At 43.7% G+C, this 133021-nt stretch overlaps 3 protein-coding genes and 1 long non-coding RNA gene across 24 annotated transcripts in view; 1 reads left to right on the top strand and 3 right to left on the bottom strand.

The window, feature by feature from the left end:
* The window catches only part of Hps3 (HPS3 biogenesis of lysosomal organelles complex 2 subunit 1), a 32139-nt gene extending 29192 nt beyond the window's left edge, over positions 1–2947 (bottom strand). For 10 of the 11 annotated variants that reach the window (XR_012443282.1, XR_012443283.1, XR_012443285.1 and 7 more), the window contains exon 1: positions 2653–2947. Coding sequence is in view for 6 of the 11 variants with exons in the window: in XM_020158336.2 (XP_020013925.1) it covers positions 2653–2869 (217 nt within the window). In the remaining 5 variants the exon portion in view is untranslated. The remainder of the gene's footprint in view (positions 1–2652) is intronic. The other variant, XM_020158337.2, reaches the window with a different exon arrangement.
* Positions 2948–11726: 8779 nt separating this feature from the next.
* On the bottom strand, positions 11727–19844 carry LOC141418495 (uncharacterized). Its single transcript, XR_012443141.1, has 3 exons — positions 19146–19844; positions 14274–14368; positions 11727–11942 (listed from the first exon to the last, which is right to left on the bottom strand). It is a non-coding gene; the product is annotated as an uncharacterized lncRNA (long non-coding RNA).
* Positions 19845–20001: 157 nt separating this feature from the next.
* Hltf (helicase like transcription factor) lies at positions 20002–64774 on the top strand. 7 transcript variants are annotated; one of them, XM_074059249.1, is made up of 26 exons: positions 20002–20135; positions 21157–21364; positions 27027–27193; positions 28255–28388; positions 28943–29040; positions 30625–30699; positions 30846–31037; positions 33584–33679; positions 36097–36181; positions 36748–36841; positions 37920–37999; positions 38089–38133; positions 38888–38977; positions 42819–42916; positions 45685–45828; positions 46738–46876; positions 48373–48508; positions 49891–50070; positions 53513–53637; positions 54073–54263; positions 55555–55680; positions 56071–56183; positions 56620–56800; positions 59701–59781; positions 62630–62798; positions 63643–64774. In XM_074059249.1, the coding sequence occupies exons 1-25, from the start codon at positions 20116–20118 to the stop codon at positions 62780–62782; spliced, it is 3051 nt and encodes a 1016-aa protein (XP_073915350.1). In that variant the 5' UTR covers positions 20002–20115; the 3' UTR covers positions 62783–62798; positions 63643–64774. The 7 variants fall into 7 exon arrangements, with proteins under 7 accessions (XP_073915350.1, XP_073915348.1, XP_073915349.1 ...); XM_074059247.1 differs by having other exon boundaries at positions 63640–64774; XM_074059248.1 differs by having other exon boundaries at positions 63354–64774.
* A 2406-nt stretch (positions 64775–67180) lies between these two features.
* Gyg1 (glycogenin 1) lies at positions 67181–97497 on the bottom strand. Of its 5 annotated transcripts, none has more exons than XM_074059257.1 (8): positions 97355–97497; positions 95704–95834; positions 93742–93916; positions 93345–93507; positions 82151–82277; positions 70358–70577; positions 68354–68404; positions 67181–68088 (listed from the first exon to the last, which is right to left on the bottom strand). In XM_074059257.1, exons 2-8 carry the CDS (start codon positions 95706–95708, stop codon positions 67915–67917), a joined length of 915 nt encoding a protein of 304 aa, XP_073915358.1. In that variant the 5' UTR covers positions 95709–95834; positions 97355–97497; the 3' UTR covers positions 67181–67914. The 5 variants fall into 5 exon arrangements, with proteins under 5 accessions (XP_073915358.1, XP_073915355.1, XP_020013923.1 ...); XM_074059254.1 differs by having other exon boundaries at positions 95704–95839; positions 97355–97487; XM_020158334.2 differs by lacking the exon at positions 68354–68404 and having other exon boundaries at positions 95704–95839; positions 97355–97487.
* Between the last annotated feature and the right edge of the window lie 35524 nt (positions 97498–133021).

The following is a 133021-nucleotide window of genomic DNA, read 5'->3' as shown; positions in this document are numbered from 1 at the left end:
TTTGGTAGTCAAATGTCTAACTCTTAACTTAGCTTATGCCGTTGTTTACTGTATAATTTTACAGTCAGATTTGTATCCTTCCCTTCTTGGCTTCTGAGTCCCCTTCCTTGTTCAACAATCCATCCCTTTCAAGTTACATAAATACACGTCAACACGCCAGGCAAGGCCTCTACTACATGAACCACACCCCTAGCCCTTTCCTTTGTATTTTTTTGTTTTGGAGATAGGGTCTGCTAACTTTTGCCCAGGTTGGGCTCAAATTCCCAATTCTCCAGCCTCCTCTTCCCAACCAGATGGGATTACAGGTGTGAACTACCGTGCCCAGCCTCTACTGTCACCACTTTTAAGCCTATGGTGCAGAGGCCTTAACCACACTCAGTGTTCTGTAAGCATGCCTACCATCTGTCTCAAGAACTACAACAAATTCCCAAAACCTGTCCCCATTGAGTACGTCCTCACTCCCGCCTCCCCCAGACCCTGGCAACTACCACTCCGCCTTCTATCTCTATGAATTTGATGGTTCCAGGTACCTCACAGGTTGAATCGTACGACAGCTGTCCTTTTGTGCCTGGAACATTTCACTTAGAATGGCACTACCAGGGGTCAACACAGGGCTTGACCCTGGCCACCAGGTCTTTCTCTTCCAGGAGCAGGGAGCTCTCATCATCCCTCGTCTTTTCTTCACCCACAGACCCTAAATTAAGTTTACCTCACTGATGGTGCTAACAATTCAAAACTGTTCTTCAAAATTTCCCCCTACTTTTTCTCTAGTGCTTTCAAATTTTATAACAGGAAAACGGCTTTGAGCTGGTTAGAGATTTAAAGAGAAAAGCCTGCAAATGTTTCTGCTTGGGTGGGAGACCTGCCAAGCATATACAGTAAATGTAAACACACGACAAGGGGAGATTTGTCACAGCAGAGGACACCTGGCATCGAGAACAGGAGACCCCAAGTGCCACATACTGCCAATGGGAGGAAGGGGTCAAAAGAGAAACACTGAAAAGTGAAAGGCAAGTTTTCGGGGTGTCAGCGTGGCCTGAAGTTGGCCCATAATCCATGCTTAGTTATGCATGGATTAATACACGTTGCCCCAGGAAGTTTAAGTTGGAGCTGTGGGCGGAAAGTTGCCCTATGTGACCCATGGTCCTAATGCCATCCCACATGACTCCCGAGCTGCTTTAAGGCAGCCAAGTGGACTACAAATCATCTTTGTTCTTCATGGTTTCATCAACAAGGTTACCTTGCTCCTTGGCGCCTCCTGCACCAGGGTGGCTAGGGTCAGTGGTGCAACCCTGGTGAAAGACTTGGCTCACCCCAAGCTGGCCTCACTCCAGAGACACTTGAGCTGTGTCTCAACAGGTGTGGCCAGGCATGGGGGAGGTTCTTAAACTCCTGGAGTGATCATCCAAGGACCCCAGGAGTCAACAGTACTGACAGGCAAGACAACTGGAGGTTTACTGAGTGTCTGCTACTTCAAAGTTTAGAAGAAATGTCCACTTGAAATCACAAAAACATACGGTCATCTGTCTATCTGTCTCTCTCACACACACACACACTGCTGAATTTGCCATTCACTACAAGTCTTGAAGTGAAAATTCCTATTTGTAAAAGACAGGAGGGTGGGAGAAACTACCAACATTGCAGAAAGTGTGACCCAAAACATGGGCTTCCAGAAAAAATACCAAAACCAGGATCTCCCCGAGAGGCAGCTTACACAGCTAGTGACTGCTCTTCAGGCAGGTGTGTGGGGTGGGATGCTGTACAGGCTCTGCTCATGTCAACCGACCACCGAGCAAGTTGTTCAGAAAAGTATCCAATGCTTGACAGTAAAAAGGCTTTTCACTTTCAAAAGACATGTGTCTTGATATATACGTACATACACACACACGACAGTGGCCTCACAGCTTTTAATTAATTCACAACAATCCCAGTGTCTGGAAATCACTAATGATTCAATGTACTTTAAAAAAAAAACATCAGAAACTGGGAGCCAAGGGTTTCTGTCAACTCACACCAAATCAGCTACTGAAGTGGGGAACTTGACCTCTTCTCCAAGGTCACGTTCCCCACTTCAGAAGCACAGCCACCAGCATTCCCACAACTGCACTTCACACCCATCCTGCGAACAGGAATCAAGATTCTAAGTGTGCTGGGCAGTTGAAAGGATCCTATGATGAATTCCCTGTTGCCTGTCTTTAAATGTAGGGATTGTGTATTAAGGACACCCGGCAGTGTCCCCTGGGTATGGCCCTACACTGCTGATGGGTGAGTAGTCCATGGACCTACAGTTGTTTACTTCCACTTGCTTACGGCTCCACACTGCCCTGTGAGCGGTTCAAGGCCGCAGGGATGGGTGGGGCAGAGGTGTAAAGGTCCAGCCACTGTTTGGTGTCTTCAGGACACTGTTCTCCAGGCGCCTGGTTTTGTAGGGTGGAAATTTTCTACACTAAGCCTATTCGAGTGTTTCTCATCAGTGGGACCCGGCCTCGGGCTTTTTTTCTGTGGGGTCTGAGCATCTCTGCTCGGGGATACAGGCGCGCACCCGCCACTGTCACGACAACCGCGCGGCGCCCCTTCCGCGCACAGCGAAGAGACCCGAAGACCTTCGGCAAGTTCCGGGACGTGCGCAGCCGGCCGCCCGCCGCTACTCACCCGCCTCGCTGTAGGCCATGCGCAGAACCCTGCCGAGCGTGGAGAAGGCGCCCCGCGGCCGGCACAGCTCGTGGCCGGATACGGCGAACGCCTCCACCTTGCAGCCCGCCGCCACGAACAGCGCGTCCCGTCCGCCGCCGCAGAACCGCTCGGGCTCCAGCTTGCAGGGCACCACCTGCTGCGACCCGAACGGGTGCAAGTTGTACAGGTGCACCATCCCGGCGCCGGCCTCGGGCCCGCGCGACCCGCCACCTCGCCGGGCACCCTGAGACCCCGCCCCCGCTCCGCCGCAGAGGCTGCACGGCTTCCGCGAGCCGTCACGTGAGCACGCGCCCGCCCTCGCCGGCGGCTCCGCTTCTAAAAAAGCCGGGAGACTCGTCCCGCCCGCCTCGCGTCCCGCCCCGCCTCGCGAGAACAGTCACGCCTCGCGCTCTCCCCGCCCCATGAGAGCCCGCAGCCCCGCCCCGCGAGGGAAGCCACGCCCACGTCCCCGCCCCATGGTGACCACGCCCCTGGCCCCGCCCCGCGAGAGGAGGCATCCTCATGGTCCCGCCCCCCCCGAGGGCGACCACGCCCACAGCCCCCGCCCCGCCAAGGGTAGCCACACCCATAGCCCCGCCCCGTGAGAACCGACGTGCCCCGCCCTGCCCCAATTCTGCTGGAACAGGGCCATTCCTACTACACTTGCCTAAGCTTCAAATATATAAAAAGTGCCAGGATATTAGTTGAGCCCTGGGACCTTCCCGCATATTTCCTTAAAAAGATTGGTGCACACATTTTTTTGTGTAATAGTAAAAAACTGGAAACAATCCAAATGTCCATCAACAGACGAATGAATTGCTTTATCCTTACAGAAATATTGCTTTGAAATAAAGAGGATATTGATACCCACGACAACATCAGAAAATAATTATGCTCAGTGAAAGAAGCCAGAAGAAAGGGACCCATACTAGTATGATCCCATGTATATAAAATTCTAGAAACTACAGACTATAGTGACAGAAAGCATGGAGGAAACTTTTAAGGGGGATAGATACACTCTTTATCTTGATTTTGATGATGGGTTTACAAGTGTATGCATGTCAAAGCTTATCAGTTTATGTACTTTAAGTATGTGAGGGTTTTTTTCCTAGAGACCACAGACATTTACAGTTGGCCCTCCCTTTTTTGTGGATTCCAGGTTCATGGTTTCAGTCAACTTCATATTGAAAATATTGCTTTAGCCAGGCACCAGTGGCTCGTGCCTGTAATCCTAGCTACTCAGGAGGCAGAGATCAGGAGGAATGTGATTGGAAGCCAGCCTTGGCAAATTGTTTGCAAGACCCTATCTGGAAAAAACCCATTACAAAAATAAAGGTCTGTTGAAGTGGCAAAAGGAAGGAAGGAAGAAAGGAAGGAAGGAAAGAAAGAACCCATCGCAAAAAAGGGCTGGCGAGTGGCTCAAGGTATAGGCCCTGAGTTCAAACCCCAGTACCTCAAAGAAAATATTGTTTTATTTGCATCTGCATTGAATATGTACAGACTTTCTTGAAGCAATCCAGTATTAAAAACTACATAGCATTTTGTTGTGTTGGGCATTATAAGTGACAGAGGGATAACTTAAGGTACACAGGTGGACCTGAGTATGCTATATGCAAATACTATGGCATTTTATATGTAGATGTGGCATCTGTAAGTAGTGAGTAGTGCTGGAACCATGGAACCCATCCCTCAAGGGTACCCAAGGACGACCAGAACGCCTGGAGATTTCCTCCACGTCCCTTTGTACTTAGAGGTAACATCCAGCTCATTGTGTGTGTGTACCTCAGCTACACAGGAGGTATGTGACACACATTTGGTCAAGAAAGAGACAGTGTCGTTTTCTTACTCAAAACATTCCGATGGCTTTCCACAATAGTCAGATTAAAGCTAAAATTTCTTAGCTTGGCATTCAAGGCCTTGCGTTACCTGGCTTGAGTGCCTCTCTCCAACCCAATTGCCTGCCACTTGCAGGGAGCAGCCCTGTCTGTCCCCTAAGCATCCTGCTGACTCCTTCCTCAGTTCTCTGTGCTTGCTGGCCCCTGTGCCTGGTGCTTGCCCCCAAATCCCCTGTGACTTACTTCCTCATGTCTTCGTAGGTCCTCATATCCCACCCAGACTCTCCATTACCTCCGGCCTTTCTTTGCTTATTTAGCTTTTATCATTACCTGATATGCTATATTTGCTTATTGTTGTCTTTAATAACATTTCTTATTATTTGCTTATTTTTCGTCTTTCTCATCTATTAGAAAAGAAGCAAACTGAGAGAAGAAACCATGGCCCCATGACCTAGAACCTTGCCTGACACATCCTGGGTGCTGGGACCCAGTGGAATGGGACTCTTAGATATTTAATCTCACACACCTTCAGTTGCCTTAATTCCATCTCCAAAGTCACTTGATGATTCTAGAATATTGCGCACAAGCCAACCTGAGAAGCGGAACGGGGGAGAGGGAAACATGGAGGTCGCTCTTCAGCTGTGCACACAGGGTACACACACAAAGACCCCACCCAAGCCAGAGAAAACCCAAGTAACAGTGCTTCAGAATTCCATCCTGACCGTGACGTTAGGAAAGCCCCTTCCTCACTCAGGCTCAGACTAAGGGGACAGGGACCTGTTCTGTAATATTACTATTTTTACCAGTAGAAACCCAACTACCCTTTCCTTTCCTTTGTTCCTTCCCTCCCCTTCCCTTCCTTTCCTTTCTCTTTCCGATAAACTTACTAGGACTTGGTAAGATAGAAATGCTCTGTGTGAAACTAGAGCAAAGAGCTTGAACCCAAAACATACCAGGTGAGGAATTACCTCACCAAGCCTGTTTTTTCTTCTGCAGTACTGCTGTGCCACACGCATACAACATAATACAGACAGCTTTAATGAAAGGCCTGCCACAGAGGGAGAAAATAAGTGTGATTTTATCCCTGTGTCTCCCAGAGCACACAGTGATGCATGGTGTTAGCTGCTTGAGTAACCTAAGAATGAACAGGAGCCTGCAAAGTAGGCTCCAGAGGTGAGGACAGAGAGCAAAAGGGCCGTGATGGAGGGAGCCCCAAGCAGTGCGAAGTGGAGGGAACTTTCACTATTTGTAGAGTAGAGAACAGAACAGCACAGTGAAGGAGACGGTAGCTCTGGAGAGTCTGCCTGGATTTGAACCCTGGCTCTGCAGTTTCCCAACTATGTTGTGCGATGTGGGAAAAGGTATTCCACCAGTCTGGACCTCAGTTTCCTCATGTGTAAAATGGGAATAGTGGGAATGGGGAATCCTCTTATTCTGAGGATTAAGTGAGCTAAAACCTGTAAGGTCAAGGTTTATTGTAAGAGCCCAGGAAGTGAAGCAGCTATTATCACTGAATTCCCAGTCACTGCATTGAAGCTCTTGTTCCTGAAACTTCCAAATGCTCCGGAGGAGGTCATCGGCTGCTCCGTTTCAGCTGCTCCAAGCACATTCCAAGCCTTGCTTCCCACAGGGATCCCTGCTTTTCTACTTTGAGTTGATTCCTGTAAAATTTAGATTCTTTCTTTAAAAGAGAGGAGGGTTCAAAGCCTTGCGTCTCAATTTTGCTGTACATTAGAATTCCCGGGGAGATTTAAAAAATACCACACTTCTTATTGATGAGATCGAATGCTTGGGGATGGGAACCAGGCATCACATTTTAAAGATTCAAATATGTAATGTAACTAAATTGGGGAACCACTGGCCTAAAGGGCTGTTTATGTGTTTAGGATGCTGAGTAATTTCAAGTCCTTACCGTGAGACCTTGTTTCCTTTCTCTATGCAATATGCTTCACAGCTATGGAAATAACTGTGTCAAGTTTTTATTTTTATTGTTGTGCTGGATGGGGGTACATTGTGGCATTTACAAAAGTTCTTACAATGTATCAAATATAGTTGAATTCACTCCCTCCATCATTCTCCTTTATCCCCCCTCCCTGTCCTCACGTTTCAAACTGGCGAAATCACTTTTCAGACAAATACTGATGGTCAACAGTGACCCCTGGTGGTCTGGTGAGAAATCTAAACTAAAACTAATTTTCTTGGCAGAGGCACTCTAAGCACAGCGAAAAGACATGCCTCTTTCACATACCATATTATCTAGAAGGGGGACAGACCTAAAGATGGAGGGACCAAGTTCAAGGAACCACTGCTTAGCTGCAGAACCTGACTAACCCTTCCTCCCCAGGGTGGCCTGGTCTCCACCCTTTTTCCCAGCAGGAGCAACACCAGTAGCTTCCTGTTTCCTTTGATAGGTCCAAGCCACACTCCTGACTCCTGATGTTGCAGGAATCCCAAGCTGAGCCAGGGGACACTGAGGCAGACGAGCAGGAAGCAACATTTTATTGTGCCGGTGCAGACTCAGCAGACTGAGTCTTGGCTGAGCACCAAGAACAAAGGGGTCTCACCTTATATACCCTTGCAAGCAGGTTACAGAAGCAAAAAGCAAAGCTCAACCCACATATGGCTGCATGTGACTTCACTGGCTATTTTATTCCCCCAGTGCTATGTGACCTTCATGTTTCAATTCTTTAAGTTTTGTATCTCTGCTTTGCCACCCCTTCCTCCTGCCTCATCATCAGAACACAGCTTGCTTCTCTTTTGGTCCTCCTTCCTGCTACACTAAGACTGCCAAACACGCCACATAACTGACCTGAGCCACCTGGACAAGGGCAGTGATGCTTCTTCCCTCGGCGCCCTAGCATTTTGATTTCCTCTGTGGGCAGAAGGCAAAGTTGCCCTGTTAGCTGGGGGATCTGATGGACTCTACCAGGAGGTATAGGTCCATCCCTCAGAGTAAGGATAACTGTTCCCATTTTACCAGGTAGGGGAATGGAACCCAATGAAGGCAATCGCCTAGACCATCCATCCACCTTAACGCATCCTTTATCTCTGTCCTGAATCTGAGAAACTGAGTCCTCAGTACAGAGCTTTCCTCTCCAGGCAGGCCTCTGAAAGTCCCTGGCTGACCTGTCGCCCAGCAGTAATGAGACAGCAACGGAGCGCAGTTCTCAATGTGATGCCAGAATGCAAAGCAAAAGCATGAGGGTTTGTAAGGTCTGCGAGAAGCTAGGGTATCCGAGCAGGAGGGTGCGGCTGAAGACTTGGGGGAGAGGGTACGGATGTGTGGGGGGGGGCGAATCCTTGTGTCTGGATGGGTGGGGTTGAGTCTTTGCAGCAGGAACCGAATGTAATTAGAGCACTTGACGATCAGGAGCAAGAAAAGAGAGCTGGGGCCCGTGTAGGTGGCTTCCCTGGAGACCAAGTGGGAACCAGCTGGGGCTGGCCCTACCCCCCTTCTGACAGCACAGGCTGATGCCCCCACGGGTGGCGCTCAACACGCCGGGGCCTCGGGAGACCTACAGACCCCCAGCCCTCGCGGGGGCCCGCGGGCTCCCTCCACGCAAAGAGCGTCCACCGGCCGCTGTGGGGATCCCCTCCCTTCCCACACCCAAGGGTGACAGTTCTCAGCGAGCCTGGCAGACATGGTCCAGGGAGAAGCCTGCGATCTCCTTGACTCTGTGTAGGAAAGGGAACGATGCTGGGTGGGAGAAAAGCTTCCAGGCCTGACCGGAGCCCTGGAGAGCTTCCAGGAAAGCGAGGTGCTGCCCGGACAGCGCGCATCTCCACCGCGCTCTGCGAAGGGCGGTGCAAGGCTCCGCGCGCGCATGCGCAGCGCTCCAGCTGCCGGGCCTCCCGCCACGTGCGCACGTGGGCGTCGCCAGCGGCTGGCGTTAGTGCGACCTGCGGATTGCGCGGTGTAGCCGGTGCCCACCGGTTATTTCCAGAGTGTGGGATTCAGAACCCGCTGGCAAGCCCACCCAGACACCAGCCTGCATTGTGATTGTGGTCCCGATGGGGAGACCTACCCCTCCCCACCCCCGAGGGCTTGAGGTTCCCCTAGAAAGTCCAGGGGCATCAGGCAGGAAGTTGGCACCGGGCACCCCCAGGTCTGCGGGTCCGGAAGCGGGAACAACACCCAACCAGGATGGAGCTGACCAATATGATGACATCATTTGCAGGGAGAGAAAGGGGACAGGAAAGAGGGGCGGCAGTGTGGAGTAGGACCAGTGAGCAATGTGGCAGAGCGGCATCTTTAGGCAACGCAAAGGGTTCTAGGCAGATGCTTTGTGGGCTCGGGATTGTATTCTAGAAAAGTCCAGCTCCGCTATGGAGGGTCGATTTGGAGGGATTGACATTGGACTCAGGAAATCTTGTGAAGAAATGCTGTGGTTTGGGCTAGAGGCACAGAGGTGATGGTGAGGCCTTGATATTATTTAGGACACCGGCCAGGAAAGAGGCCTTCATTTATATACTGTCTCATTCGAAAAAAAAGCAGGAGACTTCCAACCGGTTGCACTGTGTGTGCATGTGGAAGTGAAAAGCATTTTATTTTAAACCTGCTCTCTACTTGGCTTTGCTTCTCAGTGAGCATCTTTCCACAGGCGCCTTCCTCCATGGACAGATACACTAGAGACCCCTTAGCACCTAAGAGGCCTGCTCAGTGTGCAACAGCCTCTTTGCAATCAACTGTCCCTCCCTGAGCAGCTACCTTTTGGAAACTAACTCCAGAGAGGTCCAGTGACTTGCTTAAGGGCACAAGGAGGGGGAAGAGACCAGGTGTGTGAGGGGAGGGAAGAACAGGGATCTAGTCATGTGGAGGAGAACACAGAGGAGACCTCAAGTGCAACAGAGAAGAAGGGACCCCCATTTCAGAAGAAGCCTCAACTCCCCACCAATGCAACATCCTCTGGGCCAGCTCCCAGGTGTGAGGCAACTGTAGAGAGCCTGTGGCAAGGGACCCTTCAGTATGTTGGCCTGGAACAGACAGTGATGATGGCCTTCCCCTGGGGACAGTATGAGCTTTAAGGTTCTCCTAAGGAAATGTTCCTAATAGGGAAGGCCTGTGTTATGGGGTAACTTCCCGGGGATATCCGGCAGAGATCCAGGTTGCTTCCCTACAAGTCTCAGGTGTGTCAGGGAGGATGCATCTGGCAATGAGTAAAAAGTTGTCACTCTTCCACTCAAGCCCCATCTCTAGCACATCTGCCTCTCCGAAGGTATCCAGTCCGTTCTCCTGTGACAAGCAAACAGGACCTGAATCCATGAAGCATAGATAGCCCTATGTCCTACACAGATAAGCAAGGTTGTCCACTGTTTGTCACCTCTGTATTTCCAATGTCCAGTGAAAAGCTCTGTCACATGGCAGGTGACCAATAAATATTTTCCAACTAACAAACTGAAAAACTGAATATGAAATATTAAGAGCTATCTTAACTAATGCAATAAAGAAAACTGGAGGAAAAGTTAGTTTTTCCTGGAGAGAAAAGCGCTCCCTAACACCGACCAGTCCACAGAGTCCCATTCTAACCGTTTGCTTTGCCTTTGGCTTAATCTTTTTTGGCTAGACAAAATATAGGCCTCATCTCTTACCAGTTCTTCCTTTAATCCCTATTTTCAGGTTTTCCTGCCTCCAGCTTCAAATGATAAAATATGGGCTCGTCCAGTGCCCATTATAAGACCTGTATGTGTATATACTTTGAATTGGGAGGCAAATAAACTTTAGATCTAAATTCTACAGCCACCTCACAACTTCCTTTGTGCAAAAGATAATATGAAACCTTTTGAGTCTAAACACTTAATGCTAGTTAACACAGTGACCTATGCAGAATCTGTTACATAAATGGGTTTATTCCAGGAACACTGTAAGGACTGCAGTGCACCCAGTGGTGGTACTAATGCTTCTTCTGTGTTTCCCCACAGAAACCACAGACTGATAGAGAGCTGAAGGCAGACAGTCTATGCAAAAGGTGAAAAAATTCTAGGGGGCAAATGCCCAAGGAATGGCAAAAAGAGGCTGAGGAAAGAAGAGACAAATTGGGATACTGGCAGTGGGATGAAGGGACACCATTGACCTCAAGTGTGTTTGCAGAAGGAGTCCCTCTGCTCTCCAGGCTTGTGATTTTTATCAAGGTATGGAGAATGCATGAGACCAGACATGCCTGGATGGTGGAGTATTTGTGTATATCTTAGGCTGAAGACATGGCTCAAGTGGTAGACACCTGCCTCAGAATAGTGAAGCCCTGAGTTCAAACCTGTTGGAGCCAACATGGCTATTTTTCTGGGATTTACTATGTGTCTAGAATTTACCTTGAATTCCCTACTCTGGGGGCTACAAGCAGCTTTCTGCAAGCTCCAAAGTATCACAGACCTCCAGCTAGGCTCTGCAAGGTTTCCTGTGAGTGTGACCACATTCTGTAGGGGGTTGAGGGGAAACTCTGTACCAACTTGTTTCTCTGTAACTGACTTGTCTTTCTGACCACCTGTGAGCCATCTACTGCAAACCCCTGGTTACATCACCCACCGGGGGTACATAACCCATCTCCTGACTCTGATGGGGGCTCCGGGCTTTCAGAACTTATCTCCTCTGACTCTGCTAGCATAATAAATTCCTGTTTCCTGCAAAGTGGTCTCGGTGACTTTGTTTCCCTCACCATTTCCTGCAACAAATCCAGTACTGCATCCCCCCCCAAAATTACATAATACTTTGGGACTGAGAGCCGAGTGTACACAAACAAGAGTTTATAGCTTTTACTTTTTAAGCTGTTGCAAGTTGTATGTTCTACGTCTGGATCATCCAAAATTGTAGACACTAGCTACATGTGGTTAATTATTTTATACTTAAAATAAATTAAAAATTCACTTACTCAGTGTACAAACAACATTTCAAGTGATTACTACTATATGGGGCTTGTGGTTATCCCAATGAGACCACAGGTGTAGAATATGTCCAGAATTGTAGAAAGTTCTATTGGGCAAGGCCATTTTTTTTCTGTAACAACTCATACATTATAAACCCTGTCTAGCCTCCAGTAATACCCTTTTGCTTTAAAACAGAAAGCTTTTGAAAAACTCACAAAAGGCCATGTATAGTGTCTTGCACCTGTAGTCCTGGCTACTCAAGAGGCTGCGACAGGAGGATCAAGGAGTCAAGGCCAGCCTGGGCAACACAGTGAGACCCCATCTCTAAAAACAAGTAAGAAAAATTCACAAAAGAAAATCTAAATACAAACTTGTTTGTCATCTTGAGCCACATGACAAAATACGATCGACTGGCAGGTATGAAACAGTAGGAATGTATCTTCTCAGAATTCCAAAGCTGGGAGTTCCAGGTCATGGGTCACCATGGTGAGGTGCTGCTGAAGGATCTCTTCCTGGTTTTCAGACAGCTGTCTTCTCATGTAGACTATGTGCTCATGTGGACTTCTCTGTGTGTTTCTGTGCATATGTGGGATGGGAGAGAAAAAGAGAAAGGACAATCTCCTGGTATCTCTTGAGTCCACGGGCACTAATTCCATCATGAGGGCCCCACCCTTGACCTCATCTAACTCTAAGTATTTATTTCCCCAAGGCTCCATCTCCACATATCATGGGATAAGAGCTTCTGTATGCATTTTGGGAGGGGGTACATAAACAATCAGTCCATACCACCATAATTCTGCCATCTAGAGGCAAACAAGCATTTTGGAATATTTCTCATTTTCGTTGCACATACATACATTACATATAAATGGGTATGTGTCATATAAAGTATATCTCACAATTGAGCTAATCCCCACTCTAATTCTGCATCTCTTCTACAACCTTAATGCAATAATAGCAATTTACCATGAAAAAACCTTCAAAAGCGTCTTTTCTGGTGATGGAACAGCATTTCACCTTGTATGCTGCTGTCATAACTTATGCAATTGAACAGCATTTGTAGCAGATCACCAGCTGTTCCCCAAATCTGCTCTCTACTCCTTTGCTGGAAATAATCTTTTATAATTATTTTGTTTCTTTTTGTGGTACTGGGGTTTGAACTCAGAGCCTTACGCTTGCTAGGCAAGTGCTCTACCACTTGAACCACACCGCCAGCCACATGGTAATAACCTTTTAGCTGGGCATATCATTACCCAGAATGACCACAGTTCCCATCTCATGCTGCAAAATGGCCACATCGACTAAACTCGTGTCAATGTGACAAGTGCATCTTCCAAGCCATGTGCTTAACAGGATGACATCACTTCTGCTGGGACTTACAATACAGAGGTCACAGAGACTTGGTGTCCACTGGCCCTGTGAAAGAAAATGATACTACAGGGAAAGGAAGAGCAACATGGTGGAAGGAAACTGTGGAGACTGGACTTTGCTGGATTGTTGCAGAAAAGAGAAATGGACCTCTCTCTTACTGACAATCTCTTCATTACAGCAGCTTGCCCCCAATGCATAATTTATTCTTTTCCCCAATATGAATAATGGATAATGTAGCAATGTATATAAAACTGTTTTCTCTACTTCAAAGTATTTCATTAGGAAAGATTCCCAAATTAGATTTAATGGGGGTAATAGTGCTATGAAAGGTATGACAATGTAAAACTTCATGTATTGTTTGGTCAAATTGTTTTCTCAGTGAGCTGGATGCCAGGGCTCACAATTGTAACCCCAACTACATGGAAGGTGTAGATAGGATTATGGTTTGAGGCTAGCCCTGGTAAAAAAGCTAGGGAGACCCTATCTCAAAGGACAATGTAGGCATGGTGGTGCATATATATAATCCCAGGTGGGCAAGAGGCAGAGGTAGGAGGACTGAGCTCTGAAGCTGGCCCAGGAAATAGTGTGAGCGCCTTTGTGAAAAATAACTAAAGCAAAAGGGGGGCCAGGGTTATGATTCAAGTGGTTAAGGCCTTGAGTTCAAACCACAGTAAGGAAAAAAAATTGCACTGGCTCCCTGGATGAGGCTCCTCTTCCATGAAGGGGTTTGAGAACCTCACAGTTATCTGGGAGGGAAATGGGCATCATCTTTTGGGCTGGCTTTCTCCACTGGGTCAGGACTGTGAAGGACACTAAGGAGGGAGAAATTGGAGGTGGTATAAAGCAGTGTATCCAGAAGTTGCTGGATATTGTAAAACACTAGAATGTTTCTTTCCCCACCAAATGTTGCAATCATGTGTCAGGAAGTCAGAGCAAGTTATCAGGAGGATGTCTTGAAGAAGGGAATGAGTTACAATGTATAGATGCTGAGGAAAGAAAAATTGACAAAACAAAGATGTCCAGCTGCAGATGCTGGATTCCTGTAGGAATTCAAAAGTGACACCCAGGACAGGAGGCAGCTAGTGTCCCTGCATCCACAAAGCCGGCGTGAAGAAAGCAAAGCGAGTTGGCTTAAAAAATGATCTCGTGTGGCCAGGCACAGTGGTTCACACCTGTAGTCCTCGCTGCTTAGGAGAGCTGGAGGATCACAGTTCAAGGCCAGTCTGATGAAAAAAAAAAAGTTTGTGAGATTTCCCATCTCAATGGGAAAAAAAGCTGGTGTGGTGGCATGCACCTGTCACCCCAGCAATGGCAGGAAGCTTAATTAGGATCTTGATCCAGGCTAGCCTGGGAAAAAAAGACCTTATCTCCAAAATAACCAGAGCAGAAAGGGCTGCTCAAGAGGTACAATGCCTGCCTAGAAGCACAAAGCCCCACATTCAAACACCAGCGCCACCAAAAACAAAAACAAAAGATCTCATGTATGATTCTGCTAAGACAGCTCCCTGGGACATTCACTCTTTCAGACATACTCACAAGAAGACGTTGTGACGCCAAACAGGATTTTGCTTCTCTGCTCTCAACCTGGTACCTTCGCCGTGTTGTTTACAAATTGTTGACTTCTCAAATGCCTACAGATTTATGAAAAAAGTAGATTTTTTTAATCCTTAATCCATTAGTGTGGTGCCAATTAGAGATTTCTTGTATTTTTTTCTTTTTTTTTTTTTTGTGGTACTGGGATGTGAACTCAGGGCCTATATCCTGAGCCATTTTATTGAACCCTCTATTGTGAAGGGTTTTTTCGAGACAGGGTCTCGAAAACTATTTGTCTGGGCTGGCTTGGAACTGTGATCCTCCTGATCTCTGCCCCCTGAGTAGCTAGAATTATAGGTGTGAGCCATTGGGGGCCTGGCTCATCTGTGTTCTTAATAGCACTCTGCTTTTTTTTTTTTTTTAAACTGTGGATTTTGGTGGTATTTTACTGTATCTTTTCAGATGTTAGATTAATTTGCAAGATGGAAGGGAGAACTAGTCTGGGATGAGGAAATGAGGATTTCCTGTCAGCCTTTTGGGATAATTGTTCTTCAAGGTGACAGAGAGAAGGATGTAATTTTACGAAGTTTCTTTCAGGACTTGAAACTGTGTCTAGCTGTCTGAATTGAGAGTATTTTGGAGTTGATAGGAGGGTACTACCAAGGTCATAGCTACACAGTAGCATTTCATGGGAGCCTTGGATTGATACACTGGGCAGTGTGAAAGGAGGTGGGGAAGGCCAACAGATATGCTGAGGTTTTAGGTCAACTGTGAGGGGGTAAAACCTGCTCTGACATCTTTAGTTTTCTTTAGGATTTTGTTTTGTTTGCATTTTGCTTTGTTTCCAAAAGAAAGTTCCATTAAGGGTGGTCTTTTGCTAATGGCAGCAATGATTTCAGGGGGCCCCTGGGGCAGGCAGTGACCACCTAGCCCCTCAGCTAGTTAGCCTCAAGAAAAAGCATGCCAGGCAGGCCTTAGGGTTTAGGGAAACAGCCATTGGCCACTGTGATTCCGTGGTCGCTGATACAGAACTGCGGGGCTTTCTGCTTCTGGTTTCGACGTCTGTTTCTGTGGTCTCTCACAAGACATCCTACTGAAAATGAACAGTCTACCCATTCTATTCAGAATGGGTACTTCTCTGTGACTGGGTAGCAGAAATTTCCTTACAATAACAGGCTAGCTGTGTTTCTCATCTTAAAAATCTATGCTAATTTTATGAGTAAAAATATAGTGTCTTTCTTTTGATTATCTTTTCCACAAATTTCCTTGTTTAGCCAACTATGGATATTTCCTGGCAATCCGAATTTTGTGGATTTGACAGCCAGGTTGCTGTAGTATGTTCACCTGTCTCACCAGTGCTTTAATGTTTATCTTGGTTACATAAAACTTTTTACTCCAACACTTACCTAACAACATCCAAGAAATGGATATTTTATTTGTTACAAAATTAGCATTTTGATTAATTGAATTAATATGTATTTGCTAATTACATTGCAAATAATCACTGATTACCATGTATTACTCAAAGAAGGCAACAGAATATTAATGTAACTCTAAAACTTCATTTGTTTATGAACTCGAGTTTCCTGCTATTTCTAATTCTATTAAAATCAGGAGATTAAGTTCCTCTAAAACGCTAGTGGAATGTTCTCTTTTTTCTTTAAATTTGAGAAACACGTTTTTAAATTTTATTTATTTTTTGCAGTTTTTTGAAGCTTTGTCAGAGTAGTTGAAATGGCAAGCTAAACTTTTAGCATTTGTAGGACTGTAGGATGCATTAGCTTGGGGGAATTGTGATGATTAAAAGCCCTGATTTACTAATACAATAGTTTCCTGAATTAAAAATTCAGTGTTTTTATTATATCAAAAATGCATGCAGAGTTGAAGTTTTAGTCCTTTAATTTTCTACCCATAAAAGAGGTCAAAAAAATCTTCTCCAATCTTTGGCAGTATTCATTAAAATAAAAAGATGACTTTGGTGTGGCCCTGACAGGAAACTGAAATCATCCCATTTAGACCTAAATACACAACTAGATTGGAGAGGTGCTTCTTGAGGCAGGTCCCAGGCAGGCCTGACATAGGAGTTGGGGCTTGGAGTGCTTAGCCTGCAAAGCAGTTAGTAGGCCAAGGCCTAGAGGAGGAGGAAGTGATTAGCTTCTGGGAAAACGCCCTGAGCTGCAGCCCTGTGTTTCTCTGGGTAGGAGTTGACATTGGAACTCTTCTGCCCTCAATTTGAAACAATTCAGTCAGCTTCAAGGACATGCACCTGGGAGAATGACTGGCTTCTGGAAACTTGTTCTGGTGTTTGGGAACAACCTTGCAGATGGAGCCTCAGGAAATAGGTCTCGATCAGCCCAGAGGTGAAGGACCCATTAAACAATAACTTTACAAAAGTAACAGTAAGGAGGGCAAGGGTATTTATTGTTTACCTCAGGGCAGGCATTGACATCCATTCCTTTATTTAATTTTACATCACTTTTCTGCCCTGTCAGCTCTGGCTTACCTACAGTTTTGCCTCAGAATCTGCAGGGGCCGGATGAAATGTAAGAAAATTCTGTTGTAAATAACTAAATCAGCCGAGATTTTTTTTTCTCTCATTTCCTTTGCCTTGTCTTCTTTGGCTATTTTTAAAAAGATTTAGAAGTAGTCCTGTACTGATCTCATTTCCTGGTTTCCAACATTGAATGAACTATGGCTCTGTGTAGTGTTAAAACACGTGGAAGAAATGGACACTTAGGAAAAAGTTTGTGGCAATTTTGTAAGTTTTCTGTAAGTCTAAAATGAGTTTTCAACAGTTGAAATCGTCCATAATTTTTTCTTTGAGTTTTTTTTTTTTTTGGTGGGGGGCAGTACTGGGGTTTGAACTCATGGCCTCACGTTTGCTAGGCAGGCGCTCTACCACTTGAGCCATTTCATCAGCCCCCATAATTTATTATAATTTCTCATATCTTATTTTACTTTATGACAAAAAAAATAAGTGTCAAAATGGAGTACCTTGTATACACAAGTAAACACAAAGAAGAGAATGAAAATGTCCTCATTCAGCTGGCCGGAGGGAGGGATTGCCTGTAAAAAGTTGGTGTAAGTTCACGGAGATGTGGGTACAAGTGAAGTACAGTATGGATGGATTTGTCACTCCAGCTGCAAAGGTGACACTTGGTATTTCTTTACTGAACTTAATTCGTCTTAAGAAGCCTCAGTCTGCCCAATGGGAGATAATTTAGTTGCTCTGGGTAGTTCAGTCATTTTAAGACTTAAAGTAACTTAAACTGGGCATCAGTGACTCATGCTTGTAATCCCAGCTACTTGGGAGGCTGAGATTGGGAGGATCTCCAGGTAAATAGTTCATTAGATCCCTGTCTCCAAAATAACTGAGCAAAATGGACTGGAAGTATGGCTTAATTGGTAGTGTCTGCTTTGCAAGAGTGAAGCCCTGGGGTTTTTTTCCTTGAAGGATTGCTTTCTTAATTTTTCCAAGCCTTTCAGTTATACATGCAAATATCCACAGTTTTTAGAGAACTTAGTGAAGCCATTATACTGAGGGTGCATTGGAAAACAGTGGAATGGGAAGAAGGGGACAAACAATAGAGCAGAACAGAACAGAACAGGTCATTCTTGGCTTCTTGGCGTTCATGCTCACAGAATCAAGGAAGGGTGGGATGTGATGATTTGCACAGAGGGTGGGGCACAGGAGAAAATGTGTAAGACTAGGAGGTGGTGACTTCCCCTTCCTTATCACTCACACCCAAATCTTCCTGTAAACTAATGGTTCTGGTTCCAAGTCACCATAATTTCCTACCTGGGCACAATATTTTCCAACTTATTAGTTGCTTCTATTTTTATTCCATATAATCCAATCTCCACACAGCTGCCAGAATGAATTTTTTAAAAGCCTAAATCAGATCGTCATTTTCCTGCTTCAACCATTCAAAGCCTATCCATCACAGTTCAAAGGAAACCCTAACTTTACCATAGATCATCAATTCCTGTGAAATCTGGTCATTGCCTTCCCCACATCCCTATCCATCCAAGGGCACAAAGCCCCTTTGCAGTTACAAATGTTCCTGTTTTCAGGATACATTGTCTAGTATGATAATGGTGTAACATTTTAATCAAACAAGTATAAATTGCACTTGATTTTTTTAAAGCAGAGAGAACAACGAGTGATTGAAAGACTACTCAAGTTCAGGCTGGTAGTTCTGAGATGCAAACCACTGAGCAAAGTCTTGACTTGAAATAGCACATTTTCTTCCATATGCCGAATTCTTTAGCCACGGGGCAGCCATCACTGAAGATCTTTAGTCTTGAAAGAGTTCTCACGTTTGGAATTTTATCTTTTAGTTGAATGAGTATAGCTAGATTAATTTTACACACGAAGCCCTATCAATCTGGGCAGTCCTGGGCCTATTTTCCAAGAATATTTAGAACCTGCACCCCAAACAATTCCACTGCATTGCCATGTGCCTCCCAAGACTTCGAGAGGAAAGTGCAACAACTGAAATAATTTGGAATGCTGTTTGTGATTGCCTTCATTAACTTCCTTCTGTCTGGTGACAAGAAGTAATAAATTGCCTTACATTCTATCACAGGGGGCCGGGATGCAGCTCAGTGGCAGAGCACCTGCTTCCTGTGCCTGAGGTCCTTGGGTTCCATCCCCAGCACCACTGCACTCGCCCACAAATTCTGCCAATTCTCTCACTCCACTGCTAGCTTAGCAAACATTGTAAGAGGTGCTTCAGCAGCTTTTGCTGAAAAGCACTGATTTCTTACTTGGGCGCACAAATTAACTAAAAACTGGAGAAAAGCTTGGCATCTCTGCCTCCATTTTGTATCTGTTGTCCTTTGCTCTGAGCCACCCTCTCCTGCCACTCTCACCTTGGGATCAAGGAAGGACCGATGACAACATCACAAATGCCTCTTGAAGACGGCTGTGACCACTTCTCTGCTGTGCCATTGGAGGAAAGCAGCTGTCAGTAATTGTCACATGAATAGGACAGAAGGCTGCAGCAGGGCCATGACCCCAAAGCCCACTTCTACGACAGGGGCGCCCCGACCTGGGCCACGTGCCCACGCCGTCCTGCCGCCTGGCTCAGCATTGGCCAACCACGGGGGGCCCTGTCCTGCATCAAGGCTTTCAAAGTTTCCTTGAGATCAACACCAAAATGAGGTGAGAGGGGAAATGCGTAAGTTCCCATAAAGATGTCTGAATGATGTCTCAGAGGCCCAGGCTGAAAATGACAAAAGGAAGCGTGCGTCCCCCGGGGGACCACAGGGGCGGAAGGCAGGTGTGTCATTAACAACGGCTCTCTTGAAGGGCGGAGCTCAGGCCACAGAGGAGGGCCCGAAGGATGGGGGCTTCGGGGGCAATGTCAGAGACGGCGCTTCCATTCCCGTTAAGACAGAAAACCGCACAGATGCCGCCAGCCCCGTGCTCACCGCAGTAGCACTCCGGGGCCGCGTGGCTTTCCCGCGCGCTGCCTTGGGGGCGGGGAAGAACCCGGATGGTAACGCCCTGGCAGCCCGGACCCCCCGCCGTCTTTGAATCGCAGCGCGGGGCGGAGTTGCCCCTCCTTTCTGCGCGTTGATTGGGTGAGGTCCACGGTCTGCTCCTCGTGATTGGAGGACGCGCGTGCCAATCACAGAGCGTCGCTGGTCTTTGGGCTTGTGGCTAGAAGGAGACGGCGTCGACGTCTGGGTAGACGCGCGGCGTCTTACTCTTCAGTCGGGCGCTTTTGCTCCGGCGTTGGGATCCCGTCCGTGGCTTGAGGCCTGGAGGGAGGCTTACCAAGGCGGCGTAGGAGGATCCCGGGCGCCGGGGCCAGCCTGTCGTCATCCCTCTCGCGCCATGTCCTGGATGTTCAAGAGGTGAAGGGGGCGGAGGGGGTGGGGCCTGGGCTCCCGGCCTGGCGGCGTCCCCGAGTGAACCTGACCTTCCGCGCGTTTCCCCCGGGCGCTGTGTGCAGCCGGTGTCCCCTGTGCCGGCGGCCCCTGTGGCCTCGGGAGGATTGGACGCATTGTCTTGGCCGGCGAGCCCGTGCCGGGGCCTGGATTGGTCTCTTGTCACGGACGCTGGGGTCCGCCGAGGGCTCCCCGTGCATATGCCGCAAAACGTCCATTAGCCGCCCCGGGGTCGCCCCGCAGGACAGCCCTGCCCCCGAGGACTGGCCGTTCACGTGCATGCATGGGCGTGCAAGTGCACATTTGCAGACGAGCTCAGCGGTGCGCGATCGCAGGGCAGCGTTGCGACCCGGGGAGAATGGAAACTTCCCGCAGACGTCTGGTTTTCGTCGCCCGCGGTGGCTTTTCATCATGCCCCTTCCTGGAGCCAATCATCCTTAATGGGATCGGGTGACCCGCGGCCACCAGGGTGGGGAGCGGACAGGGGGGGCTTGAGGTCGGCTTCCCATGACGTCATAGCCTGGACACCTAAATCCAAGGTGTTCTTTCTGTTGAGGGAATCCAGGGATGGATGGATGGATGGATGCTGGGTGTGTGGTCTGAAGCGGCAAGAGCAGCTTTGGAGACTGCTGGATCCATCGCCATTCATATCTTGGCATGTGACAGACGTCACACAGGACGCATGAGAAATGGATGAATTTCCCTAGGAAAGAGGCTGTGACCTTTTCAGGGCTTTTCATTTTGCATGGGGCGGAGAAGAGCCAGTATTGAATAGGAAGGGCTCCTGGAAGCCTGCCCCGTTCAGGGCATTGAATTCCTGTTTCAACTACAGCAGCCATCCATCTATTTACCACGATGTCCACAGTGCGAGGGACGATTGGCCTAGAATTACTCCTGGCCTATGGTGTTCGAGACATACTTGCTTAAATACTGTAGTTTTTCTGTGCCTCTTTCTTTCTCTCTTTTTCTTTTTCTTTTTTTAAAATAGGGATCCTGTTTGGAAGTACTTGCAGACTGTCCAGTATGGAGTCCACGGAAATTTTCCACGCCTCTCATATCCAACTTTCTTCCCACGTTTTGAATTCCAAGATGTCATCCCACCAGACGACTTCCTAACTAGTGATGAAGAGCTAGACTCTGTCCTGTTTGGAACTTTGAGAGGGCACGTGGTTGGACTGCGTTATTACACAGGAGTGGTGAGTACAGAAGAGGGAACAGTGAAATGAGGGTGACCTAAAGAACAAGATGTCAGAAGGTAATCTGCAGCTGGACACTTAGGTCACCCGAAGCGACTGAAGTATGCGTAGGCAAGAGCTGAGCACCTGCTTGACTAACCTTTTGTGTTTGCATCATGCTTGTAACACACAGAGCACTTCTGCCTGCACTGCCATTCAATCCCTACAATAATCGTGGAAGAGAGGATGTCTGCTATCATATCCCTTGTGGGGTTAAAGGATTTGCCACAATGCCCATGTATTGCAAGGGGAATTCAGGAGATGACTTTCTCTTCTGCTTCTGAGCTCATTTCTGTAATTGATCTCTCTCTCTCTGACTCCTGGCTCTGTATTTAATGTTTTTAACTTGAACAAGTTAGCTTTTCCTAGATACGGGAATTGTTTACTTTTAGCTCTTTTTACCTTTTTTTAATAAGACTGTGTTCCACCTTTTCTTCCTCTGTCTCTTATTCTGCATCTCTAGTCTCTGAATTGTTTGTGTGTATATGTGACAGAAAGAAAAGGGTTTAACTTTCTCTGGTCAGTAGTTATCTTTGTATTGGTCATCTAGGATGCCTCTGTGCTATTTGGATAATACACTTCTAATTTTATGTAATTTATTATGGAAAATTTCAAACACGCATAAAAGTAGAGTGAATAGTATAATAAACTTCCATTATATGTGTAATCCAGATTCAACAGTTAAGTTTTTTCCACATTTGCTTCACAGATTTAAAAGGAAATTTCAAATGTATTGTTTCACAGTAATGTACTTCAGTATGTATTTCTAAAAACATACTTGCATCTCATTTGCATACTCAGTAATTCCTTGTCACCTGTAATAAGTGACCCGTAGTTTACTTCTTTTGATTATTTACAACTGTCTTTCAGAAGTCTTTTTTTGCACAAGGATCAAAACGAGGTTCATACATTTTTACGGGTACTTCACTCCATGCCATTGATCTGTGGCAAAAACCAGGTCTGTTTTGTCTGAATTCTTGTGGATCTGTTCTCTCCTTTCCTCGTATCTTTCTTATGTTGAAGCTTGTCAAATCATTTTTCTTTTTTTGAAGTTCACTCTGCAGTCCTTGGGGAAAAGTTCCACATTCTGCACTTTTCCAGTCTTCATTCTCTATAATTTCTTTACATTGTAATTTCTCAAATTGCTTGGTAATTGTCTGAAATGTGTTGTCTAGAAGGTTACCTAGGAAAGAACAATTATTTCCTAAGTTTTTGTATGTTCATAGTGTTGGTGCTTTGTAGTTGAAGGAGAGTTTGGCTGAATATAAAATCCTTGACCTGTATTTTCGCTCTGTGTCCTCTAGTGTTGCATAAGATGATGTTGGTGAGAATTCTGATGTCCATATGATTTTTTTTTCCCACTTAAGTGAATCAGAAATTTATTTGCTTGGATGATTAAAAAATAGTTTCCTTATTTTGAAAGCCTAGTAGTTTGATTAGGTATGTCTTGTTCTGTAAATTTGTTTTCTTCTATTTCAGTAATTACAGTTTTAAAGTGCTTGCTTTGTTTCAAAACTCATTTTTCTTTTTAGGAGCTCCATATTTTCTTTGTCCTTCTCCTCCCTTCCTTCCCTTTCCTCCTTTCCCTTCCTCTCTCTACTCTCCCCCTCCCCTCCCCCACCTGCTTTGTCTGTATATGCTTACTACTCTGAAGTCCTTACCATAATTTTGTACTTTTCTGGTTTTCATTATTTTTTTCCCTTACCATGCTCTTCCCGAGGTCCATTCACTCTTGTGTTCTTTTTACTTTAATTTTGAAATAGCTTTTCTTTTTTGCTAGTTCTTTTAGAAATCTTAGCTCTTACTCGAGATCTGCATATTGTCATATACGGTTCTGAGTTTTCGTATTTTAGGTTTGTATTTTAGATTTTTCAAAACTTACATTGTTCTCTAAATTGTCTTATACCTCTGTGAAGTACTATTCTTATAACAATGTCTGTCAGTCTTAGAATAATATCTGTGTCATCTAGTGAGCTAATAAGTGTGTGCTGGTTAAAAGTAATCATCACTGAGTTTTTTTTACTTTTCAGAATATGTATTACTTGTAAACAATATATGTTCATTATTTTAAAATAACTTGAAAGCATTAAATCTTCCTGAAGTCTACTATAACTGGTTTAATATCTTTTATGTTTTTTTCTGTAAACATATGCATGCAAATTGGAATCATATTAACAAGAGTGAGATATCACTGTAAGTCTGTTGGGGTCACCGTTTTTCTCTTAGCAAACCTCCACATACATGTCAGCACAAGTATTCCTTATCATTTCAGCTTTGTTACAAGTATGGCACAAGTCTACGTTACCATTTCAGTTTTGTTATTGACTAACATTTTGGAGTTGATCCCTGTTCTGAAAAACAACATTGTAGGAATCAAGGTCTTTATTTTTGCCTCTTTAACTTTTTCACCTTTATTGAGATGTGACTTCTATATAATACGATGAGCATATTTTAATGTAGGAGTCCTACATGCCTGGTGACCACCACTCCATTCAGGATCCGGGTCATCTCCGTTACCTGATAGTTGTCTTGTATCTTGGTGGCACCATTTCTTCTGCTTCTGCCAGTCTGAACTGGAACTGTAGATTACCCTGGCTCTGCTCATTGGATCTTAGGCAAGAGCCATTTCAATCTCTGGCTTCTTTCAGTCAGTGCAGCCAAGGTTCTACTTGGATCGCTTTCGGTTATTTATGTTTTTAAAGAGACATCCATTTTCTTAGACTTTCAAAATTTTATCCTCAGAGTTGCGCATAGTAATCATTTATACTCAAAAATATTTTAACTATGTTTATGGGTATAATTTTATTTTTATTCTTTGTTATGTGTTTGTATTTTTTCCCAGCAATACTAGAGATTGAACTCAGGACCTCAGGCTTGCTAGGCAAGCACTCTACCACTTGACCAAACCCTCAGCTCTTTTTGCCTTAGGTTATTTTTTGAATAGGCCTCATTTTTATGCCTGGCCGGCCTGTGGTACTCAGGATTCAGTTGAGGACTTCACGTGAGCCAGGCAAACACACCATCCTGTGCTGTGCCCCCAGCTCTTTCCTGTCTGGATTCACCTGGTAGACGTTTCATACAGTGTGACCCTTGCGTCTGACCTCCATTGTGGCCTTTGTGTTTAACTGAATTGTCTGGTGCATTGTTTGAGTTCCCTTGTTTCTTTTTTTAAATATAAGTACATTTTGAGTTATTTTCTTAGTGGTTGCTTTAGGCTTACAATTAGCATCTTTATTTACAAGACTCTAGTTTGGATTACTGATATCTTAATTTCATGAAAAGCGTTGCTCCTAGATACTTATGCCCTCCCCTCCTTTGTGATTTATGATACAAATTACAGGGTTTTTTTAGGCACTGGGGTTTGAACTCAGGAGTCAGACTCAGGGCCTTGTACTTGCTAGATAGGTACTTCACCACTTGAACCATGCCCCCCTGCCCAAGCCTTTTTTGGCTTTAGTTGTTTTTCAGATGGGGTTTCATGTTTTTTGTCTGGGCCAGCCCCTGACCTTGATTTTCCTACTTAAGCCTCCAGGTGCTGGAATTACAGGTACACACCACTATGCCCAGTTTACTTGCAATATACTCTATACCCTGGAACTGTGATCCTCCTGATCTCTGCTTCCTGCGTAGCTTGGGTTACTGGCAAGAGCCACTGCACCTAAAATTATATCTTTATGTATTTGTGTGCCCATCAATACATATTTATGATTATTTTATGTACTTTTAAGTCAGGTAGAAAAAAATTCAAACAAAAATACATATTATTTTTGTACTTATTGCTTGTAATTGCCTTTATCTATGGGGCTCTTTTTCTTTCTTTCTTTTTTTTTTTGGCAATACTGGGGTTTGAACTAAGGGTCTACATCTTGAGCTACTCTACCAGCCCTTTTTGTGTTGGGTTTTTTTGAGGTAGGGTCTCCTGAACTGTTTGCCCTGGCTGACTCCGAACTGTGATCCTCCTAATCTCTGCCTCCTGAGTAGCTAGGATTACAGGCATGAGTCACCTGACCTGTGTCCTAAATAGCTTCATGTGGATTCAAGTTACTGTCTAGTATTTTTAATGTGTCTGAAAAACTTCTGTTAGTATTTCTTCCAGATGAGGTCTGCTAGTTATGGACTCTCAGGTTTTCTCTCTCTCAGAACATATTAATTTCTCTTTCATTTTTAAAGGGTAGTTTTGCTAATTACAGAATTCTTGGTTGGGTTTTTTTTAATTTACTTTGCACACTTGGCCTCCATGATTTCTGATGGGTATTTAGACATGAATCTCAATAAGGATCCTTTGTATGTGATGAATTGCTTCTCTCTTGTGGCTTTCAAGATTCTTTTTGGACGGTGTCCAGGTATGGGTCCCCTTGAGTTTCTTGAGCTGCTTAGACTTGCTGGTTACATTTGGGAAGTTTCTGGCATTACTTCTAGCAGTATTCTTTTCCCCCTCTCCTCTGTTCCTGGCACTCTGGTTATGTTTTGGATGCTTGACGTTGACCCAGAGCTCCCTGTGTTTTCATTCTTTTTTCTTTCTGTTCCTCAAATTACACAATCCTAGTTGATCTTAAACTTCTAGGATTGTTTCTTTTACCTGCTTAAATCTCCTGCAGAGCCCAGCCAGTGGAAATTCATTTAGTTGTCCTTTTTGACTTTAGAATTGTTGAGACATTGTTCTAAAGAAATGGATTGCACATATAGATGTTGAGAATATTTAAAATAGCTGACTTCAATTCTTTTCCTAGTGTATTGAGCATCAGTGGGTGATCCTGTCCTTAGGGATGGAAAGATTTATTTTTCCCATATGCATGGACCATGCTTTCTCTTTCTTTGCATGTGCTGTACTTTTTTTCCCCATGAAAAATGGACCTTCACAAGTCTTAAAATCAGATTGTCTTCTCTTCCCAGGGTTGTGTGTTGTTGCCAACTTGGGTAATATTGTTAGTTTGTGAGTTTTCTGAGTTTATTGTGTGAAGTCTGTTCTTTATTGTATGTGGTCACTGACATCTGTACTTGTTGGCTTAGTGGTCAGGTAATGATTTTACCTGCACCAGCAGATTCTCCAGTCTTTGCCAAGAGGCTGTGTGTGCATTGGAGCACTCCTGTAATACTTTCAAGGCAGTTAGCAGTTCTGCCTTAGCTTTTACTTCCTGTTCATTAAATGCTTCAAGTTCAGACAGAGTTGTGAGCTTTGGACCTTCTCAGATCTTCCCTGAGAGAGAACACAGCTCTATGCTTGCATATGGTCTTTTTGATTTCTAGAAATACATTGGAGCTTAGAGACCTGTTAGTATTTGGTTAGGCTGTTTGTCCAACTGTTAATCCACTGTGACAGGCAGCAATGAAGGTGAAACACTGGTTTTTGATGAACACTTGTGCAAGGGAGCTCTCTCTACATAGGGGAGCTCAGAGGTCAAATACAGCCAGCCTTGCAGTTGGGTCTTAGGGAACCAGTACATGGGTCAAATAGTTCTTTGGGAACGAGTCTATTTCTAGTTTGTGTCCAAGCAAATACATTTTTCTCACATGTAATGTTTAGCTGTAGCAATAAAAAGTGAATAGAAATCTCAGATGAAGTATAAAGTCAAGCTGTTTTCTGCTTGTATTTATAATGTAACTCTGTTTGTTATTCTCCTAGGTTAATAATAATGAAATGGTTGCATTACAACGAGAGCCTAACAACCCCTATGATAAGAATGCGATTAAAGTGAACAATGTGAACGGAAATCAGGTTGGCCATTTAAAGAAAGACCTTGCAGCTGCTTTGGCCTCCATCATGGACAACAAATTGGCACAAGTGGAAGGGTAATGCATGTTGAGAGTTCAGTTGTCTTTGAACTTAACTGGTTAGGATTTCTTCATAGAGCATCTTTCATGACTGCCTTCAGTTATGTGTTCAGTTCTCTTACCTGCCTCTACTGTCCAGGCATCAATCAGCTGTCCTCTCACTTTCCTATTGAATTACTATCGTGGAGAAAAATAGACTTTGGTTCACATATTAGGAGTGTGCTCCATTCTTCAAGCAATTTGATGCATAAATTTGGGAAGTGTTTGCTTAAATCAGAGGTGGTAAAACTGGTAGCCTGTGATCAGATTTGCAGTGTTTTGGATTTTTTTTTTTCATTTCCAGTGTCCAAATGTAGAAATTCTGTATTTTCTACATAATTAATTTTCCCTAAACATAAAACTAACTTGCTACGGAGGTCCAGCAGTGCTGGACCTCTCTTCCATGGGAGCTTGGTTTGCTGGACTGCAGAGAAGCAGCTGCCTTAGCCTACACTCTTCTAGTTCTCCCTTCTCGGTTTTCATGCTCCTCCTCCTACTCACCTTTTCTCTCTTAGGCCTTTGTGTTTTGTGGTCTCAGGTTAAGTATTTGGGATATTCCTGCCCCAGTCCTACTTGGGATAATCATAACCCAGGTTACGTAATCCCAGGTGAGTTGGGAAGATAAAATGCCCAGTGGTGTCTCACTGTTTTCACCTTTCACCTTTCTCAGTCATGTTTTTGGAGGTGCTGAGAATACGTGTTTAGTGGATGCTGGGTTAGAGTTCCCTGTTCCCCCAGCAGAGTGAGCGTGTGAGCCGCTCTCTGCAGTGGTTCTTGGCCAGAGCTCCACTCTTCCCCAGGAAATGCCCTCTTGTTTACTTGACAGCCTCGTAGTGTAGAACTGCTTGATCCCCTCTTAGACTCAGTTTCTGAGGCATTCCCTTCTAAAATACCCGCTCCTTTCTGTGGTTGACAAACTGTTTCCTGTCCTTTTCAGTCTTCCTGCAGCATTTGGATGACACTCTTGCAGCATACAACAGATTCTTAATTTTGATAAAAAGTAACTCCTAATTTCTCTTTTTTTCTCTGAACTACAATAGGGTAGTTCCTTTTGGTGCAAACAATGCTTTTACCATGCCTCTGCATATGACTTTTTGGGGAAAAGAAGAAAATAGAAAAGCAGTTTTAGATCAACTGAAGAAACATGGATTTAAATTGGGTCCTGCACCAAAAAGTAAGTTTAGCGTTTAACGTAATACCATTTTGGTGGTATAAGATACGGTGGTTGCGAGACATTTACTCTCTCTTTGAGCTTGGTTGGCCAAACTTAATTTGTTCTGAAGGCTCCGAGTTGCAACTTTTTTTGGAATCTTCTGAGGAAATCTTTGATTTTTCTTTTTGAATATAGTTATGCATTACCTAAGAATGGGGACAGTTCTGAGAAATGCATCATTTATGATTTTGTCATTATGCAAACATCTCACAGTGTACTCACAAAATAAGAGGGCGATGACGTTACTAGGTTTGATTGTACAGGACCACCCTCATGTATTGGGTCTGTCATTGTTGGAAATGTATAAACACTCAGGCATGACTCTAACTATAGACTCTCATACACACATACACAAGGATGTCCATGGCCCTCCCTTAATTTTGCCCAGTGGTAACACCTGGACATCCCCAATTTAAGTATTACTTAGAAAAAAGAATCTCCCAGTAGGGAATAAAAAAGTTTTCTTTCTTTGTATTTCACTTAATGATGCTATTCTTTTCCTTTGTGAATTACAGCTGTAGGATTCAGTTTGGAGAGTGGTTGGAGCTCTGGGAGAGCTGGCCCCAGCTATAGTGTGCCAGTTCACCCTGCAGTACAGATGACAGCTGAGCAGGTGCACTTCTCTTGTTTTGTACTGTAATCTGAAAGTGAGTTTTAAATGTTGAAGGTTGGTTTTTAAAAGAATAGAATAAATATGTGTGTGATGGTGTTCGTGATCTTCAGATACATTATTAAAATGAAAATGAAACGTGGTCTCATAATAGAATGCACATTTATTTGCAGATGTTTTCTAAAAAGCAGTGGTGAGGAGTGCAGTCGGCCTCTATCCACAGGCAGTGGTCCAAGGTCCTCCGTCCCTTATATAAACTATGACCTGTGCATATCCTCTCATGCTGGAAATCATTTTCACATTACTTTCCATACCTATATAATGTCAGTGCTATGTAAACACTTGCTGTGGTGTATTGCTGAGGGAGTTAGGACAAGAAAAAATGTGTCTGTGTTCAGTACTGACAAAACCGTTGTAGGCTTAGTGATGGATCTGTGATAAGGAAGGCTGACTGTGTGTCCATACACAGAATTACACACAGAAAAACATGCATGACTGTGGCATGAAGCACTTTGCTATTTGAAATAGTCAAAACGTCCAAGTGGTAATTCTTTGAAGTTTGAAACTTCTTGCAGTGAGGTTGCAAATGCAAAGAAAAAATGTAACTCGCATCTTTATTGGTACTCTAATTCTTCCTTTGTCTCATTTGTAATCTGGGATACTGTTATGCTGAGTTAGCTTGAGCAAAAGTAAGTAAAATAAGATCAATTAAAAAATACCAAAAACTTTGTGATGTCTCTCTACCCACCAGAGATTCTTTCGTTTTCCAGTTGTGGTTACCATGTTTTCCCTATGTATTGTGAGAAAGGCTTGAATCTGTGTCTGGTGGGCAAACCAGCCCACCTTTGATAACTTTTTACACCTGGCCTGATGTCTTCTAAGTTGCTACTGTGTATTCATATGTTAACCTGTAAAATTATAACACGTATATGTTGCTGTAGAATTGAGTTAGATCAGTTTACACGTTAGCTGGCTAAATGAGCATAATAATGAACTCATAATATTTTGTAGCAAAGAGCAAATTCCTTATTGCTAATAAATGAAATGTCATTGACTTGAAAAGATTCAGATGTACCTGGTAGACTGCCAGAATAGTTTGAATACTACTAATAGAATTCACAGAATTTTAATGGCAGAGAGAATCTTGGAGGCCATCTAAATTTATTTATTTGATTCTTTTTGTTTTTCAGGAATGAGATATAGGACTTTGCCGAAATGTATATGGGTTTATTTGTGAAAGAGTGACTGAAAATCAGGACCTAAATCTCTCTCTGACTCTGTTTTTCTCAGTAGTGGGGACTGCACGGGGGTCCTTGCACATGTTAGGCAAATGCTCTAACACTGAGCTACATCCCTAGTCCCCTTGTCACCCTCTTTTCTGTGTTCTTCCAATAATACAGTTACCTTTCATAACAATCACCTGTTCGTTCTACCTTCTGTGAGCAATGTAGTATCTCAAAGATTTAATTCATGTGCCTTTTGGCATTTGACATGTTTAGTTAATTACATGATTTGAAATCTCAGAAGTAAGTGTAATTATCCCTTAATTGGCTGTTCAAGGATGCTTCTTATTGCTGTTTATTGTAGCTTAAGACAGAATTTGACAAATTGTTTGAAGATTTAAAAGAAGATGATAAAACTCATGAAATGGAGCCAGCTGAGGTATCTAACCCATTTTTTTTACTTAAAATTTGAGAAAATTATATACACTGATTATTCATTTCTTACATGATCAGTTGTTTTTCAGGTCCTGCAGGTGAAAAGAGAAAGGATTGACTTTGTTTCTCTTTATGACGTTTTATTTATAGGCTATTGAAACACCATTGCTTCCACATCAAAAACAAGCTCTGGCTTGGATGATTTCACGGGAAAACAGTAAAGAACTGCCCCCCTTCTGGGAAGAGAGAAATGACTTATACTATAATACAATAACAAATTTTTCTGAGAAGGACCGGCCAGAAAATGTCCGTGGAGGAATTTTAGCTGATGACATGGGTTTGGTAATTATTTTTTTCTTAGGTTAATAAAATCTTACTTTGTGATTGTTTTTTGTAGGAAGTAATTTTGAAGTTGACAGCTAGGTGCCTGTTTAAAACTAGATTTCAATGTAGAAAACCATTTTCTTACAGTTTTCACTTAAAATAAGGTTAAATTTTTTGTTTAGTTAACGAACAATTAGTTATATAATAATAACGTTGGAAGCATTTATTTTCAATTTTCTTTGTTCTTTGAGTTTCAGCCTGTGAAATTCTTTCATAGGCTTTCTTTAAGCAAGTGAAGACTGGGTGGGGGTGCAGCTCAGTGGAAGAGTGCTTGCTTGTTGCGTAGCATGCACAAGGCCCCGAGTTCAGTCTCCAGCACTGCTAAAAACAACATTAAAAAAAAACAATGTTAAGTAAGATTGTATCTGTCACAAATATTGTGACATTTTAGAGTACTTGATGGGCAAGCGTGACTCATTGCACTAGCAGTTCTTATACTTTTTGATGTTAAAGCTTTCCTTTTTTTGTGAGCTGTATCTGTTCATACTTATAGCATTAAACATTAAAACAAATATTTTCTTTCTTTTTTTTTTTTTTGATGGTAGTGAGGCATGAACTCAGGGCCTGACACTTGCTAGGCTTGCTAGGCAGGTGCTCTACCACTTGAGCCACTCCATCTGAGCTAAAACAAGTATCTTAAAAGCAATAAAAACTGTTGACAAAACTCCTAATTGTTAACATAAGTAGCATATTTTTAAATGAAAAGTAACCATTCCAAGACTAGTAATGTTGGTGTGAACAGTGGCATTGTTACAGTTTTGCATTTTTTATGATGCTTCAACTGAATGGCTGAATTCTCATACCTGCTTCTTCATTTAAATCTGTTGTGAATATGTTGTGCTCAAAGTAGATGAAGAAAATTTATGCTCACACAGATACATAGTAATGAAGGGAAGAGCTATTTTAATGGCTTTTTAGCTAATTGGTAAGTATGTTAGTTAATGCTGCACTAAAATCCAGCAGGTATTTGAGTATTAGTTGATTAAAAGTTAATAGTTATAAATGGAATTTAAGGTCCTGCCAGTGATCTTTTCATACAGATACATTCGTGTATCTTGCACACCAGATAGTTGTTTTACCTATGTGCGGTTTTGTAACCAGGCTCACCTAGAAGATACTGGCTCACTACGTTATGCAGATCTGTCAAATGCATTTCATGACACAGTATGAAAAATTTACATTCTTTGTTATTACCATTGATCTTACCTAAAATACACTTCACCTTTGGAAGCTGTGGTAGTCACAGTGTCATGTACAAGTTCTGCAGCGGTCTAATTTTTTATTGAAGGTTCAGATTTTATTATTGCCACAGACACTCTCCATCGTTTCCCTTAAAGATGACAGCCTCACTTGGTTCACGGTCAGGAAAGTATGTTCCAGACACTTACCTGTGAGCATCCAAGTAAAATAGTGTCTCACAGACAAGCAACTGGAGGGGGTAGCCACTCAGTATATGGGGTTTTACTCAAGCCAACCCATCTGCGTTTATATGCACTAAGTATTTTATGCACCTTTCCCATTTTGTTAAAAATGCATAGTTGAGAGGTGTGATTTGATAGATAAAAACTAACGTGTACTGTTTGATCAAGAACATTCTTAGATAGCTGCTCAGAGGCACGAAGCCAACCCAGACAAATAGTCTGCGCGACCCTGTCTTGAAAGACCCTTCACAAAAATAGGGCTGGCGAAGTGGCTCAAGAGAAGGCCCTGAGTTCAAGCCCCAGCACTGCCAAAAAGAGAAACTGGCATTCTCACTTTGAGCGAGCGCGTGGCATCCAGGATTCGATGGCTGTGGTGTGGTGCCAGATATTTGCGCTTCATGCCAAGCCACCACACTCTTCCCACCTGGCTTTTTGTAGCATCAGTGCGGATGTCACCCAAGGAAGGTCTCAGTCAGTGTTCTACAAAGTGTTGAGCTCCCATTCTCCCAAAAGTCCACACTCTGAAAAGTGCTACTTCATACGGCTTTAAAATTGCCAGAGGTTGATTTCTGTAGTGGTAACTGAATTCCACTGTTGAAAATACTAAGAAATTAGCATATTTCCATTTAAGAAAATGCATAGGAAATACGCCCTTCATGCTCTTGCTAACTTTGACAAGATGCTTATCTCTCCATGTGCATACTGGAGTTAGTGACCTTTTTTTTAAGTTTGCTCTGAGTCTCACGGCAAACATAGTAGTGCATAGATTCATGGTAGAATTGATAGTTCAAAGTTAAATGCAGAGTATTAGAACATCAGTCATTCAATGACATGACATCTCTCAGAGATGCTTATAGTATTTTGTAGTGTAATCATTTAATAATTCCCAATACTAGGGTGAGGAAGAGCGTTTCTTAGCTAAATGAAATAATTTTATTAGCATTTATATTTAATATGATGAGCATGTACTTCTGTAGCTTTGGATGATACTCAGAATTTGGTTATTTTATTTTAGAATTGTAGTGTTTTCTAATCAACTGGGTTTTAGAATTTGACCATTTGTCTTTTATAAATATTTTAAAGGGTAAAACTCTTACAGCCATTGCAGTAATTCTTACCAACTTCCATGATGGCAGTCCTCTTCCTGTTGAAAGAGCTAAAAAGAATCACCTGAAGAAGGTAAGGGATTAGTAAATGCACTTTCTGTGAAGTCTGTTGTACTGTGAAGCCTTTAAAGTTCATTAAAGTATATTGCCAAGAAATTGATAATAGAGAATGTTTTCTGAGATGTGCTTAGTGCTCTTTGCAAGATGTTTGTGGCACTATTTATAAGAGTGAGTGTAGCACTTTTTTTTTTTTAAACTGGGGTTGAACTTTTTTTTGGTACTAGGGTTTGAACTTGGCTTCATGCTTGCTAGGCAGGTGCTCTACCACTTGAGTCACTCCACCAGCAAATCACATTCTTGAAGACATTTGGTAGTCTATGTCAAGAATCTTAAAGGTGTCATAATCTTTGACCTACTCAGTAATTTTTAAGAGACTTGTTATCAGAAACCTATTTCTTCCAAAGGTAGTAGTACAAGTTTTTCCCCCAAGTATTATTTTGAAGGCAGACAGTTTAAAATATCTCTTGATAGGTAGCAGTTAAGTTATGATAGGGCCATAAAATTTCATATTAAAATCTTAGTTTGAAAAATACTCACTTCCATGTTTTTTTTGAGGTGCTGGGATTAAATCCAGGGGCTCTGAGAAAGTTCTTTAGCACTACTCCCTTAGCCCCTTTGGTATCTTTTAGTGAAAATAAAAGTACCAGTTACAAATCTGTGTATGGAGTTTCATCTTCATTTTGTAAATATCTGTGTACAGGTGTGTTACTATGTATCCCACGTGCTGTGGGCATTAAAATGTTCATAATGCTATTTTGTGTCCTTACCTGCTTGTTTTTTTTTTTCTTTTTTCTTGGCAGTACTGGGATTTGAACTCAGGGCCTCACACTTACTAGGCAGGTGCTCTTCCACTTGAGCCATTTCACCAGCCCTGGTTTGTGTTGGTGTTTTCAAGATAAGGTCTTGCAAACTAATTGCCTGGGCTGGCTTTGAATCATGATCCTCCTGATCTCTGCCTCCAGAGTACCTAGGATTATAGACATGAGCCACCTGCACTGGCTGTCACTTGCTTCTTGAGATTTTATTTTATTAATTTCTATACTTGGTTGCATTTCCTTCTTTCTACTTTTATTGAGATTTTAATCTCGGATTCAATTCCTAACTTTGGATAGTGTAATGCTGCTTTATGTCTTGTTCTTTCTATGGTTATTAAAACTGAAGTTCTGGGGTTGCCAGTATTGGTAACAAGCATATACAACTTCTGTCTCAGTTATCTGTTGATAAATGCTCAATTGTCAGGCAGGATTCCCTGTGTTTTTCCAATATCAGCAGTACATTTAAGTTGTGTAATAGGAAGGTTTAAGGATATTTATTTGCAGCATTGATTTAAATGGAAACTAAAGATGTGATTTCTAGCTGAGAATTTATTGCAACAAAAATTTCACTATTTCAAGTAGATCTAGATATTCCAAACTTGGAGTGAAGTGCCATTGATTTAAATTTCTTTAGGTTGGAGCATTGTATGAATTTATACAGGTTGAACTTCATAGAAAGTTTATCTTTGAATTCTATGAAGAATAAGCTTGCTGGACCAAATCATTTAGTTTAATGAGTAATGTAAAGGAATTTCTTTATGTGTGGATAAAATTTAGATTTTATTTTGCATGCTGTTCAATATAAAGTTATACTGGTTATTGAAGATCCAACAATATTTGATAAATATTTAGCATCTGTTTCTTGGCGCTAAGTGCTTTAACTAACTCTTCAAGTTAAATATCTCTGAAAGTGTCACATTTTAGATTTTTAATTTGCTCAGACTGGTACCATTAAAAGCAGATGGTGACAATTAAACACAGTCCTCTACATACTCCACACAAGCTCTACTGGCTGTAACCCAGTTCCATCCGTGTTTTCAGTGAGACTTTATGCAGTGTTTAAAGTTCTAATTTGGGACATTTTTTTGGATGCATGTATACAGTAGTGCATTTTATAACAAGGTGAGAGCACACGGGAAGAGAAAAAGGGCAAGTCAGGGCAAGAGGGATAGCTCCGGGTAAAAGTGGAGGGCTCTGTCAGGCCTGTACTTGGCACCTGTAGGACATGGTGATTCGAGAGGGGGGGATGTGGTTAATGGCATCCAATTGTGCCCTGAATAGGGAGTCTTGGTTTGAAAAATTTCTTCAGTAATGTGGGAATTCTTTATTCTAATGTCAATCCCACTTCATAAGTTTTTCTCATGGTAGCATGTGTAATGGAGGTTTTCTATTTGTATTCTTTCTGGAAAGGGGAAGACCAGCTAGTCTTCATTTTTGAGATACTAGTGCAAAAATTTTGAATTGATTTGCATATTTTTACTCACCTCCCTCGCTGCCATTGCTCCAGAATCAGGTGGTTTTCTTTTAGGAAAGTAGAGCGACATAATACAGGATTCATTTCAGTTCACTTAAAACTGACAGTAGTGCCATTGAGGAAATCTGCCTTTTCACCCAGGAATGTAAGGACTGTAGTGTTCTCAATGAGGCTGCAAGACCTGGAGGAAACAGGGCCAGTGAGAAGGTGGAGGGACTCAGCAAAGGTAAGCTTTAGCTCTGAGTGTGACCTGCTGATACTTGCTTTATATTTTCCCAATCATCTATCTCTCCACCAAACTGGAGAATTCCAGTAGAGTATCTGGGAATAAAAGGAATTAGAATCCAGGCAGACGATCCAATGTGTGGATTATTCTAGAGACTAGCTAGGGGAGCCAAACAGTGATAAGGAAGGAGCTACTAAGGGACATGAAGTCACAGCTTCACGGCTAAGACTTAGAAATGTAAATTTATAACAGCACCTGTTTTGTTTTGTTGTTGTGTTGTTTTCTAGCAGCTCTTATCTGCCGTGGTACAGAAGAAAGTTCAGCCAGTATGGGGTTTGACTGGATGACTGTTGGGGAAAGAGGGTCATAACAAATTCAGGGTGCTACCTAATGGGTAAATCCTAGTTTAGGAACAGTACAAAGAGGAGCTGGCTGTTTGTTTCATTGAGAGAACGGGGGCTTAAAAGGGCAAAGTAGTTAAGAAAATGGAAAATCAGTGGTTGGAAAACAATGATTTTAAGACACTTTGGTAATTATCTGTGTATTTGTCCTTTTCTTTGAAATAGAAGAATCTAGAGGTAGTGAAGAACCCAGTATTTCGGATACCAAGGAGAAGAAAAAGTATCCCATGTCAGAGTTATCTAACTCGCGCCCCAAAAGGTAAACTATTGCGGTTTGATTATTTGAAATTTGTTTATTTAAACTCTATTTTCTTATATAAAAAGAAGAGATGACTATAATATCTCAAACAGTTATTTCATATTGCAAATCATCCTGACTTAGGTAGGGTGTTCTCATTTTACAAGTGAAGAAAAGTAATACTGATCTGTAGAAGTAAATTGTTAATTATTAATAATCACTCTTTTATCACTTTTTTCCTATTTCACCTAGGAACTAAGGTCTAGCTCTTGGGGTTTCTGTTTCTGTTGAGACTTTAGAAGGGTTTTCTTTATGGATTTTAGGGGATGAAAGCTGAAGAATACTTACTGGATGGCTTGACAAAGGCATTCTTTGATATTTCCAGTTCTTTCTCACTTCACCAGTAATGGTAATAAGACGTGATAAAGTTACTTATGGGACAGTATTATACTAACATAGATTAGAATTTAGGGAGAATTTGAATAAAACACATCATTCCCCTCTAATCTTACCTTACATATGTTAATTTAAAAAACTTACTTTATTCTCTGAAGTATGTCTAAATACTGGGCTTTTGTTAAATTGTGCAGTATACCATCAGTATCTACAGATATGATACTGACCATAACACTGGGTAGCAGAGCACTTTAGGTAAGCTAGATCGGAGGAAAGGACATGGGGAAAACTGTGACAAGGACAGTCAGCATTCCTGTTATTGCTAATCTAGACATATTAACTGTTCTAGGGACTTGTGTATGCAGTAACATTTTATGCTTTAAGATGGATTGCATTTTTACTGCCATTTTCCAAGTCAGAAAGCTGAGGCTTAGGAGAGTTAGAAGTATTAGCTCTGATAAGAGTCAATTGTTTTTATAGTTTCATATAAATGTTCTCATTTATATGCTGAACTCATTATTAAAATGAGGTCAGTGGTACTGTAAAATACGTTTAGCAGATTAATATTCATTTGTCAATCTTTCCCTTGAAAAAATTTCAAAAGCAGGGACAAAAGCATGTGTGTTGTGTTTATTAAGCGTGTTGCTATATCCTATTTTTTTTGGTTTGGATTGATAAAAAATTTATGTGCACTTAATTTTAGAAGAAAAATTGCTGTCCAGTACATTGAAAGCAGTGACTCTGAGGACATTGAGACAAACGAGTTGCCACAGAAAATGAAAGGTAACGTGTAGACATTTGGTTTGGTAATGTATCCTTTATTCTTATTTTCTAGTGTGCCATTTTTATGTGTTTTCTGGTTTGGATTTTAGGCAGACTGAAAAATGTGCCATCAGAGACTAAAAGTAGGGTAAAAGGTATGTGTATTATACTTCTCCATAGTCATTATCCATACTTAGAGATTATTAAAGTAAAACCCTGCTGATTTGCATGTCTAATTCTTCACGGAACTTAAGCATATGTATTAGACAAAGCACATTCAATGAATAGTTTAAATTAAAATCTAACGGACAATATACTTTTTAACACTTACAGCTTCAATAAGACAGTATATCCTATGCATAGATAGCAATTAACAAAGTTAGCTTGGTGTGCCTTCTTGCCAGTATTCACCTTATTACACAGTTGTAAAAATAATCATTGTCATCTTTTCCTTTAAAGCATACTTTATTTTCCTTTAATGCAGACCATATTGTATTCCTGTTAGTTGAGAAATTGTATTACATATGGAAAATAACTGATCACTACTATAGAACTAATCTGAAAATTTGGCAGCCTTATCACTAGGAGTCAAACACCTGTTTCCTTGAGAGATTGTTTTTCTGAGAGCCAAATCACTTTGCGAGTGCCTGCTGCCCCTCTCACTTCTTTTCCTCAGAAGAACCAGCAGCCCTAGAGTGGCTGCTTACATTACTGCTCTGAGTTGGAGAGATGTGCTTAGTATCAGAGGTGGCAGTTTTGATTACCAAGTAGTACTTTTATTTAGTAATCTGTTAAAATAGGGACTGTAGAAGTTGTATTGCATTTCCCGTCCTCAGAAAGTGCCTGTCCCTAAGCTCAGGAAAGACAGAATCTGAGAACGTCTTCATGATTGCGATTCTTTTCTTTCAGCAGGGCCTTCTAAGGTGAAAGAAGACGGTGCCTTTGCACGTGCGATAGCTTCGTCTGCCTCCATGGCAAAGAAGAAAGTGGTGAAGAAAGGTCAGGTGGTCTGCTACTGTTACCTTTTATTTTGTTTTTTCTCTTTCAATGAAAAAAAGTGAAATCGCACAAGTTAGAAAAATCATACTCCAAGAAGTTTAGGAAGTAGCAAAAAGGAAAAGAACTATGTCTTGTGCTTTGTTTACTGCGCTTGCTTTACAAAGGCCAAAATATCATGGGGGTTCTTTCTGTTCTTTCTCTTGAGCAGCAAAGGTATTTCTTCTAGTGAAGGCACAAAATAACTTATAGTTACTTAAAGCTTAGCTTAATTTGGATTAAATTGTAGTAAGGATTTAATTTGGAGTATTAGAATTTGCTTTTCATTTGGGAATGTTAGTGATCTTTATTAGAACTTTTTTGTAACATGTAATAGTTGTTGGGGGCGTTGCGCCGTTTTCACATGTACTTCCAATATATCTTAGTTAGTTCACCCTCCACCCCCTTCTCCCTCCCCTCCACCCCCTTCTTAGAATAGTTTCAACAGATTTCATTTTATTTTCATACATAAATACAAAATACATCCACTGTATTCACCCTCTCCATTTACCCTCTCCCTTCCACTGGTTTCCACCCCTAAGCAGGACCTGATTTTACCTTCCTGATTTCATTTTCTTATGTGCAGATTGATTGTTCAAGAGGGTTTCACCGTGGTATCTCACACATGTGTACATTGTATGTTAATCACATTAACCTTCTATCACTTACTTTTATCCTAGTTTTGTGTTTTGTAGTGCGTAGGAAAACAGCAGTATAGGAAAACAGCAGTGTTTAAGAGTGTACACATTTGAGGTTAGAAGAGAGAGAACTAAGGTTAAAGATCCAGGACAAACGATGTCCCTGCACTGGGTCTCTTAAATGATGGACATAGGGCAAAGTCTGTGCTCATGGGTCTTTAACGCACCAGTGGGGACAGACAGCAGATAAGTAAATATGTAATGTTAAATGCTGAGGGGTGAGAAGAAAAGGAAGAATCGAATAAATGCAATAAAGATTGATTGAGGGGGCCTGTTTACGAAGGTATTATTTGAGTTAACCCATGAGAAAAAGAGTTAACTTTTGGCCTAAGAATAAACTAGAAATTTCAGATACTCTTGACTCTAATTTTAGAAATTTAAAGAAATATGGAACTTTTTGGTTGATAGAATTAAGTTCATGCATAGAAGCCCCTTTCTGCTGCAGTCACATAGCAGTGATACAGGAAAGACCATTAAAGTGTCACAGCTGTGTTAGAACCAGAATAAACATCTCTGGAATAGAAGCAGGAGTCAGTGAGTAGAGAGGGATTCATGGGCCTGCTGGGCCTGTGGTAGATAGTGGGTTTTTTTAGCAAGACACAAAAAGTCGTAAGGAAAATATCCATGAGGGCTGGTGGAATGGAGCAAATGCGAGTTCAAACCCAGTACCGCAAAAAAGAAAAAAATTCTTAGAAAATATTTAAATTCTACATCTCAGATTTTCATGCATCAAAAGGCACATAAAGTGAAAAATGGTAGGCTGAAGAAGGTCTGTGTAGTAAGTGTAATACAAAGGATTAGAATCTACACTGCAAGAATTCCTTACGAATTAGTCGGCAGGAGACAACCTAATAGGGTACTGAAGGATATGGATGCACAGTCCTTACAGAGAAACGCAAAAAAAGATCTACAGACGCAGGTATGGGAAAATGCAAATTGAGTTTCAAGCATTTAAAAATCTTAGAGTACCAAGGAAAGCAAGTTGTGCTGCAGAAGAACTCGAGAAGGGGGTGTTGATTACCATGAAGAATAACTAGGCAGAATGTAATGAAGCTGAAGATGGACCATGTACATCTACAGACTCATACAGTTAGATGGGAAAACACTTATTACAGCTCTGTTTCGGCACAATGCTGGGAGCAACGTAAATGTTTTCCAGTAGGGAAATGGAAAACAAATTACAGCCTCCTCCTGTAGCATGCTGGTGTGGATCGATGAGAGTGAGAACACTAGAGCCACAGTTACCAGTAAGAGATGTCATACACGGAGCACTGAGAAAAAGCACGTCGGATGAAGCATAGGTACAGTGTGGTACTGTGTTATGTGCAGCTTACAGTCACACGGGTGTCGTATGGGTAAGCAGACATCGTAAATCTATAAAAACGTGCATCGAAAGGGCACACAGTGCAAGCTACTGAAATGTTTTCTTTCAAGAAGGAAACAACGGGCTGGAGGTGTGGCTCAAACTGTAGAGTCCCTCCCTAATAAGTACAGGCCCTGAGTTCAAACCCCGGTACCATCCAGAAAAGAAAAAACCTAACAAAGGAAATGAACTTGAAGCAAATATGGGTAAATGTTTATGCAGGTTGTTACCACATGGATGTTTATTATAGTGTGCTCAGGGTTTATTTATTTATTTATTTAGTTTTGGTGGTATGGGGCTTGAACTCAGGTTTACATTGCTAGTCAGGAGCTACTACTTGAGCCAGTTTTTTGTTTGTCATACTTCATCATAAATTAAAAGCTTGTGCATTATTAAAAGTATTACATGTATTTTTAAGTCTTAGTGTCGCTCCTCCCTGTCTCTTCTGTCCTGGGCTGATGAAGGAGCCAGCCTCACTGTAAACACTTCAATGATAGAGAAAAGGCAAGAAGTCGGGACAGGGGTGCACATAGATTCAAGTTACACTTAGCTCTCCTTTGAAAGGACCCTCCCCCCCAAGGAGAAATGTTTTTATTTGACAGAATTTCTTGCTCAGCTAACTTAACAAAAAACAAAACAAAACAGAAAAACAAACTCTGAATGTAAGCTTTAGACAGTTAAGTCACATTTACTATCAAGGAGCAGAATCCTCAAGTCATGGAACTTAAAGGCCTTAAGCCATTGTGAGGTTTTTCAGGGTTTGTGTGGATGTGGCGTGGCTGAGTCTGAGGAGATTAGCTGGCTACTGAGTGAGTAAACTGTCACACTGAGAGGAAAATAGGGTATCGTTGTATCCCAGTTTATAATAGTGACACAACAATGTGTCACTCCATTGGCTAAGAGGACCTCCATGTTAAGCAACAATGAAACATTTGAATTAAACATCAGAAATTTGTGTGATACTCTTTAATAAACTGAAAGGTGGTAAGTACCGAGTAAAGAGCTCTCCAAAAGGAACCGTTATGTTAGGTTTAGATGATGGAAACTCTTGAAAATAAGGATTTCCATGCTTTTAGCACCGAAGGACTGCTTTCTAACCCTCTTTCCCTGGATATTTGTTTGGCTTTCGTTTTGCTTCATTTGGGTTCTAATCAGTGGTTTACCTAAGACAGGCAGCAACAGTCTTCCTAACCCTTCCTCCCACAATTTTATACTCATGGCCACTTCCTGATTGCTTCTTCGTACTTACCAATACCTGACATTGTTCTGTGTGTACGGCTATCGTTGTCTCCCCTGTTGGAATGTAAGCCACATAAATAATTTCAGCCATGTTCTCTTGGCCACAGAGACCAATCCTGGTAGGATGTGGAAGGGGCCTGTAGAAGTGTGAACAGCAGGATGATTGGGTCTGTCTTGAAGTTTGCTCCATTAGGTATCGTACAAATTAGAGAGCTGCGTGAAACAGGTGTTCACTGCAGTGACTGTGACCATCAGGATGTGCTACAGATTGCCTTCTTGTGCCCATCCAAGTCGTAATCCTCAGGCTCTTCTAATAAATGGGCACTATCTGAATTTTTAGTTTTTTAAAGTGACAAGTCAAAATTCAGTCCCTTTTAACTTTGTTACTAGAGATGGAAGTCCTTTTACTTTTTAATTCTTGATGTTTCTTTTCATGGAAGCACCTTGTTTACTTTAGGGGAAAAGAACAGCTAAAGTCTGTTTTGTGGACGGTTTGTTCTTGTAGGAGCATCTGCGGCTGAGGGTTCAAAGAAATCTGAGGTTCAAGAGAGACCAAGAACAACGCTGATCGTCTGTCCACTCTCTGTGCTGAGCAACTGGATAGTAAGTCTTTAAAGCCTTCACGCACAACTTGATGGTACTTACATTCATCTCAGAGAGGACACTGCTGGAGATGCACTTGGTCATCATTCCGGATCTGCTAAGTGAATGGGGAATGTATTTGCTGAATGCAAGTAATTGAGAAGATTTGTAGTAGGAAGAGTAAAGAAACGTTAATTGATCATACAGGATTTGGTTTGTATTCCTGGTTCTGCTACATGTGTTCCACCCTCCATGGTAAAGATGTATAATTTAAGACTATTTGTAAACTGACTAGTTTTGTCTTAAAATAAGGAAAACAATCCAGTTAAATAAGCAAGACCTGGGTGCCATCCCACTTCCACCAGCAGTAGTTCTGGGTACTCACTTAGATAGTTACTTAGCCTTTCAAGAAGAAACCCCTCCTTCATTTACGTATGCACATATATAGCCTGATATCTGTTGAGAAATACTGGAACTATAGTTCTTTCTCCACAGAGTTGAGTTTTGTCCAAGTCATCGCCACCCATCCATTCAGGCTTCTCAGACTGAATTTCTTCCCCAGCAGATTTCTTGAAGAAATGCTCTGCATTTTGGCCTTTATTTTTTCATACTTCACCCTCACTTCGTGTTTTTGCCTTTCTGTTTTATGTTTAATTCTCCTCAGCCCACAGTAGGCTGGTTTTTGCTACCACCTCTGTAGAAACACACCTTGGGAGGCCTAGGTGTCACTTGTGCCTCTCCCTGAGTATATTACCTGCTTCCCTTTCCGTTGTCTTGCTGTGCAAGGCATCGCTAAACCTTTGTACATAGAATGAGTACAAATTAGGAATTATAGTCAGGCTTGTTTCCTTCTTGAAACTGATGTTCTTTGGTTCCCAGATCATATCTTCTATGTTTGCTATCCTAACTTTCTAACCACTGTTACTCTGCTTTTGTTCTGGTTCCTGTTTTGGGTTTGGTTTCATTTTTTGTTTGCTTCTGGTTTTTTTGAGGCAGACTTGCTACATAGCTGTAGCACAGGCTGGCCTCAAACTCATGATCTTCCTAGCTTCTGAGTGCTCTGGTTCCTATTAAAATCCATTTTCTTTTTTCCCTTGAAGTATATTATTAAAAAAAAAAGTTAGGTGTGGTGGTGCATGTCTGTAATCCCAAGCAACTTGGAGGGCCTGGGGCAGGAGGATTGTGGGTTCGGAGGCCAACCTGGGCTACATGGCAAGACCTTGTCTCAGGAAAGATAAAGTATTGTGAAAAATTTTAATGAGCTCTTCATTTCCTGAGCAAGATTAAAGAACTGCTTGAAGTCTGCCTCATTTGCTTTCCTTTTCTCTTTGCTGGAATATTTATAATCACACCCCAGACTTTGTGTCATTTCTCCTGCTGCAAGCCTAAGGGCTTCTTAACGGTGAACTCTTGGTGGGCTGTGCCTGACCATCTCCTTTTCTCATTGTACGTGTTCTCTTTGAGAATCCTTACTCCTGGATGTCACGTAAGGTCTACTGATAGCTTTAAAATGCTGTTGTACACCTCACCTACTTGGACGTCCCCATTCGGGCACCATAGTGCTTTAAAATGATAAATGCCATCTCTTCCTCATCTCTAAATTTCCCTGTGTTTTCCTCACTGGCCTTTTCTTCATGGTCATTTGAGTATCAGAACATCTTTGTCGTCTTTAGTCTACAAGTTCCACCAGTCCCTCCTCTGTTAATGTCTTCTTACACATGTTCTCTCACCTCTGTTCTGGTCCCATTTTGGCCACCTGTCACATCATAGCTGGCCAACTGTTTCTTCCTGGTGTCCTCTCTCTCCATTCTAATTGTGCTTGTTTTTCTTGCTTGAACTCTTCCAAGCTTGTTTTCCTGGATTACAAAAACCAGGATGTTAAAATGGATTATGTCCTCAAGAAGAGCAGAACCAAGTTCTTAGTTTTCCTTTTTAGCCACATCACTGTGGAGGTCAATGCTACGTAGCTAGTAGGCCCACATTAAATGTATGAAGGAGTGGGTACAGTGCTCAGATTTCTCCCTATATTCTTGAAAATATTTCTGTTCTTTCATTTTTAAATGTTTCTGTCAGCACATACGAGTTGTGACATTTCCGTGTGCTTACTATGGAAGGCACACCTGCTTTCTAGTAGATTAGATTAGATTCACTCTGCCATCATTCTAGTTACTGTTCTTTTAATGTTTAATCCTTTTTTTCTTTTTCTTTTTTTTTTTTTTTTGGCAGCACTGGGGTTTGAACTCAGGGCCTCATGTTTGCTAGGCAGGTGCTCTTCCACTGGAGCCGCTTCACCAGCCCTTAATGTTTAATTTTGTTATTAGTCTACAAGCTCATTGTAAGCATTAAAGAGCTTTTAATTAAAATATTAAAATTTGAAGTGCTAATTTCTGTTTTAAAGAAGGATGGTGATTTTTTTTTTTCCCCTGAAAGTAAAGTACACTCACTTGTATCCCCAGCACTTGGTTGACTGAGGCAGGAAGGCCAGCCTGGGCTATATAGCAAGACCCTGCTCTACCCCCACCCAAAACAAAACAAAAAACTAGCTACTCATTGGTAGAGCTGGGCAAATTCATGTAACATATAGTGTGGATGGGTCAGTTTTACCGTAAGAACAATTAGTATGGCTATCCTCATTACCCTTGTTATTGTAGTTTAGGCTACCAGAAAATTGACTTCCTGGAATTTTAGTGATTTGATTTGTGACACTACTGTTAGCACAGCACTTTCTGTACACATTGAACCTGATACCTATCTGCTTCTTATTAAAAATATGTCTAATTTTCTTTTAGGACCAGTTTGGACAGCATATAAAATCAGAGGTGCATTTGAATTTTTATGTTTATTATGGTCCTGATCGTATTAGAGACCCAGCCTTGCTTTCAAAACAGGATATTGTTTTGACTACATACAATATTTTAACTCATGACTATGGAGTAAGTATGCTGGTACTTAGTTTCATCTTTTTTTCTAGTAGTGAGGATTGAACCCAGGGTCTCTTGCTTGCTAGGCAACTGCTCTACCACTGAGCCACCCTTCTTAGAGAGTTTTGAAGGTTGAATTTAAGAACCATGGTTCAGGTTTCTGAAATTCATACATTACACTCTTCCCTTTTTCTTCCTAAATGCTTAAGACTGTAGAGAAGGTAAATAGGATCTTTAAAATGCTTTGGAGAAAAGGGGGTTGTACCCTCTTTAGATACTAACTTGGAAATATTTTCCATTTACAACATTTTAACCTAGAATTTTAAATTTGTATTTTAACTAGTATTTATAAGTATATTTATTTTCTTTTTTTTAATCTGAGAAATTGTCTTCTGTTACATGATTTGATTAATAACTCAGTTTGTCAATAAGCTTTTTTTTTTTTTTTTGGTAGCTATAATCAGTGAGTTTCCCTGGTTTTAGGAGTCTAATTGTTTATCTGTGTAATTGCAATTGTTTGGCTAAAACTTTTTGAAAATACCTTGTCACAATTTCAGTATTCTGGTAAGGTACCTTTCATTAAAAGACAGCAATGTTGTTCTTGCTGCAAGTAGTTCTTGCCACTGCAGTTTTGATGTCATTACTGTTGTTAGTCTGTCCTGTGCAGTGACTCAGCAGAGAGCCAGCTCTCTGGGTTCGAGTGCAAGCTTACTGCTTCTTAGCTGCACTGTGGCCAGTACACGTAGCGCCTGGTTCTTCAGTGGTCTCCTTGGTCGTAGAGGTAGTCCTCCTCTGAGCTTGTTCAATGATGTGTGGTACATGTAGGCATTGTTGATGGTGAAGAGTCAACAGCATTTGGCATTAAGTGAACATGCTAAATTACTTTCCTGTGCTCTCAATGCATATGAACGTTCCTTTTAGACTAAAGGTGATAGTCCGCTACATAGCATAAGATGGCTGAGAGTGATCCTGGATGAAGGACATGCCATCCGAAATCCAAATGCTCAGCAGACCAAAGCTGTGCTGGATTTAGAAGCAGAAAGAAGATGGGTGTTGACGGGTAATTGTCGCATTCAATTTTGGGGTCCTTTAAAAATTTCTAATTATTTAAAAAATGGATATATCTATTATATATATTTATGGATACCATGTGGTGTTTCAATACCTGAGTACCTTATATAATGTTCAAATCAGGGTAAACAGATCTGCTGAATCATTTACCTTCTGGTTTTTAAAAAATGCATAGTGCACATGTGTGTAAATGGAAAAATGAGATCTGTTGAAACTATTCCTGGAATGAGGGGGAGGGAGGATAAAGGAGAATGATGGAGGGGGTGAATTCAACTATGATATATTTTTAAGAACTTTTGTAAATGCCATAATATACCCCCCCACCCAGCATAATAATCATAAAAAATAAGCTGCTGACCAAAAAAAAAAAAAATAATAATGTGTAGTACATTCTCATTGCCTAAAGTCACCCTACTATGCCACAGAATACCAGAACTTGCTTCTATCTGCTTTACCATTGGCCATTGGCCAGCCTTCCCTCTTCCCCCTCCCCTCCCAGCTACTCTCCCTCCAATGAGATCAACTTTATAATATTCCATGCTGTTTTCCATAATGCTACACTAATTTACATTCCCACCAATGGTATGCAAGGGTTCCCTGTTCCCCACACCCTGGTATAACAGTTTTTTATTGGAATCTTTGGTGTTTTCTATATGTAAAATCCTGTCATCCATAAACAGCGACAGTCTGACTTTTCTCCCTTTCAATTTGGATGTGCTTTTTTTCCCTCTTGTCTGATTACCCTAGCTAGGATTTCTAGCACTATGTTGCATAAAAATGGTGAAAGTGGCTGTCCTGCATTAAATTAAAAAAAATTCTTTTAAGGATATCATTAATCATATAGAAATAATTTCATAAAATGCTTTAACTTGATTTTCATAATTGCCTATGATACAACAGTCTTTGGTTTATAGTTAATTTGTGGGAAAAAATCACTGTCCTTATTCTTTGTGTGTGTGTGTGTGTGTGTGTGTGTGTGTGTGTGTGTGTGTATGTGTGTATGTGTGTGTGTTCTCTCTCTTTTAGTTTTCTGTACTTACTCTTAAACCTCAGGGAAGAATATGCAGTCTGATGCTCAGTCAGGGTCTGTACTTTCCTGCTGTCCACTTTGGAGCATTTTGCTACTCATGATACCTTTACTGGAAGGAAGAAAAGAGAACACAAACTGACTAGTAGCTTTTGCTTATTTAAAAGCCAAAAGAGCAACTTTACCTAATGAGGAAGTTGAATTTACTGGGTCTGTGTTTTTTCTTAGTATAGCAAGTAAGACTAAACATTAACTGTATTTTGAGATGTGTTTGTGTTGAGCAGAGGATTACAGTCACAGCTGGATAGTGGTGTGCCTGGCACGGAGTATCTATCCATTTCCAGCTGTGGTTTCTGGGACATGGCAAGATGGATGTTGTTAATTATCTACTTACCAGGCCCACAGGGTACAACAGGGGCTGGCAGTGAGGCTCAGTAACAATTTCCTCTTGTTTTTAGGTACTCCCATCCAGAATTCTTTAAAGGACTTGTGGTCTCTGCTTTCCTTTTTAAAACTTAAACCATTTATTGATAGAGAATGGTGGCATCGCACAATACAACGTCCCGTCACGATGGGAGACGAAGGGGGACTTAGGTGGGTAATTTTATGACAGTGGATATATTAACCACAATTAATGGAACCAGTTATCTGACTCCAAAAAATGTGTGTGTTTCAGTGACTTTGACTCTCAGAATCTGGTGGCCTTTGTTTGGGGAAACTTAGCAATAACTACCTCTCTCTCCGATTTCAGCCGGACCGAGAGGGAAGGCAGAACTGTGTGGTGTTCATGTGTTAGCCCTGTTCCCCCAAAGCCACTGTTCATAGATTGAGCAGGGACAGGACAACAGACAATGGATTTTCATCACATGTCTTGCAGAGATTTATGTAGCAGTTCTCGAGTGATGGAGTGTGCAGTGACCTCAGCCAGAGTTGTCTGGGAGGAAGTTTGATGCTTGTTTCTGGTGGACAGAGATAAAAGTTGAGAACATAAATGAAAACTTGGTGATAGGTGTTTTGCCATGTGCTTGGTTGCTGTGGTTCAAGTTTTTGTCTAGAGCAGTGGTTTTGAAACTGAGGATTTGGGACTCACCAGCAGGTTGTAAATTCATTATAAAGGTAGTAGCCAGCATTGAAAAAAGAAATAAGAAAATAACATCGAAAGTACTGTTTTGTGAAGTCCTTATTTCTGCTGTGTGTATGTTTGCTGGTGGAGTAAAATGTGTCTTACTGTGAGTTACAGTAAAAGTGATTTAAAATTTAAGACACTATCCTACTCAGCAAGGCTGTCCACTTGATTCATCTGAACCAACTATGTAAGCTCTGTTGAGGAATTATCTTTATATTTCATTGTTAGGGAAAACATTTTCTAAAGAATTGATATGCCTCTTTTTTTCCTAATACTGAGAAGGAAATGTAAAGATTGTAGAACCAGGAAGGCATTCCTCTTCTGAATCTGCGTATCATGGTTTTTTGGGGGAGGGCACTCATTACCTTATAAAACAACTGTGATGTTCATATTACACCTTTAATTATGGTAGAGAGGCTAAGATTTTTTTAACTTTTGAAGAGAAAGGTTTGCTTGGCTCACAGAAGGCAGGATCTTACTCATATTTACATCCTTACAGCATTTGATAAAGCGCCTGAACTTCACAGGTACTTGGTTGGTAAGAGTTTGAGTTTTGACTGGGGCATGTCAGGACTGGGACAGTCAGGACAAAAGGGTTGATGGACGTGGAGAACAGAGCTTCAAATACAGGGTGTAGAAGATGAAACTGTCCTGAGGGGACATCTCAGTGTGTGTGCTGCAGTATTCTCTGGTAGTAGTGTATCTCTGTAATTATCAGATGAGATAAAACTCCAAATACGAAATTAAAAAAAACCCTTCACTAAGGTTATGTAGCAGTCCTCTTTTGCTCCATTTGGTGAGCTAATGGAGAAAGAAAAAGTTACATAATTACCTGTTGTATTTTGGATAGGCGCTTACAGTCCCTAATTAAGAACATCACACTTAGAAGAACAAAAACAAGCAAAATCAAGGGAAAGCCTGTTTTGGAGTTACCAGAACGTAAAGTGTTCATCCAGCACATCACACTCTCCGATGAAGAGAGAAAGATTTATCAGTCTGTGAAAAATGAAGGCAAAGCTACTATTGGAAGGTATGGAAGAAGAAAGCCATGTTCAAATTTTCCATTTCTTTCTTTGTTTTGTATTAACTGAGTTGCATGTTTCAGATATATTTATAATAAATTTTCAATTATATTGAAAGATAATCTTATGTGGTTTATACTTTTTAAAGAAAAATTAATAGTTGAAGTGAGTGAAATCATAGGTAAGTAATTCCTTAAGTCTGGAAAACATTTAAAGTTTATCCAAAATAGTACATTCTGAATTGCTCATCAGAAGAACATGCTGGCTTTTATTTCTGACCGTGTGTTATGGGAGTCATAGAGAACATCAGAACAATGTCCAAGGAGGAATAGCTCACAAGGGAGAATAAACCTTCAAGGGCCAAAGCTTCAGGGGAATGTGCACATTTAAGAAAGAAGATGAAAAGAAGGCGGCAGAGGAGATTTTATCACAGGGAAGAGTATAGTGAAGGTAAGGATGCACGTTCAGACTTCTAAGGAAGATGGAACAGCCAGCAGTGCCACGGAGCACAGAGACTTAGTACGGGTTGCTCGACTTTGTGATTCAGGAGCTAGTGGTGTAAATTCTCACAATAGTTTCATCAGAGGAGAGGTGCAGGCAAATTGCCAGAGGAAGTGGATTACAAAAAAGTAGTAACTAGAGATAATGGACATTTTTCCACCATGTTTAGCTTTAAAAGGAAAAACAAAGTGAAGTTTGAAGGTGGGGTTGATACTTGACTGCTAGATCAGGTTTTTGGTAGTTTTATTTGTGTGATACTTTTAACAGGAAGAGAATGTGAAAGAGCCTCCGGGGACAGGAGAGAATAAAGCAGATTGGTGGAGGGAAATGAGGCCTAGCGTGGGAGGAAATAATGCTGAGAGTCCGTTGGTGAGGAGCTGAGACCAGGTGTCCACAGAGAACAGGGTGGGAAATGGAGAGTAACCAGGATTACAGTTGTTTGGAAGGTAAGGTTTTTGGAGTGGGAGAACACTGTGTAGTTTTGGAAACATGTAGAGAAATTAGTCAACATGACTTCTAACAAAATGTGGAAATCTGAGACTAGGAATTAATGTAGATTAAGAGGAAGTAGGGACTGGTAGCAAGTGAGTAATTCTAGTCTGATCGAAAGTGTGTTTGGTGTGTGTGCTTGTGGGGACCAGAATGAATAGGAGACAACTGAAAGTGGAACAGTACTGCAAAACTAGAAAGTCTTCAAAATACAAAAATTTCAGTAAGATAGTTGCAAGGCTGGTTTGGTAAGAATTAGAGGTTAGGAAAGAATGATTATTCCAAATTCCAAATAGTTGTAATAGAGATGCTTTCTAAAATTCTTTCAACCAAAATTTCTTAAGTGCCTAATGTGCAGTAGGCACTTACACATATTGGGATGCAGCAAAATGGGACAAAAATCCTGTTGTCAAAGAGTTTATATTTTAATGGGAAGAAGCATGAGTAAGTTTTATGGAAAACAAGCAGAGAAGGGATAGGGGAGTGCAAAAGCTGTCCTAATAGGTGATTCAGGGGAATCCCACTGAAGTGACGGATGGGCAGAGATGTAAGAGACTGGGTTGAGAAGTGTTTCAGAGGGAACAGCAAGTGTAAAGGCTTGAGTTGGGAGTGTGCCTGGGAACTTGAACAAAGACGTAAGTGTGGCCGTGTAATAGAAGCAAGAGGAAAGAAGTCCCAATACTGAGGAGGGGTCTAGGTAGGCGAGGGCTGCTCAAGGCATTGGGGCATATTCCAAAGATTTTGGCTTTTACTTTTTATGAGATGAAAACCTGGAAAGGGTTTGAGCTTGGAGAGTGGAGTAGTCTGACTTGTATTTTAAGAGCATCAGTGGCTACTGTATACAGATTCAGGTTGTGTAGAATAAGTTCATGAGTAGGGAGATAAAGAGAGCCATCAGAATTTGTTGATTGATGCAATGTGGGTCATGAGAGAGAAGAGTCATCTATAACTTAGACTTTTCACATCAGTGACTAGAAGGGTGGAACTGCATCCCCAGAGACAAGTCTATAGGAGGAGCAGTTTGTTTTCAGGTCACAAGGTCAGTTTTGGACATAACATTCAGAAATAATTCGGAAATGTTTGTCGTCATTTTTACTAATGGTAGCAGCACTTAGCATAGTGCATGCAGTGTTCTGAAGGCTTTACTTGGACTGACTTTCTAATACAGTAGCCCTGCCAGGTAGCAAGCGTGTTACAGCCGAGGAGGCTCAAGACCCAAGGTGAAGCAGCCTTTCCAGGTTAATAGCGACATTGGCAGAATCAGGTTTCGAACCACATGTCTCGCTCTAAAGTTTGTGCTTTCCACCATTTGACGCTTTTTCTTCTGTCACTTTAATACTTAACTACAGATTGCCCAGATACTTAATGATTGCATCACGCATTCTTTCTTCAGAATCTGTGCTGACATTGTACCACTGGATTTTCTCTCTCTCTCTCTCTCTCCCTTCTTCATCCCTCCACCTCTCTGTTGGCTTCTCTTGGAACATGTGGTACCTTTTAAATCTTTGGGCTTAAAGGCTTTATGTTTTTGGATTCTATGACTTCCTATTTTTTCCTTCCCTCAGTAGGAAAAAGTACTTTAAGTATGGTGTTTCATTCTGTCTTATTTCTGTCTGTGTCATAGATGTGTCTTGTCTGCTTTTCACAGGCATTATTTTAATTCTTTATATTTTTCTCCCACATCCTTTGCTATGGTTTTATTAGTGGCTGCTTTTTTTATGCTGGTTAGTGTGGTCTTCCCTTCTCTGGTAGTTTGCTTTTCTCTCTCACACTGTCAGGCTGTCTGAGCTCATCTTTCATCTCTTTGTATTGACTTGCCATATCTTTTCAATGCTCTTTGTCTTTGCTTTAAGGCATATTTTTATACGGAACCATTTTAATGAGTGATGTTAAGTCATGGCAGTGTCCTTGGTCATAATTTCTATTTGCTCTGTGGCAACATTTTTCTGGTGAGTTTTCTTTCATGACTACCTGGCTCTGTGCTGATCATCACTTAATATTGAGTTTCTTGGGTTCTGTCTGGACTGGGTGTTTGCTTATCTGTAACATATGAAGTCATGGTGTGTTTACTTGTGATTCAGGGTTGCAAGTGGGTTCTAGGTTTTATTAGTGAAGCATCAGAGTTGCCTCCAGTGTGAGGTGCCGAACCACACTGCCGGCTGTATTTCCAAATTCAGCTTGCCTTCCCTCCTTGTAGTGCAGGGATGCTCAGTTGCCAGGTGTGCCCTTACTCTTCGGCACATGAGAAATGCATTTTTCCTTCGCTGTTGACATGCATTTTGAAGAACTGTGATGTGGCGGATTTTTGAGGTCTGTAGCCATTTCTTGTAGGTTGCACTTCATTGTTACAGACCTCCATTTCATTAAAGGTAGGGTTTGCTGTTGTTTCTCATTCTTGTTTTGGAGTGGTTGCCGGAGAAGTTGAGAGGATTTCGTGATTTGTGGCGTTTCTGTCTCCAGGTACTTCAATGAAGGGACTGTCCTTGCCCACTATGCCGACGTCCTGGGTCTCTTGCTTAGATTGCGACAGATTTGTTGCCACACTCATCTTCTTACAAGCGCAGTGTCTTCCAGCGGCCCCTCAGGTAAGGACTGTGACTGGGTCACACCATTATAACGTGCTAGAGATTTTCAGTCAGAGTAAGGACTTTTTCATGTGGTCTGATGGACATTGTTTATACTGTGGACTTGACTGGGAATATTCCCAAGAATTACTCACCAATGAATTAGACTTGAATCTTTGCAGAATTTCCAGAGACAGATACCCTTAGGTGGAAATCCACAGTGCATCTGCCTTTCATTCTGTGCCTTATGGGCAGATACTGTAATGATGCTTCTGAATGAGGTGCATTATATCAGTTGGCTCTTATTTTCTCTTGTGAGTTTTTCTTAAAATTTCAAATTTTTTCTCATGATTTTTGTCTGTGCCAGAAAAAGTGAAGCAAAACTTTTCCTTATATATCATGTGCATTAATTTGTCTAGTCATATTGTAAATCTTGCTCTGAAATTAATTTTTCAGCCTTTTCTCTAGGAAACGATACTCCTGAAGAACTGAGAACGAAGCTAATAAGGAAGATGAAGCTAATCCTGAGCTCAGGTTCAGATGAGGAGTGTGCAATTTGCTTGGATTCTCTGACAGTTCCTGTGATAACACACTGTGCACACGTGTTTTGTAAACCTTGCATTTGCCAAGTCATTCAGAATGAGCAGGTTAGTTTTTGCTCAGTATGGATTCATTTTGGTGGAGTGGTACATGTTTCTTAATGAAATGAAAACTCAGGTCCACGGGAGAATAAGGACTTCTGCACTTGGATTTAGTAATGCATCTTTTGTGGTTAGTTAACTGTTGCGATAGGTTTTACGTCTCTCATAATTAAGCTCCTGCACAATAGGGCAGTACTCTTCACAATAGGGCACTGCTCCACGGTCAGCGATCCTAGTTCTTTTAGTTCTGGTCACTGCCATCCAGTGAGTACATTGATAATGCATGACACAGGTAATTTTAGTTTTCCTAGTAGCTGTATTTTTAAAAACTAAATAGACATGACATTAATTTTAACAGTGTATTTTAAGTTAACCCAATGTATCTAAAATAAAGCATTATCACTACGATAAAGTATATACTTTAAAAAAAATGTCTTCACAAAAGTTGGTATTATACTTCTGTCACCTCAGTTTAGCTCAGCCACATTTCAGAGGCTTAAGTGACACATGTGGCTGTCTGCTGTTGTATTGGATAAAATAGGTGCAGATTATTTTTTTGGTAAAATTTTTTGAGGCAGAATAATACTTTGAGCAGTCTTTCAGCTAGTGTATTTCTTCTTTAACATTTTAAATATACATGTAGCATGTAGAAAACGCAAAAGTTAGATTGTAGCACTTGATCATGAAGTAAACACATCCCTGTCATTTACCTCTCCCCACGCCAAGGGGGCCCACTGCACTGATCGCTAACGTAGCTTTAGTTTCTGGATCATTTTTTGATTGTGGTGGCATCTAATTATTTAAGCTATAATCTCATTTTCTTAGCTGATCTTAGTACAAATGGATAAGAGTAGATGTTGCCGTGAATGAACTTGGTAGGATTTAGCAGATACAGTTGGCTTCATAAGTTGTTACATGCTTTATGAACTGTCAGCTCCATAAGCCATTAAGGAAGGGTTTTTCTTCTTCTGAAGAAAAGTTCTACATAGTTTGCTGTGATTAAGAAGTGGTTATTTATGTTTCTTGATGGCAAGTGCTATAATATTTACTATTTTGAGCTCTTGCTGGAAGTCAGGATCACAGACTTGCACCTTCTTCATGTATGCACACACAGCGTTTGAGACACTGCCTGGACTTCACAGCACAGATCTGTCCCAAATCCATGAGTGTAATAAAACTCCTTAATACAATGCTAGTGTGAGGACATATACAAAATTTACCATACATTAAAACTTGGGGCATTTTTTTTTCTGTTCCTATGATAAGTGTGGCTCATATTTTGTTCTTTCTTTTACAGCCACATGCTAAATGCCCTCTGTGTAGAAATGATATACATGGAGACAATTTGCTAGAATGTCCTCCAGAAGAACTGGCGTGTGACAGTGAGAGAAAGTCCAATATGGAGTGGACATCCAGTTCAAAGGTAAAGTACCCAGCTGTGCACATACCACGTGACAAAGATGGTAATTCTACCTTTAATCCTGGCATTTGAATATTCTTTTCGTGGCTATTGGATTTTTGTTTAAGTGGTGAATTTGAGAGGCAAGAGAAAATGAGTTCAGGTTATTATTCTTTCACTCTTAGTTTTTAAAAAATTAGTCTTTTCCTTTTTTACTTAAGTAACATGGCAGAAGTTTTCTCTTAATAAAATGTGCTTTAATGAGTGCATTCTATGCATGTGTGGAAATACCACACTGAAGCCAGTAAAGTGCACAACAAATACATGACAATAAACAGTTTTTAAAGTTTTAGAAATGCCAGATGTATTTTACCAATTGAAGTGGAGGCTAATGGGTACCTTAATGTCTTTCAGATTAATGCGCTAATGCATGCTTTGATTGACTTAAGAAAGAAGAACCCTAGCATAAAAAGTTTAGTTGTTTCTCAGTTTACAACGTTCCTGTCTTTAATAGAAACGCCACTCAAGTAAGTTCCATGATGTTTTCATCTTGATTAAAAGGATTTTATATAAGTGGATTGATGTGATAGCAAAGACAAAACTGATTTGATGTTTTAGTCATTTCACCTATGTAACATGATATTCAGAGTCACAATAGCATATTTTCTGGTAGTGAGGATTTTAAATGTGAAGTTCTGAATTTATCAGGAAAAAACTTGACTACGGTACCTAGCATGTTATAGGTGCTCAGTAAACATCTGTTTAATTAGTGAGGAAAAAATAAATGAGTTAGTGAGAGCTGGGGCTGTAGTGCTTACCGGGCACACACAGGCCTTCGTTCAACACCTAGTACTGCGCAAATAAACTAAAGATAGAATTGATCAAACTAAGATTGGCTGCTGTTCCACTTTTTTTTTTTTTCCTAAGGTATAGTAAATATTACTTGTCTCTTTTCACTATTAGAGCCTCAGGATTTGTGTTTACTCGTTTGGATGGTTCCATGGCCCAAAAGAAAAGAGTTGAATCAATTCAATGTTTCCAAAACACTGAGGCAGGATCTCCAACTATAATGCTGCTATCTTTAAAAGCAGGTGGAGTTGGCTTGAATCTTTGCGCAGCTTCTCGAGTGTTTTTGATGGATCCAGTAAGTAGATAGATCTAAGTAAGTAGTTTCTTAGACTTTTCAAAGTGTTATTCCTTCAAAAGAAATAAAAGGCACATACTATTTGGTAAATACCTTCATAGTTACAATTGATTGTGAAAATTCTTGGACCAACTTCAGACAGCATCTTAGTAAATGTGTATATAGAGGGCTTTCTCGTAAGTGTTTTACAACTGACATCCTCATAGCATCCCTAGAAAGGCAATAACATATTATCGCTGTTTTACAGCCGAGGAAGCTGAAGCACAGAAAATAATTTGCCCAACATCACTCAGCAGGTGCTATGCAAAACAGGTCAGCTTCTGTGTGCCTGAGGACCGTAGTGCTGTACTATGCTACTTCTCTTTGAGTGCAGAATAAACACTATTCATTGGAATGAGTGTAGGATATAATCAAGTCAAGCTTTGTGTCAGGGTGTGATCCAGGCATTGGAGTATGACTATTTATAATAAGGTAGACAAAGTGGCTACTGTCATGGGGCTGGTGGCCTTAAGGTCTATGCAGTGTGCCTAAGAATTAGGTTGCATGCAGTTTTAAACCTCTGTCCTCATAAGAGATGTAGGACTTTTGGATACTGCAAATACTGCATTTTTAAATGTGTCATAGGTGATGTGGGGGCAGATGGTCTAGGCTTGTAAGTTGAGAAAGGGATACCATTAATGGAATCTTCTGGGTGAAGTTTAGTGCCTATATGGTGAAGTTACTTGTGGTTGTGCATTGCAGGCCTTCGAGGTCAGAGATCCAAAATTCACTCTGAACATTACTCAAGCCACGTGACCTGAGTCTGTATCCACCAGGAACTCATTTTCCTGAGCACTCAGAGGGGCAGTTCAGGATGTCAGGACCTGGAAATAACTTTGATGTCTAATTTGTCCTGGGTTCACTATGTGGGCTTGAGTAGCCCTGTGCTATTTTTGTGCATTCACAGAGTTAAGATTTGCTGTTTTACTTTGTCAGTTGAAACTCTGAGGATTCATCGTGTGGTAATTTTATCGAGATACATGTTTTATTCTGGTGAGGCTTCCTAGGTCAGTGGTATGCTTGTACCATGATTTGTTTTTTGAGTGTGACCTTCTTCAACCCAGTACTAATTATAAAGCCGAGTTTCTTGGGTGCAGGTCATGATGGTATTGCTTTGTATTGGCCTTAGTGCTGTGGGTGAAGTTTTAAGTTTAGAATAAATTCCCGAGGTAGCATGTCTTGCCTAAAATCTTACACTCATATACAAGGAGAAGATTGTTATTATCAAAAAAGGAATAGTTATTATTATAAAGCAGACCAGAGACTCAGTCTTTAGTAGTTACGGTTTAAAAATGCTGTCAGAATGTGTTAGCGGTTTGTAGTAAGTTGCTTGTTTCTCACTGAATATGGTAACCTTCTTAATGTTGTTTGTAACTTTAAAACAAAGACCAAGCCCCGCAAAAGTAAGACTGTTTTAAAAGTTGCTCATGAAAATCTTTGACCTTTACATAAATTTCATGTGATAAGAAATTTTCATGTCTCCTACGAGGTCATGAAGCTGATTGCTTCCAGAATCCCTACATGTTAGTTTTATATCGTCATGAGATAAATTGGATTTCCAGTAGTCATTATATATATTACTAGCTTGTCATTTAGATTGTTAGATAAAATACAGGCAACATAAAAAAAACTTTGTCTCTTGGTTAACAACTTAAAAATGTGTTTGTGAGTGAGGCCCTGAGTTCAAACTCCAGTACTGCCTGCCCCCAACATGTTTGTGAAACACAAGGTCTTTGTAACATTTTTAGAAAATCCTGAGATAAGTATATCCTTAAACATGACTTCCATACTGGAAAAGAGCACAAAATCTAACTAGCATCAAGTTAATAGCAAAGCTGTCCTTTCCTAGGTCCAAAGGAAACTTTAAAAGAAGGTAACAGCTGAGTATAAATTGTGTTAGAAAGTCTGTCGTTCACATGTGTGTGTATGTTGTGTTCCTGTTTCCTGTGTGTATGTATGTTCCCACAACTTCCCTGTTTCGGTCCCCAGAATTTTCCCAGAGTTCCCATGTGAAAGCTCTTGACTCCAACAGGCCCTGACAGTTTGGCTCTTGTCCTTGCAGACTAAGTACCTGTCTCTAGGTTGCCCTTCCCATTACTGTGTCATCATTTCAGTCTTCAGCTTAAGAAACAACTCATGAGTATGGTCCTTTTTAGCTAAGTTTTGAAGTCAAAACAGTATCATGAAGAGATGCAGAAAATTGCATCAACAAAGTCTTAAACAGTACTTAGGACTGTTGACTACTCATAAAACCTTTCTTGTACTTTTATTTCATGAATGGAGGGAAACAAAAGAAAAAAAACCAAAGACCAGCAAAAAGGGAGAAAACTGCCATAAATGGGCCCAAGAATTGCATCTGTTATAAACTAAGTCATCTGAGAGAATGCATGACCTGTTTCCCTGTTGAGCATACATATTGTCACTTTAAAATGATAACCAGGAAACATTTCTGTTGGGTCCTGACCCATCTCTTTGGTCCTTTACTAGGCACAGGCTGACCTCTGTCATCTGACATGCTCTCACGTCTGAGTCTGTTTGAGCACTGACAGGACACTCAACAAGTGTTGGGTTTTGGATTCCAGATTTTTGGATCAGGGATGCTCAACTGGTAATGTCTGTGCAGACATTCCAGATCTGAAAAACTCTTGAAATCTGAAACACTTCTGGTCCCAAGCATTTCCAATAAGAGATATCCTACAGTGTTAGAAGTGAAGTGAGATGACAGGAGGATGCCTGCCTGCCTGTCTTGGTGACGGGGAGCTGTTTGTAGTGTTGGTGCTTGAATTCCATCAGAATGCTGAAGTGGTACAGTGCATAGTATCACATGTGTCTGCCGTAACAGGGAGCTGCTGTTCTTACAGGCCTGGAACCCTGCTGCTGAAGACCAGTGCTTCGACAGGTGCCACCGACTGGGCCAGAAGCAGGAGGTGATCATCACAAAAGTGAGTTCTTAAAATCAGCTGTTCAAGATTATGCTACCATGCTTTTTAAATAACACAGGTTTACAGAAACACATGCAATGACCGAGGGAGAATTACGGAGAGCAGACTGGAAAGCTCACCTTTCTTCTCCTTCATGAATACTTTTAAGATACACTGATCATGGACACTGAGTCTGTAGCATATGTAATGACATATAAATCTCAACTTGAAGTTTTTTATTGTAAAAATAAATAGCATTATACTTGTGTTATCCTACAGCATATTCTCTTTCTTAAAACATGAATTGAAGAGTCACTGTATAATGACTTTTTTTTTTTTGGCCATACTAGGGTTTGAACTCAGGGCTTTGTGCTTGCTAGGCAGGTGCTTTACCACTGGAGCTATGACTCCAGCCCTTTTTGCTCTGGTTACTTTTGAGATAGGGTCTTGCTTTTTGCCCAGGCCAGCTTGGGCCACAATCCTCCTACTTCACTCTTCCTGCAGTAGCTAGGAGGACAGGTGTGTGCCACCTCATCCAGCTATTGGTTGACACTGGGTCTCACAGACTTTTGCTGGGTTGGCCTCAAACCATGATTCTCCTAATTTCTGCCTCCCAAGTAGCTAGGATTACAGGCTTGAGCCATTGGCTTTGATCAGCACATTTTTTTGTAGTAAAATATATACAACAAAATACACCACTTTGCCATTATTTTAATCATTAAGTATACACACAATATTGTGCAACCATCAATCACTACCATCCATCTGCAGCACTTTTCTGTTGTATCAATCTGAACCTTTGTACCCATTAAACAAGAGCTCCCCATCTCTCCCTCCCCACCCACTGGCCGTCACCATTCTGCTTTGTCTCGGATTTCAGTATTCTGCAAAGCCATTCTTAGCACCTGAGAACGACGACTTGCTTTCAGAATATACTTCATAGGCTGGGGACATAGGCCTGGGAGCACTTGCCTATCGTGCACAGGGCCCTGGATTTTATACCCAGAACTACTGAGACAAATAAACCCCAAATGGGCTTGTAATGTGTGAGACTGGTAGAAATTTATGCTTTTGTGATGTTTACTTGCTAATTAGCATACATGAATTCGCATTTATCCTGAACATACTTCACGTTTGCTCATAGATGTTCTGTGCATGGCCTGTTTGTATCTTGACAGTTTCAGTTGCAGTACAAATGCACATTTGTAGTTAAAAGCCTCCTTTACACATTGACATTCAGTGGTGTTCTGTGCTTAGAATGGCTTAGTCTCGGCTCTTGCTTGCTTTTGAAACTTCAGAGCTTTTTGTCATGAGAAAGCTTCAGAATTTTTGTGATTTCTAATGTGTCAGTCTTTTTAAAATAGGTCTAGATTTTAAAAACTATTCTGTATTTTTCTGATTCTTCTGGAAGATTTTATGTTTTGTGAGACAATTTCAGGTCTTGCCAAATGAAGACCCAGTTGTTCAGTCACCTTTGTTTTACAGTCCATCCTCTTCTAGTGAGATGTAGATACAGGTCTCTTTCTAGAATGTTCTGCTCCCCTCCTCTCCTGCTCTCACACTGCTTTATGATTCTGTGGCTTCACAAAGCAGGTTCTGATATCCGATTGGATAAAGTGTTCTTACTACCATTCATTCTGAAAATTGTGTTGTCACTGCTGTTACTGTTCGTCAAATTTGGGCCTTTGTTACTAAGTCCCATTTAAGAAATAGTTTCTGAAGATTTATTACATTTATGATTCCTTGGAGAACGGCTTTAGTCTGAGGAGTGTTTCCGCAGGAACACAGGGAGCATCTGCTTAGCTCTCCTGTGGAGTTCAGTGGAGTTTATGATGCTTCTTAGTAACGACAACTTCTATACAGCATTTGGTAGCAGTAATGATAGGCTTGTTCTGTTTTTTGGGAATACTTTCACATTGAGTATGTTTTCTTACATCCTTAGTAAGGTTGAGGACATGTCTTTTATTCCTAGTAATGAGGCTTTTTTTTTTTTTTTTTTGTAGTACTGGGGCTTGAGCTCAGGGCCTCACACTCTCCAGGTAGGCTCTTTCCCACTTGAGGCACTCCGCCAGCCCTGTTTTGTGATGGGTTTTTTCGAGATAGGGTGGCTGGAACTATTTGCCTGGGCTGGCTTTAAACCTCAGTCCTGATCTCTGCTTCCCACGTAGCTAGCATTATAGGCATAGCTAGGATTATAGGCATGAGCCACAGGTGCCTGGCAAGAGGTTTTAAGTCAAGGTTTTTAAGAGAATTAAATGTTGAATTTTATCAAATGCTCTTAAGTATCTGTTGAGAAGAAGGTCACATTTTTTTTTCTTTCCATTTTGTTCAGTGTTACAAACTACTGGATAAAAACCCAATTCTTTCATCTGGAAAACCCTCATTTGGCTTTTTTATGAAGAATACTAAATTCATTTTGCTAATGCTGTAGTTGGGAGTACCTATATAATTTATGTGTGTGATGTTCTTAACAGGGTTTTGGGTTCTAAGATGTGACTTCTGTCCTTCCTGCCTTTTTTTTTATGTGAGCAAACTTTTCATCCTGGGTGATAAAGGAAGCTTAGCCTAGTGGTTCTAACATGTTCTAAATAGTCTCTCTGTAGTGAGAAAAAAAGGCACTAACAGCTTCTTATCAATTACTTTCAGAGCTGTGTAACACTTGGTAAGACTGCAGACTCCTTGTACCCCAACATTCCATGTCTCAGACTTTAGTTTTTCATTTTTAGTGGGCACTGTTGTGCCTTTGTGCTTCTCAAAAAGAGTTCTTTTATTGTTCGTATAAGGACTTTTTATATTAAAGAATTCAAATATTGTTACCTAAAAAGTACTTAACTCATTTCACTTTTCCTCCTCCTTTTCTTTTTTGAAGTTCATTGTGAAGGATTCTGTTGAAGAAAACATGCTCAAAATACAGAACACAAAAAGAGAGCTTGCAGCAGGAGCCTTCGGGATGAAGAAAACCAACACAAGTGACACGAAGCAAGCGAAAATCAACGAAATCAGAACTTTAATTGATTTATAATGGTGGGATTTGTAAGGTCAGTTCGATCAGATACTATGTTTTCAAGTGAAATACTAGACTTAGGAGTGAGAGATCTAGAGTGTCTTCCGAAGGGGGCATTTTGCTTTGTATTAGTGAAAAGTGTTTCTGACATGTAGGCTCTGCTACGTATGAACCTGTTTTTAATGATACTTCAGATAGCAATAAGTTCCGTTATACACTGTGGCCTAAACCAACCTTTTGAGGGAAAGTTGCTTTGTTTCTCAGCTTCTCAAGTGTCTGTGTTGGGTGTTTCCTTCCAAGGACTCAGCTCTGTCATGTTAAACAAGGGCCAAGCTTTTATACTGTTGATCAGTAGAGACTTATTTTCTATGTTAGACATACTTGGTTATTCACCAAAGCCTGACTGTGATAAGTGGGTTCACTGTCCTTGTAAATTTTTCACACATGTACAGACTGTGAGAGAGACTGATTTTACTGGACTTCTAAAAACCTAATTTCATTCCAAAACTAACCTTAAATGAGAGACCAAAGTCCAAGTTAGCAAGTTATTTGTGATTTTTTTCTTTCTTTTTTTTTTTTTTTTTTACAGCTTCACTGAGAGATAATTCACATCCGTGGCTTGCAGTTTTATGTTCATGAACAAATTAGGGACTGTGTCACAGCCCTGTTCTCTCCCTTTTAGTTGAGTGGTACTACATCCATTGTTTTGTATACACAGGGTGTAAATACAGTCTGTGGGGATCAGAGGAAGCAGTTCTACCTGATTTGATTTGAATATTTAAATTACGGAATTTAAATAGAGATTTCTATAAATAGATACTTTTTTATTTATGTAGCTTTTTTTTTGGAAATAACTATAAATTTTTATAATTCAGAAGACTGCTATATGTGCGCGGCGTGGTGATGTCTGGATGGAAGTTGGGCTGGATGACCTCCAAAGTCGTTTCGACCCTTAAAGACATCTTAATCTTGAATGTAAAAATGTCATGTGTTCAGAAACAGAATTCACGTTTGGAACTTCAGCAATTCATCCTTATGTTTTTCTTACCTGTTTTGTCAATTGCCACAGAACTGTAGGTGACTCTTTGAGTCATATTTAAAATAACTAGAAATTCACCAATCAGGTTAGGCAATCAGTGGTTTTAGTACCTTGAGGGAAAGTTCTTGAATCCAAATTACTACAATGGATGTTTCATGCTCCACAATACAGACTTCAGAACAGCTAAAACTTTATTTACAATGTTAGAAGAGACTTCTGAAGAGGTTTGAAGCAACATTGTGCTAGAGGGCACAGCTGAGGGCTGTGCCAGATGTCTCACCAGCTCTTGCTCTGGTGCCCTGGCTCTTGCCCCAGGGGACAGTGGATTAGCCAGCAAGAATCTTCCCAGAGGCCACAGGTGAGGATTCATCAAGACCAAACCTCTCTGCAGGGGTGAGAGGGAATATTGGCGTGGGCTTTGTCTCCTAGCATCAGGAGCCAGGAAAAGTTCTTGACCTGCTGCTGTAGGTCTGTCCTTACACAGAAAACTCAGGTTGATCAGAACCTCATGAAATGTGGTATTGGGTTCTGTGGATACTGATAACTCCAGTGAGATTAAGTGTAAACAGACTTTAGCAAACAAAACCCCGCACAGTCTACTTACTCTTCTTGATCACACAGTGAAGCCTTTCAAACTCACTGTCAAGGCAAAGACAGCTTGCTTCTGACCCAAGTGCTTATGGTTATGTTTTAAACACATGCATATAAGGGTAACTTGAGCAGTTCATTAAAAAGTTCCTTTTGTTTCTGTACAGTTATATTAAGTGGTGTTAAACAAAAAAATTTAATTCATCCTAAGAAAATACATAAACCACTGGAATGAAGACTGCGCATTATGGTATTGCTGTTGATTCTGTTTTATTACTGCATAAAACAGTAGCTGTAGAGTAGATCAAAGCATTGTAATCCCTATTGTGCTTCAAACTGGATTTTGTTTTGAATTTAAAATCAATAAAAACTTCAAAAATTTATTAGCTTCCTTGGTGCCATAATTTATTTTCTCTTTAAAGGAAATAAATTTTTCATTAACTCATTTCTGTGAAGATGTTTATATTATATAATCTTTTTATTGAAGTGCTCATAATTTACTCGTTCTCAGCTTTTATTTTGCTCAATTTAAATGATTAAAATTCTGGTTCAGAATTTATACAGTTTACTTAAAATGCCTTGATCTAAAACACTGATTCTAATTAATTTCATTTGTAAGAAAAAAAGGACTTAGGATACCTATGTTTACAAATAGTACCCTAAACCATCATAGATTTTGCCCTTAAAATACAACTCTAGGATTGATCGAGAAAATAATCCTATGTCATTTATGAACCAACCACCAACAATGAAATCATCCCCAGGTAGTGAAAACTTTCTGCTTGCTGGGGAATGTGAAATGCATTGGTGTATTTTTTCCACATTTTATTTACAGTACTTGCCAAAGTTCTGTTTGTTTCTATTTGGATAAGACTTGCAAAAAAACATGAGGACAGATATAATGTCTTGCTCAGGTAAGAAATCAAATATTTGTTTTTTAACACATTAAAATACTTGCAAAGGGTACAACAGGGACATAGAAGTATAAGAGGAATTAAGATAAGCACCCGTTTTATGCCTTACTCACAGACCTTGATCGAGCACAGAGCTAATCCCCAGAGGTATGGTGTGGCCTTTGTGGGACAGGTTTGTCTTGTGGTCAAGGCTGTTCTACCCACCAGTGGTAATATGGAGATGAAAAAGGATGGGTAGCCAAGGGCCGGCGGCTCACACCTGTAAATCCTAGCTACTCAGGAGGCAGAGATCAGGAGAATCATGGTTTGAAGCCAGCCTGGGCAAACAGTTTGGGAAACCCTATCACAAAAGTAGGGCTGATGGAGGTGCTCAAGGTGGAGGCCCTGAGTTCAAGCCCCAGTACCACAAAAAAAAAAAAAAAAAGGTATATTGATGGTACAGGTGTGTGTCTTAGGATTTGAGCTCTGCCTTCGTATAGGTCTTACTAAGTAATCCTTGGCATTTTTGGCTACATGAAAAAGATTTTGTAGTTTAATTATGCAACTTTGCATGAACAGAGTTAGTAACCCACCTAATTAGACCATCCCTGAGGGAAGGAAAGCTGTCGGCCTGGCTTGGTGACTTCCAGCCAGACAGCCTAACACACCTTCACTTCTGTCGTATGCTATTTTCTGTGATAAATAGCACTAGTTCTGATTCTAAAAGTTAATAGCCTTTCCTAAATATTTTAGAAAAATCTTAAAAGTCAATGATGTAAACTTTTCCACCTTCAGGCTTTATTTCTCATGCTCTGTTAAAAACAGGCAAGAGGAGGTAGTAAATACAACACAAAACAATACAATGTTTGGCTCCCAAATTTAATGTTATGTTTCCTACCTCTTGTAATACCCTATTGGAATGCATATTGCGTGGCCATACAAATTAAGGTGGTATCAGGTATTTGAAGGTGAGTCTCTATTTTAAATCTGTCTCAATGAGGGGCCCAGAAGGCAACAGGCAAAGTTCTGACTAGCTAAAGTGATCTAGAGGTCTTTGTACCATAGCACGCGATGCACGCTTGGTAAACCATGTACTCCGAGGTCACAGCAACTCATTCTCCGCAGCTCCCAGTAGCTACTTCGTCTCCAAGGGTCATTTCCCATTTTCTGCAGATCCTCGGGATCCTCTGAGCTCATGGAAACTGGCTTCCATGGTGGCCCCAGCCATTGTTGCCTGTAGGTGTCCGAGCCCACGTGTATTCATTTGGCCATAGGAAATGTGTACTCACATTGGGTATTGATGAGGTGAAGGAGGTGATTACAGAGACTAGGTGACAAAGCCACCGCAGCATCTGCTCAGTTAAGCCTCGGGTGCTCGAACAGTCGTGCTCTACTCTGCTTCCTTCAAATTCCTTCGGGTTATTCATCTTAGTTTTAAAGGGTTCTGTTGGATGCCACCCTTCCCTAGCTTGCCACCCCTTGTGGCCCAGAATCATCTGTAACTTTAATAAACCTACACTTAATGTTATTTAGGACAAAAATCAGGAGAAGGTACTGGGTCCGGTACTGGTTCCAGCTGTCCTGAAAAATTACCACGTATGGTCAGAGACTGACAGCATGATCTTTTCAAGGCTCCAGTATTCTATCTAGATAGCTAGTGGGGACATAACGTAGGTTGACAGATAAACTGATGTCTGTCACTTTGCCTCACCTGTCAGATCTGTCACCATCTCTGCAGAACATGAGTGTTAAGTCTCTTAGATAACAAACTTCAAAGCACACACCTGTGTCAGGCTTTACACTAGTTTGAAACTATGGCAAACTCTACATACTATGAAAAGTTACCTCATTTTTTCAAGGATGAGGTAGGGAATACTTAATTAAACAACCAAGATATGACATTAAGTCTTTATTTTTCATACAGAGTGCTACCATCAGAGAACACACTGCTATTTTTCAGATATACAGAACTGAACAAAAGCATTTCTGCATGCTGTCTTACGGTGCATAGAAAACTGGTGAGCTGCAATGAGGAAACAGAATGGGTTAACGCCATCTGTGGGGTGTGTGTTTGTGTATGAATCCCTCGGCAGTGTTAGGAAAGGCTGCTGTTACCTGAAAGTAGAATTAATTACCACTCTGGCAGCCTTTGGGCAAATACTAAAATACAGGTCAAGTGAAGGGTACAAGCAAGCAAGCAAGGGGATAGGTACCACGTCCCGTTCTAAAGGAGACGGATTGGAGCCTGGTTCTGTAACATTTTAAGAGTTTCTAGAGCCATCTTAGTATCTTTATATCAGGTTCCTTTATCACACATGGTGTCAATCTGCATACCTGACTTTCTGAACGATCAGCTGCACAAATCAGAAAGCCAGTGTACAGACCAAGTCTGAAAGCTGCAGACATTCATCAGGATGTGTAAGATGGATGGACAAAGCAGAACACCGTCCACATAACAGAATTAGCACTTCATACCTTTCCCAGTTCTCGCCCGCTATCCACAAACCCTCAGCTGATGAGTTAGTGGACGCCTCTGGCCATGGAAACAGACCTCTCTCCACCCAGCTCTGGACACTACACATCAGAGACAGTGCCTGCAAAGTGAAGTGCACGGGACCACGGCAGCGCTTCTACTGCAGGTATGTGTCAAGCTTCCTCTTGATGTTATCAAAGGAGTCTGCGCCCAGGTAATCGGCTTGGCCCTGCTCCCACCGCTCCTTTCGCTCTTCTGAGGATACAAAAGGCTGGGGTGGAGCTGGGACCTCTGCGAGGGACAGCTGGGACACAGCTCCTGACACGTGCTCCTAGAAAAGGGCATAACCAGGCATCTTGAGGGCTGAGAATCACAGCATTTGGAAGAATGCAGCAAATTGAAGAAGGTAAGGAAAGCCAGGATGAATTATCATGCAAAGTAGCAAAAACAAAACAATTACATGAAACAAACAAAAAAGACACAAAACTAAATACAAGGGTCGTATGGTTGTTTCTCCTAAGAAAATGAAGACTTCTTGACTCGGGAGAACATTGAGAGAACAACGCAATTAGGGTTAATGTTTAAGTTCTGCATACCTTTCTACAGAAGCCACAAGAGAAAGCCAGTGTACAGACCAAGTCTGCAAGCTGCAAACAGTTCATTAGAAAGTGTGAGATGGAAGGACACAGGAACACAAGTCTCATGATCAACTCAGTCCGTGTGGGCTCGGAAAGGTTGAGAACTTAAACACAGTGACACCTCACGTGCCACGCTTCAGAAAGAGCCACAGCACACACTCAAGTTGTCACATTATAAGAAGGAAGGCTTAGTGGTTCCAGGCTGTATTTCCAAGTAGCATCTATTCTAACTTGCTTAGTTTTGAACAACTTTCCAAGCCTGTTGTCACCTTTCCCTGGTTTGTAATCCTCAGCCCTTGTTTTGTGGAAAGAGCAGGGTGTCTGCAGCAAACGGGGAAAGTTCTATACATTCAGTGTGACTCTCATTTCGGATGGGTAATGAGACATGGGACACCGACAGTGCGTCAGGAAAGAACACCAATGCTACCCTTTGGGAAGCCTGAAGGTGAGCAGGTTCTGAAAATCTTAGTGGAAGAAAAAGGGTGAATGGATAAAAATAGGTATTGCTTCTAACAGGGAAAACGGTGGGGCACATTTCTGAATACCTGTTTTTGTCGATGTGCATAGGAGTGTATTCGTGTGCATTCAAATACACCAGAACATCAAGGATTTTGGTCACAGGATTGTGTTGTGGGTGAGGCTGCATAAGTCCTCCCTCTGGTGAGCTCTGCCTCTGCCTTCTTCATTTGCAACAGGATTATTGAGGTGCTATTCCAGAGCCCTCTGCTACACACCACACGGGCCATGAGCCACAGGGAGCTCCCTAGGACAAAGGCCCTTGGGTCTAGACCTAACAGTTCAGTGTTTAAAGTGTACCTCTTCCTTCCCCTGCCATAAGCAGTGCTAGACTTAATTCTGGGCTGTAGAGATAGACCTTAGACAAGGTCTGTCTCAAATCTTCCTAAGGATTTCAGTTCTGGATTCGAGTCCAGGTTCTGCTATTCCAGACTAACACCTAACTATGATAAGCTGTATGACCTCTGTAAGCCTCGTCAATTTATAAAGAAGGGACATTAACAATGACAGTACTTACTTGATAGACTAGTCATAGGGGCGAAATAAACAGCTACCTTTCATTAGGCACTTACTGTGTGCTGGGCACTGTTGCAAGTGCTGTACAGCGTTATCCCATGACCCGTATAGAGTAGCTAGAATAAGAATGTGATGGGTACTTCTCCCTTTCTCCTTTCTGTCTTTTGGCACAAACGCTAGTGAATGACATGAGTGAGGTCAAAACTGTGCAAAAAAGAAGAGTCTGATGAGATTATCTCACAATCCTGACGGCGGTTACCTGACTCTAATTCGCCCTTTACTTCTTCAGATACCCAGCTGTAACACAGCATTGCTTACCCTCCTCCAGTGCGCCCAGAACAAACCTCAGAAGAGGCCTGCGAGTGTTAGCATTATGCCCCACCTCAGAGGGGCTTCTTCCCAAGATCCTACGTAATCACAGGAACACAAAAATAGGAAATCAAAATAGCACTAAAAATATTGATTGTATTTTCATGTTATCGTGGTTTTTCACCGAAAACACGTTTTTCTAAGCAATTTCTAAAATGCTGAATGGGGCACTCTCTTTTTTCCCGCTGTGGTGCTGGGGATGGAACCCAGGGCCTTGCACATGCTAGGCAAGCTGCAGCTCCAGCCTGGACGTTGGTTTTTTCTACAGACTTCTGGGTTAGGAATAATCTCAGAATCTTTGTGTGATAATGGACTAAGAATTTTATAGTTACAATGAACAGATGGACAGAAAAACTCTAGAAACCTTTCTTGTGCTCTCAGACCTAATGAAACTTGCTACATAATGTACTTTTGCTACTTCTATTTGTCTAAGATGCTCACTGCTTTCTTTCCACAAAACCTTACTTTTGTTTAAAATACTATTACTAAAGACGCCTGAGCCCCGACTGCAGAGCGCAGCCCTGAACAACCTGAAGGAAGAGGAAGGTGAGCAGAACCTACCATGTTCGGCTGTGAGCAGGAGTCTTTGACAAGGCCGAAGTGTTGCAGCAGAGGTAGGACGGTGGTGGTGAAGATGTCCCACCACAGGCTGAGGAACTCTGGGTGCATGGCAGTGGGATCGTGGGACTCGCTTTTGACACTTTTTGTTTCGGGGTCGTAAGTGTAATTCCAGGGTTTGACCTGTCCCAGGAAATGCACAACTTTGGCACCTGCGCCAAACCTGCAGTGGGAACACAAGTGGAGGAGGTCAGTGGTTCTGAGCACCTGGCATCCATACAGCCTGAAATGCGTCCCTTCCATCCCAGACCCACTGCTGACGGGAATCAGATCTCACTGGGAGACCAGGCGACAGACGCTCAGGATTTCTCAAGTGTGTGTTACGTATGTGGGAAGGGCAGCAGCACTGTCTGGAACACTCAGAAACCAGAAGCAACCCACGTCCACAGGCTAGGTTCAGTTACTGCTACTCCCCCAGCCTCCCCAGGGACGGACTTCCCACCCGATGCCTGCCGGACCCGCTCATCTGGCTCATGTGGGCAGCTGTGACCACGCGTAACCAGGTCTGCTCTTCACCCTTGCAGAAGGGATAAATGACATCTGTGATGCCTGCTGGTTCCAGAAGAATGGGAGAGGTGGTCTAGAGCCAGGTCACACCTGTGGCCTGGCTCCATTCCAGCTGAGAGGGTCAGCTCTATGCCAGCTGACCCACAGAGAAGTAGAGAGAAGGAAGGAAAATATGAAGCACTTGCTCACTGTCTAGCATCATTTTGAGATTTTAGTTATGTATCAATTCCATCTCTTAAAGGGAAACCCTGGTATGTTCAAGCCATGGAATACAATGTAGCAGAGAACGACAGCTGTCCACCTCATGTACAATGTAACAGTGAAAATCAGTGAATGACAGCTGTCCACTTCATGCAGGGCACAGATGAATTTAAAATACTTATGCTAAAGAAATGAGTCAAACAGAATTACATGCACCTGACTCCATTTACATAAGACCAAACAAAGTAAGGTACTACTCAAAGATTAGAGAACCTCAAAGTAAATTTCATGATACTGGGTAGATGGGTGAAGCTGTGACCAGGAAGGGACAAAAAAGGGGTTTCTAAGGTACTGGTAGTGTTCCATTGCTTTTTTAAAAATTAAATGTATGTTACTGATACATACAAACATTACAATTATACTTACTAGTGGGCTAGTGTCAGGTTTTCTTCTTGTGATATTTAATCCAGTTAAACATATCAGTGTCCTTAAACATTTATCATTTCTCTGTGATAAGAACTTTCAAATTCCTTTCTTGGAGCTTTGTGAAATACATAGTACACAATTGTTACCCACAGTCTCCTTTCTGTGCCGTTCCATTTCTTAACTCACGTGGCAGATGTTTTAAAACACTGCATGGATTTGTACACATACCATATTTCAGAATAAATACAGAGAAGCAGAACCCTGTATGGGTTTGGAGGAAATCTGTGCATATATAAAAACAATAAAGAGGAGTACAACGATCGAGCAGGAGACATGGGTGCTCAGGACTCACTTGGTGTGGGGCAACAGAGGCTGAGGGATGTGACTTCGAGTTCCTACAAGAGGACCTGGGTAGCTTCAAATAAAATGGGGGATATGCAGGCAGGGAGACGCAGACACCAGGTGAGCACTGGGTGCACAACCAGGTGTCCTCCAGAGGCAGAGGAAGCTCTGGGCTCCCGTGTTCAGTGGCTTACCCCATAGGTACCCAGTGTATTTTGAGCAAGATGTATAAATCAAAATAATGCAATCTCTGCTCATGCAACATTTCCTGTCACCTGAAGTTTTATTTCCTTTATTGTTAGGGACCTGTTAGCTGTCTTCTAAGAGTTTACTGTGTTTGGGGCCTGCACTCTTTCAGGATGTGGTTAGGATAGTGTTCCTGTTAGGCAGATTTGATTAGCTTGTTAGTGAAGCCCAGACAGAGCTGTCCAGGGCTGTGTGGTGGTGGGACTTGCCAGCCTCGCCTCTCTGTCTCTCTCCTTCCCCTCCTCGGGGACCTAGGACATTCTATCCTAGGATGCTCCACCCCATGACTGTGAGAATAAGGCCTGCTCAGAAAGACCCGCCCTCAGGGCAACCAACTGTCCCACTTATAAGTCTCCTGCAAATGAAAGAGTACCTGCCACCCCCAAGCCCACCTTAGAGTGCCAGGGTTTGAACTCAGGGCCTCACACTGCTAGACAAGCACTCTACCATGGGCCATGCCTCCCCAGCCCTTTTTTGCTTTAGGTTATTTCTTCAGATAGGGGCTCACAAGTTTTCCTAAGGCCAGCCTCTGACTTTAATCTTCCTACTAAACATTCTGTGTAGCTGGCATTGCAGACATAAACCACCATGCCCAGGTTATTTGTTGAGATAGGGTCTTGTTGGCTTTTTTGCCAGGGCTTGTCTTGGACCACTGTCCTCCCGATCTCTGCCTCGCTGGGGTTATAGCCGTGCACCACCATACCCAGCGCAGTTCCTACCGTACACAACCATTACATCTCCACCTGTACCCCGACACTTACGCTGCTACAATTAGTCTGTGCCTAACATGAACGTCCACATGAATGTGGCAGAGCGCTGAAATCGTAACATATGCACACAGTGTGGTGAACTTCCTTTCGTTCTGACCTGCTTGTGAGCTGTCAGGTGTCAGATGTCACAGGAACAGCTAACATTTCTGAATACTCTTGTGCACAACGTGTGAGGGAACCAAGGCGTGAAGATCAATAGCATGGAGGACCACATAACCGTGGGAGTGACAGGCTTGTGGTTCCACGCAGGCATTCTGGCTTCAGAGCCAAGATTCCTACCCAGATCTAGGTTGTTATCCGACACTCCCAGAATCAAAAAGGCCATTGTCTCACGGTGGCGTTCGTTAATCCGTGGATTAACTTCCCATCCATAGATCTGAAAGTGGAAGAGCGAGCACCCCAGGTACACAAAAGGTCCTGCCATAGGGAGTAGCAACTGCACAGGAAGTCACAAAGAAAGCCACCTGGCCCCCTTGGGAACACAGGGAAGAATGAGAAGACAAATGGACGATGTTTCTTAGGCCCACAGTGGCCTCCAAGTCAATGTGTTGGGGAGTGTCCATGCCTTCCCAGCTGCTCCCCAGCCCCCAGTGCAAAGTAGGGGTCAGAGCTTAGCCACAAGGGCACAGGGAGGCTGCCCAGACCTCTGTCACAGCAGGAAGGCGCACCAGCCTCCATGTGCCTCAGGTCCTCTCCAGATTGGATCAGGGGCTTCAGACATCCTCCCTGGTCACACTGGTGAGGTGTCTCCACATGTGGCCTCCTCCTGAGTGTCAACAGGACCACCACGTGGAGTCGGTGCACACCTGCATCTCACGGTGGTGCGGGCCTCGGGCTCCAGCCTTATGAATCCACGTTACCGAGTGTCTCTAACTCCTTCAGAGTACTTCTTTATCTGCTGTACCCAAACCACCCACTGGGTAGTCCTCCCTTCGAGAAATCCCTCGGAAAGCCTATTTGAGGTACATACGGGATCTTAATGCATCCTAAATGTGGGTGGAACTGCCCTTTCTGTGTAGAGCAGGGAATTCCCTGGGTACAGTGGGATGCAGCAGCACATGGGGAGGAACAAGAGAGGCCCAACAGCAGGTCAGCAGGACTGTGGAAGGCAGCACAGCACAGTCACGTCCCCACGGTGACCCCAAATTTCTGCAATAAAACAAATAATGAAGTGTGGGATGCCAGTAGATTTCCCACAAAACTATGTGGGTCAGGTTATTGCAGGCAGACCTGAACCAGCTCATGAGAACACGGGAGCATGGAGGCAGAGAAGAGCACAAGGAGGTGAGGATGACCTGGGGCTGGTGGGCCAGGCAGCAGCTGCAGGTGTCATGGGTGCAGGCTGCAGTCTGCCCTATTTCTGTCTGGAAAGGAATGGGACTCTGTTTTGGAAGCTCTAGGATTTGGATTGCTTTAATAGCTACGCCCCACCATCGGTGGAACACTGTGGGAAAGCAGGTGTTGGAGCAGGGCTTCCCATGAGAAGGGCAGGCCTGGGTGAGTCACCTAGATGGACAGGTCAGGCCAGCCCAAGGGTCCCCCCAAGGGTGGGAGGAGGACAGAGTGGGAAGTCTAGCCACTGCTAAGTGGGGAACACACAGGCTCCCATAAGAAGGTGGGGGAGAGGCAAGGCAGACTTTGCAAGTTTTTTTGTTTTTTTTTACCCCCTCTGGTAGTGGGGTTTGAACTCAGGGCCTCACACTTGCTAGGCAGGTCCTCTATCACTTGAGCCACTCTGCCAGCCCTTTTTTGTGTTGAGTATTTTTTGGGATTCAGTTTTGCAACTATTTTCCTAGGCTGGCTTCCAACCATGATCCTCCTCATCTCTGCCTCCTGAGTAGCTGGGATTACAGGTGTGAGCCACTGGAGCCTGGCAGACTTTGCAACGCTATGCAAGGTAGTCATCGAAGCTTGTTCTGGAAATCGCCACCGCACAGGAAGGCTGAGGTGTTCCTTCAACCATGTAGCAACTCTAACTAACACAATGCTACGGAGCCAAAGGCTCTTTCTATGGCTTTCCCAACCAGTCACACTTGGCACACAAAAAGATGAACGGAGGCCTCAAAGGCTAGTCTGTTTTTGTACTGAGAGTTTCAATTAATCTAGATGTGAGTTTCAAGTAAGTTGTTATGTTTAAATTACGTTCCTTGAGGAATTTTTAAAAAAAAATCACTTCAATCTTAATTCACCCTTTGGTCATTTATGAAATCCCAAATAATCATATCAAAATGAATTACGTAGGTGTCAGGTCATAGTGGTGAAATATTTTAGGGGCTGAGGATGTGTGTGGCTCAACAATGGAATGCCTGTAGGGCATGGTTGTTTTATCCTCAGCACTAAAAAAAAAAAGGAGAGAGAGAGAGCGAGGAGAAAAGAAGAGAAGAGAAGAAAAAATAGGATATTTTAGCCTAAATGCTACTTTGGGGGCTCACCTTACAAAAGGCTAACAGGACATTTTCTTAGAGCGGCATCTTCTCCACCCAGGCAATAATCAGGTATCAGTAAAGATGTAAGCTGTGTGGCTAGAAGCAAAAGAGCCATGAGAGGAAAGGGAAATGCTGATGTCAGGGATAAAGCTTCACTGAGCCCAACTCAGAATGAGGAAAACCAGAAGACTCACTGGTTCTGTCCCTGCTTGCATTATCCTCCATCTCACCATCCAGGAAGGAATAAGGTTGGGTACCTACCACCACTGTCTATTACCAAGGGCCATTCATTGTGACCCAGTAAGGGATTTGTCTCAGCTTGCACACATCTCTTAAAATAAGTGCTCTAATTTTAACTTGATAGAATCTCTACAGACTCATCCAGATCACAAGACACAGTTTGAACCCAAGCCAGCAACAATACTGCTTATGTGAGCGATTAAAATAATCCCTGTGACCTGATGTTACCAAAAGATCAGACAGAATTTTCATGCCTAGTTTAGTAGTTGGGAATCATAGCTGGTAACATGGAGCCGCCTGCAGACCATTTAGCATGGAAAAAAGGTCATCCACGAGGTATACATGGAGCAAGTTTAGTTCCCACCAAGCTTTTCATGTGCAAGGCTCAAGCAGACACCAACAAAGACAGTGCTGCTTCTCTGGAAACATGGCACCAAGCATCCCCTGACTCTGGCCGTCTTCCCTCGCTCCCACCCCCTCATTCCCACGCACACACCAGCGCACCCCCACAGCCAGGAACCACCACGACTGAAATCAAGAGTCACCAACTCAAGTGCCCACGGGGTACGGCTGGTCCTGTAGCATGGGAGTACGCCTGGCCTGGTGGGTGGGGGTCAGAAGTGCACGTCCCATCCTCAGACCCTGCTGCTTCCCAGTGGAGCCCAGGGACCCACCCTACTTTGCCTTGCCTTGCAAGCAAGTTCTCCCAAGAGCGCCCTAGAGATGAAAGCAGTGTCAACACACAATCTCAAACCAGGACCTGGGGGGTGACACTGTCTACCATGTTGGCCTCTCTTCACAGCTGAAGTCAGGGACAGACTCACCATGCCAAGACACTGGGGAGACCCTCCCGGGTAGCATGTCACTCTTAAGTCTCTACTGACTGGTTGTTTAGTCACTCAACCAAACTTGCACCCACCCACTGTTTTCCTTCACATTTCTAAGGATGGAACTCTTCTGGGAGCTCAGCCTCCTCACTGGCGTGAGGTTTCCTCCTCTTTCACTTAGGAATGTCACTCCAGTCTCCCCCCTCGGCTTTCTGAGATAATGTCACTCCTCTCTGCTCATCATTCCCACTGATATAAAAACATGCAGGAACATCTGTTCTCTTTACAAAACCAGCACCAGCGCCCTCTCCCGACCCCATGTTCCCACGGCTGTCACCCCACTTTCCCACTCCCCTTTGAAGCCGATGTCTCAGAAGTGTACATGCATGGCTCAGGCCCTCGGACATGCGTCCACCAGTCCCTCTCCTCCACCAGTGCCTCAGACATACTTTTGCCATGGTCACTGGCAACCTCACGTCCTATGCCCACTGCCAGTTCCCACTGTCCTCTCCTGACCTGTCACAGCATTTGACACAAGTGGGTCCCTCCTCCCTCCTGGAAACACTTTCCTTGTGTGGCTTCCGTAACGCCACCCTTTCTTGGCTCTCCTGGTGCTTGCTGTTCTCAGTCCCATTCCTGTGCCTCCTTTCCTGCCTTGGGAATGGCTGTAAATGTCCTTTCTATGCTGACATTCTCGTCCAGGCCCCTCCCTCACCCTGAATCTGACTTCTCCACCTGTTCACCCACTTCCACTAGGATGTTAGTGTGTTCTTCACACTTCAACATCTGTTCAGAACAACTCTGATGGATCCTGTCTTCACCACACACTCCACCTGCAGTCCTGTCCATTTCAGGAACGGGAACTCTTGTCCTGTGGCTGAGGCCATACGTCCCTAACGGATGTATTTGACTCTTTCTACCAAATACTTGAATTTCCAAAAGAATCTGGAAAACTGGACTTAATGTGAAATTCCTTATTTTATTTATTCATTCATTTATTTTGCAATGCTGGGGGTCATTCCCTAATTTTTAGACACTGACAATTGAGTTTTTAAAAAAAGACAGAAAATTCTGTGTAGCAGAAACAAAACACAGCCAAAGGTCTGAGACCTCTGAGGAAGGTCTGTCTCCTGTCCTGACCCCTGGCTCCCTCACAAGCTCCCTGGCCTGCTGCGACGGCATTACAAAGCCACATTTCTGCCGTGAGGTCTCCCTCCTGGTGCTGTTTGTGTAGACAGACCATTCTATCCAAGCAGCTAAAGGCTGGGTTGGGGTTCGGGGTGCAGCTCAGTGGTCGAGAGCTTGCTTAGCAGGTATAAGGCCTTGTGGATGAATTCCTGGCATTGCTAAAACAAATAAATAAGACACCCCCCCCCAACCAGGCAAAGGCTGGGCTGGGTCTGCCATAGCTTCTTCATCAGTGATGAGGACTCCGGTTGAGTAGCAGAGTGGGCAGCAGTGAGATCCAGACAGGTCACCTAACAGAGGCAAGACTTAGAGATGAGGGCAGAATGACTGCACTGAGAAATGAGCACCTGGGCTCCCACAGGGATGGCTGACACCCAGAAAAGAGCGAGAGGACTGCACAGCTGCCCCTCGGTTCTCCCTCAGCCTCCCCCAAGGTGGGCTGTGATGTCCAGCAGCCTGTGTGGCTTGGCTGGTGCTCAGTGCATTAGCCATGAGCGTCCTCGGCTCACCTGAGGTGCCGTGAGTCCAAGTGTGGCGCACCTGTGCCCACCCCAGCTCACCAAGTGATGAATGGTGCTGGACCAAAAGTAGTGCACACTATAACAGCTGTAGGGTTTAGGATCAAGATGTAGCATTGCCAAAAGAAAGGAAGATAGAAAAAAATGAGACCTTCAGCGAGAAAAGTCAGCAGGAGGGCAGGGGTCAAGGGGGTCCCAGGGGACAAGAGAACACAGCCAAATCAGAACCACATTTCTTTCAGGAAAATACTGACTAAATATGTTTGAAAGGGTCTTAATGAATAAGCCAAACCCTTGAAAAAGAAGATATGAACATCCCCAGAAAAGTTTAAAGCGGTAAAGCCACTGGAAAAATGTTCAAGTTTCACTAGTTCAGGTGTGAGGTCATAGAGTAAAAGGGTAAGATGAAAATACTGATATGGAGAGCTGGTGGAGTGGTGCAGCGCCTGCCTAGCAAGCATGAGGCCCTGAGTTCAAACCCCAGTGCTGCCAAATATAAAAAAATAAAGTTCCAATATTGATATGGGAATAACTTGGTAAATTTGGCTTTGTAGTCAATCAGTTGACCAATTAATTTCTGTAGTGGCTTGAATCAATACTGGAGAATTCTACATCTGCACATAAGGCGTGATTTACACAGCATGACTGACAAAGATGTTGGTGTTAGTCAGAAAAGCTAAAATGGCACTGAAGATCTTCTTTGAAAAGGACTGATGAGATTTTTTCCCCTAGCATTATGCACAAACCAAATTCTGTGCTATACAAATAAAATTGGCCTTCAGCTGCAGAAAACTTTTTAAATATCCTGATATTCAACAACAGCCAACTGCATCCAAATATTCCAGGCATAATAAATTAAGTTCCATTATTTCATTAAGAGACACACTTACGGGAGGTGGGGGAGGGTGGCCCAAACAATGCAGACAGGTGAGAAAATGTAAGAACGATAAAATAAAAAAAAGAGGGACTTTGCAACTCCAAGGACAATATATGAATCCAAATGCTCCAAAAAATGAGCCTAAATATACGTGTGTGTGTATCTAGATTAACAAATACATAAAAATAAAATTATGCTCCTTTCAAAATATACAAAAAGAAACACTTCTAACTTGTTTCCCAATGCATACACTATGAATTACCTGAAAATGACTAGATACTCTCAAATTATGCTGTGCTAAAGAAAATCTTGTAATTATCAAAAATGCTAATCTTGTTTTCAGAAGCTATGTTTGAGTTCCTTCCAAGTGGCTAACCTAAGAAGTCTGTGTCCTTTCTGTTTTCTTCTATCCAGACGGTGTGGAGAGAAACGCAGGAGATATACTGCTTCCTGCCCCAAGTTCACGTGCAGTTTGGTTCACATTAGGTCATCCTTCATTGAGACTTCATGTAACAGCATGCCATCCGTCACACGCCCACACTCTCAGATCCTTCTCCATGAAGTCCAACTTGTTCTAAATCACCCCTCCATCCCCCACTCCAGCTGCCACCATCCCTAGTCATCTAGGGAAGGCATCATATGACAGAGAGCTCAGTCCTGGAGACCACCGAGGTACTCTGCACCCAGTACTGGAACTTCGGAGCAAAGGGCTCTTTGACACATAGCCAAGTGACCCAGTTATCCATGACAGGACACTCTAGTCTAAAAAGGACTTGGGCAGTTTTCCATTAACTTACAAGAAAAGATGTAGTAACTACTGACATTTTCATCCCTCTCCAAACGTAAGGGTACACAGGAGACAAGGGCTCTGAAGACACAGAAGGGAGAAGAATGAGTTACGAGAGGGTTTCAGTACTGCTAAGCAGGCAGCAGAGGCGTGGATGAGGCCTGGCTTGCAGCAGTCTAATCACAAATGAATTGCTGCCACCAGGACGAGCTGCACGGCCCCAGCTTCAGCTCCCGGCAGCCTCTGGGCCGGATGACGTCTGGCCAGCGGATGGCATCGCTCCCAATCTCCCCAAGGCGTCATGTCATATGCTCCATGGTAATGGCAACAAACCAGAGGGTTTCCAAAATTAGCACTTGCTCCTTGAGCCAGGAAGAGGAGCCATCCTGGCCATTCTGACCATTTGGACTTCAAACGTGTTCTGGGAATGCATTAGAGGGTGGAAAGGACTGGGTTCTTGAGACAGAGACCTCGGTCCTAGCAGCTAAGTCTCCTGGGCCCCAGAGCTAAGTCTGTGCCTCTGCCCCTGCCCTCCACCCCCCACCCCCAGCCACTTCCTCTTTTCTGTGTTAAAATGAAATGAATACAAGCAGTGTTCATGCAAACCAGGCCAGGGCTGAGGGCTCTGTGTTAGATGTCACCAGTGAGGTGGAAATTAGGCGGACAGTCACTCTGTTTGGGACCTGAGACCAGTGGAGGAAGCTGGACCCCTGCTCATCCAGGACACAAGTGACTGCAGACTGGAGTGCAGTGGTCACACTTCCAAAAACTCTCCTCCACAGTCTCACACCTTTTCTTTGCTAAACTGAATTGAGTCAGTTAAATTATAAGTAACTGTGCTGTTAGGCACAAATTCAACTCTAGGGGGCAGGCTGTCACGACACTGGGCAGACTGACAGGGCTAGTTACGGGGCCGTACAGATTCAAATAAATCAGGTCGCCAGCCCCACGCAGGACACATCTGTGCTTTCCAAGGCCAAAGTCTGAGGAGTGAAAATAACACTTCTCTTATTTAACTCTCAAGAGCGAATCCCACTCTGTGTTCTGGTAATATAACTGGTACCTTTAAGAGTTGGCCTGCTTCACTGTAGAAAGGCAGAACAGAGAGGCTGTAATATGTCAGAGACATACGCCATGGGAAGAGTTAGGGAGGAAGAGCACAAGCACACAAGCTGCCTCTAATCCTATCTGGGATGCTGGCAGAGTCTGCCCAATGAGAACAGAAAAGGTAACATTGCTGCCACAAAAAGCCAGACACACTCATTTCTGTGGCCCAAGATGTTCGAGGAGGACTTTGGATAATGAAATATGAGGAGTGAAAGGTCCTTTGTTTTCTGCTCACTCAGGAATGTCTGTGCCAGAGAGAGATCAGAGAGACAAGCCCAGCTCATAACGGGCTTCGCTGCTCACGGCTGCGTCTCTGGATCAAGCTGACAGCTAGGCCTCCGTTCAAGAAATCTGAATCATCTTTAGTTCAACGCAAATGAGTCAGAGGCTGCAGAACCTGTCCCAGGCCCCTGGGGAGGCCAGCACCTCGGCGAGGCTAGACTGGTTGCTGTCTGAGAAACACAGCAGACACTGTGCTGAACGACAATGGTGACGGCTGTGGCTGATGTCCACTGAGCCTTGTGTTTTTGAGCTCACTCCATGCTCCTGACCACCCCCTGAGGCAGCAGGTACTAACTTCCTCCCCAGTTTACACAAGGGGGAACCAAGGCACAGAGTGACAAGTAGCAGAATGACAGAACAAGGACATATCCCTGCTTTTCTGGCTTCAGAGAGTGCTCTTAACACCATGCTGACTCTCAACCAAAGTGACGAACAACCTTCCCTTTACTGAGCACTGGGTGCAGGCCAGACCCCCTTCTAACCCTTCACACTCACGATAACCCACGAAGTCATGGAAGCAGAGTTGCTTAGCACCTGGTCCAAGGTGGATGTGAACAGAGACCGTCCACTTCCAGAGCCCCTACTCTTCACCGTGACACCATGCTGCTCTCTGCGCCCCGCAACCATGGAGAGTCTGCTCACCCCTCTGTGCAGGTGAAGCAAAGCAACTCAGAGGGCAGAACGAGACCGAGGTGGGTCTGTGCACCGTCTGTGTGCCTTGCTGTCTGTTCCTGACCTTCATATGCACGATGTACCAGAGCGCCAGACACCCCGGAAACAACGGGCACCCACAGAGCAGCTGAGTGCCCTCTGGGTGACTCCATGTATACACCAAGGCCTCTTCTAACTGCAGCCCAGAGAGAGGTTTTTCTTAGAGGACGCAACTGTTTTTTTTTTTCCCTCGGGAAGGCAAAGAAGCACCTTTGTCTTCCCGAGGCGAAGCCCAGCGCCCTGCCCTCCCCGACCCCAGCAGCAAAGCCATGTGCACTTACGCTTTGAACGCCGGGAGGTAGGAATATACAGAAACGCTGCTCAGGTTATAAATAAAGGGAAGGTGTTTCCTGATGTCTGTGGTTGCCCAGCTGCTAAAAAATGTGTTCAGTAAGCCCTGGTCCCCACCTGGAAGAAAAAACAAGGAATCATAGTTAACAGACCTCTAAGACAGTGATTGGATAGGAGTTATAAACTAGACCTTTTAAAAATGTGCTAATTCTGTTTTAAAGTAATAAATTCCATGTCATACCTATTGAGGACATGTTTTTGGGGTGGACATTTCCCTAATTCATAAATTCAACAAATACTTAATAAGCAGCAGCTCTATGCCAGACACTGCACCAGGCGCTGTTGAGTCAATAGAGAGCAATGGCGGATGGAGGGAGGGATGGAGAGATGGCAGCTGGCGTTCCAGGCAGATCACCAACAGCACACAACACCAGCCTGGGGTGGGCAGAACAGGAGCTATGGAGAGACGAGGAAAGTGGCTGGTGTTGAGTGGCCTCCAGAGAAAGGAATGAATTCATGGCAGCTGGGTCTCTCAGAGGCATAGCAGAAAGCAGACCACACTGAAGTCAGGTTCTAGGCTTTATCCTCAGAGATTTTAGCCTTGTCCCTAAAAGCAACAGGACAGAAAAAGAAGTGCAAAGCGAAAGATAGCAAATGGGAGTAACGGAGCTGTCTTCTGGGCCTCCAACTGTAGGCTTGTTGGCAGAGGGACCAGCAAGCCACATCACAGGTGGGAGTGGTGGTGTCAGCCGTCACCATGGCCAACTCTGGCCACAGTCACACGGCAAAGTCCCTGCTGAGCCCCTGGGGTTCTTCATGCCTTGGGGACTTCATGCCATCCTTGGGAAGTGAGAAGCACGGCCCCCCGTTCATAAGGAAGTCAAGATGGAGACAGTTAAGCACGTGACTTAAATCCTAACGCTGTAAGGAACCAGCCAGATCACCCCGCCACCTCAAAACACCCTCCTCCTCGCACTCCATGAGCTTCTACTTAGACTCACAAGATCTCAGATAACGTGACGAGCATCCGGGTCCCCCATGTTGCAGAGTCACAGCTCAGGATTGGGGTGCATAGGGGGAACCTGTCCTTCCCAGTGGTGAGGCTGGCAGGCCTCACTCACGTAGCACCGCCAGTCTGCCCTGTGGCAGCTCCCGTCTGCAGCGAGGGTAACAGGCTGGCAACACTACTCAGTTTCTTCTGGATTTGACATCAAAACCATGCAGATTTATTGAACTTGTAAAGTGGTAAGATCAGAGTGTGCCTGTGCACTCTGTGTGTCTCAGCCCCTCCAGGCGCCTCCGTCAGCTCTGAGGATGACAGGTCTTCACTGAGTGAGTGTCTACGGAGAAGCCTCTGGGGACAGGGACCCTCCAACACATCCTGTTCTGTGAGGGCCAGGCAACTCAACAGAAAACCAGAAACGGAACAGAGGTGCCTCACCGTTACGAAGACGCAGCAGACTGCTTATTTCTGTCCCCCAAAATTTCCACATTGAAGTCCTATCCCTCAAGGTGAGCTGAGCCAGTGCCCCAATAAAAGGGGTCCAAGGGAGGTTCCTCACCCCACCAGCTATGCCTGATGACTGCTGTGAGCCAGGAGGTAGGCCCCGTGCAAACACTGACTCTTCAGCACCTTGAGCTTGGGCTTCCCAGCCTCCAGAACAGAAATGAATTCCTGCTGTTGATAACCCCAGCGGACCGGGCAGTAGAAGTGTGGGCGTGAGAACCAAGGTGAGTCTGCCTCTGTAGACAAACTGCTGTGGTCTGAGGCACGAGGCAGTGAAGCCCAAATGCCTCGCTGCCCGTCACAGCCTTACTCTGGATTCCATGGAGATACCACAAATGTGGGAGTGCACACGCTGATGACCAAGGCACAGAGTCTGAAGCCTTGCTGGCTTCCTCGCTCGTCCACATATGAATCAAAGTAAAGCTGAGGACATGCTCGCAGCAGCTTTGTTAACTTTTTTTTGTGGTACTGGGATTTGAACTCAGGGCTGAGCAGGTGCTCTACCACTTGAGCCACACCCCCAGTCCTTTTTTGCTTTAGCTGTTTTTCAGGTAGGGTCTCATGTTTCTGCCAGGGGCTGGCCTCAGATCATGATCCTCTTACCTATACCTCCCATGTAGTTGGGATAACAGGCTATCTGCTACTACACCTGGCTTATCAGTCGAGATGGGGTCTCACTAACTCTTTGCCCAGGCTGGCCCGAACCTTGATCCTTCTGATCTCTACCTCCCAAGTTGCTAGGATAACAACTGAGCCACCATGCCTGGTCCTCAGCTTTATTTATAATAGTGGAAAACTGGAGATAGTCCCAATATCCCTCAACAGGTATATGAACACATTCACACACATTCATACAATAGAATAGTACTCAGCAATAACAGGAACAAATACCGACACACAGAACTTGCATGGAGCTAAAGGGAGTAGTACTGAGTGAAAAACTCTAGTTTCATCTTGCGTGACTTCTTGTATGTAACACCCTTCACGTGATAAAAGTACAGAGATCAAGCCAGGCACCAGTGGCTCATGCCTGTAATCCTAGCTACTTGGGAAGCAGAGATCAAGAGGATTGAGGTTCAAAGCCAGCTCTGAGCAAACAGTTCTTGAGACTCCACCTCGAAAAAAACCAACATAAAACAGAGCTGGTGGTGTGGCTCAAGTGGTAGAGTGCCTGCTTAGCAAGCGTGAGGCCTCGAGCTCAAGCCCCAGTACTGCCCCCCCTTAAAAAAAGGGCTAGAAAACAGACTCGGACTTGTCATTGCCAGAGACTAGGGAGGGCGGAGGACAGGTAGCCATGGCTGTACAAGGGCACCACAAGGGACCTCGCTAGGAACTGCTCTGCATCTTCATTTTGGTTGTGGTCATGTGTAACAAAATGGCACAGTAAACACACATGCACAAACATACGAATACATGTGTGTGGAGCTGGGGCAATTGGGTAAGGTTGGTGGATCACGTCAACGTCGAATTCCTAGTTGTGGTTTTAGGTTACGGCCATGCCAGATAACTGCAACCGGGGGAAGCTGGTGCAGGGTACACGGGATCTCTGCATTATTTCCTACAACAGAATGCAAATCTGCAATTTGCTCTAACTAAACTATTTAAAAAGTCCATGAACGAACGTGGTTAAAATGCAAAGAATGATCAGGAACTGTGATTCATTACACTCTAAATTCCATGAACAGAGATTACAGCTCTTTTGCTTAGCATTACAATTCTAGCATATAACAAATGCCTTCAAACAGGCAAATTATTTGTGCAATGAATGCAGGTGCTGTGAAGATCCTGGGGAAGAGCAGAGAAGGCGAAACGGACACCCACCGCAGAGCGACGGTCAGCATGCTGTGCAATTAACTGCATGGGAATATTACTAAGCCATTAAAAGTGGCACACTCAAAGGCCATCAGTTTCCTGGGCAACATCAACACACGCAGCTGCAGGCTGGTGATGGGAACTGAGGACACAGCACACTGAACACTCACAAAGGAAGAGAAAATGAAACAGCAGCAATGTGTTAGGGGATTGGAGGTACAGATCCCCCCCCCCACTTTCCTGGTATTACTTTGCTAATTTTATAATTTTAATACAAGGGGTAAAAATGAGAACTAAGGCCTTTCTTTTCAGCATGACCGTTATTACACTGTCAAGGAATGCATGTAGATTATACAGCGTTACACGTTCAACACCAAATTCAAGAACCTGAATGCTACCAGTTCCGGTCTCTGGGCTGGGCGAGGGCTCCCAGAGCAACCCCACCGGCTCCCCTCTATCCCAGGTGAACTGTTACCCGAATTTTGTTAGCAATATCTCCCTTTCCTTCATTTTACTGCATTTTCTTGTAATCCCAGACAGCATACGCAGTTTCTCTTGCTCTGAACTTTGTAAAACTGGATATCATATGCTTTTGCTACTTTTTTGAGACAAGGTCTTCCTATGTTGCTTAGGCTGGCCTCGAACTCAAAATCCTTCTGCCTTGGCCACCCCCCACCAAGTGCCACCACCCCTGGCTCCTAGCACTTTTATTATGGCACAATATAAGACTATTTAAAATGAAACAATCCCACTTACAATGACTACTGGGTGACATAGTGAAGAAATCTCACTGCAGGGAGGCCTGACTGAGTAGGTCTAACTTGTGTACGCCTGGGAAACAGGAGTCAGAGCTGCTGACCCCATCACTTCTGGCCCCAAAAGCTGTTTCTGGTCACTCTCAGGTCCCCTGCAAACCCCAGCCCCTCAGCTTTGCCACAGGAAGGCTGAGATGCCATGGAAGAATGGGAAACCAGCCAGAAGGAGAAGAGACTGCAAGATGGTGTTGGGGAGTCAGCAAACCCTGAAACGCTCAGCAAGGGAACCTCCCGTCCAGTGGGGATGACACAGGTCAGGAGCCCCCATGGCCACTCCTCCCATTCCGGGACTTCAGGGGGTTTCGTTTTAGCCCTAAACTCTAGGTTAAAATAGGATTTAGTACCATCTAACAGTCTGTGGCCTCTTAGATCATTCTTTAATGTGCAGTTTAAAGATACTAACCATCATCCACACACACAGCTCAACATTTCACAGTCAGAAAAGCATTTCAGGTTCTGTGCCTGGTGTCAGCTATATCCTCTGTTTTCAGAGGTCTCCAAATAAGAAGGTAATTCACAGCAGAATGCAGCCCTGAGCACATGGGTGTTACCAAACACACAGACATGCCGTGAGAGCCGATGAATTTCCACCCCAGCAATCCTAGGATTTTCACCCAGTCCTTTCTAGTTAGACGCTGGAAGGCTGTGTTATTGAATTTGACAGGTTAAGGCCCATTTAATCTCAATCATCTCAGAAGTGACAAAGGTGATCACGCCCATCCTGAGCAGCTGTGACCCAGCAGGCTGGGGTGTGGCTGCACAGGTGATTCAGGAAGAAAAGAAAGGAACAAGGTGCACTCAGCGCCTGTTTTGCAAACAGAAGCAAATGTCTGAGTCAGCCATCCTTCTGCCAGGCTGCCCCATTGCTGGGAGGACCTCTGACCACATGGCATCTTCTAAGTCTTCAGAACAGGTTCGTGAGCACGGACACGAAGTGTTCAGAAGCGGTGTCTAGTCGTCTTGTAAGACAGTCATGCTGCTGAGTGTGGTCCTTTAAATGCGTGCATGTTGTGTTCAATGCTGTGTAGTTTGTGTGATCGCCAGAGTTTGCTGGTAAGTCAATCCTAGTTCAAACGTGAATCCCACCCTCTCTGCCATAAGAACAACTCCCCTGCCGCTGAGCTCTGCAGTGTGGCCCAGGCTCCAGCAGCTTAGGCTTTCCCTGAGAGCTTGGCAGAAATGCAGAGGGGTGAACCCCACTCCTGACCCCAGAGGGGCAGAACCAGTCCATCTGAACTCCCAGAGGGTCAGTTTGCATGTGAAAATGTAAGCAGCTGGGGTCTACAGTCCTGGATAATGACTGACTCCCTTCTAATTTCATTATACCAGAAGATAATAGCTCTTAAAATGTCTCAGATTGTGAAAGTTTGGCACGAGCACCATCTGTATGAAGCCAGGTAAGAGGCCGCAGCTCTCAAATGGTTCTCAACCCAGTGGGAGCACAGAGGGGCAGACACCCAGCACACAAAGTGAAAGACAAGTGCTGATGTGACCACGAGACTCTCTTCCTGCATGACACCCCGGTGGACATCATCAAACCAAATTACCGCCCAGGAACGACCCAGCCCTGGGGGACAGTCCTGCAGGATTTACTAGGATCAGTGGATTAACCCCAGTGTCCTACGGAAATCCAGGTACTTGGGCTGGGCATCACTGCCTCTCTCTGCTCTCAACCCATTTGTGTCAAGAACTGATTTATGTTGTATCTTTTGTTTTTCAAGAGATTCATAAGCTAAACGACTACATCCATGCCAGGAGACATTTGCTTTCAGCTAGAATTTCACTTTCCCGGTCTAAGTCCCTTAGCACTCTGGGCCTGTCGGAATCAGGATTACATTAACTGTGTAATTAGTTATTAAATGTCTGTTAGGACTCAGAAGTGTAATTTCACAGAGACAGGGATACAAATCGGTGTAATTTCCCTCTATTCCTGGCCCTTACACTCAACATCTGCCCAGAAGAGAAGCTAAAATGACTGTAGATACTTAGTGACAGCTCCTACTGTAGACACGTAGGCAAGAGTGCGACTTCCAAGAAAACATGCAGACCCCGCAAAACACACTGCGAGGCCACGGACCATGCTGCTGCCTTGGAAGGACTGAATATCTTCAGGTATTGTGGGCCAGGAGCTGTGCAAACGGAGGCCTGAAGCCTGTATCTTCACCTGTAAAACAGGTGCTGTGCCAGCTGCCATGTAGTCCAACCACGGTAAGACCAAAGCAACAGGGATCTTCCTCCATCCTGTGCCGACCTCAGGACTTATCCTAAGCAATGCTGCAGTGCGGGAGAACTGTGCGTGTGCACACATTCATGCACCCTCACTAAGTATCTGTCAACTAGGGAGTGCACAAACACCTCCCTCACAGGGCTGTTGAGAAACCAATGAAAAGGTAAAATAGCTGGTATAAGAGCCTCACACAGCCATGCCGTGGTCCCTTTTTCCTCCTCTGTTTCTCACCAGGGCCAAAGACAGACAGACAGCCAAGTTAAAAGAAAGACTGCTGGGGACAATTAATTAAAAATAGCTCTTATGACAAAAGTTCCGTGACTATTTTGCCACTGTGTGTTATGGCTTTTGCTTCTCATCTTATTTAAGATTCTGCCTAAACTATCAGAGAACAGAGTGATTTGCAAAGCAACTGACAACATACTCTAAGGACAAATAGCACCCTACTGTGTGGGTCACTGGGGAAAGGACACCACAGGAAGGTGACTGTCAAGGCAGAACCCATTGTCTCAGGGAGTCAGGTAAGGCACACCTGAATTTCTGAGCTCATGTGGTTTGGACAGGACAAGTGCTGTCTTGAAGTACCACAGTCCTCCATTCCTTTGTGCACAGGTCCAGCCTGACTAACTACAAAGGTCAAAGAAGATGGCTCTGGAGTTAATTTTACACGTTAACAGAATTTAGCACCAAATCCTTTCTACAAAACATCATTTAAAACATTAGGCTGGGTGATGGCTCAAGAGGTAAGAGTGCCTGCCTAGCAAGCGCGAGGCCCTGAGTTTGAACGCGACAAAATGCCTTTACTGTCTTCTCTTTAAAGACATCCATGACTACTCGGAATTGGGAATATGCAGGTCTAGTGACCCTACAGCAGGTCTGGAATTCTGCTGAAAGTAAAACCAAGCCTAATTTATTCTCTATTTTTAATTCGACAATAGGCCAAAATTCCGGCATTCTAATAAAAGTCTGAAGTTTTTGGGTTACAGTGATTAAAGCAAGTACCAAGATTTTTCAAAGGGGTTCTCCACATTAGAAAATATGAATTCTTGACTTAGGGTTCTGAAACTAATGCATTCAGGTGACATTTAATAGACAGGAATTTTCAAGCACTAAACTCTTATCTTCAACTGCACCCTTAATTTCGATACCTTGGAGTCACAGGGGAAAAGAAAATAGGCCTCAGTGTGAGTTCAGATTGAGTTCTTCAAACTGAGAGGCGAGTGGATTTGGTTTCTTCCCACAGTATGGACAGGAGACAAGACCGCTAATTAGCACTGACAGTTTCATGGCCTCTCTTTCCCCTCTTACCATGAGGCGTCCTGAGCCTTATCTGGTTCCCGTACGGGGCCAGTGTGTATTTCCTATAAACCACTGGTACATATTTCACAACGGCACAAAAGTTGTTCAACTTTTCAGGAAATGTAAGTCAGTGATGAAGAAAGTTTCAAGACAGCTTTGAAGGACAGGATGAGATAGGAACTTGGACACTTCCCTATGAAGAGAGAGATGCCAGGCATGAATGAGGTGCACAGTCACCAGTTCTACATTCTGACACTCTGGATATTTGGGGAGATCAGTCAAGGTAGGCAGCACGGACTGCCATATCAGGACTTTTCTCTTGGCCAGAGGCACGGGGGAGTGTGGGGGTTCTGATTAGAGGGCCGACAATGAGAAGAATGGCAGCCACACTCCTTCCCAGGAGAAAGGCTGTGAAAGCTGCTGTCCACTCAACCATCGTGGCCCAGGCAGCTTGTCAATGGACACCAGTTACTTTTGAACGTGGGCAAGAGATGAAGCAGGACTTTCAAGTTATTCAGACAGTCACAGTCACGTGCAAAAGGGATCTTCTGTAACACTAATGTAAAAACGCCAGGACTATGGCTGCTGAATAAACCTGAGTGGGAAAGGGGGAGCCTGGGGCGATCAGGAGACATATGCAATAGCAAAAGAAGCATCTGAAATTGTCTTAGTGCCCACCACGCATGATACCTAAACAAAGCCATTTTTTAAATAAAATCCCTAATATAACTTTTGTTTTAAAATTATCTTATTCCTAATTTTTATAAAATATAAACTATATTGAAAACTCGAGGCCAAGCAAGGTGCCTGCCACTGGACAAGGGCACTGTATGTAAACAAATGTTTTCTTGGTGTCGTGTGTAAGTTTGTCACGTGGGTGCTGCTCGAAGTGGACAGTACTCGGGAAAGGCTTCGTTTGCCGGGAACTCAGCCACACGCACTTCAAGTGGAGCTACTGGTTTATTCTGTTGAATTTAAATGTGTTGAGAGCTCTCCATGCGTGCTCATCTGCAGAGCTGATGGTTTCACTCTTTCAATTAAACATTTCTGTTAGCAGAGAAAACTCAATGCTTTGCCACGACCATCGAGGAAACGGAGCACCTGAGAAGAGGTCAGGGTCGGGAGCTCTGTGCTGAATAATGGAGTGTGCTAGCAGGTGCAGAGACTAGCCCTGTGTTTCGGCTCAGAAGCTGCACACACCCAGGGTGCTTCCAGTCCACAGCTCCATTCTGCCCCTCTTCTCCAGCACACAGTAGACAGTCCAGCCGGTCCCTCCCCATCAGTGAGGCTCGGATCCTAAAACTGAGCCCTGGGTAATTTGCACACGACTGTCTGGTGTCTCTTATCTCCCACAGCATGCAGTGCTCTCCTGGGCTAGAGGCTGGATTCTGCTATAGAATTAGAATCCTGCAGGTTTCAGGCGATCTATTTTAAAGTGTGGTGCCCTACTGAGGCTGCCCTGACTGTCTGGCAGGGTCACACTTCCTTCCTTCAAACCAGAGGAGAGGAGGTGAAGAAAGCTGCACTCAGACGGTACAGATGGACAGACAGTGGATTTCTGCTAAAGACACACTCCTCTTCTCTTTCTGCCAAGGTGGCTGTCTCAATGGCAGAAGTAAGTAATGCATGTTTTGAACTTGAACACAAACACAGCTTTCACTCCTTTGGATGTAAGGGAAACACAGGATCTAAAAACATGTTGGTAAAGTGACGAAGACCACATGCATTATTTTCTGTCTTCAGGTTGTGGCCCCACAGGTGGTTCAGACCTCCTGCTGTGTCTTAGAGCACATAACTCCTTGTCACAGAGCTGTATTCCTTAACCGCACACGACTGGACACTGTGGACTGGATCTTCTCTGCTGTGGGGCTGTCCTGTGCACTCTAGGGTGCTCAGTAGCGTCTCTGTTTTCTACTTCCCAGATGCCAGGAGCACTGGCCTCCCTCAGTTGAGACAATGAAAAATGTGTCTAAGCTAGGCATGGTGGTGCACACCTATAATCCCAGCATGCTGAGCCATGAGGATCAAGTTCAAGGCCAGCCTGGGCTAGAGACTGAGAACTTTCTCAAAAAACCAAAGCAAAATGAACTAAAGAAATGTCTCTAGATATTGTCAGATGTCCTGGAGACACTTACAGAGCAGAATTACTCCTGGTTCAAAACTACGGGTTTAGAATGTAAATAAGCAAAATAGTGAAACTTTGACTTCCTTATTCTTTTCAGCAAGATTTCAGATAGCTGCACATCCCAAACCCTCCGCCAAAGGACCCAACCAAGTTCAGTATCTATAAACAGCAAGAAAAACCCAATCTCGGTTTTACATGTAACTCGAAATGTTTTAAGCTTCGAAATCTTAACTTCAGCAGTCTAACAAACTTTCAGATTTAAACTTTTCATTTTTAAAAACTTACAGTTGATTTTTAACTTTGCAACTAGTTAACAGAAATGAATTTTAGGTCAATAGGCAGCGCCCAGTCTTAGTTGAGAAAGGCTGGTCTGCTCATCCTGAAAGACCTCCTTACTCTGATTTCAGATCTGCTCTGGGGGTGGAGCACTTGCCTCCAGGGTTCTGGGTTCGATCTCCAGCACCACAAAAAGAAGAAAAAAACAGGCGCTGGTGACTACGCCTGTAATCCTAGCTACTTTGGGAGGTTGAGATTGGGAGAATCTTGGTTCAAGGCCAACTGGGGCAAATTGTTCACAAGACCCCATCTCCAAAACAACCAAAGCAAAATGAACTAGAGGTGTGGCTCAAGCAGTAAGGCACCTGCTTTGCAATCACAGAGAACTGAGTTCAAACCCGTGTCGAAGAAGAAGGAAGAAGAAGAATCTCCTCAAGGGAACGTGGTCCTGCCGAACAGCTGTAGACACAGCTGCACATCGCCAACCTGAGCAACTCTGCCCTTTGGCCTCACAGGTTCTGCCTGTTCTGACACACAGTGCTACAGGAAACGAGTTTGGAAGCACAGAATACTCACAGAAACTTTCCGTCCTTTTGTTTTACCATCTCCCAAGAGAACGACAGCCAAATGATCAGGGCTATTCTCAGGTTGCCGTGGAGACAACACTTGGTCCTCATATTAGCAATGTCAGCCAAGCCCTCTTCAGCTAAAGTTTTCTAGCTAACGTTTAAAGGCAGAAGTTGTTTCCTGCAGGGCTGGGATTGAATCCAGGCCCTTGAGCACACTAGGCAAGCCTTCTACCACCGGCCTCTAACACCCCAACCCCCAAAACAGTGTTTTCTTATTTTTGAATAATCATTGCACATCCATCATAGCCTAATGCAGACACAGCAAGGCCACATAAAGGCAAGCCTGTCAAACTGTCTGTCTTAGATTAGGTTAGTCTTTCTTATTTATAGCAACAAAAAAAGATGCAGATACGCACGCAACAGTATTTCTCAAATGAACACAACTTAAAACCTTGCTACTTCCTGACTACTCCAGGCAAAAGAAACCACAGCGATTGCACCTATGAGAAGAGCAGCTCCTAGAACTAATCAGATCCGAAGACAAGGATACACACCATCGAAACTGCCTTGCTCTGAGGCGAGGTGCAGCAGCTGGTTATATGTTTCCACTGAGGGCTGATAGACAAAGACTCCGGAGTTGAAGCAGTCAGGCCACCCTGGGTCCGGAGCTGCTGACAATTCTTCTCTCTCAAACAGATCATCGATGTTTGCTAGGACCTGGTTCAAGAAGGGGACAGCTGTTACAGGAGTGTCTCACCACAGCAAACCCTATCCAACGGAAAAGATGGTGACAGCTGTAAGGTGGCCCCAGACGACTCTCCTTCATCACCTGACACGTTTTAGGACAGTGGTTTTATCAGAACTTCACTGGCAAGTCTTGCCAGTGTTCCCCAAATGCCTCCCAGGCCCCGTTTCTACGGACATCTTTTTGGCCCTAGAAGCCACACTCACCAGAGTATCTGCATCCATGAACACGCATTTCGAATAGTGTGTAAGTGACCAGCAGTGGAGTTTCGTCAGTGTGACACCCAACTCGGGTCTCTTCATTAAGGTCAGATGAGCAGAGTCACCACTGTCTAAGACGTCTACCATGATGACCTCATCAAAGACTGTCTCTAAAACTTTTCTGCCAAGAGATTTCAGAAAACAGCCCTTAGAACCTTTCCATAATGAGTGACCCATCCAAGTTCAGACTATTGCCTTACTGCCTTGTCCGTCAGCTGCCAGGCAATCTGTCTCCTTGGTGCAGCACATCCCCCTAAATCTGTCCTAATTTACTTCAGAACAAATGGTGCCCTTGTGCGGGAGCAGTTGACAACACTAAAGTAATGAGAACTGCTCGTGCGAGGGGGGAGTGCTGCCTGACAACATCACTGCACAGAAGACCTTTTCTGCTCCTTTTGTTCTGTCACCAGGCGAGGTGTGGGGACTGACATTGGTAAGGGCGGACATCCTGTGCCAACCCATGTATGGGACGGTGATATTTTATTAGGATCTTTTCTCACTGACTAGTGCATGGTTTTACAAATCGTGCTGAGCGATGTGCGTATGATATGTGCAATGGAGCCTGCAGCTACTCACTTTTATGAAAGCGATTGACTGGGAATTGCTGAAGCTGGGTGTCCCATTGTTTTTGGAATCCATTGTAACCAGCGTTTACTATGTTTTTAAGGTTCTACTCGGGCCTCATGACAGACTCACTTGGGTCTGTGAGGTACAGTGCTTCTTCATGCCCAGAATTCACTGCATTTTTATTTTAGAAAGCTCCCGAGGAAGGTTAGTGGAACAGACTTGGGTAAGACACTAAACTCAGCATAAGCAAAAAAATCCAATACACAGCTCATCAGTGAAAGGTTTTAGCAATATCAGATATGCAGAGGAAAACTGGCGTCGTATTCTGTCTTGAAAGCTGCACAAAAATGTTCTGGTTTACACAGTCGATTTGATCCTTATCGAAGGGACAGCCAGGAAGCATAGTGAATGGGTGGCAAGGGGACTCCAGGATTAGGTCTGGCTTCGTCTTACACACATCCTCACTAATGGACCGCCCGTAGGAGGCAGCCTTTTTGGCCTCTTCCTACATACGCTTTAGGATCGAGGTTGTTAGTGTGGACGATGTACATTCATATATATAATGCTTACTTTTCAGAGGCCTCAGGCTTATGCTAATATTTAAAAAATGTGAAGGGGCTTTCAATTTCTAAGAGCCTGGGAGGCTGAAAAAACAAACATAACACAGAGCTGCTAGTGTGCCCAGATATTTTTAAAGTTAATAATAGTAACTAGGTAATTCATTTATATACCTCAAAATTTAATTCCATCAAATCAAAGAGCGCTAACCCAGACTGGGGCTGTGGCTGAAGTGGTAGAGCACTTGCCTGGCAAGTACAAGGTCCTGAGTTCAAACCCCAGAAAACATTTTAAAAAGTGAACTATCCCAGTCAACAAGCAACTTGTGCCTCTCAGAGTGACTCCCCTAGCAAAAGCTTTAGTTCAGAAAGCCCTGTGGTAAAGATTCTAGTGCATGACGTTATTAATAAAGCTCTTTGGGTTAAGAAATCAGCTAGCCATGGAGGAAACCACTAAGTTTTGTTCAAAATTGCCTGAGGGTTTCCTGGTCTGCAACAGGAAGCAACGTAGCCCCTGCTGCATCTTGGGAAAGGAGTGCAAGTGACCTGAGACTCTGTAGGAGCACTGAATCAGGTTCAGCTGGACGGGAGAGTTGGTGAGAGGACTGTCCTTCTCCCACTGCTAGCTGCAGTCAGGAAGAGGCAGGCCAGACACTATCTCCCAGAAGCGAATATCTCCCAAGGAAGCAAGAGGTGTCAAACGAGAGTGACCTCAATGTCACAGAGAGGAGGAAGTCAGAGCCCCAGGAATAGATGGACAGACAGACGGGCAGTGAAGGCTCACCTCATGGCATCTGAGACCTGTGGGGTGGCGAGTACCACCAGCCTCCTGGTGGTCCTGTGCTGTTTCAGAGAGGAGCCCAGGACCAGGGCACCTTTGGCGTAGGCATCGTTTGTGGTCAGTGTCACAAAGGCCTGATCTTAATACAAAGGAGAAAAACACACTCATTACAATATCACACCTGGAAAAAGTCTTTCCTGGGCCCTTTTCAGACAGAAATTCAGCAAATTCAGCCCCTTGGAGATGGATTTGCTCTATTAGTAAGCAGGAAGTCACTTAAGAGTGCTTTAAAACCATGGGTCAGCAGGACAGGCCACCAGCCTTCAAGAGGATGATTGAGCTGTGAGAACAAATTCAGCCCAGAGTCCAGACAGATGAATTCTCAGACCACAAAAACTTACCACCCAGGGGGTGAAGTTAAGCTAATTATCAGGTGGTAATGCGATTAAGAAGTCCACCTCCCTTTTGTCTACTGGGCACGGTGGACAGTAGTTTCAACCACGCACAAATTCAACTGCAGAGACCACATTCCTTACGCTGCTGCATGCTTATGCCATGACTCAGGCACCAGGAGCCACCAGACTTCTCTGAGTCTCTGCTCAAACAGCACCATCCCTCCTTGATGCTACTACCGAGTGGCCTGTCATTAAGAGGGTTTAAAGACCACCTCACAAGCTCTAGCAAACCTGCCCCCCCAACACACACCCCCCCAATCTCCAGAACCCCCCTGCAAGAACCAAACCCAAAATGGATTCTTCTGCACCCTTCTGGCCTTTTAAGATTTCTCCAGGCCTCTCCTAGGACAGTTCTGGACTCGTTGGGCATCCTAATGCATGAGACACTTAGCTCAAGCTGGGGCAGGGTTTACATGGGAGCGCTGTTGCCCAACCAGGGAGTTAGGACATTTTGTCATGCAGTCACTCTCTGTCTTGGGTTTCCTCATTCTCCCTGCCCATTTTCTGAAGTAGTGGAAATTTCATTGAGAAGTGACAGGGAGCCGTGGCCTGGCCGTGTAGACCAGTGCGCGCCCCAGGCTCGGATCCGGACGCCACTGTCACTCACACTATTGGACCCTCTTTTAGAACAGGCCACTGCTAAGGTGTAGAGAGAGCCCGCGTCAATCCCACTCCAGGAACGCTCAGCACAGTGACACCTGTCATTGACGTGGCCGTCAACCTCTGCCTGCACCTGCTTCTGCTACCGTCACCCATCGGGTGGCGGTAACACTCCAAAGTCACTCTGCACCAAATTCCGTTTTCACCCCCGGCCACCCGGATTCCGGAGACGGTGTGGAAAGGTGAGCGTGAGCAGGACTCAAGGATTTCAGGACGCAAGGGCATGGCGGGCTTCCAGCACTAACTGCAGAGGACCGACGCCGGGGACGCAGACCTGGCAAGGACCAGGAGCAGGACAGCAGTGACAGCTGGGCGGGGTACTCGGGTCCACCTGCGGTCCCCGGGCGGTCCAATGGCCCTGAAAACGCGATTCTGGCTGCAAAGACGCGGAAGGGGCCGGGTGGCCCAGACGCCTCAACAAGTGGCCCTGGACGCTGCAGGCGGCCCCGGAGGAGGCCTAAAAATAGCCGGGGACGACGGCGGGGCCTGCGGGCGGCCGTGCGCGGCCCTCGGCCTGCGGGGCGCGGGCGCAGCGTTACCTGCCATGGTGGTCCGGGCGGCGGCCCGGGCTGGGATGAGCCGGGCTGGGATGAGCCGGGCTGGGCAGGAGGAGCGAGCGCGGCGCGGGACAGCGCAGCGCGGGGCCGGCGGAGGCGCGGCGGGGCAGGGCGTCCGCCCTGAGCGCTCTTATAGCGGCCGTCACGTGGCCGCGCGCGCTCCCGCCCGGCACCGCGGGGGCGCGGCCTGCGCCCCAGGCTCCATCTCCCTCTCCGCGCGCGCCCGGCATCCCTGTGCGCCCCGCCTCCTGCGCGCCCCGCCTCCTGCGCGCCCCGCCTCCCTGCGCGCCCCGCCTCCTGCACGCCCCGCCTCCCTGCGCGCCCCGCCTCCCTGCGCGCCCCGCCTCCTGCACGCCCCGCCTCCTGCACGCCCCGCCTCCCTGCGCGCCCCGCCTCCTGCACGCCCCACCACCCTGTGCGCCCCGCCTCCCTGCGCGCCCCGCCTTCCCCTGCCGCCTCCTCCACTCTGGGTCTCCAGTGCACCCAGCTCCCTCCCCGCCCGGCCTCCCTGTGTCCCTGGCCTCCTGCAAGCCCCGCCTCCTGCGCTCTCGGCCTCCCTGAGCTCCCGGCCTCCCTCCGGCCCCAGCCTCCTGCGCTCCTGGCCTCCCTCCAGCCCCGGCCTCCTGAGCTCCCCTGGCCTCCCTCCGGCCCCAGCCTCCTGCGCGCCCCGCCTCCCTGATCTCTCGGCCTCCCTCCAGTCTCGGCCTCCTGAGCTCCCAGCCTCCCTGTGTCCCCGGGTTCCCTGTACGCCCGGCCTCCCTCTGTCCCTGGCCTCCCTGTGCGTCTGGCTTCCTGCAGCCCGGCCTCCTTCTGTCCCTGGCTTCACTGAGCTCCCGGCCTCACTCTATGCCCGGCCTCCCTTCCTGTCTGGCCAAACTGCGCCCCGGGAGCTCCTGGCGGTTCCCATCCCGCCCGCACCTGCCAGGAACGCTGTCTCTCTATCACCCACCCCCACCGCCTTTCCCAGCCAGAGCTTGAAGAGGGACAGTGGAGCGGAGTGTCATGAAATTCCAAAGAAGCTAGAGGTAGGGAACCTTAAAAAACAAAACAAAACAAAAACCAAAAAAAACAACCAAGCAGCCCGGATCGCTCTGGTTGTTGAACTGCCTAAATAAAGCACAAAGTTTACCTCCACTTGCTTTCACTTAGAACTCCAGATCGGCCGCCAGAGCCATTCCTTTGTATCCTCACAGTGGTTTTGTGTGGCCTTCACCTAAAGCAGATATTGGGTGCTTACTAGAAATTTAGACTCAACACTATCTGTGTAGATTAGATATTTAAATACTCCCCTGAGTCGTATTCCCACTCAGTGGGGTAGGTGTTATATATTCACTCGACAGATGAGGAAACTGAGAAACTACTTTTCTATGGTCAGGGAATGCAAGTGGTGAAGGTAGGACTTGAACCCTCATCACCGGAAAGCTGTAGCACATCCTTGCTCTGTAACAGGCAGTGAGTTATGGTAACCCTGGTTAGGTAATACACTGTTTCACAAATCTTGAAATGGTCCACTGGTGATTTCTCTGGGAAGTTGAGAAATAGCTAGCTCTCTAGTGTGGTCACACCCTTCCCCTCGCCCCATCCCTCCCACCCAGCAAGCACAGCAGGAAAGCCGCAGATCCCTTCCTACCTGCTCTGTGCAGTCACTCAGCCATCCAGTGTGAATTCTAAATGCCATTTGGACGCTGACCATCTCCCTTTAGAAAATTAAATAGATGCTAAGAATAAATGATTTAATGGCAGAGGAGGTACTGCTGTCATCAAAGCGATCACAGTGGATCCTCAGCTCACAAAGGCCGTTGAATTTTGTGTTTCTCAACTTTGCCCTAGTGCAAAAGCGACATGCATCCACTAGAAAGCCTACCTGCAATTTGGATCTTTTCCTAGGCTAGTGACGTGTGGTGTGATTCTCTTCCATGCTGCTGGGAGCCTTGGAGGGCCCAGCTCCCAGGGTAAACAACTAGATTGTTACTGAACTACGGTGTTTGCTAGGTTAGGGGTGTGAAAGGCGACTTGGGGACTTCAGCTACACAGTTCATAGGGATTCAAACTACTCGCATCAGAAATGAAGGGGCGCCCGTAGATCACCGCCTCTTCACTGTGGGCCTGGACCTCCTGCGTCAGAATCACTGGGGCACTGTTGTTTTGAAACTTTGTTTTTAAAATTTCATTTTTGAATTAACCTACATTATATGAGATTTCATGGCGATAATTGCACACACGCATGAAGTATTCCTTGAACAAATTCACCCTCCATCATATTTTCATTCCCCTCTTGCCTCCTCCTTTTCTAGCAGTGTTTGGTGGGCTTCATCTTGCTGTCTTCGTAGGTGTGTGTGCCCCACGACCAGCCTCTTCATCCCTGGGTGTCTTTTCCTTTGCCCCTTCCACTGATCCCCTCCCCCAGACATTCATGTTGGGGTACTTGCTAAAGCATAAATCTTTGGGCGTACATCCAGACCTCCTTGAATCTGAATATTTTCAAATATATTTTTTATTTGATTGATGGTAACTGTATATATTTGTGGCATACAGTGTGACACGTCAATACATGTATACATTGTATAATGATCAAATCAGGGTAATTGGTATATCTATTATCACAATAGAAATCTGTTTGTTGGTTTTTTTGATCAAACCCAGAGCCGTGTACCTGCTAGGCAAGTGCATTACCACTGAGCTACTCCTCCATCCAAAAACCTGGCTAATTGTTGTTTGAGATGGAGGTCTAGCTATGTGTCCAGGCTGGCCTCAAACTCTTTGATCTCAAGCAATGCATCCATCTCAGCCTCTGGACTAAATGGGACTACAGGTGTGCACCACTTGCCCCTGATTCACAACGTTAAGGTTAGAGTCCAAGAATCAGTATTTTAAATATGACCCTCTGAGAGTGTGTTGAGTCCTCCCCACGACTCAACATGGTTGAGAGACCACTGGTGGTGTGGGGGAACCTCCCAGGCACTTGGCATTATACACTTCCTTTGCAGGAAACAGAAGTGCAGGGGTAAAGGAGCAGAGGATGGGTTTCCACACACGCAGCCCTGTAGGCTTAAAAGGGATGAGTTCTTTACCGCCTAAGTGGGGAGTTGAGGGGCTTTGCAGTCCCGATCCCCCTTTTCAGAGCGAGGTCTGCTGGGGTGCCCACCTTTCATCCAGGAAACCTCTACCTTACCCCCTGCTGCTCTCAGCTTGGTGTCTCAGGCTGGACTCCACCATGGTGGAGGGCAGGGCCAAAGGGGAAAGCCAGGAGGAAGAACGAGGGACAACTGGGAGACCGGATGGCTTCCCTCTCAGCTACCCTTCCCAGGGACCACAGCCTTCACTCTTGGCTTTCCGTATGTTCCCGAAAGTTTATAGCTTTTGTCACTTCGACTCAAATAAAGGTGTTTTGAGGTTATTACAGTCACCTGTCAAGGGAGTCAAGTAGTGACCCACTGCCTGATTTCCTGAGGTGTCTCTGCCTCGAGCTTCAGTTGGGTGTGAACTTTAATGTGCACACAGATTGCTTGCACATCTGATTAAAACGCCACCCAGGTGATCCTCAGGCCATGGACCAACTTTGCAGAGGGAGGTGGCTGAACATTTTGGATTACACAACATCAGACAAAGTACATAGATGTGTGACAGTGAGGCCAGTGCTTGTCAATTGTCTTGTGACACATAAACTAGTGGATTACTAAAGCCTAAGAGAAAGATTTAAGTGGAAGAAAACTTGTATCTACACTGATAGGCAGAGCCATGTGAGCAATCGGCTTTTGGCCCCAAATCCGTTTTTGATTGGCTTTGGAACGTCTTATGTAAGTCTTTGGCAGGAGACTTTGCTTCCTAATCATGTTTTGTTTACAATGATGGTGAAGTCAGTTTGCATCCACTTGAGCACACACACTAATTAATGGTTGGGCAAGTAACCTGGAAATTGATTCCAGGCCAGGGGGCAACCATTTGCCTGAGTCACAACCAGTTCCCAGGGACAGTCCCTGATCTGGAAACACCACATCAGCCCAGGCACAGGAGACAGTCAACTATGCCCAGAATTGTTGCCAGTGATCACATCACTAATTCCAACCAAAAGCTTAATTTCAAGAAATAATATTCTCAGAGGCCCAAAGTAGCCCTCTCTGCCCTCAGCAGGTGGAACCCCAAACTCTACAAGTTGCAGTGGCCTGGTGACTAGTTATATTGCCTTAAAAAACATCCTTATGGAGATAGAGTTGACACACCCTAAAATTCACCCATCTATGCTGAATTCAGCTAAAATCGCACAGCTAAATGGTTTTCAGATACTAAGTTGTGTAACTACTAGCTGCATAAATTTAAGAAGATTTAGAAAATTCCCCCCATGCCAGACAGCTGATAATCTGTTTTCTGTTTCTAAACATTTGTCTGTTGAGATTTCCCTGCCTGTGGTCTTTGTGACTGAGTTCTTTCACTTGGTATAACGGTTTCAAGATTCCTCCATGTTTGGCACACAACGTTTTATTGTTTTTAGTTGACAGGCCATAGTGTATTATGTATACTTACAGTGTGTCCACAGCATGGAGAACATGTCAGTGGACTTGGCTCGTTTGCACTCCTTGGCTATCTGTGCAATGCTGCTATGAACATGTCTGTCCAAGTTTTTGTTGAACAGGTGCTTTTCTTTTTCCTTTCTCTCTACCAAGAGTAGACTGGTTCCATCAGGTTCACTATGCTCAACCCTTCCAGAGCAGCTATACTATTTCCTATGATGTCTGACTCATTTCCCATCCCCACCAGCAAGGTGTGTGTGTGGGGACAACTTCTTCACTTCTTAGCTGACATTGTGATTGTCTGATTATCACAGCCCTGATGGCTTTGAAGTGAGATCTCATTGTGATTCTGATTTGCTCCCTAATGACTTGTGATACAAAGTATCTTTCATTTGCTTATTGGCATTTGTGTATCTTGTTTAGAGAAAAGTCCATCCCAGCCTTTCACTCATTTTTAAGTGGGGTGGTCTTTTTGTTACTGACTTGTAAGAATTCTTTATATATACTAGATACAAATCTTTTTTTTTTTTTTTTGGCTTTGTTTCACTTTGGTTGTTGTTGTTGTTGTTTGTTTGTTTTTTGAGACAGGGTCTCAAACTTGTGATCCTCCTGCCTCAGCTGCTCAAGTGCTAGGGCTATAGATATGTGCCACCATGCCAAGTCTTAAATACAAATCTTTTTTTTGTTTTTATATCAGATACATACTTTCAACAGTGTTTGCCCATTCTGTAGATCAACTTTTCCCATTCTGTAGTTTGCAGCACCAAAGTTTTAAATTTTGGTACAGTTCAATCTAATTTTCTTTTGTTACTTATGCTTTTGGTGTCATACCCAAGAAATTTTTGTCTAACCAAAGGTCACAAAGATTCATTACTGTTTATATTTTTTAAATTTAGGTCTATAGCTCATTCTGAGTTACTTTTTGTTAAGTTTTTGTATGGTATGAAGGAGGGGGTCCATCTTCCTTCTTTTGCATAGGAATATTGGGTTGGTCCACGACCATTTATTGACAAGACGATTTTGTCTCTATTGAAAACTCAGTTCACCACAAATGTCAACTGAACTTTATGTCAGGATTCAGTTCTCTTCCGTTGATGCTTACATCTACCCAAGTAGGAGTTGTACACTGTCCCGACTCTGTCACTCTGTTCAGGTACTGTCTCTTGTCACAAGTGCATAGGACCACAAGTGTTTCAAATTTGAGATGTTTTCCAGACTTTGAAAGTTTTGCAGATACATACTGAGATATCTTAGAGAGGGGACCTAAGTCTTAACACAAAATTCATTTATGTTTCATAGGACTCTTATACACATAGCTTGAAGGAAATTTTACATGATATTTTAGGTAATTTTGTGCATGAAACAAAGCCTGTGTCCACTGAACCATCAGAAAGCAAAGGTGTCACCATCACAGTGACCCATGTGGAGGATCTGTGTTTGTCTGGCACCACCATCATTTCTGATTCTGAGCAGACAAGATAACGATACGCAATTGCTCTCTGACACGATTCACCCATGAGTACTTACTACTGAAAAATATCATATACCATTAGTAAAAAGCACTACATTCAGGGTAGCTAAGTTGTATGTTAGCATCACCCAAATAACAACAATAACAGCCCCAACAGTGAGCGTGAACTAAGAGGCTACGGCATTTTTTTCTTAGATGAAAAGACAAAGCTAAAGCAATTGAAGAACCAGGAAGTGGGTCTCTGGATGGAGGCATTCTGCTGGATGTTTTCAAAAATGCCCCCTCCAGTGTCATCTGCCTCTTTAACAATGGCTGGTGGCTTATAACTCCCTCTCCCTCTCCCTCTCCTGAGACAGTGCCTCACTGTGTTGCCAAGGCTAGTCTTGAGCTCTTGGGCTCAAGTGACTATTATCATTCTCTTGATTCAGAACATTTTGGCTACTTCACCATCTGACAATGAACAAACAACCAGAGCCACATGGTCAATGTTAAAATCTTCTTTGATATCCACTCCTTCCAGCTTATGAACAGACTCTGGAGGTCTATTTTTATATCTGTAAGGAGGTCAGACATTGTTTATTTCTCATCTGACACACAGAATCCTTTAGTTACCTCCTTGTTTGTCATCATCACCAAACATAGTCACAGGCTGTGCCAGGCACACAGGACTAGGATGTTAGTTGAGGTGTTCCAAGTGTCAGCAACAACACAGATGCAAATATGACATCCTTTACTCTCTGCTCCTTTAGAAAACCTTCCACACGCACAGATCCCTTCACCGTTGTTCCAGAGAGTGTTCTTGTATTTACTCGTCATTGATCTAAGGATACCCTGTTCACATGGTTAGATTAATAAAGTCACATTGGGGAAAAGTGTTCAGACTAAATCAGACTAAATGGTATTTCTGTCCTTCCTTCCTTCCCTCCCTACCTCCTTCGTTCCTACATTTCTTCCTCCCTTCTTCCCTTCCTCCCTCCCTCCCTCCCTTCTCCCCCACTTTTCCTTTCTTTTTTGACACATGATCTTGCTATGATGTTACCCACACTGTTCTTGAACTCATGAGCTCAAGCAGTCCTCAGTCCTGAGTGCTGGGGTTATAGACTCACACTACCACTCCTGGATCTAAACATTTTTACAAGGGTTTCAGGTGGAGAGTGAGCGGAACAATCGTCAAGAAATAACAAACCCTGCAGTCATCACCCTGTGCACTTCCCTGCAGTGAGCACGAGCCACTGGTACAAAATGCAAAACCAGTCAGAAAAGATGTCCCTGGTGAACCAAGCCTTCTGTTAGGGTAATATTGGACTGGTAGGAAATTCTCTTAAGATGGGGGATGCAAGCTTTTCCCAGTTACAGCAAGTTTATACTTCTGTGTGCCTGCTGAATATCTATTCTGTCCTGGCACCCTTTATTTGTGTAGGGCTGTCTCCATGCTGTAATAGGTACCTTTTTGGAGCAACAGTGCCAAAACAGTGATTTTTCTTATCAACATAACAGACTTATTGTGGCACCAGATTTTCAACATTGATGGCCTTGGTAAACTGATCAGTGAATGTCTCAGCTGTCTTGTGACCAGTAGATGCTTTGTTCCCAAATATCTTTAAAAATGTGATGCTGTGTGTTTTCTTAAATTTGTGTAACCAGCTTTATGAATATTCACAGTTCTCTTCCATCTTCCATTCACCATTCTGGATCTTTGCTGATTCTTTTGAGCTATCTGCATTCACTTCAATGCTGAGAGATGCACTCAAAAGTTTATCCTGTTTCCATTCCAAAACCATATTCTCCTGTAGGATGTTCCACACTCGGACCACTGTCTGGTTTTTGCAGCAGCTTGACTTTCTGTGTAGATGGCCGAGATATGTCCTCTTTTTCTTACGCATAGCTATATCACATTTCCAATAATATCCTTTCAAGCACAGAGCAGAATAAGACAAAAACACAGTAAGCAGTGTACATCTTGTGTACACTATGGTCCATATGGTCCATATGTGGCATTGTGATAAGATGCCAGGTGTGTCTGTCCTGCACACGGGCACTTATTACTCTTCATGGATGTGTTTGTGTGGTGGGATCTAGATGTGTACAGCAAATGTCTATGGCAGCTGATGGGGTTTTCCTCAGGGAAGCTGACTAGATTATGCTGTGCACCTGCATTTCGACTGGAATTTATCACAATGAGTTATATCAGATGTGGACTTTCCCACCTTGTGGCATCCCAATGGCACTTAACAAACTTCAAGTTTTGGAGAATTTCAGGTTCTAGATGTTCAAGTTAGAGATGCTCAAGGTGTCATGAGTTTGAACTTGGGAAATGTGAGGCCTCTGAGCTTGTTTTGGCTACTTTTTCCTTTGCATATGAATTTGGAATCAATTCACTCACTTCTGTGATGAAGCAAGCTGAGTTTTTAATACAGACTGTGGGGTGTCTGCGATTAACAATTGAATAACTTGTGCTCTCTCATCCATGAGCATGGGATATCTTTTAATTTACTGAGATATTCTTTAATCCCTTTCAACAAGACTTTACATCAAGGGCAAACACAAGGGGATTGGACTATGAGCACATGATAAAAGCGAGAGCACACAGGAAGTGGTGAGGATAGGTAAGACACCTAAAAACTAGCTAGCATTTGTTGCCCTTAATGCAGAGAAACTAAAGCAGATACCTTAAAAGCAACTGAGGCCAATAGGAAAAGGAGAACAGGTACTAGAGAAAAGGTTAGATAAAAAAGAATTAACCTAGAAGGTAACACACACGCACAGGAAATCAATGTGAGTCAATGCCCTGTATAGCTATCCTTATCTTAACCAGCAAAAACCCTTGTCCCTTCCTGTTATTGCTTATACTCTCTCTACAACAAAATTAGAAATAAGGGCAAAATAGTTTCTGCTGGGTATTGAGGAGGGGAGAGGGAGGGGGTGGGGGCAGGGGGGAGAAATGAACCAAGCCCTATATGCACATATGAATAATAAAAGAAAAAAAAAACAAAACTTTACAGTACAATGTCTTTTAAAACACATAGCAAAACTTAAACAAATTGTGTCTGTTAGCTGCATAAATGCTACAAGCCTAACATTCACATCTGTAAGATACACTTAACGTTTATACTCTTTTTTTTTTCTTTTGTTCATATGTGCATACAATGTTTGGGTCATTTCTCTCCCCTTCCCCCCAACCCCTTGCTACCAGGCAGAAACTATTTTGCCTTTATCTCTAATTTTGTTGAAGAGAGAGTATAAGCAATAATAGGAGGACCAAGGGTTTTTGCTAGTTGAGATAAGGATAGCTATACAGGGAGTTGACTTGCATTGCTTTCCTGTGCATGTGTGTTACCTTCTAAGTTAATTCTTCTTGAACTAACCTTTTCTCTAGTTCCTGGTCCCCTTCTCCTATTGGCCTCAGTTGCTTTAAAGTATCTGCTTTAGTTTCTCTGCGTTGAGGGCAACAAATGCTATCTAGTTTTTTAGGTGTCTTACCTATCCTCACCCCTCCCTTGTGTGCTCTCACTTTATCATGTGCTCAAAGTCCAATCCCCTTGTTGTGTTTGTCCTTGATCTAATGTCCACATATGAGGGAGAACATACGATTTTTGGTCTTTTGGGCCAGGCTAACCTCACTCAGAATGATGTTCTCCAATTCCATCCATTTACCAGCGAATGATAACATTTTATTCTTCTTCATGGCTGCATAAAATTCCATTGTGTATAAACACCACATTTTCTTAATCTATTCATCAGTAGTGGGGCATCTTGGCTGTTTCCAAAAGAATGCTGTGTTTCCTTAATACTTAAGTTTTTCTTTGTCTTCTGGACATCTTGAATCTTATATCCAAATGGGTTTCCCCATTTTGTGGTTCACTTAGAAACTCAGAGCAAATTTCGCAACTACTTCTAGCATTGTTCAAGCTCTTTATCATATATTAATCTCTGCTTTTACTCTTTCCCTGTTATCCCCCTTGACTGACTTATTTATGAAGTTCCTTGAGGTCCTTTGGAGCTGGGAGATGAATAGGGGATTAATTAGCAAATAATCAAATGATAAGAGAGTTTCAAGGGGGAGTAGAACAGGAAGATGAAATCACAGCTCAATTTAAGTGACTGGAGGATTTGGCAGTAAAACGAAGACTTCATAAATTAGAGTGGTGTGGTTATCTATCCAGTCATGAGAATAACCTGTAATTAGTTTAAAATCTTAAAAAGACAATATGATTACTTAATGTTTCCATTTTATTATATATTCTGCCAGTACCCTAATAACAACACGATAGTGGTCAAAAAAAGAGATGTTACAGGGTTTGTAACACTGAGCACTCAAATATGTCACCTTACAGGCTGTAGTACCTTATTTGTGACCTTTTAGTTGGTGGATTAAGTTATTTAAATCAGCCAGTTGCAGTTGCGATGGTTAATCTTTTTTTGTGTGATGTTGGGGTTTGAACTCAGAGCCCCACACTTATTAGGCAGGTACTCTGTCATTTGAGCCATACCACCAGCCCTTTCTGACTTTAGTTAATTTTAGGATAAGGTCTTGCATTTTATCTTGGACCTGGCCTCAGACTTCCATCCTCCTAGCTGGGATTACTGAGCTCAGCCTGTGACGGTTAATCTTCATTGTCAACTTGATTGGATTAATAAATGCCTAGGAGATTAGCAAAGCACACTCATGGGTGTCTGTACGAATGTATCCAGAGAGGATTAGATCAGGAGGGCTCTGACCTCATAAGTGGTTTGATGAATTGGTGGATTCAAAAATTTAGTACAACATTAGGAGGTGGTGTCCAGAACTGTGAAAGGTGGGGCCTGGTTGGAGGAGGCAGGTCACTAAAGGCATGCCCTTGGGGTCTAAATCTTGCCCTGGTACCTTGCTGTTAGGGCTTAGTTCTACTTCCCGTCCACCATGATGTGAATAGCCTCCTTCTCAACACTCCCGCCGTTGATGTTCCACCTCACCAGGGCCTAGAGTCAGTGGAGCCGGAAATCTCTGAAATCGTGGGTCAGAATAAATCCTTCTTCTTTAAGTTGTTTCTGCCAGGCATTTTGTCACAGCAACAAAAAAAGTAACTAATACACTACTCATAAAACTAAAATTCAAAGAACCTCTTTGGTAGTTACCTTTTCTTTAAAGTCTTCTTCTTCTTTTTTTTTTTTAATTTTTTTTTTTTCCCTCCAGCGTTGGGGACTGAACCCAGGGCCTTGTGTATGTTTGGCAAATGCTCTACCACTGAGCTGTACCTCAGCCCCTAAAATCATCTTTATTGAAGTAAAATTTGTATACAATAAAATCCAGTTTTTAGAAGTGCACACTTCAGTGAGCTGGAACACATACATACAATCATAAACGTGTCACCAAAATCAGTGACAAAACTTTCCTCTTCTCTCTTTATGGTCTGACCCATACTCCTGATCTGGCCCATGGCAAACACAGTTCTGACCGATGGCTACACAAATTTGCCTTTTCTAGAATTTCATACAAAACAGTCATAGAGTGTGGTCTTCTGTGTCTAGCTTCTTTTACTTAGCACTCCTTTTCAATCCTGAGAAAAAGTCTATTGCATGCATTGAAGTGCCTTTATCTGCTCAGCAGCAGATGGACATTGAGTTGCTTCTATTTTGGGGTTCAGACATTCAAGTAGGAGGAGTAAGATTGTTCAGCTGAACGAGAGAGCAAATTTAACTTTGTAAGAATGGCAGTTAACCTCGTGAGATCATTAAGAATAGAAGTTACTGTTTTTATACAAAATCTATTAGACCCAAGATGATCTGATGACTGTTTACATCGAGGGAGAAGGGACACCTGAGTCCCCAAGTGCTGTACTGCAGCATTATTTTAATGTGGCAGTACCATCTGCCTCTGTCCAGTTTGGGACATGTACTCTCAGGCCTCGCTGCACACATGACACTTCCACAAAACCACTGGTATACTAGCTACAATTTTATTTAAGGCAAATCATTCAGCTTCAAGTTGTGAAATGTATACATCAGAAGGTTTTATTGCAACAGGTACCCCAGCCAAGCCTGAGCCCTATTCACATCACTGAGTGACACCTGACCCTCAGATATGCCTGGAATAGGTACCACATTTCAGAGTTCAATCCCAGACCTGTACGCCCAAAGTGAAGGTGAGGTTGAAGAATGTCGATGGCACACGGCACTGGGAACGGGAGAAGGGATCTTTTCCCTTCTCTGGCTGGAAATGGCTTCCTTCAGTCAGAACTGTCTCTTCATTATGGATGCTGTAACTGACACTAAGAGAAGTTAGAAAGTAGCTTGGGGTCATTGTACTTGGGGCTGGTGAGTTCTAGTCTTCCTTTATGGGCACTTGAGTGGAATGGAGAAACCCTACAGAATTTAGGTCCTCAGAGTTATTCAAAGCTAATGTCAATAGTCAATGTGTCAATTAGCTCTCCCCCATCTGCTTTCCCTTTTGATACAAAGGGATGGGGAATGGATGGTGTTTGGAGAAGGACTCTTAAACAGAGAGAAAGGAGCAGGAAGTAGAAGATGGACGATAGCAGAGAGAGCCTGGGAGAGGCTCAGACCTCGGGCAGGTGGAGAGGAAGAAAGGAAACACACAACTCCCCACAGCTCCCAAACCACCAGACAATAGACCCTGCCACTCACTCCCAGTATTGGGGAGGGTGATCTGAACAAAGGCTAAGTGATTTATTGGAACATCCTAAACTCCTGAAATATTCCCATCTGTCTGAACATTCCTTTTATAGAGTAGGACAAAAATCTTTCACCTACAATTAGAGAGGAAGTCAGTTTTGGTTGAAGGAAAGAGGCCTTTATTTTGACAGCTAGTTGGTGTCAGGCACAGTAAGGAAAGGTGTCACGGTGTCACATACACACACTTATTCAGTCATCCCCGCAGACTGTGTGGCGGACATTATTAGCTCTGTTTTGTACACAAAGATGATGATACTGGGAGGTTAAGAAACTTTACTCTCAATACACCTTCTGTGGGCAGCAAACTCTGTGTCCAGAGTACCTAAACACATATGGCTGTGCTTGAAATGATAATTAAAGAGCACAGTGGCCCACACCTGTCATCCCAGCTAAAGGAGACTGAGACTGGAAGGGTTGTGGTTTGACACCGGCCCAGGCAAAAAGTTTGAGACCCCATCTTAACCAGTGTCTGGGCATGGTGGCTCATGCCTGTCACTCCAGCTGGGTGGGAAGCATAAAATGGGAAAATTGTAGTCCAAGCTGGCTTGGGCAAAAAGTGAGACCCTATTCCAAAATAGTCAGAGGAAAATAGGCTGGGTGCAGGCTATAAGCACAAAGCCCTGAGTTCAAACCAGTACTGCACCTTCCATGAAAAAAAAAAAAGATTTTTTTTTTTTAAAAGCAAGTTTCTTCATAAAACAACATAATTTCAGAGGAGTCACACTCTGAAACAGCATCACTACTTTGCACATAGGGCAATTATTGTAACAAATAATTCTTGGAGCCCCGAATACCTGGTGCTCATTCACAAACTGAAGAGGTAGGTATTTATTGTAGACGCAGAGATTCTCTCAGTGCTGGGCCTTTCTGGATTGTTCCTCGTGTCACAAGCACTTTTTAAAAGCTGAGAACAGGTGACTTTTTATTATTCCACACAAATTAATAAGGTCTTCGAGCTAGAAAATACCTTGTCACTTCTCTTTTCATTTGTTTTCTCTTTCACCTCTCACGAGCTTTCAAGGTCTTCATTTTCAGTCTTTCTTGTGAGAAGATAAATGCTTAGGTTTTATTCTGTGGAACAGTTGGGGATTTTTTAAAATTTAGATTTAAGTAGCTTAAAAAATGTATGGAAGTACCCACCATGTTTTACTTTCATTGACAATTTTTTTTTTTTTTGCAGTACTGGGGTTTGAACTCAGAGCCTCAAGCTTGCTAGGCAAGCTCTCTGCCACTTGAGCCCCTCCCCCAGCCCAACAATTCTTTATCTGATACTTATCTTCTGAAAATTTTTGTGATCGACAATCTAACAGCTCTTGGGCAGATGGCTTGTGCAGTATGGCCGACCTTGAGCTGAAGATGTATCAGGAAAACCCCTCCTGCACCCAGGATCTCCCCTGCCTACTACGGGGCTGAAAGCTGTCACCAGAATTTGACACCACGCCGCTCTATTGCCAAACGGCCTGGCTGCCAAAACAGTTTGGTGCCTGATCATCATCAGCAGACACCTGGCCTCTGGCATGGCAGAAGTTGCAGAGGGTGATGGTGTCCAGCCTCGCCGGGCCACCAGAAAACCAGCATGTGAACTTTTTGGCGAGTTCTGCTGGTGTCAACCGAGGGCAGCCCTTTCTGGAAGCGAGAGAGTTCTCCAAGCAGGAGGCCAGGCAGCTGCCAGTCAGTGGCCCTGGATGCTGTGGTGCTAGAGCAGATCACACCTGCCAGGCCAGCTGCCAGGCCAGCAAGAGACCCTGGGGGAGGTGGATGGCATGGTGGACCTGTGGGAGAAAGGTGCTAAACACCCCAGGGCCACACAGATGCTCAGAAGTTATCAGTGTCACTTCCTGCCCCGCAGACCTCCTAGACATGCTGGTTTTTATTTAGCATATATTAGTTGTACTGGGGTTTCATGGTAACATTTACAGATACGACTACAATGTATTTCGATTAGATTCACCATCTCCATCTTGCTCCCTTATCCCCTCCCCCCTTCTTGGAACAATTTCCTCGTTCTATTTTCATACACATATACAAAGTACGTCCTCCATAGTCACCCTCCTTCTCGCTCTCTGTTTATCCTCCCCCTTTCACTGGTACCCACCTCAGGACAGGACCTGTTTTACCTTCCTGTCCTTCATTTTTTTTAAGTGTACACTGATTGTTCAAACTGAGTTTAGGTTTGGCATTTCACACATGTATATCTTGTACTTTAGTCAGATCAACCCTCTGTTACTTACTCCTTCTCTGTCGCCCCGGTCCCCATTATTCAACAGCTTACAGTGCATATCATTATATCACCTAAATACACAGAGGGAGTGTCTTTTGATAACATTCACTCCACCATTCTCTGTTCCTCTCCCACCGCTCCCTACCCCCTCAGAGAGACCCACTAACGAAATCATGTTCTATCTATCTGTCATCTATCATCTATCTATCTATCTATCTATCTATCTATCTATCTATCTATCTATCTATCATCTATCTGGGTGTATGTGAATATAAGATATGTATTGATGTATATATTTATCTTACAGGTCTAGTTTTGAAAGAAATAGCATTTGTCTAGAAAAGGTGAGGATCAGGAGAAAAATGCTTCCAAGGGCTAGAGGCCCTGTCTAGCAGTTCCCAAGGACTGTGGGTCACGGATAAGGACAACCCAGTGTGCACTGGCTTCTTCCAGGTACACAACACAGCACGGTGTGTGGTCTGCTTGCAGAGTCTTCTGGATTAGAGGTTTAGGAATTGAGGCCTTAAACTGCAGACAACGATCAATACTGGCTGATGTTGAAAAACTAGAAGGTAGAAATTAAAATAGGAGTGTGTGTCCTAAATGTAATCCTATATGTATCAGGATTTAAGTTTTCTTTTTTGAATATTTTATAATTTTTAAAATATTTTTATTGGCTTCAAGAAGTTTGGATCCACCAGACGTTTGGCTCAAGTAGGATAGCACCTGGTTTGCAAGTGCAAAGCCCTGAGTTCTGACCCCGGTCCCACCCCCAACTCCCCTCAAAAAGTTTGGATCCAAACATTCAGGGTTAAGAATCAGTAAAATATTGTGTGATTGAGTTTTTAAAAAGTTAATGAAAAGGTTAGCTATTGGGGCAGTGTTTCAGTACAGTCCTGTTGCTGTGATACAAACTTACATAGCAGGGGCTGTGAAGCTACAAAGTAAAGAGGCTCACTGGCTCAGGATTCTGGTTGGTGCAGGGTCCAAATAGCTCAGCTAGGGCGTCCTGAGGAGGGCTTCCTGCTGCACCAGTGCATGGCGAGGAAGCAGAAAGAGAGCATGAGGGTGCAGCAGGGGCCAAGGCAGGGGGTGGCCTTGCTCTGTAGCAGCCCATTCACGTGAGAACTATTCTGATCCATAGAGACCTGACTGGCAGGCACAGCCTTCCTGGCAAAATTACCTCCTACGAGGCCCCACTGTCAAAGGTTCTTCCTCCTCCACACTGGACCAGGCTTTTAGCACAGGAGCCGTTAAGACACAAACCATATCCAAACCACGCAAGAAACAGAACAGGCTAGTCTTCATGCACTTTAAAATATTTTATTTAATTGTTGAGTGGGTAATTTATATTTTGGATGCAGTCCTTTATTAGATTCGTCTTTCATTCTCTTGTCAATATCTTTTGCAAAGCAGAGATTTTAAGTTTTAATGAAATTTAGCTTATTAGTTCCTTCTTTCATGGATCATGCCTTTGGGGGTGTCGCGAAAAGTCATGACCAATCTCAAGGGCACCTAAATTTTCTCCTGTGTTACCTCCAAGGATTGCTATAGTTTCTACTTTACACTCAGATCCGGGGTCCACCATGAGCTAATCTTTGTGAAGGTCCAGAGCCCGATTAATTTGTGTGGACGCCCACCTGGTTGTTCTGGCACCATTGCTGGAAAGACTGTAAAGACAGCCTCTTCCCCTTCAACACAGCTCAGTTGACTGCATCTGGTGAGTGTGTTTCTGGGCTCTGTTCCCTTGATCTGTCTATCTTTGGGTTTTTTCTTTTTCCTCCCAGTACCACACTGTCTTGACTACTTTCGCTGGGAAGTAATGCTTGAGTGTCAGTTCTCCCAGCTTCATTTTGAATATTGGGTTACAGGTCAAATCAGGAGAAACTACATTTTGATAACATTGGGTATCTGCTACGGGCGAGTGTTTGGGCGTTGAAAACTTCAGCCCAGTGTGACAGTGTTAGGAAGTGTGTCATCTGTCACTCTCCTGCATCCACATGAGGACACAGCAAGAAGTAATATTCATGAACCAGGAAAGAGGCCCTCACCGAACGCCATCCCCATAGATGCCTTAATTTGGGATTGCCAGGCTGGAACTGTGAGAAGTAAATTTCTGCTTTTTATAATCTTCCTCGTTTATGGCATCGCCCTAGAGAAGTGTGGATGTTCGCTCTCCATGGTCATGGACTATAGCTCCATTTATTTAATTAATTTTGGTATCTTTCATCAGAGTTTGTAGTTTTCCTTATATTCCTCTTGTACTTTTTCTCTTTTAGAAGAAATGATTTATAGCCAACCGTTTCATTTTTGAGGATGTTGCTGTGAATGGTGTCATGATTGTCATTTAAAATTCTATTTGGCCTTGGCCAATATGTAGGAAAGTGACTGATTTTTACCTATTAGTCCTGTAACCTGCAAACTTGCTACAATCACTTGGTTCTAGGAAGTTTTCTTTTTGTCAGTTCTTTCAGGTTTTCTGAGCATGCTGTCTTTGTACAAAGACAGTTTTATTTCTTCTCCCCCAGCCCTTGATTTCCTCATGTTACAGCCTTTGCTGAGACTTCGAGGACAAGTATCAAGAGGGACTTCCTTCCCTTGCTCCTGATCTTAGTGGGGAAATCTTGCATTTTCTCATCAAGTTTGATGCTAGCTATAATTACTTCGTAGCTATTCTTTACTGCGTTGAAGAAGTTTTTCTCTTTGGTATTCTACTGCATGGTTATGCTACCATTTGTTAATGTGATCTCTGTAAGTGGACTCCTTTATGATTAGGTCATTCACACATCTTTTGTTAGCACAAACTGCATGAATCACAACACACAGATCATCTTACATGTGTGCAAATTGCTAAAAGTTGCAGTGGTAAGTAAAAGTCTATATATGCTTGTCACTTTGCTTACTAAGTTTCCTTCCAGAGGAGCTGTAAAAGTTTATGCTTCTCTTAGTACTACCTAAGATATTTGGAAAGTGGTATCTCAGCATAATTTTGATTTGCATTTCTCTTCTGGGTGATGTTGAGTTTATCTTCTCTTTTTGTATGTAAGTCACTTTTATTTCTTTTGCTTTTCATCTCTTTTGCCCATTTTTCTATTGGACTTTTTTGTTTATGAGAAATAGTAGGGTTTTTTTTTTTTTTTTTACATTTTATGGAGGTTTTTCCATTTGTTATTTAAACACAATTGTGTGTATGTATACTATTTCAACACAGAGTAGATCCTTTGGCCTGGAAGTGTTCAAAACCTCTGAATACTTGGTGGGGTACATGGTGGTAATTTTGATGGTCAACTTGACTCGATGAGAGACACCTAGGAGATTAAAAAAGCACACTTCTTAGTGTGTCTGCACAGGCATTTCCAGGATGTTGGACAGGAAGTGAGGGGGGAAGACCTGCCCTGAATGTGGGTGACTGTAGGACGGGGGCCTGTGTGGAACAAAAGGCAGATCATGAAGCCTGCCGGTACAGCCATGCTCTCACCTTGTTTCCTGGCTGCTGTGAGGCGAGCAGCTCTGTTCCGTGCACACACGCACTTCCGTCTGATGCTGTGCACACTACAGCCCAGAAACAATGGAACCACCTGGCCATAGACTGAAACCTCTAAGCCACGAGCTAAAATGAATCAGTCCTCATTTCAAGTTGTATATGTCTGGTATTTAGTTACAGCAAGGAAACACTGACTCACACACAGGACATTATCAGGATTTGTGGATCAGATTTCTGGACCATATATATATATATATATATATATTTTTTTTTTTTGTTTGTTTGTTTGTTTTTTTGTTTTTTTTTTTGGTGGCACCAGGGATTGAACTCAGGGCCTTGTGCTTGCTAGGCAGGTGCTCTACACTTGAGCCACTCTGCCAGCCCTTTTTTGCTTTGGTTATTTATTCATTTACTTATTTATTTTCTTTAGTTATTTTCAAGACAGGGTATCGCTTTATGCCTGAGCCAGCGTGGACCACAGTCCTCCTGTTTCTGCTTCCTTGCACAGCTATGCAGTTGGGATGACAGGTGTGTACCACCATGCCCAGCCATTGGTTGAGATGGGGTCTTGTGAACTTTTTGCCTGGTTGGCCTTGAACTGTGATCCTCCTGATCTCCACCTTCCAAGTACCTGGGATTTTAGGTTTGAGCTATCATGCCTGGCCTGAGCCATATGGTTTTTAAAGTGACTTTTTTTAATTCATCAATTGAATATTGCTTTTTTAAACTCTCTATATAAAGCAGCCTGCTTAGCATAAAACCTTAGCTTCTCCTCAGAAGGCAGGGCTTGAACTCTTGGCATGTTTCTTGAGCATCCAGTGGCCTGCATCTTTTTGTCCTAAGAAAAAGGCAGCAGCTGTGACCTATCACCTTTGAGTATTTTGGCCGGCAGTCTGGTGTCATGGGAATGTATCCAGCATGCTTTTCAGAGATATCAGACCCTTCTAGAAAAAGGCAAAGTCATGAAAAGGAAGTAAGATTATTAAAAAATTGTGTCTCTTACATAATTTGGCTGCAAGAAAGAAGGCCAGTTTCTGCCCATCTCTTCATGTGATGAACTGAGAACTGCGAAGAACCACTTTGGAGACGGCTGAGAAGTCTGTGGGACTTTCCGACCAAATCCCATCCCTCTCTGTACAGGCAGCTTGGAAACATCACACACGCGGGAAGAGGAAGGCTTCCATCTTTGTTTCCTGGGCATGGAGGTCAAAGAGAGTCCTGGGCTGTGTCCGTTCCCAGCACATGGTTCTGCACAGATTGCCTCAAATCAGGAGGCCTCATTTGGGACACAGGACATGTTACCAAACAGTGTGTGGCTGACTAGAAAGAATGGAAAGAAGAAACGCAGTGTCTAGGGATTCCGTTTGAGTGTCATTTTTCTACCTTCAAGATTAAGAGCAAGACTTTGAACTTAGAGTACATAAAGGCAGAGCTTTTCTAAAAGCAACAAGGCTAGTTTAGGTCATATCAAGTAGTTTGTGTCAATTTTCTTTTTAAACATTTTTTCCTTCTCTCAATTCTGACCCCTATGACTCTCTCTTTCCCTCTCTCTCTTTTCCTTTTTTGCCTGTGAATTCTGATATTTCCTCTCTTCTTCAACAATCCCAATCACAGGACTGTGTTCTTTCCTTTTCCTTTTCCTTTCCATCTAGTTTCCTTGAGGGCACACACCTTATGTTTTTGGACTACCAGATGTGGTTCAAGAAAGAGGAGCCAAGGCTCTAAACTACAGCACCGGTGCCACTTTGACTACAACCTTAGCTGGAAGCAGTATCAAGGATATGAGGGATGAACTCAGCTACTCTGGGGATTGTCATGGGGTTCATCTGGAGCCTGACCGAGGTTACAGACAGAAGCTGATGCCAGGATATGGGGACAAGCCAGGCCCTGGCCTCACTCATGCAAGTCTATAATTCTTGGGCCCACTATATTTGATCAGCTGTGGAGAACACCCTAAGGCATCCCACCTGTTAAGTGCAAGGCAGACACAGTCTGTCTTCTCTGACAGCTAAAATATGGGGGAGGGTTGGAGAGCTGGGGGGAGAGGAGAGAGAGAGCTCTTAAAGAGGAACGTGGTTTGTCTCACCAGGTTAGACAGTAGTGATGGGGAGAAAAGCTCAAACGATCCTGTCCTACCCATGGAATTGACAATGGAGCTTGACCACTATGCAGACAGCATGTGACTGCAGCAGAGGACATGGAGGAGCACAGGCTCGGGGGGAAATCAGCTGTGCCCAGGGCCATCTGGGAAACTGTAAACTAATTTGAAGTGAACCAAGCAGAGGCTGTAAGCATTTCTTCCCGGTGAGATCCAGGCTGAGCAATGACACCCTGTGAGGGCTGGTGTTCAGTTGGGGAAACACTGTGTCCTCACCTCACAGCTGTCACCTCAGTTCACGCTGCTCCTGGAAGCTGGATAATTAACACTGTGTGCTTTGAAGTCACAGGCTCAGTGCCTCCTCCACACCAGGCCCACTGCTGCCTTCAGATGTTCGAGTTTCTCAAAGACATTCAAATCCCTGATACTGCTGTCTTCCAAGACAGGTGTGAAAAAATAGGATTCCTTTTTTCATCAATAGATTACTAAGTAAGTTTGCAAAAAAAAAAAAACATGGCTAAAAGTCATGGATACTTACAGTCTTTTCTTTTTCTTTGAAGAAATCAGATTTGGAAGGACTGGGTGTAGAATGGCTAAGTCTAGAATAGTCTGGACATAGAATGGCTAAGTCTAGAATAGTCTGGACAAATGGCCTCACACTAAGAAACATGTACCAGAATGTTTTGACGGCACTGAACTCAGGACTTTGCACTGCTAGGCAAGTGCTCTCCCACTTGAGCCATGCCCCAAGCTCTTTTTTTTTTTTAAGGCTTAATGAAGGGGCCAGTTTTAATTCTTTGTGACTCAGAAGTTTCTAAACAGGTGTTGAAAGGCATGTCTTTATAAAAAGTTTCAGACTTAAGGCTTATGTTTGTGTGGGAGGTAACAGAGCGAGGCACAACAGAATGTATTATAATTTGACTTGTGATGTAGGCATGTATTTGTGTGTGCATAATGTGTGTGTGTGTGTGTGTGTATGTGTCTGTGGCAATGTGAAAGTTGGATCACGTAAAGGACTTTGGCTTCTGATCCTTTTTTTTTTTTTTGGAGCACTAGGGTTTGAACTCATGGCCTCATGCTTGCTAGGCAGGTGCTCTACCACTTGAGCCACTCCACCAGCTCTGGCTTCTGATCTTAATCATTCAAGACAAAGTGAATACGATTTTACTTTGAGAATGCTGTGAAGGCAGAATGTCAATATGGTATTTTGGAGTGGATTACTAAGACTGGGAAATCCCATTACTAACTCTGTACTTGCTGCCCTGCAATGAGAAGAATGCTGGTGTTTTTGTGCTGAGACGGTTCAGCTGGCTTAGTGAAGGGTCCCTGCTGGTTTGCATTTATCTTTATAGTAAAATCAAACATTTACTTCATTGACAGAAATTCAGGACTTAACCTGTACTGTGGAAATCATTTGCACTGAGCAAGACTTCGCAGTTATTTTTCTTTCAAATTTGTGCTGTTTTGCTTTAGGGAGTTGATGGGAAGGCATTGTGAGTGGTTTCGTGGATAAGGTTAAGATTGTTTCATGAAATGTTAATGGACTTCATAGTCCAGTTAAAAAGAGCCGATGTATCAGACTGTGTCAGGCACTCAGGGCTGACCAGGTCACGTTTAGGAATTGCATTGGTGCACAGCATATGCCCCGTGAGCATCAGTTAGGAATGCGTTTTGTTCCTTTGCTGTAAGGAAGTAACCATACTGTTTATAAATTACTCCAATTTTAAACAGATGCATCCACTTGGTTTATTTTGGCCCAGAGAAAGATTCGGACATCTATTTGGTCATTACGAGCACAGTCTGGCGCCCACCAAACTCAACAACAGAATGGAGCTTGAGTTATAGAAAGTTCTAGCATATGACTCTTCCTCACCTTTGCTATCGGATGAGTTAACAATATGTTTGGGAGGAATTACTGGTTTTACAGTATTTTGCAAATATGTAAGAGATTTTTGTGGATTTTATTTGTAATGGAAACTATTTTGTGGTAGTAAATATGTGTCTTGAAAAATGTGTTTGGTCCTTTTGCCAGGTGAAGTGGCTCACACCTGTAATCCTGGTACTTGAGAGGCTGAGATCAGGAGAATTGTGGTTTGAGGCCAGCCTGGGCAAATAGTTCAAGAAACCCCCATCTCCAGAATAAACAGCAAAATGGACTGGAGGTGTGGCTCAAGTAGTTTAGCACCTCTTTGCAAGTGTGAAGCCCTAAGTTCAAACCCCAGACCCACCAATAATCATTTTTTGAGATGAATATTTCAGATAGTTTGTTATAGTAATGGACAGCTGACTGACACAATTAGTGACACTACTGTCCAGGATTATTCATTCAGGTAACCTTCCCAAACTTCAGGTACAGATACAGAAAAATATCAACCAGGATGTTATCATGAGCGAGGAGCATGCAAGTCTGCAGTGGAAATTAGAACACAGAATTGAAAAAGACATCTTTGTATGTGTGTGATACCTGCCTAACAAAAAAGAATCTGAAAGCATTAGATACTTCTGTTATGGGGTACACATTAAAGTCACATTGTCTATGTGTAATGTCCTGTGTATTACACTAAGCATTATGGTTATAATCTGTGCACAACTTTTAAATTTCAATTAAATTTACTTGAATCATTTCTCAAAAGAAGCAAGGCAAAAAAAATAAAAAGAAAAAAAAAAAAGAAAAATGTGTTTGTTCCTGGCTGAGGCAGGGGATCTAAAGTTGCACTGCTTCCTCCTGATTAGGTGAGAATAAGCGTTTTTTTGCAGTTAAAAATGCATTAAGTAGAGAGACCAAGGAATACAGCTTTGTTTGGACAGCAATTCCAGATGGCCTCCCTCACTGCCGTCTTAAAGAATCACCAAATCATGGATGCTGCTCCGTCAGGTCTTTTAACATCAAACAACACTCACTTTAATACATCTCTTGAACATTTGGAGTAGGAGTGCTTTGGGCATCCACTGCACAGGAACCAGACGTATTATCAACCACGTGGACTGTATGGAGGCTAACGGGGTCTCCCTTTTGGCCTTCAACCTGACTGGATGGTGAGAAATCCAACCTGGTCTGAAGTGAGAACTTCAAGTACGTTCAGTCTTTCGACAAGTTTTTTGGAGTACCCACCATGTTCTTTTTCCTCTGCCTATTTGCTTTTCTCAGCAAAATCTGTACCATTTTTGGTTACGACAATTTTAGCATTAGAGACAAGGATTTGGTCCAGCTGCTTGGGATGAACCACATAAAGTGACGGCAGAGGCTGGGCAGACATGGAGGGAAACGCAAGACAGGTCAGCAATCTTGTGCAAACCACTGAATTTTTTTGGCCTTAGTCTCTACAACAGAGTCCTAATGATAGATAGCTCCGTCTTTCTCTATGAGTGACATGAAAATTTCTAAATTTCTTGTTTTAGCTGCTTTGAAAGTATGCTATCTCATTGTATGAAGCTCAAATGTTTTAACCACTGGTAGTTTTTGAACTCAGGGCCTTACACTTGCTAGGCAAGTGCTCTACCTCTTGAGCTATGCCCCCAGTCCTTTTTTGCTTTAGGTGTTTTTCCAACAAGGTCTTTTGTTTATACCCAGACCAGTCTGGACTATCCTTCTATTTATGCTTCCCATGTAGTTGGAATGACAGGCATGTGCCACCATGCCCAGTTTTTATTGGTTGCATTGAGGGCTCAACTTTTTGCCTGTGCTGGCCTTCGACTGTGATTCTCCCAAACTCCATCTCTCAAGTGGCTAGGATTACAGGCATGAGACACCATACCTGGTAAGTGGTGGGTTCTTTGTGGATGAAGCAAAGCATATTTGTGGAAAGATCTCATCTCATTAGAATCCATGGAAAATTCTAAACTCAAGTGTCTACTCTGACTTTCTCTTATAGACAAATGAGGGAAACCAGGAAGCTGGTGGAAGGAACTTGACATAATTAAAATCTAGCCAAGGCAAGCAGGCTTCTTGAATTTTGTGTAGTTAAGTCTGAATGTTTGGTTCTTCAAGAGTCCATACATGTTAGCCATTTTATCAATATCCCGAACTCTAAAGACAGTCAGTTGCGGTGACACTGCAGAATGAAGTTGGCATTGATTTCTTGCCATTTCCAGGTACTGTTCCGAACTGTATACATGTATTAACTAATTCAGTCCTCACAGCATTTCTCCCTGGCTTTTTCCTGTACCTCACTCCCACTCCATCTTCTTGCCTTTGTCAACAGGAAGGGGGTGGCTCTTCTCTCAGTCTTTCAGGCACTGCACTGGCTTGATTGAAGATGCGTTTCACTACTGGATTTATGTGACTTTGGTCTGGTCTGTAGGGCATCTTAACAAATCAGTCAATTGTCATCACTTAAAAAAAGCTGGGAGATTTTGCATAAAAATCTGGATTTCTTGATCCGTTCATCAGTAGTGGGGCATCTTGTCTGTTTCCATAACTTGGCTATTGTGAATAGTGCTGCAATAAACATGGGTGTGCAGGTGCCTCTGGAGTAACCTGAGTTGCATTCCTTTGGGTCTATCCTCAGGAGTGGGATTGCTGGATCACATGGCAGATCTATGTTTAGGTTTTTAAGAAGCCTCAATATTGTTTTCCAGAGTGGTTGTACCAGCTTGCATTCCCACTAGCAGTGTATGAGGGTTCCTTTTTCCTCGAATCCTCACCAACATTTGTTGTTGGTAGTGTTCTTAATGATAGCTATTTTAACAGAGTGAGGCGGAATCTCAGTGTGGGAGGAAGGGGGGAGGTGGCACAAACAATGTATACACATGTAAGTAAATATAAAAATGATAAAATAAACAGAGAAAAAAGAGAAACATGCAAAAAATAAATACTAAAAGAAAAATATCTGGATTTCTCACTTTCCTTAAATAGTTCAAGGGCTTAGTAGCATTGGGCCCAAATTACATGACTCCATTTGGCTAGAGTTGATTTGGCCAGTCTGCTCCAGTCCCCTCCTAGCCCTGCTTGGCCTTGTAAACACTGGAAGTCAACCTTTGTGTTAAGATATAGATGACCACTTAGAGCTTTATCCTCTGGTTCACAGGGGAAGGAAGGGAGCTTTAGTGATACCCTCAAGGAACGGAATTCCAGTCTCAGCCAGAGGGACCTGGAGAAGACCTAGGCTTCTGCCTACCATGTCAGGTAAGGCCCATGCCTACTTCCACTGAGAGCAGGCTTCACATGTGTGGTGACCAGGCAGCCTGGCTTTCCAGCGATAAAGAGGGTGAGCAGTGACACAGGAGGGCCACCTGGAAGTTGGTGATCTGCCACTCAGCCCCTTTTCCCCTTCTCTTCATGTGCTTCATCCTACTAAAAGCAGGTAGAATAGGAATGGAATCAGAACTTGGCATCTGTTACTTTTAACTTTATTTTGATCATTACTTTGAAAGGCAGGACTTCAAAGTAGCCGGCAGGTGCTAACGTCAAAGAATCCCTGTACAACTCTGTCCGCACAGAGAAACTGAGCAAGGCTGCTAGGCGTCCCAAGCTGAAAGAGATTGTCCCTTTGGCCTCTTGTTGAAAACCCTTCTATTTAAGAAAGATTTCCTCCTGTCTCCTTAACAGGGCAGCCTTTGTGGACCTCGCCTCTGTTGTTGTTGGCACTCACTGGCTCTTGCTTTGTGGACAAAGTTGGCTATTGCCCAGCTTTGACATGGTTTGGAAGACTGCAAAAAATGCACCTTCTTCTTACTTTATAAGGCTTGCAAGATGTTTTTAGCATTACCTAGCAAAGGCCCTTGTAGGCATGCGCAGTTTTCACATTTGGCTCCACCATGTTGCTAGTGTTTCCCTAGAGACTTTGTCGTTCCACACTTAATGCTTAGGGTAACTAGACTGACATATCTGATTACCTACTTAACTAATAACTGAACAAAGAGTGCACAAAGTTAGACGTCAGGGACCATGGCACCAGCCTTACCATTTTTCTTGTTAAGAGGAAGGTGACCTTGCGCTGGACAGCCTCTTTGCCTGCAGAAGGGGAGGGCTTCAAAGATGCAATGTGACCATCTCACTGCGTTTTCCTTGCCCAATTCATGATACCCCAGAAGTCTTTCTGTGTTAATATTTATCATCCACATATTACAGAAAGGGTGGCGCACATATGGGACGTTCAGATGACATACAGGATGTTCAGGACAAGGGTCCTGCTCTCAGTGAGTATTAGTTTACCTGGTGAGGCAGGGGCCAAAGAAGGAAGCAATGGCCTTAAACCCTGCTATATATTAAGCACCAAACTGGAGGCTATGTCTACATCCATTTGTACACACATGTATTTTATAATTTAGTATATTTATGCAGGGCAGTAATGTTCTGATCTGGACACCCAGAGTAGACTGATGTTGGTCTTAGGCTGTGTTTTCCAGATTGGGAGCCATGAGACAGAGTGTGGCACAATGGGTGGAGGCCACTAGAGTGGGGAAGGTGGCCGTGGAGTTGTAGGGTGAGGACATTTCTGTCATATGACATGGAGGCTGGCTAAAGGGCTTCTGCTTTATCCCAGATGAAAGAATTACTCTAGGAAGATTAATCTGGAAGCTTAAAGTGGTTAGAGTCACTAAAGATGTCAGGGGGATGGAAGGCCAGGTAGGAGGCCTTTGAATAATCCAGCTACAAAATGAGGGGAACCTGAGTTAGGGTGAAAGAGGAAGAAGCAGGAGCAGGAAGATGTGCCTTTAACGAAGTGTACTTTAGAACAGATATGCAAGTGTAGCTGGGTGAAGAGAGGGTTTGAGGAATAAAAGATACCGTGGTTTCCAACCTGGCAGGGAAGAAGCCACCCGCCCACTTTGCTCACCTTCCCCTCTGGCCACACAGGCCTCCTCGCTGTCCTGGAGTGAGGCAAGCACAACCCCACTTCAGGGCCTTGCCATCCTCTCCATCCTGGACATTCTTCCCCCAGGTACCTATCTGGCATGAGTTCCTACCTGTCCCCTCTACCCACCTGCTACCTTTGCAAACATTGGAATTTTCAAGAAATAAACAATTATTAAAATACCACTCTCTCCAACAGTTCTTTTTCTTGGGGTGGGTTTGAACTCAGGCCAGCCTTGCACTTGCTAGGCAGGTGCTCTACCATTTGACCACCAGCCCTTTTTGCTTTAGTTATATTTCTAAAAGGGTCTCACATTGATGCCTGGGCTGGCCTGGACCGGCCTGGACCGCAATCTTATTTACACTTCCCACAGGCATGCATTACCACTCCCAGCTACTAGTTGAGATAGGGTCTTTCCAACTTTTTGCCTGAGCTGGCCTCAAACCACAATCCTCTTGATTGCCACCTTCAGAATAGTTAGGATTACAGGCATGAACCACTGCACCACGCCTCTTTTCAAGAGTTCTTGCAGGTTCACAGAGATGGAGGATTTAAGCTGTAGAGATGGCTAACCATACCTGCATCAGAGAGGCTTTCCCTGACTCTCTGTTCTCTTTCCCCTTACCCTGCTGGATTTTCTTCACCAACTTCATTTCCAAGGGATCTCACTTGTTTTTGTAGAGTTGTATCCTCAGCACTGAATACAGCCCCTGGCATAGAATTAACGAGTATGCTAATTAAATGAATAAGATGGGTAAGTTCAAAAAGGCTGATTTGGGGAAAGGAAGAGGGAGATGACAGGAAGCTTGAAGTATGGACCCTTTATGTGGTGACTAGGACGAGGTCAAGGCTGGCTGCAGCTTTGAGCCCTCCCAAGGCCTCCCTTCCTAGTAGACCCCAGAATGGCCCTAGTGCGACAGTGCCTGTTCCTGGGTTGAGGACCTCCGTGCTTTCACGTTATGTTAGGAATCCACTCTTTCCCTGTGTGACTCACCTTTCCCTGAGAGAACAGGCTGGGAAGTAGAGGCTGCATCAGGAAGCTATTGAGTCTGTGAGACGATTACGCAGAAATCACGTTTTCTCCCTTAAGCAAATATCACACAAATATTCAATGCTTTCTAGAAACCCCGATCATAATTATTGGGATAATCTACTATAAACTTTTTGAAATGTATTTGACACAGCCTGCAGCGATCCTACTGAGTCCAAAAGCAAAACCAGAAACGAGGCACACCTGTAGCCTACTTAGCTCCTCTGTTTCAATTGCTCCCAGTTGCAGGGTGTATCACCATCACCTGCCAGACCGACCATGGAGTTAACGAAGCAGCTCAGGTGTAGTCTTGTGGTTTTTCCAAAGTAATCTTTCAGAAGACCCACTTCTCCTTTCAAATGCAGTTCAGCCTTTTCTTGGTAGGAATGGTTTCTAGCATCACTACTGACTGTACTGGAGTGAATATCACTAAGTACTCTTTCTTTTTCGCTGCCTCAAGTGAGTGCTGAGCAGCGAGTGCAACTGCCAGCGGAGTATCTTAAGTACAGAATTCCATTACCAGGTTCTTATGAAGCCATCGGTCCCATAGATGGTCCTACAAATCATCCAGCCCTCAAATCCCAAACCTGCCTTAATGGTGGTGCTGTCCGCAGAGGTCACATCTCCAGATTACATCATCACCCCAGCCTGAATTCAGATTACAATGTTTCCAGAAGCCTAGCATTTAGGCTGTGCGTAGAGTCCGCTCAACAGGCCTGCCATAACTCGGGGACCCCGAGGTCACAGCCTCTGGTCAGTGTCCCTTCAGGATACTATTGTCCTAAGTTTCTTGGGACTTCCCGTAAGCAGCTTTAACAGGTACAGATCCAGCTGTACTTCTCTAGCTGTGTGTGGAGGAGGGGTCTTCCTCCAGTCAGAACAGTGTTTAATGCTGTTCTGGCCTTCCTGGTGTGGGCTGAGGGGTCACCCAGTTTCCCCAGATACAATGAAAAATTTGTTTGAAATGGGGCCTCACTATGCTGCTCAGGCTGATCTTGAACTCATGAACTAAAGTGATCCTCCCACCTCAGCCGCCCCAGTGCTGGGGCTGTAGGCATATGCCACTATGCAAATATCACGTCGTCTACCAGATAGATATCAGTTGTGGTGGTGCAGGGGATATGGTAGTTTAAAACACCAAGCTTGTGCAAATCTGTCCTGCACCTACACTTATCTGCGAATTTCCATGGAGTCTGTGGATATTGGGGCAACCTCTCCCCCACTGCTCACTTTACAATGAGGGATGTATACTGAGGCTCTGCAGGTTGGAGCTTTTTTTTCTTTTACTCTCAGCTGAATGGCAAGGAAACCAATAGGACTTTGTCCTGGCACACGAAGACTGTCACTCTCCTGAAGGAAGAAAGAGCTGAGAACTTGGGTGGTTTGCTTAGATTTGAGTAAAGAGGACAGGCTGAATGGAGAGGTAACTCCGGGGACAGAGCAGAGGATGTGAGCATGAATGGGCTTGCTGGAGGAGGAGCTGAACTCAGGATGGGGCCTTGGATGGATGATGCAAGGACAGAAGTTGCCTCAGATATGCAGCGTTAGCCTCTGACCTCTGACCTCCGACCGTGGAAGGTGCTATGTGCCTGTTATCTGAGTTGATCCCTAGGCTGCCTTTGTCACAGTGTTCCAGCCTGTTGACATCTGCTTCCAAAGTACATCTGTCTGATTAGACTCTAGAGAGGTGTGTACGAGGGATGAAGAAGCTATTCTTTCAAGTTGCCACTTGTCAAAAACTCAGAATCTGCTGAAAACAGCTGTGTATGAATTAATTCCTTAAAAAAAAAACCTCAGAGGCTGGCATTTTAGGACTTCTGGGCCAGGTTCCCACAACAACTGGTACATCTGGGATTTGAACCCAGCTTTATCTGGCTCCAAAATCTGTGCGATGGATTACCCAACAGTAGTAATCACCACTTATAGGCATGGATTCCCTGCCCCTGATCCACCACCCAGTCCTGCAAAAGATCAACTTCCCCTTTAAGAAAATACAATTAGGCAGTATGGGGGAGGGCACAGAGCTCAAGGTCAAGCAGATGTCAAATGGCCAGATGACTTTGTGTGAAGAACAAGTGCTAGTGTTATTTGAAATCTACCTGCTCACCTGCTGGGTGGAAACCCTCCAAATCCTTCCCAAGGGTCACAGGACAAATGGACTTCTTTAGTGGCATGGGGCCAAATCTTGTTGGGCAAGAGTTAGGCTGCAAGGGGACAGCACAACCTGTGAGGTTCTGGGTCTGACCACTGTTTCCGAGGGCATTTCTGGCAGAAGGGGGTCCACCACGGGCTCAGGAGGAAAGAAGTCACAAAGGGGACCTGGGATTCATGGGAGGCCAGTTGATAGCAGCTCCAGGCTGGACAGAGTTCAAAGACACAAACTCAGCTTTGCTCGCCTCCAACTTAGAACACGAAGAAAATGCAAGTCACCACCGAGGGAGGCCCATGGGAAATGCCCAGCTGTCTGGACAAGTCGGCTCACTCTTTCTCTCTTGCTCACCGTGACTCTGCACTCTTAAGGAACAGGGTGTCTGTGGATGTGTATGCGTTTATCCCCTCTGTGTTTGTCAACTCCTCTCATATACTGGAGAAAATTCAGCTTTCTTTGTATGTAATGGGGACAATGGTCCCCTGACCTTGAACGTAGTTAGCAAACGAATTTCAGCTGTTTCCTGTATGAAGCAAATGATGTCGTAGGTAAATGCAGGAACCTTACATTCTTCTCTGAGAAACACCACGTGGCCACTTTATAAACATGGAAGTCTTTGACTTATGTGGTTCATTCTTTCATTCTCAACAATCTTTTCTGTCAGGAGGGAGATAATGAGTGCCAAAAGAACCCTTTCTACAGTAAAGGTTTGTTTAAATACAAAAATCTTCACTGATCCCCGTGGTAGGGAAAGAAACATCCAAATCTGACGGCTGTGTTTGGTGTCTGTTTTCTGGTTGCTGTGTTCTGTCATAGGCACGGAACCTTTTCTGTCCTTGCAAGCCACTGCTAGCTGGCTCTGTAACCTCCCTCCCCCAGATGGAGTCCCTCGGTTGCTTTAACCTTGTCTTTTTCTCAGACCTCTGATTGCTTGTGGCTTTCTTCTGAACTGACTCTTCCCCATTATGGCAGACCTTAGGACTAGGCCTGTGTCTGGCTGGGGAGAGGAGATGCTGATGGAGAGGTGACAGTGACCACTTGTTAGCAGAGGAGTGAGGTGGGAGAGGGGAGGAGTCACAGTCTCTGTTAACAGGGAAGTGAGAGAGTTTTCCACTTCCTCATCTCCACACTGGAGTTCCTCAAGCACTAGCACATCCATCCGGGAGCCATTTCTTCATGATACACTTAACCAGGTTTGCCACTGCCCAGAACTTCCACTGGAATTTAAAAACTGCTGACTCTTAGTCCTGACAGCATCCTGCCTGTGGGCAGGGGTTTGGTTCACACTGTTGGAAGTATGTTTTTAAATTAGTTACTGGTATTTTAAAACGAGATATTTTACTTAAGAATTACAGTTTTCCATGTTCTTTCGAATGCTGAAGGTTGGGTGTCAAGCCTGGAATAAAGGGCTGGAGGTACACATTGTTACGGACTGAGTGAGTCCATAACCCATTCACAAAGATAAGGCCTTTGAGGAAGTATTTAAGGTTAAATGACATCATCAAGGTGGGGCCCTAATCTGATAGAGCTAGTGTCTTCATAAGAGGAAGAGACACTAGGTTTCTCTCTCCCTCTCTTTCCTTTCCTCCCTCCCTGCTCCATCTCTCTTAGCCTTATGAGGACAGGTGAGGAGAAGGAGGCTGTCTATAAACCAGGAAGGAGGACATCAGCTGTGGTGGCACCTTGAACTTGCAATTCCAGCCTCTGGAACTGTGAGGAAATATTTTGTTTTTGGCTTGTGGCATTTTGTTAAGATACCTTCTCCCTCAGTTACTTTGTGTGTAGCTTCTGTGGGTATTTGGGGTTGAGACCCTGCTCTCTGAACTTGGGAGTTCAGAGTGAATATCCAGTTCCTGTGTTTTGTCTACTGGTAGACAAAGTGAAATAGAGGACTCACACAGGAGATGGACACACTGACACCAAGGACAGAAGAACTGTCAGGCAGAATGAGAGGTCTGCTCTGTGAGGAAAGAGTATGTCAGGAAGCTTTGGGGGATGTGGAGAATTTAAGCGATTGGTGACAGGAGGCATGGGACCTCGAGTTACCAGGCTTGACTGGAGCCCTGGGTACATTGAGGCTGGGGTGGTAGGAGATTGGCCAGAAAAGTAGGAGAAGATCATATCCCCGGCCCTGAATGCAATGCCATAGGTTTGGTTTAACTGTAGAGAATGAAAAGCACCTAAGGGGCTGAGAGAGAAAACTTGGTGGCTGAAAGGAGTGTTTTAATTAACCAGTTAAACACTGAGCATGTTGAATGTGTCAGGTGCTGCAGACACTTGTGGACAAAAGAGCAGAAAGTCTCTGCCCTGCAGAGTTGATGGGCATAAAGGATCAGATGTGTAAATATAATGCCAGGCAGTGATGAGTGTTATAGAGAAAGTAAGCCGGGTAAAGGAATAGAGTGCAGAACATAGGTGCTAGTGTAGACATGTGTGCTTTGGGTGTGATGCTGCATGAAAGGCAGAGAGGGAGCCATGATTCTAGGAGGAGATATAATTCTAGACAGAGGGAACAGCCCTAAGGCAAGAGCACAGGCAACAACACAGAAGCCAATCTGGAGTCAGCAAGGGCAGGGATTACGGGCGGTGACATTGACGTAGCCAGGAGAGAGATCTTTCTCCAGGGAAGGAACCTAGATGTCCCACGGAGGACTGGTCAGAGACTAGAATTGGAGCAGGGATACCAGCAAAAGCCTGTGCAATGACGAGGGCCTGAGCCAGGGGAGGAGAAATGGAGTGACAATTACAAAGTCCCACACAGGCTAGAAAGGACACATTTTATTTTAATTTGTAAAGAGGTGTATGTTTTTATTTTATATTTTTTTATTGTTGTGCTTGGTGGGGGTACACTGTAACATTTACAAAAGTTCTTATAGTATATCAAATACATCATACTTGAATTCACCCCCTCCACCATTCTCCTTTATTCCCTCCTCCCCCATTCCTGGAATAGTGTCAACAGGTCTCGTTTTTCCATTTACATGTATGTGTACACAGTATTTGCACCATATTCACCTCCTATACCCTATCCCTACCTCCTCCCCGCCACTAGTACCAACCCCCCCCAGGCAGCACCTGTTCTGCCCTCCTGTTCTCTGATTTTGTAAGAGAAAAAAAAGAGACATTTTTGTTTGTTTAAGATAGCTACACAGGGAGTTTCCTTGTGACATTTCCATGTGTTTATGTATTATAACCCGAATTGGTTCATCCTTTGTTTTTCTTCTTTCTACTTTAGTCCCCTTCTTACGATAGTTTCAACAGGTTTAAAAATTCTGTATTTATAAAAGGACACATTTTAGACCATTGCACAAATGAAGTTCCCAGACAGAGCTGGCCCTGGGGGAGACAGGGCTTTGGGGAGAGAGTGGGCTGGGGACCCCATGTCCCAGACTCGGGATCTGTTGTGTTCTATGACAGCCCTGAGAGGAGGAAGAGGCCAAGGGAAAGGGAGGCCAGGGGCTGGGTTTATCAGCTTCCACAGTGCAGAGGCCTGTCAGGGAGAACTCAAGTGCTCTTCATCTAAAAAGGACAACATTGTCACTCAATGGTACACACCTCTGACAAATGTCCCCAAGTCTCTGGCTTGGTCTAAATGAAACGGCCTGTTGTTACGAGTGGAAATAAAAAGTTAAAAGGCCACGCAGGGGAGGGGCCCAACATGGGCTGTCTTGGTGTGGTTTTTTTCTGGCACCTTTCTGTTGAGAGCTTGAGGGGGAGGTAGTGAGTGGTTGTCTGAGAACCATATAAAGCTTTGCCCCAGGGTGTGATGGTCGGGAGTCTGGTCATGGTTTTGGCTTCCTCTTCTAATTTTTCACCCGTAATGTTTCTCCTTTCCTTCCTGCTTGGCTGAGAGGGTGATGAGCTCCTTAGGAAAGAATGTCCTGCTTTCTCTGCTGGACCTGCTAAGAGGCAAGTGGTCCAAAAACGGTCACCGTGCATCAGTGTGGTAAGTCACTGCCCCCTGCTGGCCACCCGTTCCTCAACTGCCGTTTCCCTGACATCCCTCCACGTTTAGGCTCGGCTACCATCACTCAAACGACAAAGGAAAAAGCCAAAAGTATTGTTAAGGATAAGTTAATTCCATCCACAGTTCTAATCTTTACTTGGCCATAATCTCTGAATCTTCTGACCCTGCCTTTCCTTGGCCTTTTTTTTTTTTTTTTTTAAATCCAGACCAAAGCAAAATGGTGACAGTTCATGGCTTGGAAGGGGAGGGGGGTCCTCTGGTTCACCTGGTTATTTCTGTGCCTGTGCTTCTACACGACTTATTTGGTTCTTACTCAATTTATTGAGCACTTCAAGGCCTAGTGTTCTCCTAGGCCTTTTAGGATTCTGAACAAATAAGATATGGGTCTCACTTTGGCTGAGTTTGGAGCGTGGTAGGAAAGATGGATGAGTCGTCAGGAGAGTGTAACACCAGGCAACAAATGAGAGATGAAAATGATGAAGCAGGTGCTCATGGGGGACCAGAGCCCACATCTGAAAAGAAGGAATGCCTTCCTCACCTGAATGTTTCCTCCTGACGACTGATCACGTCTCAAGTCACAATGAGTGTAGTAAATTCCTCTTTCTCACCCCACACAGCGGTTTTAGAGCTGATGGATTCATGAAAATCACGTACTGGTTTGCTCCCAACTTTTCTTCTATGTCACAGAAAGTTTTCTTTTATGACTTGAATATTCTGAATAATTCTACCTCCAGCTTCAACTACTTAAAATTGCTTTTAATTGCAGAATATCAATATATAATGAAAGAGTTTATGTATGGTTTTTGCTAGAAATCAAAGCTTGGTTAGAAGCAATTTTCTTCCATATTCAAATACATATAGACTGAACAGCATGTTGCTTCCTGAGTGATGGGTCATTGAAGAAATGAGAGAGGAAATTGAAAAATTCCTGGAGCCTAATGAAAATGAAAACACAACCTACCAGAACCCATGGGACACAGCAAAGGCAATGAAAAGGGGAAAGGTTACAGCTATGAGTGCCTACACTAAAAACACAGATCTTAAATAAGTGACCTAATGCTGCATCTCAAACTCCTAGAAAAGCAAGAACAAGCTAAACCTGAAACTAGAAGAAGGAGAGATACAATAAAAATAAGGGACAAAAGCAATGAAATAAGAGAACAAAAAAGCTATGCAAAAATGAATGAAACAAATATGATTAATGAACCCTTAGTGAATCTGACTGAGGAGGAGGGAGAAGACCCAAATTAAT

This window comes from Castor canadensis, chromosome 17 (genome assembly GCF_047511655.1).
Source record: "Castor canadensis chromosome 17, mCasCan1.hap1v2, whole genome shotgun sequence".
Lineage (NCBI taxonomy): Eukaryota > Metazoa > Chordata > Mammalia > Rodentia > Castoridae > Castor > Castor canadensis.
This window is presented reverse-complemented; position numbering and strand designations above follow the sequence as displayed.

Excerpts from the sequence above, each read along its gene's own strand:
- Hltf (XM_074059249.1), top strand. The coding sequence starts at position 20,116 with ATGTCCTGGATGTTCAAGAG. Across the intron at positions 21,365-27,026 it reads TGCGTTATTACACAGGAGTG|GTTAATAATAATGAAATGGT; the intron begins GTGAGTACAGAA and ends TTATTCTCCTAG. Across the intron at positions 56,184-56,619 it reads TTAATAGAAACGCCACTCAA|AGCCTCAGGATTTGTGTTTA; the intron begins GTAAGTTCCATG and ends TTTCACTATTAG.
- Gyg1 (XM_074059254.1), bottom strand. Across the intron at positions 93,508-93,741 it reads TCATGGATGCAGATACTCTG|GTCCTAGCAAACATCGATGA; the intron begins GTGAGTGTGGCT and ends TTCTTGAACCAG. Across the intron at positions 70,578-82,150 it reads TACCTCCCGGCGTTCAAAGC|GTTTGGCGCAGGTGCCAAAG; the intron begins GTAAGTGCACAT and ends TTCCCACTGCAG.